The sequence below is a fragment of the Equus asinus genome, chromosome 4, assembly GCF_041296235.1.
Source record: "Equus asinus isolate D_3611 breed Donkey chromosome 4, EquAss-T2T_v2, whole genome shotgun sequence".
Taxonomy (NCBI): Eukaryota; Metazoa; Chordata; class Mammalia; order Perissodactyla; family Equidae; genus Equus; species Equus asinus.
In genome coordinates, this window is record NC_091793.1 from 31230271 (window position 1) to 31352166 (window position 121896).

Genomic DNA, 121896 nt, shown 5'->3' on the forward strand with positions numbered 1-121896 from the left:
CCCAACAAAGAGGCCATTTCTTTTTTTTTTTTTAAGATCGGCCCTGAGCTAACATCTGTTGCCAATCTTCCTCTTTGTGTTTTCTTCTTCTCCCCAAAGCCCCCAAGTACATAGTTGTATATTCTAGTTGTAGGTCCTTCTGGTTGTGCTATGTGGGATGCCGCCTCAGCATGGCTTGATGAGCGGTGTATAGGTCCACACCCAGGATCCAAACCCAGAACTCCAGGCTGCAGATGCAAAGTGCATGAAATTAACGACTCAGCCACGGGGCTGGCACCCAGGCTATTTCTGTTTCTAGTATAATAGCACTTTCACGGTAAGTGTGTGTCTGTTATGGTGAGGGTGTCAACTGTCTGTTAACATCAGGCCTTGTCCCAACAGTGTGGCCTGCTGGACTGTAGAGTTTACACCTAACTGATATAACAAAGCTTCTGCTTCTCTGTAAACCAAACCTGCATTAAAGTTAAGCAACCAAACTTTTAGTGTTGTTATTATTCACAGTCTGCATGATAACGTGACAGTGACTGCTGTCAAGCAAGCCATCATTTAGACCAAACATGAGTTTGAGGAATTCCACAGAGATGTTTATATATTTGACCCAAAGGGGTCTTCTCAACCTTTGAGGGAGAAAAAAAGACAGATTTTAGTTGTTTTAATAAAAGCATCCTTTGCTGTATTATTTTAGAAAACTTTTTAGTCAAATGAGTATACATGTTTATGGTGGAAAATTTTGACAATGAGGACTAGCTGAATAAATAAATATCATCTATTATCTCATTAATTAATGATAATGCTGTCATTGCTGTTTTCTTTATCTTTCAAAATTATGTTTACATTTATAACATAAAACTTTAATAAAAAATGTGATAAAGAAAAAAAGCATCCATAATTATTCCACCTTAAAGACTCAGAACTTGGGGGTGTTTTTTTCCAATCCTTCTTCCATCTCTATGAATAACATTCCTTCCTTAACATGGTTACAATCAAACTGTACGTACAGTTTAGTATCGTGACATTTTTACCTGACACTGCCACAAGTTTTTCGGAGTCACAGTTTCTCTTCAAACATCTTCATTTCTAAGGGCACCTTAATATCACAAAGTAGTTTTACTATTGCTTATATTTAACTATTCTCCTATAGTTGGGATTTAGTTTGTTTCTAGATTTTGTTATTAGAAATACCACTGTATCAAAGTAGTAGGACCATAATACATCATGTTTAAGATCCTAGAAATGGCATGATTTTGTTACCCCAAGTTGTTTCTATTTACATAACAGACATGTATTGAGTGCCCAGTATGTGCAGGATGCTGGGATTACCAAATGAATAAGATACAGGACCTGTACTCAGGAGACTGTAGTGGAGACAGATGCTTATACAATGTATTTTAATCCACCTTGAGAAGTACAATAATAGAAGTAGGTGCCAGGTTCTATGAGCTATTGTATAAAAATCATTTGCCCTGTATCTGGCACATAGGAAGTGCTCAATAACAAGATGACAATGATGATGATGCCGCCATCACAATTCTCATAGCATCATTTAACTGCTGGTTTCCACAATTCACATTTACAGAAAAATAAATAAACTCAACAAACCAACAAAAAGTGCTTCTTGAATTATAAAAATCAATGATAACCCATAGGTGCCCAGGCTATGCCGGAAAAGAGCAAAGATTATCAAGTCTCTTCTAATTGCTAAAATCAAGTTCCTCATGGAATAAAAACTCCTTCCACAGCGATGTTCTAATGGCGTGATGTCATCCTAGCTTAAATGCTGTCAGATGGAATGACTTTGCTCTTCTGAACATGACTTGGGTCAGATAGAGCTATTTTCAGAAAAGAGATGGGTCAATTCAGTTGTACTTCTATTTCTTTAAAAAAAATTTATATATGTATAATATAAAAATTGGTGGATCAAGGAACTCTAAAATTTTCCATAAGTAGGGTTTTTTTGCATGTAATTCCTGATTCCCATCATTGCCTTTAGCAGCCAGGTCTACAGACCTCAACAATGGTTAATGTTTAAAAAGGTACAGCATGTTCTGATTAACAACCCTGCTCATTTCCTCTCCTTGATGGTGCTGCTGTGATTGCAGAACTCAAGTAAGAGCTTTTCATTACATGAGGATGCACGAGAAATGATGCTCAAGTCCTAACAAATGTGAGATTAAAGTTGCTTGAAGAACTTGCAGCCTTAAGGAAAAACTTGAATTGGCTTGGACCTCTTTGGGGCTAGGTTTGCTGTAGTACGTGGAAATAACCCACAGCCGCTGCTGAAATATGCATAAGGACTTCAGACAGGAAATGGAGGAAATGCCGCATTAAACTGAAAGCACGGTGGGATTTAAATAAACCGAATGAAGATTCTCTGGAGAGAGTTTGATCAGGGTACTGCTGGCATTGGCTCTACAGTAGTAGAAAGAATTGCATTGTCTGCCCATCAGATCCAGAAGGCAAAGTACTTTCAAGTTCTCCAACCATCCTCTTTCTTCTTTATTAATCCCATTCTCATTAATCTCCTGTACAATGTTGCATGAGAGCAGCACAATGCAGCTACTGACATTTCCTGTAAACGATATACCCAATCTTCTTCCTACCAATCCAATTATCGCCACACCCTTCGTATTTGACTCAATACTCAGCTCCTCTGAGAAGCTTTCTCTGATTTCCCTGTAGTCTTTCCTGGTCATTGTAAACTCTCAGCAGTTCCAAACAAATCACAGTTTGTCGTGTGATTTGCTATCTATGGCTATGTATTTACTTGTGCTCTGCGTTGGGCTTGGTCATAGGGCTACCTGATGAGTAAATCCCAGGCACTGCCCTCATGGAGGTCACAGTTCACATGAGAAAAATAGTCTAATAAAATGTGATAAGGGCTATGGTTGAGATAGGCATGCGGAAGCCCAAAGACATGCATCTTCTGGGAGGTCAGAAGGCTTCCTGGAAAAGCTGATGCCAGAGTTGAGTCTTCTGGGATGAGTAGAAGTCGGGCAGGTAAAGGAAGGGGAGGGGAGGCTCAGGTGGTCTGTGTGGTGGGTGCTGGAGGCCAGGAACAGATATGGCAGGCCCTGTGTGCCCTGTGTGCCATGTTATGCTTGGGTATAATAGTAATCTTCCACTTGCTGATGAGAAGTTCTCTGAATTTGGCTTCTTTTCCTCTAATTGAATTATAAGCTCTTCTAGGGACCATATTTCCGGTTTATTTTGCCATCTTCCCCATGGGTCTGTTATAGTTCCTAGTGTTTTCCAAAGAGAGTGTTCTACCACCCTGGGAAACACTGCTGACTCAGTGGCCTCCTTCTGGGCACGCTGTCCACCAGCACTAAGAAGACTCTGTGCGACCATGGGAAGATGTGCCATGTTCTCAGCTGCAAGCTGAGACCCAGGAAGACGTGCATGTCTGACTCAAAGCAAGTATGTGCTGCCTAAATGGAAGAACCATCCAAACCATTTACCCAGACACTCCACAGTTGCCGTCAAATACCATCTTTATGCTACTTCATATTTTTAGCCTTTGAGATGATGATTTACGTTTTATATTGAAAAAGCTTAGCACCAACATTTCTATTATGATTTCATTGGATAAAAAATGGCACTGAGCGGGTATGAAATAGAAGTTCTAATCATCCTACTAAAACAGAAAGTAATTTTTAAAAATTAAGATTTTAAAAGCCCTCCCTTTTTGTTGATATGATTGCCACCTCAAAAGTTGCAAATGCTGGGTGAGTCACTATCATCTCTTGACCCATTGGACTTTATTTAAAGGTGGAAATATTTAGTGGGCAAATAGGCCAGTATCTTACCAACCTTTGAGACCTTTGTTGAGCCCCTCTGCTTCACAGGGAGAAGGATGGCTCCCCCAGACTGAGCTTGAGGCATGAGAAGTGTGCCTTGTTTCCGGCCTCCAGTTTGGCCCCTAGGTAAACAGACTCCCACATTCCAAAGCTGCCAAGTGGCCATCTTTCACGGGCGGTTAAACCCTAACTCCTCTCCCACCGCCTGGGGTCAGGGGTGGAGCAGGGAGGAGAGGTACAACATCAACAATGGGCAAACTCAAAAAAAAGGTAGAAAAAGTCACCAAGAGAGTTTTCCAGGCTCTGCTGCTCCAAAGCCCTCATTTGAAGGTTACGGCTTTAGAATGACACAGGTGGCAGTTTTCCACGGGAGCCCTCCTTAATGGAAACAGCCAGGATCTAGCTTGCCTTCGGAAAGAAGAAAGAAAACCCCTGGAGCGTGCAGCCAGGTGGGGAATTTTGCTCACTGAACCCAGAGCTTTCAGATCTACCAAATAATACATGGGAACCTTTGTTTCTGATGGCCCAGGAGCAGGATCTAACTCATAATAGTGTGAAAATGAGACTAACGGCCTGTTTTAAATGCCTCAACTAGAGTTTCCAAACCCTGGCAATATCCCAGTCAGCAAACACTCCAAGGATGAGATGCTTAAATAAAAGCCACTTCCAAAGCCAAGGCCTCATGGAGGGAAGAAAGGTGAGCAAATTACCTTATCGGGTTAAACGTCCCAGTACCCAGGTTAAGAAATCCATTTCAAACATAACAGAAGAACTTGAATGTGAACACTTTGGGAAAGGAAATAAAACTTCCAGCTTAACTTTTGCTCCAAGCCTCAGTGTCCTTATTAGTATATTAGAGATATTGATACTTAATTCAAAAAGATAGTCACAAAGATCCCATAAGAGAAGATTTTCAAGTTCTTGCACAAGGCACCTAGAGGTGATTTGCTTTCTCTTTTCTCCCACTATTCTGACTCCTATTGTTCTCACCATCTTGGTAGCTGGTTATATAACCCACTCGGGGTGCTTCTTGGCTCATACTTTTTCTCCTGGAAGAATATGAAAACTCATTGAAGACAAGGACCTTGTCTGATGCACTGTGCTCCCCACAGAGGATGGCACAGAGTAGATGGACAGTCGGTGCTCAGTGGATACAGGTTTCTATGCCTGCAATGAATTGTTTCACTTTTGTCTGACTTTTCCTCCCTCTCAATCACACGCAAAGGATGATGGGGAAGAAAAAAATGTTTTTCAATACTTCTATGGCCTCTCCCACCTTTAGAGATAACAGGAATGGAACTAGAAGGAGAAAAGTATTTCTTAACATATGCTGATCTAATTAGAGGACAAAGCCTGTATTTTCCAATGGGGCAGCATTACTGGAGAAATTACCTCCTGAATGGCTTGTTAAGTGCAGTCTCAGCAAAATGCAAGGTCAAAGCTGTTATCTGGCCAAGAGGGCATTTTTTAGATAAAGCCGTAGATTTACTGAATACAGCTCTCTAAACTGCTGCAAAACACCAGCAGCCTTGCAGCTACCTTATTGATACCAGCACCCACCAGGCACGGAATGCCTGGGGGAAACCTGGACTTCTAGAGACAGACGACTTCCATACACAGATATAGAAGGACGTTTGACATTGCCAAGCCTTTCATTTCACAGATGAGTAAACTGAAGCCAGAGAAGTCATGATTTGCCTCAGATCACAAGGCTAGTTAGAGGTTGAATCAGATGGAAAAACCCATGGCCAGTGGTTTCAAGTCCAATTCATTTATTCAAAAAATGTTTATTGTCTACTACATGCTTGATATGTTGGAGATACAGACGAGGATGGCATGGTCCTTATACTCAGGGAGCATATAGCCTAAGAGGGGTTACTTGGCAGTTACATGACAATGTGACAATGTAGAATAATGGGTGTAAAGGGCAGTAGGAGAGCCAGGCCAGGAGAGTGAGGCATCACTTCCGGCTCAAAATTCAAAGGGACACGAAAAACTTAGTAATCAAGATAAAGATCAGTACTATTGACTTTTCCTTTTGGCTCACGCTCCTAGATGGCTCAGCAAAGCACTATTGCTGATTTTGTCTTTATTTAACATTTTAATATTTTATTCATTGTGGGTTTTTTGCATTAATTTTGATTCTTTAAAATACTACATGAAGGGGCTGGCCCGGTGGCGCAGCGGTTAGGTGCGCACGTTCCACTTCAGTGGCCCGGGGTTCGCCAGTTTGGATCCCGGGGCCAACATGGCACCGCTTGGCATGCCATGCTGTGGCAGGCATCCCATGTATAAAGTAGAGGAAGATGGGCACAGATGTTAGCTCAGAGCCAGTCTTCCTCAGCAAAAAGAGGAGGATTGGCAGCAGATGTTAGCTCAGGGCTAATCTTCCTGAAAAAAATAAATAAAAAATAATTTAAAAAAATACTACATGAAAATGTACCTCTTTTTCTTGATTCCTGAGTTTTTTTGTGCTTCCCTCTAAAATTTTGCATCTTAGGCAAGGACCTCTCCCTAATCTCCAGGGGAATGTAACAGAGGCCCTGTGGGGATGGGAGGTAAAGGAGGAGCCTTCGTGTGAGTTCCAGGAGAGGCACAAGGTTTTCAGATTCTGCTTCTAAGAGGCCTACAGGTTCAAAAGAGCCCCATCAGGGGATGGGTGGGTAGGACCTCTTTTCAGCCAAAGCAGCTCTTCTTTCATCTGTCTTGTTTGCTAGCATTTTGTGTAAGGGTTTGTTGTAGTCCTGGTTTAGTAGAAAGGGATTTGCAGGTCTGAAAACTGTTTGAAAAGGTTATACAGCAATGAGAAAAAATTAGGTTCCAATACATAAGGCCCATCACACATCATGGGCTCTAGTGACAGGGTTGAGGGAGAGAGTAAGTGGATGAAGCAGGCAAGGCGTCAGGGCCCAAAGAGGGACTGGAATGCACGCAAGCAGCCCAGCTGCTGACTGACCCACCAAACGTGTAATGGGTGTCAGAGCTCAGCTGCTTGCTTTCCTCCCGAGCCCCCCTGGAGAGCCCCGTTAGCAAACTCATTCAGCACACGTCTAGTTTGGTCCTCTGGTCGTTTTCCTGGACTAAATGGCTTGCATCCCCTTCTTTATCCACCAGAAAGAGGGTCTAAAGGAGAATTTTTAAAAATTTGACTATCACAGTAGAAAGTCTGCTTTCCTTAGACAAATGCTCAATAGATGTTGAGGGGAAGGACGGAGCCAGAGAAAGAAAATACCTTAGAAACGATTCTTACAACTGAATTAAGTGTAATCCAGCCAGACCTATTTGGGGGCTGCCACACTGCACAACTCCAGGGGACGCCTTCTCATTGTATTCTACGGAAATGGCATCCCCTGCAGTCATGCAATGCCCAACCAGTTGACTATGCAGGGCAGCAATAGTTGATGATAGTCTAAATATCTACTAGGGAAGAATAGCTTATGTCTCATGTAGCTCACTCATGCATCTGGATTCAAACTATTAGGCTCTCTCAATTTTAACAAGCTAGCTTCTCAAATTCTGGAAGTTTTCTCTAGCAAGAGTGTACAATTTTCATTCTCTGGAATTCCTGCAATTATTAGGGAAGAAGAAGGTGTGCGTAGAGAGACAGGTGATTACAGGGATCTGGGAAGCCAGTGAAAGTAAAGTCAGCTAAGAAAGAGGTTAAGATCAGAGTCAAACTTGGTTGGATTATATACAAAACAACAACTCATAAGATCAAGTTTTTGGGGAGAAACTGCAAAAATGAACCATTACAAACTCCCATCAAGAAGTAATTTGGTATTCTAAAAGATTATGTGGGGTATGTGTTCAAAGTCTAAATTATATTCATATCAAAAATTTTAAAGCAGGTTTTAAAACTATGTCTAGAGTAACCCCACCAAAAGTACATATAAATACAGGAAAAAGAACATGAGTGTAAATGCATGTAAATGATGGTTCTTTTGATAGTGTGGTTATGGGTGATTTTTTTTCAGCTTTATTGAGATGTAATTGACATTTAAAATTGTATAAGTTTAAGGTGTACAACATGTTCATTTGATAGTTAGATACTGCAAAATGATTACCACCATAACTCTAGCTAACACCTCCATCACGTTACATAAATAATATTTCTTTTTTAGGGTGAGAACGTTTAAGATCTACTCTCTTAGCAGCTTTCAAGTATATACTACAGTATTATTAGCTATAATCACCATGCTGTACAGTAGATCCCCAGAACTTATCACTGGAAGTTTGTACCCTGTGACCAACACCTCCCCATTGCCCCCATCAGCCTTTGGTAACCACCACTCTACTCTCTTTTCTATCAGCTTCTTAGATTTCACTTATAAGTTAGATCACGCAGTATTTGTCTTCCTCTTTCTGACTTAGCTCACTTAGCAAAATGTCACGGCAGGATTGCTTCTTTCTCATGGCTGAATAAATATTCCATTTTTTATAGATGGGTGATTTTTTTGGGTAATCCTTTCTTTTTACTTTTCTCATTTCTTTGAATAATTTATTCACTTAATAGACATTTATTGAGCACCTGTCATATCCAGGGGGTTGTTCCAGGTGTAGGAGATACAGCAGCAAATCTCATGGCACTTGGATTCTAATGGAGGGATCCAGGCAACAATAAAATAAATAAAATATGTAGTGATTTGGAGAAAAATAAAGTAGAGAGCATATCAAGAGTACTGGGCAGGAGGAGTGATTTTTAAATAAGCGTCAAGAAGGCCCTCAGAGAAAGATGATATTTAAGCAGAGACTGAAAGGGAGAAAGCCTTTCGGGTGTCTGTGGAGAAGCCTTGCTATGCAGAATGACTAGCATGTACAAAGGCCCTGTGGCAGAGGACAGAGCAAGCAAGGGGGAATAACGGGATCTAAGGTTAGTAAGGCAGGGGGATGGATTTTGTGAGACTCCAAAATCTTTACAAGAACTTTGCTTTTACTCTGAGTGAGATGGAAAGCCACTGTCTGATTTTGAGTAGAAGAGTTATGTTTTCTGGCATGTGCTTCAGTGTTATCACTCTCACTATGTTGGGAATAGTTTCGAGGGGAACAAGGGCAGAAACAAGAAGACCAGTCATGAGGCCATTTCAATAATCCAGGCAAGATGTTCTGGTGGTTCAGACCAAAGTGATGGTGACAGTGGCATTGTACTAGATCTATTTTGAAAGTGTGGCCAACAGGATTTGCTGAAGGGGTAGTGTGAGAGACAGAGATCAAGGAAGAGTCCAAGGTTTGTGGCCTAGTTGGAGTTGCCATTGACTGAGATAGTGACATCTGTAGGATGAGCAGCTTGGGAAGGGGGGAAGACCAAGGCTTCAGTTTTGGACATGTTAGATTTGCAATGTCAAAGAGCAGTTGGATCTGGAGTTTGGTGGGAAGACGGGAAAAGGAGCCCGGGACTGGAGAGTTACATTTGGGAGCTTGTCAACATATTTATGTCAACATATCTATTAAGACCAAGGGAGTGGATGAGATTTCCAAAAGACTGAGTTTAAACAGCAAAGAGGGGTCCAAACCCTGCATCCTGGAGCACCCTAGAGTTAAGGCCACAGGGATGAGGAGGAGTCAGTAAGAGATGCTGAGAAGGAAGAAGTGACAGAAAGAGAAGGACAACCAGGAGCTCATGGTGCTCTGCAGCCAAGTGGAAAAAGATCTTTCAAGGAAGAGGGATTCATGATCTGCTTCTACTCCTGCTGATTGGTTAGGTGAGATGACACTAGAAGTTGTCCCTTGGCTATAGAAACTTGGAGGTCATTGGCGACCTTGACAGCAACAGTTTTGGTGGGTGTGCAGATGAAAGCCTGACTGGAGTGGGTTTAAGGAAGAATGGGAAGAATGGGAAACAGTGAATGAAGACAACACTTTTAGTTTTGCTGCAAAGGAGAGAATAGAAATAGATCTGTAGTTAGAAGTGGAAATGGGGCCAAGAGAAGGGTTCTGTTCATTTGTTTTTAAAGATGAGAAAAATAGGAGTTGTTTGTATGCTGACGAGAGTGATCCACAGGAAAGAGGGAAAATTGACGATGCAGGAAAGAGCAAAGAGACCCGCTTGAGCAGTGCCCATGGACAGGCAAGGGTGGCTGGGACCCAGCGCCCAAAGGGACACCAGTTCTTCTCCTGCAAGAGAGGGGAGGGCGGGGCGATGGCCACAGATATTGGAAGGTGGGTAGAAGTGACTGGGGGATAGTGGAAATGATCTTCTGTTTGCATCTACTTTCTTACCAAAATAGGAAATATTAAGTATTAAGGAGATGAACAGGTATTACCTAAGGATGAGGAAATAAAGAAAGAAAACTTAAATACACATGAACTTTCACTTGGCAACATCACTTCCAGGAATTTTTCTTAAGGAAACGGTTAAGGAACTTTGCCAGGCTGTTCTCTGGCAGGACTGCTTGTAAGAGCAAGAAGTTAGACACAATCTAAGGGCCTCACAAGAGCAGACTGGTTATGTTTAACCAACTTATTAATCAGTGCAGGCTTTCAAATGTATACATTGATTTCAAGAGCTATTGACCATGCATTTAGAAGAAAAAGAAAGCTCCTATGTTTGTAAAAAAAATATTTATTCGTATCTATCTGTCTATATGTATCTCCATGTTTAAAATTGGTGTTCCTTGCCAAATTGGATTATGGATTGCTGATTCTTTTTGTTGACTATATTTTCTGATTTTTCTATAATAAGCCGAATGAGAAACTTGTAATGAGAAAACAACACACAAGAGCCTGCTCAATGTTTCCATGCTGTGTGGCAACTTTAGTTTTTTTGTGACTCTCAACATGTCCTGCATCCTGACTTATGTCCCTCCCACGAGCTCCCTTAAAGTTAAAGCAAACCCAGGTAACGCCATCCTTACCTACAATCCCCATCAGCCACACCATTACCACTAAAACCACCCCAGCTAAAAAGAATGCAATATTTTTACCTGTGCGATCATTTATTTTAAAAACTTTAGTATAGGTAGTTTGTGTATATGGGCATTAACTCTAATCAACAATTTGAGAGGTGATTAATTAGCATGTGAAGCGTCTGAATCTAAATCAACATCTTGTGGTTGGTTACTTAGCACATGGAGAATACTTACATGAATCAACACTTGAGGGTAGTTCATTAGCATAAAAATGTTAGAAACAATGCTTATGGTGAAATTGTCAGTGAGCAGGACCCATTGACCTTGCGTGGGTCGGTCCAGCGGCCTATGCCCACTCAGGTCTGGGGTCTCTTAGCCGTGGCTCCCTCCACGCCATGGAGGATCCTCTTGCCTAATCTAACTCCAATGTTGGCTCTGCAGTTCTGCTGTGAGTATGTCAGCAAGTCTACTTCAGACTACGCCTTTCCTGTGAGATGCTGGTTGACATACGCAGCTGCAGAGAGGGAGCTGTCCACAGCCGAGTGCGCGTGCCTGCCTGCTTCCTAACGTGTGCATATGCTCGGCCTGTTTGTTCTGAGACTAGCTTGGATCGTGTCGCACCAACTGGTTTGGATCAAAAATGCCTACTGGCCTGTTAGAAGAAACTACCAAAATTTACTAAAAAGAACCTTATAATCCTCTATTGGCTAGATTAGTTTAGGCCATTTGTTACAAATAAAAATAATCATGTTATTTGATATTCATAATGGACACTGTCTCAGTTGTATATAAGGTGGATGTAAAAGCATGTTTAGAGAATTTTACTTTATTGATCTGTTGAATATAATTTGTTTAAAAAGTGCGCTGCCTATGACATAGCTTTAAGACAACCCTCCACCATCCCTCTTTTAACCAGATTGTTATCCCAAGCCCCTACTGTATAGGGATCCTGCCCCCTGCCCCCTGTCCCCCTAGGGGGATTCTGAGTATTCTTTAGGTCTGTTGCCCTGTTTCCACAATGTGCCACTTACCTTTGAAATGGCTGCTCCAGAATTTGAATTTCCAGCCCTAAGTTGGTATTTCTCTGATCCGTTTGCAGCTTAAGCAGTATTAATGTTTAGATGACACCGGATAACTTTGGAGGTTAAAATGGATCCCTGCAAATGGATGACTGAGTAAGCAAGGGAAACATGACCTAGAATAATCTTGTGGTTTGATATTGCATAAACATGTTTTATAATCTGTTTATCAGCAAACTTGATACTTCCTGAATGTGTCAACCATAACACGCTCTTTTCTGTCAGAAGGGAGAAAAGAAAAACCATGTTTTTCTTCTCATTCATAATCAAGGAAATTATTAAACTGAGAGAATCTGGTTGTCCTCAGTGATAGACTTTCTCGTGCTTTTCTTTTCATCCTGTAGTCTTTTTTCACCTTCTTGTGCAGGGCTGGAGAGAAGTCAACTCTCATACTTGGAATGGTGGCATTTAACCTCGAATTTATTATTTTAAGCACACCTACTTGACTCTGACCAGAGATCAAAATGAGCACCGCCAGTATGGGACAGATTGAAACTATTTTGTCCTTTGATATGACACACTGAGAGGAACACAGCATCACTCCCATGATATTCCTGGCAAAACGCACATACTAATCAGAAGAAACCATCACACAAACCCAAACTGAGGGAGATTCTACAAAATCACTGGTGTGAAATCTTTAAAAATACTGAGGTCATGAAAGAAAAGGAAAGATTGAAGAATCATTCCAGATTGAAGAAGACTACAGAGACATCAAAAGTAAATGTGACACGTTATCCTGGAATGGATCCAGAAACAGACGAAAAAAAATTTTTTTTGTATGTATTAGGACAATAGGTGAAATTTGAATGGGGTGGGTGGATTACATGGTGGCACTGTATAAACGTCAACTGCCCGCTTTTCATGGCTGAAGTGTAGGTACGTAGGAGAATGTCTTTGTCTTCTCATAAATTCACACTGGCATTTCTAGGGGGCTGGGGCATCATGTCTGCAGCTTTCAACTGTCTTAGGGAAATAGAGAGGGCTAGGTATAGATGATAGATAGACATAGAAAGATAGATATATAGATCATGATAAAGCAAAGTGACAAAATGTCAGCAGCTGGGGAACCTGGGTAAAAGGTATATGGCAATTCTTTGTATTATTATTTCAACTTTTCTGTGTTTGAAATTATTTTAAAATAAAAAGTAAAAAAAAAAGGAATATGAAAGAGTATCTTAAAGCAGGAGTCATTAGGTTACTTACCATTACCCTTAAAATGAGAATGTTCACTATCACCATAAAACAAATTGCAAATATCTGCATCTGTAGAGATATTATGATGTCTTATACATGTATATGTATATAATTTGCCTGGGATCCTGCAGACTTGCTGAATTAGAATATGGTGGTGGCGGGGGGGAGGGTCCCTAGAAGCTCCAGAGGTGATTATGGTACACAGCCAGCATGGACATCACCCTCTAAGCAAGTCCTCTCCATTCCAGACGCTCTTGGGAAGGTCTGGGAAGAAATTCTGTTTCCTGTCCTTGTTTCTGTCTCACATTCCAAGCCCCCTGTCTCCTCACTCTTGCCACTTCACTCACTAAGGGGTAAATAGTTGATAGTGACTCAGCATAGCTTCCTGAACAGTGTTGCTCAAAACACTAATGTGTTCTCAGAAAACGAATGAAAACAAAAACAAAAAGCCCATCTAGTTCTTGGGTTGCATAAGTCTATATAATGCTCCATATAGTAGCTCCTTCCTGGACATCTGTAATATGCATTAATTTATAAATGGCTTACAAATGGCTGCATTTTGTGTAATTCATATTTTGCAAACATCTTGGCCATGGAAGTCTCCCCCCACTGAACACCTATCATGTACCATCCAGAGACACTCATGTTTCTCCAGGTTTACTTACTCCCGAAGGCCATGTGAACCATTTAGGATACTGAAGGGAAGTGCTTAAAGGTAGCTGGGCCTCAGGCACGGCTCAGTTAGGGTCTGGCTCAGGTCATTTCTTCTTCTCACAGCTCTGCCTTCTTGCATGTGTCAGCTTTTATCCACAGGGTGACTTCCCTCGTGAGATTTCAACATGCCGCAAGCAGCAGCTGAGTCTAACACTTCTCCTGTCACAGCCAGGCAAGTAATGTATTGAAGCCATCCTGTCAGACTGCAGCCCTGCACCAACTGCCAGCTCCAGGGAAATGGGGCTGCCCTGTTAGCTTGGACCAGTTAGGGCTCATCCCTGTCGCTGGGAGGGTCCCATTCATACATGGCGCAATGGCTGTTGGGGGATATCAGAATGTCCTCTGCAAGGCAAAATTTAAGCCAGCAGAGGACCCGGGGCACAGCACCTGGCTCAGGTCAGCCTCACCCCACATAGGGCCTCCCAGACAGTCACCAGCTCCTAGGGGCAGTTCTACGACTTCAGTTAGCCTGTCCCCGGGGGAAGAGAGGGGCCCCCGGAGTGTGGTCCCCTCCTCTCCCAGGTGGAGTGTGGAGGGCAGGGGCAGAGGTACAGGTTCACCCAGTCTCTCCACTGAGAAAGGAGAAGCATCAGGGCACTGAGTTGCCTTCTCCATGTTTTTCTTCACTTTTTTATTCCCATGCTTTGTGGAATTGGCTTTCTCTTTTTCTTTAGCCCCACCCGGATTTCCTGCAAGCCTGGTCTTTAGGAGCAAACATGCATTGAGCACACTTCTGAAAAGAATCCTAACACAGACTGCTCCTCAGGTCCCCCACTGGACTTTGAATTCCAAAGGTTATTTTCTTTCAGCCTTAATCTCAAACTTTTGCCTCATATTTTTAAAGTAAAATCCTTCTTGAGACAGGTCCTCACAAAGTGCTAAGAACCAAACAATGTGTCATTACACTTGCAGTGATTTCCCGGTAGCACTGGCGAATTCAAGTATTTGTAAGTAACTTGCAGGGGTCAGCCAGGCTGCAGCTAAGACGACTTGGATGCTGGGTTAACATTGGAGCTTTAGTTTGATCCAATGAAAATGAGGAACAGAAATCAATACAGGGCAAGTTTTCTCTCTTTTCTTGTGAAATAGTTAATGTTAATGTCACAAGTACAGTGCTTTTTTTTTTTTTGAAAGATTGGCACCTGAGCTAACATCTGTTGCCAATCCTTTTTTTTCTTCTTCTTCTCCCCACACTCCCCTGTACATAATTGTATATTCTAGTTGTAGGTCCTTCTAGTTTTGCTATGTGTGATGCTGCCTCAGCACGGCTTGATGAACGGTGCCATGTCTGCGCCCAGGATCCGCACTGGTGAAACCCTGGGCTGCCGAAACCGAGCGCACGAACTTAACCACTGGGCCACGAGGCCGGCCCCACAAGTACAGTGCTTTCATATGCCTACAGCTGGCTTTGAACGTGGGCTGTCACTCATTCATCACCCAAAGCTGAAGAAGAGATGAATTCCAGGGCTCAGCCCTGCCCACTGTAGAAAGCCTGGGAAAGTGCCCAGCACCTGTCCCAGAGCACATATTCAGGTAGGGGCTACCTCTCTTCTTCCTTCCTCCCTCCTCTTCCTTCCCCCAAAACATTGCCCCAGAGGAAAACATCCAAGAAATTACTGAAAATTAATGTAACAAGGTACTCCCTACAGCTGCTTCCTCGTTGCCCTTCTTGAAATCATCAGCCCTTGTTATTAGGTTGCTGCCTAATTCATTTGATAAATTACTGTCTGATAAGTTGTTACACACACACACACACTTTTAATGTGAGTTATTCAAGGCCTCAATTCAAAATACTGACAAAGCTGAGAATCTCAGGCCTTCTCCTCACCATAAAGCGCTTGCTCCTCTCTTAAAGCAACCCTAGAGGTGAAATGGATTTGAAAGTTTTTAGGGTCATTTTGGGGTACAAATGACCCCTTCAAGCCTATTGCTTGTCAAATATCTGCCTCAGAGAAGAGTCAGAGCTTGACAATGCTGAGAGTTTCCTGAAGCTCAAAATTCCTCAAGGCCGTCTTAGCCTTGTATGTCTCCTCTGGTTCCAGAATTACTTCTACGTTTACCTGTTCAGCAGATACAAAGCAGAGGATCAGAGTCTCAGGGTCGGAGATAATCTTAAATGTTCTACCCTCTGTTCTAAGCTACAATTTCCCTACCAAGTGGTAATCCGGCCTCCTGTGAAACATCTCCAGGAACGAGCCACCCTCTACCTCTAAAGGACGCCCATTTTGCTTTAAGATAGTACTGATTGTTGGAAAGTCTTCATTAGATCTGGTTAAACTCTCCCTTTCTATAGTTTCTTTCTATTTCTGCCTTCTGCAATAACATAAAAAACGTCCAGAGTTTCTACGTGGCAGTCTTTCAAATACCCAGGGTAGCTTGGTATTTCCCACAGTGGAATCTTTTGGTTGAGCAGGTGAGCCTGCCGTGTCCACCATTCCCAGCTGAGAGAAACAATGTCTTTCCTTGTACCTAAGTGGCCACGTTCTATGTGACTCCACCATCCTGGTTAACCTGTGGGCTGATCCGTGGCCTGTGAGGGGGCCTAGCACACGGTTTGTGTTGCTGGGGATGATGATGATTAAATTCATCAATAAGGTTCTTTCTCTTAAGAATTTGGACTGAAAAAGTAGGGAGAGGTCAGTTAGATGGAAACATTAGCCAAGAAGACACAAAACAAAAATTGCCAAGACATGTTCATGATGAAGCTCCAGAATTATAGTCCTGCTGCTGGGGGCATGGTATAGCAACCAGGTGAAGTGTCATTTTGATGGACTCTATCAATAATTTTGAATGATTTCCTGCACGAGATCTAAGCTCTAGGCTCAGTTAGGCCCAGCTAGACCACGATTCCTCTCTTTTTCGAAAAACTTGACTGTAAGTTCTTCCGGGTTGTCATAATGCTTGGCACTGTAATTGAGATTCTTGCCTTCTTTATTTTCACAAACAGTCTTCTAAAAATTCCAGCAATACTTGAAATAAACCAAATGAATTTCTAATCCATGAACCCATAGAATGTAACTAAGAATTCTCACATTTTCCAAGTCTTCTCTTTTCCAGGCTAAAGATCTCCAAACATTTAAACCATCATTACGAAATGGTTTCCCAACCCTTCAGCTTCTCTGCCTCCCTCTCTCTCCCATTTCTCCTCTCTAAAGTTCTTAGTCCCACCTCCTCACCCGCAATAACCAGCATCACAAATGAAGCAGATCAAATACAACCCACCCTAAGCATGTGCTCTGCATCTCCAGCACAAGCAGAATACTTTTACAAAACCAAACGTGCACCTTCTTTCCATTTTTGGAAAGATCAGAGTGAAGATTTTCCGACCTGATCAGCCCCATGGAACCCAAGGATTGTTAGAACCAAGCTTACGAAAGTGAACTAAAATGGATGATTGCATGCCCTTGAAGGGAAAATGGTGTCGAGTCTTCTATTGATCTCCTGACTACCCCCTTCATTGGATGAGATTATCAAAAGTATTGGCTCTCATCTCAATTTACTTAGGTAGCATTGGGAAAAGAAGTAAAAAAAAAAAAAAAAAAAAAAATCTAAACCCCAGATAATGTGTTTAAATTGATTATCTAAAGAAATGTAAATGTTCTTATCTGTACCCACTTTTTGGCTGCAAGTAATAGAAAATCTAATAGTTGGGTAAACCATAGGATATTGCTTAATGAGGTATCTAAAACTGGGGGCAGAAAAAAGTCTATACTTTTGTTGTTCCACTCAAGGTTGAAATGTGAAATTCTGCCTCCATAATTCTGCTTGGTATTTTCACATAACTGTGTTTGAGACCGAAAGTCCTGAAAATCTTGAGCCACCAAGACTTCCCCTTCCATCTCATTAGTCAGGGTGGGGGCACACGGCCAACCTGACTCTCAAGGGAAGCGAGGAAGTGAGTTGTTGGCAAGGGGAAGTGGGATTGTCATGACCAGGCAAAGCGTCTGCTTCAGTGTGTTTATAATGTCTAAAAATAGAGTTTATTTTATTACGAAAGTTAATACATAATTATCAAAGTTTGGAAAATAGAAGAGAAAAAATTCCCTAGTGCCACTACCCAAAGTCTTTTTTCAATGCACTATTTTAACACTGTTCTAATCATATTGTAGACGGAGTGTGAATTTCCTTTTTTTTTTTTGCACTTAACATATGATTATTTTAAGGCTCTATGGTTTTTGAAATATAACCACCATTTTGAAAGAAAACGTAAACTAAAGGAGGCAGCACCAAACGGTGGAAAGAGGGCTGGCTTAGGAGTGAAGAGGCTGTTTGTGACCTGGGTTCTGGCACAAATCCACCACTGTATTTCCGTTTCCTCAAGACAAACGAAGTGTGTTTCCTTAGTTCTACCATTTCTGAGTCTACAAGATCATGAGAGCTATTGCCTTTGAGACACACAGGTCTCACTGTTCAGATACTGATTCAACACGGCAGGTCAGGGCCACAAAGACAAGCAGACAGGTGAACTGGAAGTGGTTGCCATGAGAAACTGGGTGCCCAATAAATAAGCATGCCATATATAAAATCTAATATATAATACATGACAACATAACATCAGGTCTTCCAATTTTTCAACAGAAGCCAGAAATCTGCATTTTCACGTGATATTGCTTGATTTTTAAATATTGGTACTTAATTTCGAAAACAAAACACTACAGAGGCCAAACAACACGTGTGCCAAGTGTCAGTCTGCACCTCCAACTAGACCGGCAGCCAGCTTAATCATGACTGGGTAAAGGATATACAGAAAAGGCGTTAAGGAGAGCTGCTTACAAGGCATTTTGGCTACACAGCAACTGGATTATTATGAGCCTAAAACATCAAATGCTTATATTAATGGCAAGGAAATCTAGTCTAGGAAGTTATCATCTCTGTTTTTTACATGGACAGTATAATTACTTCCCACTGTTGATTCCAAGCTGCCCTCAGGTATGAGCTAAGTTTTCATGTGCTCTCTTGACTAAGTGTGCACTGTATTGGAAACAACTACGTGGGGACCCTTCTAGGCCACAACTCCTTTTATATTTTATTTTTCACAATTGCATCTGGTTCAAAACCAAGTCCTGCGTCTTTTGCCTTAATCGCCCAGTTTAAGGAGAAAATGAAAACGAAAATGATGAAAGTGCTAGACAGGTGCTCCCTTGAGTCAGAACTGCCACCTCCAGCAGTTTATTCCCTTCTTGCCTTGAATGTTGCGCCTTTAATCTCGCCTTTTCAGAGAAAGAATGATCAACATCACTAGTCGCTGCAGGCCTCGCACTTGGCAATGCTGACTCTCGCTTGCTGAAAGCAGCACAGAAAGCGGATTTATCGGCTTTGAACTTTTTATGTGATTTTTGCCTTTGACACAGTTGTTATTAGAGTTCTAAAAAAGCAACAGCCCCCCATAAGAACATCAGGTTTCTAAATGATTCATCTTCTCACAGACCTTGACATTCAATCCAGGTGGAGGAATAAGCAGGATCACCCTCAGGTTCTATCCCCAGGGCTTGGAAAGGCTTCAGTGAAATTCTATAGCAAAAGACCCAGGCTCTTCCCCTTTCTCTTTGTTGTACTAACTTTTTATCTCTGAAAAGCGAAGGGATTTCCTTTGGGGATTAAGCAGAGGAAACAGCCTCAAGTAGCGATAGTGTTTCATTAGAATTACCAGACGCAAAAGCATCCTGAAGTCAACTCAACCAGAAGTCCTTTCCCCAGTCTTGGACTGTCCCCCTATCTCCCCAGCAGAGATCGTCACACATCCTTGTCCCACTGAGGTTCTCATTCTCCTTTCTCCTGTCCACAGGGACATCTTGGGCAAACAGTAGTGATGTCTTGAGTAAGGCAGAGAGAGATTTCATCTGAAAGCAAGACACACTGCCTTTTTTTCTTTTTCTTTTCAAAAGTTTTTACATGTTTTGGTTAACCCTAAACCATTTTGAAATAAATATTTAAAAATCAATATGTGCCATTCTCATCCTACCAGGTCATGGTTTTGAGTCACTGAAAGGAACAGAGGTAGAATGAGACAGATGATTAATTTTCTTAATGATAGGTCTTAGAAGCTACTGTACAAAGGATGAGACGAAAGTGAAGCATTTCCTGTTCACAGAAGGCCAATGTGCAACTTTGCAAATTTAACCTAGTCACACTTTTTATTCCCAACCAGGAGTCTGCAGAAGGATTAGGGCATGACAGTGAAGGAAAAGGATTTGTGTCAAAGCAGCTACACTAAAGCCAGTGTGACAGATCCATCGCCTGTCAACACAGGCTAGATAAAACATACGGACTTAGCGGCTATTCAAAAGCCACTCAAAAATCTTGAAATAATAACATAAATCACATTTCTATTACATTTGTTTCTCAAATCTTTACATTCTGAATTGTGGCTGACAATTACTTAAAAACATTCAGTGGTAACCTGAATGACCAAATTCTAAGTTAACAATGTTTTTACTAATTACTTTTGAAGTCATTTTTTTTCTTTTAATGATTACCTTTAAAATTTTCAAAGAGCCAACTATTTTTCACATTTCTTATCTTTCTTATATTTTCCCTTTACTTACTATGATAGCTCTCTACATTTTTAGGCAGATGCTTGTTCCAGACTTCCATTGTTTTGGCAGTATCCCATCTAATTGGACATCTTGCATTTTTATTTGTATTTGAAAATACTCTTCACTACGTTTTGGGGATTCCTCTCTGGCTCAAAGGTTACTTAGTGAAGTTTAAGTTTTCTTTTTCATGTTTTCTGTGTGATGGAACATTTTATGTTGGTATTTCTAATTTTATGACTTACTCTCTGGATATATGAAATATAGAGTTGTGATTCATTTATACCGTGTGGTCCAGAACATGGTCAATTTTTGTTTAAAATACACTCGAGCAAAAAAGCAGATTTGCTTCTATTTCCATGTGGTCCTTTGCACCTCTGTGAAATCTGCCTTATTAATTTTGTGTAATTTTATATCCTGTGGATTAACTAAATTCTACTTCTGAACTGTTGATATTCCCAATTATATTGTGTGTGGCCTTTCTGTCAATTTTTTCTATTCTTGTACTTTTTGCTTTATACATTTAGAAGTTTTAGATGGTCAAACTATTGTTCCTACTGCTTTTGTCGTGAAATCTACTTTATTCTGAGAAGAATCTCAAATCAGAGTCTTTATTTTTACTAGGAACATGTTTGAGATTTGACCCAAAAGAAAACACAGCTGATGAACTTTGCAAAGAAAAAAGTAGTTGCGCACACACTCTCCACCCCCTTTAACCTCTGCCTCTTGGCAAGCCATTGACCTATTTTCCTAGTAAGCCCAGGCTGCCATTGTGTTACCTGGCTGAGTCATAGTTGGGGCTTACGGAGGACAACTTGGCAATTAGATTGTGTTCCTAGAGTCAGTGCACATTCCGAAAGCCTCTGGTGCATGAAGACTAAAACCTTGTGACTTACTAAGGCAAAACATTGTACAAGCCATCAGGGAAAATGAAGCCTACAGTGTATGGATGGTATAATTCCACTTAAATATCTACTATAGATCCACCTGTTTTTATCATTAAATTTGCTCATGAGTTGAGCATGATTATTTGTCAATAGCCTCTAAATATTAGAATCCCTTTTTTTTTTTCTCAGCAGGCCAATATTTCTCTACCCAGGGACAGACAGTTTATCTTCCAATCCTCTTAGATGCCTAGAATTAATCTTGGGAATAAAAGACTCCAGGTTTGCTCTCTACACATGAAAGAAATGGTAAGTGAGGCTCTGGACTGCTCTGTCTTTAGAGAAAAGGCAGTAAACAAGTGATACCTATTCTCCAAATATCAAAGGGCAAGGACAGTATGAGTTCCAGGGAAGTCTTTCTCTTAATGACACTTACTTGGTTCACATTCCAGACCTTTCCCACACTTCCTGTTTTTGACCTGTCTTTATTTGGGATGATTATGGCATTTGTGCTCTCAGGCTGAATTCCTTAGGAGTTGCTCAATGGCTAGCTTTTCACCTGAACCTTGAGGTTTTCTCTGTATGGAAGCCTAATTTCTTTTACATATTTATTCTTTTTGTTAAACCTTTAAAAATAAAACATAAACTTTGGATTAAATATCATGCTTTCATTCATTACCACTTAATATTAATCCCTGTATCTTTTCTAAAGTTACAATTGAAATCATATTATTCGGAAATGCAGTCCAAGGAAACAAAATGATTAATAAATAGCAATAATAGCTATCATTTATTAAGCACTTAACCCTGTGACAGCTACTGTGCTAATCATTTCACAAACATAATTCACATTATTATTTTCACCTTTTATAGGTAAGGAGACTAAGCTTTGTGAGTACCTTTCCTAGAGGTCACACTGCCAGAGAAAAGTAAAGCCAGAATTTGTACCCAAGTCTTTCTGGCTTCAAATACTGTGCATGTAAGGACTGGGCTGTGTGACAAACAGCAGGTGAGAGCAATGCCCACTCAGCCCCAAATACTGACTGTCTAATTTTTTTTTTTTAAAAGATTGGCACCTGAGCTAACAACTATTGCCAATTTTTTTTTCTTCTTTTTCTCCCCAAATTCCCCCAGTACACAGTTGTTTATTTTAGTTGTGGGTCCTTCTAGTCGTGGCATGTGGGATGCCGCCTCAGCATGGCTTGATGAGTGGTGCCATGTCCGCGCCCAGGATCCAAACCAGTGAAACCCTGGGCCTCCAAAGCGGAGCACGTGAACTTAACCACTCGGCCATGGGGCTGGCCCCTAAATTTTTACTTAGGCTATTGCTTCCAGTCCACTCAGCCTAGTTTTAACTGCTTCTGACTACAAGCGAATTGGAGAATAATGTTATAAAAACACTTGAATAAATGAAAATTCTCATTTCTTCCACAATTTTCTGTTGAGCTCCTCTTTTGCACGAGGCAATGTGCTAGTTGAGAAATCTAAGACGCTGCTTGCTTTTTGAGAAGGTCAAGTCATGGTGGGAGAGGCAGCACTGTATTGCAATCTGTGTTGTACCAGAGATATGCAGGGAACAAGTGGAAGGTTACCGTTCCATTAGGGTGTTTAGGAAGGGCATCTCAGAAAAGGCAACATGTGAGCAGGCTGGAATGTTATGAGCGATACCTGGGAACAGGGAGTTCCAAGTAGAGAAAAAGGCAAGGAGAAGTGCCCTCAGGTGCGAGTTGATGTGCTTCTTCGAAAGGAAGCAAAGAGGCCACTATGGCCAGAAGCCAGTGGGTGAGGGTGATCCAAGAGGAGGGAGAGGGCAGGACGCCACTAGTGTCAAGTCTTGGGCTTTTACTTTGAGTAAGATGGGAATCCCTGAAGGTTCTGAGTGGAAGAGCCACATGTTTTAACTTGGACTTTTCAAGAACCACTCTGGCCAACTGTGCAAGGTGACGGCAGGGAGACCAATTAGGAGCAAATGTCGTCGTCCAGGTAAGAGGCGACGGTGGCTTGGGCCATGGTGGGTGATGGAGGTGGTGAGAAGGGAACAGATGTTTCTTACGTTGTGATAAGATTTGCTGAAGGGATGGAATGTGGGATGTGAGAGAAAGGAGTCAAGGATGACTCCAAGGTCTTCAGCCTGAGCATCTGGAAGGAGCTCTGCCATTTATTGAGAGGGGAAGACTATGGGAGGAGCTCGCTAACTGGGTGTGAGCAGCACATTTTGGTTTTGGACATATCTGAAGATGTCTGCTAGTCTTCCAAGAGATCTAGATCGGGCAGTTGAATATATAAGTTAGGGAAGAAGAAAGGCTGGAATCTGATGAAGACCAAGGAGAATCCATAAAAGCTTAAAAAAAAATGGGGGGTGATAAAATGACCCTCTTGAAAAAGTTTCAAAGCTTTTTAATTTATATCATCACTATTTTTTACATCACTTATAAAAGTCTATGACAACTATAAAAATACGTGGCAACACCATGTTTGTAAGAAGTGGCTATAGCTTCATCAATGGTTTCTAAAGTGTGGGCCTTAGGCCAACAAGCATCAACATCACCTGTGAGCTTGTTAGAGACGCAAATTATCGGGCCCCACCCGACCTAGTGAATCATAAACTCCAGGGCTAGGGCTCAGGAAGCTGTTTTGACAAGTTCTACAGGAGATAGTTATGCACAGCAAAGTTGAGTAATCCAGATGATAAGAAGTTTAGTATTTCCAGGTTCTAGTCATTTAAAAAGAAAAGGAACAACTTTTTTTTAAAGGTAAAATGTCTTTATTGTTTGAAGCATAAAAAAGAGTAAACAAAAATCAGTATGACATTTCATTTCCTAGCCTTCTCAGTGAGGTTATAAAAATACAGTGCCACTTAGTCTTTACAAACTCTTGAAAATGTCTACAAGTTCACACTTAGTATAATATAAAAAGGCACTTAAAACACACAATGAGATGATCTTTTAAAAAATCACCTCATACATACGATTGAAATTGCTTTGAGAAAAATTTCTAAATATAGATTCCTACAGAAATAGGACTTAACTTTTTCTTCTTTTCCAGAACATAGACAGCATTTTCCCCATGTCACCTATAGACATCATGAATGTGGACTGCCTTCTCCCACCTTCCTTGTTCTTGATAGAGGTTAACAGAAAAGCAAGCTACAATTCATCTGTTTTTCTTCAATTTAATCTCGTTTTGTTTAAGATAAAACAAAATTCTTAATTTGTAACCAAGATCTTGTAGAATGCCTGGCTCATTTTCATTCTGTTTCAAATAATAATTCATTAAAAAAATAGGAAGATGGTGATGCAAATGTTTAAGTACTTATCATTCGGCGGCCAAAATCACCCTAAGCAACAGCATTTCTGCAGCGTGTGAACATACATGTGGGCATATTTTTAAATGTTTCTCTTACATCATTCTGGCTTTTGAGCACACTGAAATCACACTAACGTAATCTTTGTAAGCTGGGATCACAGGTTCAGACACAACCCAAAGTGCTTAGTGCACTCATCTGTGAGAGAAAAGATATGTGCGCTTCACATATTTCTAACTCTTCATTTTCTTTCAGGTTGATCAAAGGATAAACAATGGACATCTTAAATCAAATAAAAACTCTGCTCTGTGTCACATATGTGCTGTTGCTAATTAAGATAAGTGTATCCTTGCTGTGGAAATTCTGTGGTCTGTGAATTTTTACAAGATCACTTTTCCAAGGCACTGGTGAGAAAGGACAGTTTGTTTTTGAACTGAAAGAAATATGAGGCGGATCACTAACTCATTCTCTGCCGTGTATAGGATGCTGTTTTAGAGGTAAGCGAATTATTTTACCCCAAGGGTGTTGTTCACTAAAGAAATACATTAATTGCTTTGAGGAACTGCCTGAACATGGTCAATTTGAAATGATTTAACTATGAAATCAAGAGATTTGGTTACTTTCCTGGTAGGGTTTGGACTATAAATGAAAACTGACATTTAAAATATTATGGGGGAAAATACAGAGCCACTTGAATGCTTATCACTTTATTCCTGCAGTCATAAATGGGAATGCTTTAAATCAGTCCTTGACATTGATTTGTGTGTTTAAATTAGTCCTTAATTATGCCTTTTCTGCCTTGTTCTGTGGCTTGCCCTTATGAGAAATGCCATGATAATGAGCGCCTGGATGTGCTGCACGAAGCAGCTTGTACTACCTTCCTGACCATCTGTACCTGTGTCACTTATCTCGCCTCTGCTCATACTTCTCTGTTCAGCTTTTCTGATGGATAGCACTGAAAAGCTTTTGCTGGTTTTCAAGGCAGTCTTTCAGCTTATCCTCTGTCAAAGTCAGTCGCTGCTCCAAGATTGAAACAGTCTGCAAAAATGAAGACAAAATAATCAGTGCCTGGTGACCTGGTGGTGAGGACGATGATGGGACTCTCTGCATAGGAGGGAGATCCTTTTTAGAACTGGAATGCCAGCCCTTTTGCTAGGAATTTGGCTCAAAATGAGCCCCAGAATTTGCTCTGCTTCCAGGTCCTACCACAGGGCAAAGCACTGTAAAGCAGCTTGAGGAAAAGAAAAACAACTGATACATTTGAGGAAAAAGGAGTAAAAGATCAGGCCTCTGCAGACAATTCTCATGTCAGATCTCCTAAAGCATCAGTGCCCTGGAAGAAGTGACAGGGAGCATTCTAAGGGGTGCCACCAGCTACATGGGCCTGGGGGGGGGCATAGGGGTGGGGATGGGAGGCCACATGCCTGGCTCAGGTGCTACCTAGATGTCATCACAGTCATTCCATCACAATCAATGCATGATGAACCATACCTACACCACCCCAAACTGGATACCTGGTTTACTTTGAAAATATCATAATGATTCCACCAGTTCTCACATCCAGAAGATGATAACAGCACCTCATAGGGTTGTTAGGAAGGCGGAATGAAATAATTCACGTAAAATGTTTAAGCTGGAGCCTGGCACACAGGACTTGATGAATATTAGTTCTTCTAACTCCTGAAGCTCAAAAATGAGTATATGACTACACACACACACACACACACACACACACACACACACACTCACACTCACAAATGACTACTTCTAAATTTGGGAAATCTAATTTTTTGTGATATTGTTAGACTTCACCTTCAGGCTTTATATCTTTTAAAGACGTTTTATTATAAAATAAAACAGACTCAGAAAGCTGCACCAAACACATCACTTAATGAATTCTTACAAGATAAACACCCTTATAACCAGCACCCAGACCAAGAACTAGAACTCTGCCAGCCGCCCCACAGTGCTTTCCATGTGCCTACCAGAATCCCCCGCCCTCCCACCATGGGACCTACTACCCTGACCATCGTAAATCACTTCCTTGTGTTTCTTTATGGTTTCATCTTTCAGGTGTACAGCCCTAGACACTATAATTTTCTTACCCATTTTCAAGATCTGACATGTCATTTAAAGTCTCCTAGTCTACAGATTCCCCCTCTCCTTTTCTTTTCTTTAGTTTGTCTGTGGACAGGCTTCGGCCATTTGACCTGCAGAGTTTCCATCAGTCTGGATTTCAGGGACGGCACCTCAGTGCAGTTCAGTCTGTTCTATCCTCTGTATCTTCTGTAAATTGGCAGCTGGATTCAAAGGCCTGATTAGACTCTGGTTAGAGGCTGTGGCAAGACAATAGGCGGTGGTCTGTTCTTTCACCAGAAGGCACATTACTAAGGTTTGCTCATTTCTCTTTTCATGATCTTAGTAACTACTCAATGCCTAGATCTATTAATTCTCGGGGATTGCAAATGATGGTATTCTACGTTCATCATTTAAAAAAATTTATTAGTTAGAATAATTTATATATAAGAGATACTTGCCTCATCTACTATCTGGCTCCCCAGTGGTGGAGTTCCCAGAGGAAAGACAGGATAAATGCTTGGTTATTTTGGTCAACAAGTTTCAAGATAACGAATTGATTCCCTACCACCCTCTGAAGGCAGTCAATTTTTTAAAATGTCATTATTTAATAGCTTTTGCTTTCATATTCCATACTATAGATTATGACTAATTAACAGTAATAACGATGCTGATAATATTTTCTACCATTTCTGGGCCAAGCATTTTGCCAGATACTTTACATACATTATCACAATTCCACACACTAAAGCTACTGATACCTATATCATCAACACCTTTAACACTGGTTAACTCTGTTTATCTACCATCTAAAACGTAATTTCATTTTAATTTATTTCTAATTATAGTTCAGTACAGATGGTTATAAACACTGCCACTGAACTGGGAGATGTTCAGTCATCTGTAATTAAAGTGAATTAGAACATGTTTATTTTACTTGCTACTTGCTCAGAGATTCACTGTTCCCATTTTGCAAGTGTGCTGTGCCTGCTTTTAACCTCTTTAATAAAAACAAAGCCAGCCCTTCAAAATTAAAAGTAAAAAATCATAGAGATATTCAATAAAGCTTAAAGTGATTCATTTAACATTGAATCGGGCATAGAGAAGGAGAAACGGGTCATGGGGCTGAAAGAGCAGAGACTGTACAGATTCCCTGGGAGAGGCCCTAATGAGGCCCCGACACTGGATGCGACAGTGCAGGTGAGGAAGTCATGGCGATAAGGAAACAAGGCAACCAAAACTAACTGTGGTATGGAAGCTGAGAGGAAAACTGCCTTTAAAGGAAATAAATGTCTGATAAATACAGAGAAAGTCACCTCCAGCACAATACTGAAAAGGAAAAATTGGTGATTTTAATATGATTTTCATTGAACAAATCTTACAATAATTTCAAACACATGGCTCTTTCCTATAATTTGTTAGGACTCCAAATACACAAACGTGCCCCTTAACCCCCATGGCCCTGAGATGTTATATAGAGGGAAAAATATTCATTTAATTAGTGGCTCTAAACCCTGGCTGTAGAACAGAATCATATGGGGTTCTTAAAAGACCAATGCCAGGGCCCTTCCCAGACCAATGGAAATGGATTCTCTGGAGATAAGAACTGGAGATCTGTACATTTAACTGCCTAGGTAACTATAATGCACAGCCAGGGCTGAGAGGAGAATTAGATGATTTCTATGCAAGAGCTATTTCAACTTGAAATATTTGTTCTGGAAAAGTAGTTGACATCTCTCTAGTTCACATTATAGCCTTTCATTCTGTATAATTTGTGACAATGTCCACTCTGACAAATATTGGTATCTTCATTCTACATATCAAAGAGGAACACCAGGACTGTGTCAAAGGAAACAACGAATCAGCAAAGCTGGAAGAAAACCCTCTGGTATGTCCACTTCAACAAAATGATATTTATATCTCCTAACCAAGAGTTGGAAAACCTTTGATATATTAAGATCCATGGTATTCCTTCTTTGCAGAGGCAAACTGGCATCGAAGAACTGGGTAATGCAAAAACCATCACCACCAGAAAATCACAGCATCAATATAAGAAGCTTTGAAATGAGGGAAGTTAAATATTGGACAGTGAGAATATCTTCAGAGTCAAGAACTATAAACATTGCCAATATTTCATTTTAACCAGAAATGGTCAATCCCAATACAATTTTTGTATGGTCCTAAATATTTCTTTGATAATGTCCTAATCTGAATATGATGCATTGAAAATTCTTAGGACAAAACATTACTGCCCAGGATCAAATATGTTTATAGCATGGACTACCACCACTGTTCTTCATAGTCTCCACTGCCCCCTTCCAGCCCCCAGATGCCATATATAGCACTCTATGTGTGTGTGCGCGCACACACATGCATACATGTGCATGGGCTCTGGCCTTACTTCTACTAGATCTTGCTAGAGCAGCTCAGATCATGCCTTACTACATTGATTGTCACCTTGAGCTTGCCTTGCTAAGAAAGAAAACTTTACCCCTGCCCTACTAGTTCTGCTGCCTGCTTTAACCAGGATTGTTTTGTATACATCACCCCCAAGTGCAAAGCATGCCAACCCACCTGTGTCAAAACATTGAGTTGTTCCATAATATGCCCTAAAGCGTCAGTCACAGCGAGCGGTATGCTTCTTTGGCTCTCAGAGGGCAGGTCGCTCATGTCTTCTGTTTTCTTTTTCAAGGTTGTTGGGAAACATTCTGATGTCGTTAATGAGGGGTTCAAGAAATATCCACAGATCCCTTCACCCTTGTCTGGTGGGGTTCTGACAGTGGTTTCCGTTGTCTTTGACATCATAGAAAAGATAGGAAAAGTTATATTTTCCAAACTTTAATTGATATATATAGAAATTTTCAGCATTCCTCTTCTAAAAGCCCAGCCTTCATTTAATTATTTATCTTCAACTATAGCAAATTATGGAAATTACAATTATAAGCAGGAAATAAAGCTAGCAATGAATAAAGAAAATTCACAGTTTTCCTTGATTCTTTTTCAATGAAATACACTTTGCGCGTATCTGTCTGAAGGATCAGGTGTTCTACCATTAAAAACACTGTTAGATGCAGTCTAATTCTGAATTTAAAAATGAATATCACATCCATTAAGATGACTATTAGTCAAAAAATGGAAAATAAGCGTTGGTGAGAATGTGGAGAAAATAGAACCCTCATGAATTGCTGGTAGGAATATAAAATGGTGCAGCTCCTGTGGAAATAGTTTGGCTATTCCTCAAAAAGTTAAACATAGAATTACCATATGATCTAGCAATTCGACTCCTAAGTATAGACCCAAAAGAATTGAAAGCAGGGACTTGAACCGATACTTGTACACCATTGTTCATAGCAGCATTATTCACAATAGCCAAAAGGTGGAAGCAACCCAAGTGTCCATCAACAGAAAAATGTATAAACAAAATGTGATCTATACATACAATGGAATATTATTTAGCCATAAAAATGAATGGAATTCTGATACATGCTACAACATGGATGAACCTTAAAAACATTATGCTAAGTAAATAAGCCAGACACAAAAGAAAATATTGTATGATTCTCCTAATAGGAGGTAACTGGAATAGGCAAATTCATAGGACAGAAATTAGAGGTTTATCCTATGGGCTGGGGGGAGGAGGAATGCAGAGTTATTGCCTAATGGGTAAGGAGTTTCTGTTTGGAATGATGAAAAAGTTCTCAAAATTGCTAGTGGTGATGGTTACACAACACTGAATACTTAATGCCAGTGAATTGTACACTTAAAAATGATTAAATTGTAAATTTTATATTATATATGTTTTACCAGAATAAAATAAAAAACAAAAAAGCCCTTCTAAAAATTATGATAATGAACAATATGAAAATAAAATTAAGAAAACAACCCCATTTGCAACAGCATCAAAAAGAATAAAATACTTAGGAATAAATTTAACAAAAGAAGTTCAAGACATACTGAAAACTACAAACCATTAATGAAAGAAACTAAAGAAGATCTAAATAAGTGGAAACACATCCTATATCCTATGTTCATGGAGCAGGAGACTTAATATTGTTAAGATGGCAATACTCCCCAAATTGATATATACAGATTCAATGCAACCTCTATAAAAATTCTAGCTGCCTTTTTTTCAGAAATTGACAAGTTGATCTCAAAATTCACATGGAAGGGCCAGCCCCATGGCCCAGTGGTTAAGTCCTGTGTGCTCCACTTTGGCAGCCCGGGTTCATGGGTTCAGATCTTGGGTGCAGACTTACACCACTTGTCAAGCCATGCTGTGGTGATGACCCACATACAAAATAAGGGAAGACTGGTACAGATGTTAACTCAGAGCTAATCTTCCTCAAGCAAAAAAAAAAAAAAAAAAAAAAAAAAATTCACACGGAAGTGCAAGGAACCCAGAATAGTCAAAATAATACTGAAGAATAAAGTTGATATTGAGGAAGAAAGTTGGAGGACTCACACTTCCCAATTTCAAAATTTACTACAAAACTACAGTAGTCAAAACAGTGTGGCACTGGTCTAAAGATAGACATATAGATCAATGGAATAGAATTGAGAGTCCAGAAATAAACCCTTCCACTTATTGATTTTTGACAAGGTTGCCAAAACAATTTAGTGGGGAAAGAATAGTTTTTTCCACAAATGGTACTGCGAAAACTGGATATCTCAATTCAAAAGAAGAGAATTGGGCCCCCACCTCACACTTTATACAAAATTAACTCAAAATGGATCATCTTAAATATAAGAGCTAAAACTATAAAACTCAGAAAAAGCCACAAGAGTAAATTTTCCTGACACTGGATTAGACAAAGATTTCTTAGATATGACATCAAAAGTACAAATGACAAAATAAATAAATAAATTGGACATTATGAAAATTAAAAGTTATTGTGCTTCAAAAGATACCATCAAGAAAGTGAAAAAAACCCCAGGGATTGGGAGAAAATATTTGCAAATCATTTATTTGACAAGAGACTTATATGAAGAACATATAAAGAACTTTTATAACTCAAAGCTAAAGACAGATAATCCAATTAAAAAATAGTCAAAGGATTTGAATAGACAATTCTGCAAAGATGATACACAAACAGCTAATAAGTAAATAAAAAGATGCTCAACACTGACCATCAGAAAAATGCAAATCAAAACCACAATGAGATACCATTTCACACCACCAGGATGATTAATATAAAAAAGACAGATGATAACAAGTGTGGTGAAGATGTAGAGAAATTGGAACTCTCATATATTGCTAGTGGAATTGTAAAATAGTGCAGCCACTTTGGAAAATGGTTTGGTTGGTACTCAAAATGTTAAACATAGAATTACCATATGACCCAGCAATTCCACTCCTCAGTATATATCCAAGCAAAATGAAAACATATGTCCACACAAAATCTGTGCATGAATGTCATATCAACATTATATATAATAGCCAAGAAAATGGAATCGACCCAGATGCATCCAAATGCTATGATAATGAATGGACAGACAAAATACGGTATGTCCTTACAGTGGAATATTATTTACCCACAAAAAGGAATGAAGTACTGATACACGCTACAACGTGGATGAACCCTGAAAATATTAGGATAAATTAAAGAAGCCACACATAAAGGCCACATGTTGTATGAGTCCCTGTATATACAATGGTCAGAATAGACAAATACATGAAGACAGACTGAGATTAGTAGTTGCCAGGCGAGAGAAGAATGGGGAGAGATTGGTAATGGGTATGAAGGTGATGAAAATGTTCTATGATTCTTTTTGGAGTGATGAGATATTCTAAAATTAGACAGTGGTGATAGTTGCACAACTTTGTGAATTATACTAAAAATCATTGAACTGTACATGTTAAAAGGGTGAATTTTATAGTATGTGAATTTCATCTCACGAAAGCTAATATGAAAACAAACAAAAATCCAAATACACACATCACAGAAGGTTTTTAACTTTACATTTCTGGTTACCACTTGTGACATGAGAGTTTCTGACGGAGGTTACCTCAGCCATGGAAAGTACACTTCTAATGATGATGATGATGGTGACGGTGACAACAATTAGCACATTTAGAACTTACTGTGTACTTGGCATTGTTTCAAGTGCTTTACACATATTAACTGGTTTAATCCTCACAATAATCCTATCAGGTAGGTTCTTCCTTTATTCCCATTTTACAAAGGAGGAAACAGATACCAAAAGATTAAATAACCTGCCCAAGGTCACACAGGTAGGAAAGATGTACGAGGCATAACCAGTCATAAATCTAAGAGATGCCAAAGAATTCCAGGTATTACAACTTTGGGATCAAAGCCACTGTTCTCCATGATGCTTCCAACCACTTTTTAGGAAGATGGAAACTTTCAAGTTTCCCTCTGTTAAAATCTTACTGATTCACTATTTGTTGAAACTAATAAAAATGAACTCAAAATCCACCATCCACAATTCAAGCTTATTTTTAAAATAGGTATAAAACACATCTTAGCACTCCTACCATCTCTGACCTACCCGCTCATGCTCTGAGCTAAGGGAACTGGGAAAACAACACACAGTACTTCTCTACCTGGGTTCCCAGCTACTGGCTGGTGGCAAAGACAAATGAAAGCAGTGTAAAGATGAGGATGGAATATACAAAGAATTCACCAAGAAGTCCTGTCTCACAGTCACAGTTTGCATTCCTGATCCTAGGCAGCCACCTCACTGACTGGGAACAATGTACGGATGACCATGCACAACCATCCTCACCCTAGAACAAATAATTCCTGCTTCAAGGACAGACTTGTCCTTTCTTTTTCTTTTTCTTTCTTTCTTTTATTTTTTTAACATTGCTTCTGCTCTGCCTGCAATGACCTTCTCTGCCTTCCTAGCATGGCTGAATCCTCTTTTTTTTCTTTTTTTTTTTTTGAGGAAGAACAGCCCTGAGCTAACATCTGTGCCAGTCTTCCTCCACTTTATATGTGGGTCAGCGCCACAGCATGGCTGATGAGTGGTATAGCTCTGCACCCAAGATCTGAACCTGTGAACCTGTGCTGCCGAAGCAGAGTGCACTGAACTCAACCACTACGCCACAGGGCTGGCCCTCTGAATCCCTTTTGATCTCTAAATTTCAGCTTAATTATCAAATCTTCAAAAAGTACTCCCTGACCACCCTATTGAAGCTAGACTTCCAGTTTGCCTCCATAACTGATCAGAGTGTGCTTTTCATATTTGTTCCTTGTCTATTATCAGTCTCCCTCACTAGACTGTGCTATGCCTATGCTTCTCACCACTGTACCCCCTGGACTTAGCAGGAACTTGAATATTCTTGAATATGTTACCCACTTATATGCAAATTTTATTACTTTTCTCACAGATGGAAAACAAACTCTCTGTAACCAAGACAGTCTTTTTCACACGGATCTCAACATACCTAAGTACGTACACACATGGCCACAAATATCACTAGTCACATTGTAGTAAGAGTTTCAGCCGGTCATGGGAAAAGGCCTCAACCTAATTAACAAATCAGTCTTTGAACTTGGGGGGTTTGCAGGCAGGGTGGTTAGTTAAAAAAGGGCAAAAGGAAATGGACAAAGATTTAAGACCAGAGGCAGTCTAAGCAGTAAAAGATCTCAATATGGCCTTAATAATGGTTTTCTTGTTTGGGACCAGCAACAAATACATTTCTATCAAATGACATATGGAGATGAAGAAAAACGAGAAAAGTGTATGGGTAGAGAGAGGAAAAAACACTAGATCTCCATCCTTGAACATTAGCCAAGTGACACATCTGTCCTTCTGTCTCAAAGGTATGGGACCTAGAAATTAGCAGATTCCTTCCCACCAACCAACCCTGCCTTTGCCTCTTGTTTGTACAGGAAAGAGTGAGCTGCACAGCTTGGGGTAATTTCAACATGCTCATTCATAAAATTAAAAACAAAACTGAGAAGGGAAAGAATATGTTTAAGGTTCTGGGCTATCAGAAATCTAGCAAATAAGGCTGTAGTACCTGTTGCTCCCCATACATTGAGGTCCTCTCTGATTTCAAAGTTGCTAATATTCCTTCTTTAGGTAAATGCTTACTGAGCACCGATATCATACTAAGCATTTACTAACGTTAAAAGTAAGCACGGGGGCTGGCCCCGTGGCTGAGTAGTTAAGTTCGTGTGCTCCGCTATGGGGGCCCAGAGTTTCTCTGGTTCGGATCCTGGGCGCGGACATGGCACCACTCATGAGGCCACGCTGAGGTGGTGTCCCACGTACTACAACTAGAAGGATCCACAACTAAAATATACAACTATATACTGGGTGGATTTGGGGAGAAAAAGCAGAAAGAAAAAAAAAGATTGGCAACAGTTGTTAGCTCAGGTGCCAATCTTTAAAAAAAAAAAAAAGTAAGCACAGTGTGATGCCTCTCTCAAGGACTCTGTTGTGGTGAGAGAATTAAGACAGAGCAGGACTGAGATCCTCCGCAGGGCCTGGCATATCACTGGCACTACAGAATGAACAAGAAACATAAGAAGATAAATGATAGTAAGACTGCAAAAAAGAACAAATGCTTTGGCAGTTCATAAAAGGAAGAAATCACACCACGTTTCCTTATCTCTCAGTTTTATTGCTGACACTTGAAGTAGAGTGAGATAACAATCATTCATTCACTGATTCATTCAGCAAACGAAGGCCTCCAAGGGCAGGCATTAAAGCTACAGCAAAGAACAAGTGAGATGCGGTACCCTCCTTCATGGGCTTATAGTTCTCTAAGGAACCATTTCATCCAAAAGGATGGCAGGGCAATCACCACCCTAAAGTTCTCCGTAGTTGTCACCTCAGAGATGCAAAATGCAGCCTCACCAAGGGCAAGAAGGAATCTGAGTAGCTGAGAAATCCTATGTCTACAGGTTAAAAAGCTCCACCTTCCATCTAAACATATAGAGTAATAGACAGAGAGTCAACTGATACAAATTACTTTGATAGTCCTGAGAGTGAGATATGAAACCTGTCACATTCGGGGGACAAATGAGTCTTAACATGTTGTTCAAATGCCATGGTTAATTTTAATGCATAATTTTTCATTTGCCATTTACATTAGAGAATGAATTATTTTAATGCATCAATAGGAAGTGAAAATTGTGGCATTTGCAAGCAAATTCTTATGGGGAAATTAACCATTCAACAGTGCAATCAAGGTTCACACATCTAAACTATCACTATTTATATAATTAATGGAACATTCAAGATACTGTGGTGCTCAATTATATGTGAAAGTTCATATATTATATTTATTCCATTTCTTCCTCTTCCCTTCTCTCCTGCTACTATCTCCCACCCACCATTGTCTGGCCGGCAAATCAGGACTAAGCACTGGTGCCACTTCACTCTCAGAAGCCTTTGCTTGTGCCATCGGTAGAACATGAATCACTTCTCGTTATCTGTGTTTACACATCAATGTTCCCTACTAGATTATGAGGGATACTCTCTTGAGGGTAGGAGCCATACTGTTATCATCTTTTTTTCTCAGGTACCGAGCACAGTGCGTAAGACACAGACAGAGCTCAACATTTGTTGAACTAAATTCAATTAACTGTCCTACATCAGCTGAACCATCCACAAAATATAAATATTAATAATTTAACAGTATTTGGAGAGAGGTGAAAACCCAAGGTTAAGCCAATATCATTCCCTACTAAAAATTATCACCTTCAATGCCTCCTCAGATACCCAAGGAAGGAGCAACGCAAGTATTTATCACTTAACTGCAAATCACATCTTGATTTTTATCCCCCAAAAGCATATTTGATGGTTTCTGGTGGCACAGCGTAAGGATTTTGTGACAAACAGGAATGTAAAAGTAGGCACCTCACATGTAAAGACAATCAGTGGCTCGAACTTCAGATATATCCTTAGTAAATGGGTTAAAATAAGTCAGTTTTAGCTTATAACTAACATTTCTAGTCTTGGTTTAATTCTATAAGTGGAGAACAAAACAGACAAAAGTCAGAAAAGTCTATCCAAAAGTGGTCTTGACCCCTCCAGCTAAAGTGAGTTTCCCATCATTGAAGGCTCTAAAATAGACTTGGGATGGTCACTTGTCAGGGAAATTGTGAGAAATGCACAAACATCAGATCAGGAAATTCAACTGAATGCCCTTTAGAGTCCTTTCTATTCTTGACATTCTGAGATTTTTAAATCACTACGGGCGTGCACACGCGTGAGCACAGACTAACTCACTCTCTCTCTCTCTCTCTTATAAAATGCCTGCCTGAAATAGACTGGGAAAACAAAAAAAAAATATCTTTTGCCTGGACAAAAATAAAAGCAAATACTATTTTTTAAAGAAATAATGGATCATTTACTTTCAATGCTAATATTTAGAATAGGGATTAGAAACTTCAATATCTCTCCATGGAATCTAAAATAATGACACTATTTATTCAAAAAAACTATTCTATTTAGCACCTACGTGCCAGGAAAATTCTAGGTGCTGGAGATACAGAAGTGCATTAGTTTTCTACCTCTGCTTTAACAAATTGCCACCAGTTAAGTGTTTAAAACAACATAAATTTATTATCTTAAAAGTTCTGGAGGTCAGAAGTCTAAAATAGGCTTTATGGGGCTAAAATCAAGGCGTCATCAGAGCTGCGCTCCTTCTGGAGGCTTTAGGGGAGAATGTGTTCCTTGCCTTTTCCAGCTTCTAGAGGCTGCGCAGACTCCTTGGCTCATGGCCACATCACTCCAACCTCTGCTTCCATTGTCATATCTCCTTCTCTAATTCCCCTGCCTCTCTCTTTCCCTTAAGGATCCCTGTGATTGCATTGGGCCCACTGGGATAATCCAGGATAATTTCCCCATCTTAAAATCCTCAATTTAATCACATTTGCAAAATCCCTTTTGCCATGTAAAGAAACATATTCACAGATTCTGGGCATGAGGACATGGACATCTTTAGAGGACCATTATTCTGCTACTACAAGGAATGAATAAACAAGAGACCCTGCTGACATGGGGTTAAACTCCAGGGAGTGAAGTAAGGAAAATAAATATATAGATATGTGATGTAATGTCAGGTAGCGACAAGAGTTATGAAGAAACAGAAAGCTGGGTAAGATGCTACATTATGATGTAGCTACATTGATGATGCATTTTATTAATGGAGGAGGGGTAGAGAATAAATTTGGGGCATGTTAAGTTTGAGATGCCTATTAGACTTCCAAGGGGAAAGTCATGAATGCAATTGGAAATATATGATTCTACGTTTCTATGGAGAGGTTGGGGCTAAAAGCATAAATTTTGGAGCTATCAGAATATATATATATATATATATATATATATATATATAATGTTTACTGATTTTTATAAAGAACACAAATGAACAGCCAGATAAAGACGTACATAGGACGAGGTCTGGAAGGGTTCCAAGTGCAGGAGCTTCGATTCTCCTGGAGTTGGGTGCTTAAAATATAAACATTTACAGCCATAGGTCTATGATCACTCAGGGAGGAGACAAACAAGAGAAAAATTGCAGAGACTTTAGAAGGGAGGAAGAGAAGGAGCAGGAAAGGTGACTAGTGGCCTGTGGGGTAGGAAGGGTAGTAGTCCACAGCCGAGTGAGGAAAGAGTTTCAAAGAGAAGGCAGTGGTCGCCAGGACTGAGTGCTGTAGAAAGGCTGATTCAGGTGAATCACTGGGACCTTGACATGAGTGGAATGGTGGGGACAAAAGCTTAATTGGAGTGCATTCAGAAGAGTGTAAAATGAAGAAATGAAGACTGAATATAGGCCAATCTTTTGAGGAGTTTTTCTATAAAGGGGAGCAGAGCAATGAGACAAAAGTTAAAAAGGGTTGAGTGGCCAAATGAAATTTTCATTTTTAAAGATGGGAAATACATTACAAATGTGTGCTGATGGATATGATAGAGTAGAAAGAGAGCACTGATGTCACAGGGCAGTGAGGGGTAAGTTCTCAGTAAATGGATTGGCCAGGCAATACTGAGCGCCCTGGAGCTTTGTATAAGTAGATTTAAGGTGAGATCAGACACATTAAGGCTGTCTAGTCACAGGCAGTTGCTTGAGTGTGGGTGTAGAGCAGGCAGAGAAATAGATTTAACCAGGCTGAAGATTTGAGGGTGCGTACAACAGAGGGAGGAGGAGTAGGAGTGCAGCTTTACCGACTGCAGAATCCCAGGCAGGCGAAGGAGAGAGACAGACACAGGGGGCGGACAGTGAAAAGAAAGGAGGCTCATGGATTGGAGGCCATCTGGGGTTGAGGAGTCATCAAAACTGGAGGACTAGAAGAAAGTGGTGGCCAAAGAGTGGGAGGCTGGACACTGACTTTACCATCAGCACAAAGGATTCAGACAGTCACTGAGTTCACTGGAGAATCCTGACAGACAGAGGACGGCTGTGTTTCAGAAGTGACTCAGAGTGTTGCGCCATCTTTGGTTGTTTCTTTGAGATCAGAAGCTAGTGTTAACCAAGGAGTGGACAGACTAACCAGGGAAACAGAAAAAGGAGTTACAGAGTCAGCCATGTGGGGTTGTCACAGGACCACAACACAGGGTTCATTCTCAATTTCTAAAATTCTTAGGAAGAAAAGGGTGGTGATTCTGAAGGCGAGAATCACATCTCTTCCATCTTATATATCTGTACAGCGTACAGTGTATCCTTGTAAAAACATACCCACCTGATCAAGTCTGATTGATTTAAAAGTATTTCTAGAATAAAATCAGAAAATGTCATGTGAAATGTTTCTTCCAAACTAAATTCACTGAGCTGAGAGAGCCTTCTGTTTGTCCCTTGGGAGAAATCATACACTTTTTTCTCAAACAGACAGCCTTCAGGCTTTGGAGAGGGTTTACAGAAGGCTTTGATTTTTCTTCTTCAAACCAAATTGGAAATTTTGTTTTTGTCAGAAGACTTGAAAGACATATCCCTATACAACTATCAACTAGAATATCTGAATGATTAATTCAGTCTCCTTGGAAAAGACAGCTGAGGCCACAAATCTACTGTCTGGCTTTGTCTTTAATCTTTATCGTCATCTCTAGAGAAGCTTATTAATTTTTAAGCCATGAATAGATAGGATACAACTAGGACAAATAAAGTCTGCAGAAAAACTTCCTTCTATGTTTCCCTTCTTACACGATTAAGCAAACACAAACTGAATTCCTTGAAGGACAATCTGTCTCCTAATGCCCTATGCTGAGTCTAGTTTAGTGCACTGCACCAGACAAATCTTAATTAATGATAAAGGACTGACTTGAATTATATGAGGGGTGGCAGAGCAGATAGTCAGTGAAACAGAATTAGTGCTCTCTCTTCTGAGTTAATATTAAACTAAAAAGGCTACAGGTATATGGTATTCTCAGTATTCTAGACAAATATAACATCAATAAAACTTTCTGTAAACTCAAAAGGGACAAGAAGTAGCCACTACTTCTTTTGTGAATCCTGCTGTTACACCTCAAAGGGCTTAACAGTAAGGGACTCACTCCTAATATCTTTCATATAGAACGCAGTAAGAATAATTTCTGCAACATGCTGAAGTGACTGGGGCAGAAATAAACCACTATTTATAGTTATTCTTCACTCTGTTTAAAAAAGGTGTATTGTGGTGGGATAGAATCTAAATTCTGAAGCAGGTAATAGCTTCTATTATACAATGATGTATTTTTTAAAAAGACATTTTATGTCCAAATAGGTATTACATCTTGGAAAAAATGGAAGTTTGACTGGAAAGGCCATATTTGGTTTAGTTTCACCCACATCATGTCTCAGAAAAGCCATCTGTTCCCCCACACTTCAGGAAGCTGCCCCTTCTTTGCACACACAACAGCAGTCAAGTGAGATTAATCTATGAGTGAATGAGAAATGCAGTCTCGCGGCGCACTAACATTTTTGAATGAATCAGGAATCGTTCTTTTCTTATCTAACTAATAACCACTGATTTTTTTCAAATTCCACTGTGTGTTAAAAAATTCAAAGAAAGGTATAACGAATAAGAAAGCAACCCTCTCCCCCAACGTAAAGAAATAAAGTGTACCCTTTCCTGATCTATCTCCCTTCCCTTCCCTCTGAAAGGATACCACCATCTCGAATACAGTGTCCATCATTCCAGTCTACGTCCCTTCACTTTTATCATATGTGTACACATCCCTAAACAACAGTATTGTTTTGGCTAGAATACTATTTCACTATAATAAAATATTACAACTATTTTACTACAATAAAATAGTGTTATATTAGACCCTTTTGGTATTTTCTGTTAATCATTGTTAGATTTGTCCATGGTGATGCAGGTAAGTCTAGTTCACTTATTTTCACTGCCAAGTAATATTCCATTGATTGACTGTTCCACAAGTTATGTATCCTTTCCACTGCCAGCTAGCATTGAATGCTGCAGTGAGCATTCTTGTGAATGTTTCCTGTATACAGGTATGAGGGTTCCTCTAGAGTGGAATAGTTAACTCAGAGTTTTACCAGATATTGTCCAAAATGGTGGAATCAACTTACTATTCCATGAGCAGAAGAAAGTCTCCCTTTTTTCTAGAAAGTCAACAATAGTTTATTGTTAGATATTTTAAATTTTGCCAAAATTATGAGCAGGAAACGGCATGTCATGGTTTTTATTTCACTGTGCATTTTCTTGATTACTGGTAACTTGAGCATATTTTATGTGTATATTAACCATTCTTCTGTAAATCACCTGGTTAAATCCTTAAGTCCTTTAAATCCACTTTTTAATTGGTCTACTTCTCTTTTTTCTAATTCATATTTAAGAGTTCTTTATATATTCTGGATACCAATACTTTGTTGGTATTATATGTGTAATATATTTCCTACTCTGTGGTTTGTCTTCACTTTTATGGGTTTTTTTTAATTTACACAAGTTTTTGTGTTAAATGCAGTTAAATTTATCAACCTTTTTTCCTTTATGAGTTGTGCATTTTACATTTTGTTTAAGCAATCCTTGCCTACCCAGAATGCATAAATATATTCTTCTGCTTTCTTTTAGAAGTTTTTAAGTATTGTTTTTTCACATTTAAGCCTTTAACCCATCTGGTATTGATTTTGTTTGTGGTTAAAAGTAAGAACATAATTTTATTTTTTTCCATATAGCTGGTTGCCCCAGCAGCACTTATTAAACAGCCCATTTAGTGACTAGGCCATCTTCAAGGGTCTGCAAAGCCAGGCCTTCCACGTACCAAGCCTCTACATCTTCTGCAGGCTGCTGATGTGCTCTCCATCGTGGGCTCTGTCTTTCCCTGTAACCATACTACACTTAGAGCTTAATTAGTCCCCAACCTTCAAATTTCTTCAAAATTGTCCTGGCTATTTTTGGCTGTTTGCTTTTCCATATAAGCTTTAAAATCAACTCCTTAAGTTTCATTAAAAATCTCCCTGGGATGTTTATTGGAATTGCCTTGAATTTGTAGATTTATTTAGGGAGAACTAACATCTTTAGGACATTGAGCCTCCCTATCTATAAACATGGGATTCCAAAAACCATGTGATGTTTTACAAATTTCATGTTTCCCTCACATGGAGGCCACTCTAGTATTCTCTGCATCATCTCAATTTTAGTATCTGTGCTGTAAAACACACACACGCCCACCACTTTAGTATCATAATAATGTATACAGAAAGCCAACCACATCGACATGTCAAATTATGTCTTAAATAACTATCCTTATTATTTTCATGAAACATACAATTATTACAGAATCAGAAGCATTATTTAGAATACATTTTTGAAAAATTATTTCCTGGGCTTGCTTCTGAGATAAATAATGCCATTCTTTGGCCTTTCTTACAGGCCTATTTTCTGTTTCTCAAAACTCTTCAAGTGACAGATTCAACAGAAGTGAGCTGTGTGTTAAAAGTCATGAGATAATTTTTTTAAATTGCACACACAAAGTAAATCATGCTTTGCTCACTTGAATAGTACTTTAGCTTTCTTACTGTATTTGTTTTAATACTATGAAGAGGCAATTTCAAGGCAGGAATTCATCCAGTCATTTAACAAAGCTACATTCAGAAAACTGGCAAGCTTTACAGAACATTGTTTAGAGGGAAAATATTATATTTATTTATTGTTCTGTTCACCATCTAGCATAATGTGAACATTCTAGTAGGGTTAATGATAACTGTGATTCTAACAGTAAAGTGTATTCACAGCTAGGTATTGAGAACCACCCTTCTGTCTGTTTATTATTCATTAAACCATTCAAAAAACAGAGTGAAAGCTTTCTATGTGAACTCAGTATACACAGTGTATTTGTTGACTTTAATTTGCATTTGCAAAATAATGAAGTCTTTTCTCATCCTCCCCAAATAGACGTAATTTACCCCTCCTCTAAATCTCTATAAAAATTCAATATTGCTTCTTAAGGCAATTATCAATTTTTCCTTGCATTTCTGCTATTAGTGATATCATATAATTATTTATGCTAGCATCTAATATGGTGGCTCTATGAATGGGACATCAAGCCACACAGACTTGGGTTTAATCCTGTCTCTTCTGTGTATTAACTGTGTGACCTTGGACAAATCACTTGACCTGTCTAAGTCTCTGTTTCCTCATCTGTAAAATAGAGAAAATAATACTGGGCTACATTATAAGGTTGTTGTGAGAATACAGGTAAAGAATTTAATCTATAGTTGGTATTTAATTACCTGTCATTGTCAATATCATACCACGTCCTCCCCTGACTCTACTAAAATCTAAATTGCACCTTTCTAGAAGGCAGAAGCCGTAGCCTACCTGCTTTCGGACAATCAACAACATGCTGAGTACCTCCATGTGTCAGGCACACATAAAGTAACTAATACAACTTGTTGAATTAAAGATATTTCTCTATCCCTTATATTCCAAGTTTTTAAAAATTCCAGTCTATATGACTAGTTTCTCAAATCAAATAAGAAGCTATTTAAGGGCAGGTGACAGTTCAATAAATAAATGAGTGAACCACATTAAATAAATGTTAACCGAGTAGTAAATGAACAAAGAATATGCTGAATAAACATTTAAAATGAAATCACTGTTTAACAAAACCAAAAAAAAAAATTATGACATTTCCAGACGTAATTTTAAAAAGAAAAAAAGGTTTCTGTTTTCAGGCAGCTGTCTGAAAAATGCTTATAACACTTTTTTTAAATAAAAATTCAACCACATAAATTTTACAGATTTAACTGGCTTTATTAAATGATTCACCAATAGAGGAGCATCCCATCTAGCAAGTAAAGAGGAGCTCCTATAACACTTAAAAAAATATTTAGTAGACAAAGATCCAACATCTATTTAAAAATTCTGGTCTCATCATTTTAATGGATTAAAAATGGTTTCCTAACAATAATACGGGAAGCCAATGTAACGTTAAACATTTAAATCTATGAATCTCATCTTAAATATTTAACCCCCTGATGAAGATTCTATAACTGGACATAGCTGAAAAATTATGGCATAAAATCTCCAGGGAGAATGGCCTATGAGTAGAGTATCAGTAACAAATACTTCATTATAAACAACAGTATACTGTTTAATAAGATACTCTATTTTTCTTTCCTACATTTTTGTGTGTAGAAAGGTGTGGGTGTTTTCTTCCTTTCTTATTTTGCTGGTGGAAGAAACTCAGAAACCAAAGACAATAAAAATAAGACTGCTTATAAAAGATTTTCTTTTTTTTTACTAATCACCATGGGGGAAAAATAGTCTAGGAGAAATAACATTCAAATACTACCATAAAATCCAAAAGTACTTTTCACTGAAGCCATGAGTAAAAGAGAATACGAACTAGATTCTATAGCTTTGTCAAAACAGTGGTTGAAATCATGAAAACTTATCTATACACACATGCACGTGGAGGAGTAAGCAGGAAGTTTTTGTTTTTGTTTTTGTTTTTTGAGGAAGATTAGCCCTGAGCTAACATCTGCCACCAATCCTCCTCTTTTTGCTGAGGAAGAGTGGCGCTGTGCTAACATCCATGCCCATCTTCCTCTATTTTATATGTGGGACGCCTGCCACAGCATGGCTCGACAAGCAGTGCGTAGGTCCACACCTGCACCAAACCAGTGATCCCCGGGCCACCAAAGCAGAACGCTCGAACTTAACCGCTATGCCACCAGGCGGCCCCAAGCAGGAAGTTCTTAAAGAGGAAGCGGCGACACCACTAAAGCATGTCGCTACCTACAGCCTTTAAACGTAACCAGTTTTATCTGTTTCACATTTCAGTCACAGCATTTACTAAATAACCAGTGTTATTCAAACAAAAGTCTTCAATGATCCCTCCTGATGAATGAGATGAGATGAATGCCAATCCGTTTATCATAATCATTACCATACTTATTATGCAGCTGCAGTTTAAGAATAGTCCCATGGAACCTCATGGCTCAATTGATCAATTAAAGATGCTCAAATGTATATTTCTGGACTAGACACTATATCCAAGCCCTGTCTCTTTCGTCTCTTGATAAGCAGTGCCATCATCCACCCAGCAGCCCCACATTTGGGAGATACTCTAGACTCCTCACTCTCCTCCCATGTCCCATCAGTGAACAGAACTTTTTAACTCTTTCTTCTCAGTAACTCATGGATCAGTCTCCTCTTCTTCATTCCTATGCTACTGCTCTAGAGGAGCTCTCCTCACCTCCTCTCTGCATTACCACTGCAACTGCCTCCTAATTTTCCATGCTGCCATTCTCAACTCCCTCCAACCCCTCCTTGATCACATTTCCAGACTAACTGTTCTGAAACTCGAATTTGCTCACTCTTCTGCTTAAAATCCTTCACTGGTCCTCCTACAATTCTTGGTGAATCCAAACACCTTCAAATGGCATTCAAGGTCATTTATGATCCAGCTTCATCTTCGCCCTCCTGCCTCATGTCCTGCAATCCCTCAACCCTATCCAAGTCTGTAGCCCACCAGAAATGTCTACCGTCCCCTGAATTCGCTCTTCCCTCTCAAGCCTTCCTGCCTCCGCACATGCTGAGCTGTGTCCTTGCTCCTCTTATTATCAGGCAAATTCTTAAAGAATCTGCTCAAGTATCAACCCCTTCTGGGAAGGTATCTCTGAATAACTTTTCTGTGTCCTGTCCTAATTTTCTTGTGTGTGCGTGCACTCACATACACTTCCTATTTAATCAGTTCACAGATGTACTCTCACAGCAATTTAGGCATATATCCCTTCTCACTGCTTGGTATACAGCAGACACTCAGCAAATGTAATGAATAAAAGAAAGCACAACCTATTCCAGCTATCTTTTTTGCTTACCCCTCTCCCTCCACTCACTGTTCAACTCACTTCATACTGGCTTGCACTGTATTACTCCAAAAACCTCTCCAAAAAGGAACTGAAAATCTTTCCTAAATTCATCAAACATTTTTCAATCCCCCTCTTGGCTTTCAGCAATGTTGACCCCTCCCATCCTCTTGAAAGACTCCTCTCTTGGCTTCATGACACCACATTCTCCTACCCCATCCCTGGGCTCCAGCCCTCCTTTCAGTCCCTAGAGCATAGCAAGCTCCCCATAAGACAGTCTTTACTCTGCCTAGAACACTTCAGAAGGCCTAATCCTGTCACTTCAGCTCCTCCTGAAGCTTTAGATCAGCACTTCTCAAACTTCAATGTACACACAAATCACCTGCGGATCTTATTAAACTGTAGAGTCTGATTCAGTAAGTCTGAGTGGGACTTGAGAATATGCATTTCTAATAAGCTCCCATGTGATGCTCGAGCAAACCACTCACAGGCCACATTTTGAAGAGCAGGGTTTTAGATCTCAGCTCAAACGTCTTTTTCAGGGAAACTTTTTCTGAGTCCACCTCACCCACACTCCTGATTCAGTCAAACGCCCCCAATTCATACTCGCAGTGTACCATGTAACTCTCCATGATGACTTTCGCTCATCATTTTAACCCACACCCATCCTTCCTCCAACTCGCAGCTCCTACCCAGTGCCTGGCACATTCATTTTTGAGGAATGAATGAATAACGTCTGTGGAGCCAGCCCCTGACTTAGGCCGAGTCACTTCCCTTCATGATGCTAACACCACAAGGTTCACCGGCCTGAGCTCAGCTCCTACAGAAATCCAGCTCACCTGTGGTTAGGACTCTGAGAGATTTTCCACTCCTGCCAAGATTCACTCATCTGGGGGCTGCAGAGTGGTGGCCGGAGAGTAAGTGATTCCATAGGTACTGCCTTTCTACTCGAGCAAGCCGACTAGCCACAGGCTCCATGCACAGTCTACCAGTACTCCAGACTCTCTTGTGCCAGGATATAAGAAGCAGAGGGAAAAAAAAAATCCTCTTTTCAAATCCTAGTTACTGTGGCCAACCCAGATCTCCCATGCTGGTGTGAGGAATGGTGGCAGGAGGGGTAGAGGCAGGAGGAAGAGACAAAAACTTTTAGTACACTCTGACTTTTTTCCATTCAAAATTCACTGCCTAGATGCTCATAAAATTAATGTTTTCTTACGTTTAGAAAAAAAATTTCAACTAAAAATACTGTAGGAAAAATTATACAAGTTAATGGCTGGATGCAAGAGCTAGAACATTTGCATGAAGTAAGTTATGATGGGGACTATAATGGAAGAGATTAATTGCATAAAACACACGGCAGGCAGAAGCAACGCTACTGTTGCCAAGAGAACTGCCTGGAAAGAGAGCCAGAACACAAACTAAAAATAAACAAATAAAACATCATTTGAGATGTCAACTCCATGAATGTCATTTCTCTTAACTAACAAGTACATAAAAATAGTCATACTACCTATAGCAGAAATAAAAAAATCTTAACCTTTGATTAAAATATTAATAATATAACACTTTAGAGAAAAGTGTTGCTCTCTACACAAAAAGTTTTAAATACACTTAAGGGCAGAGAATTTTTTTTATTTGAGTTCATAATAGTTTGCATCATTGTGAAATTTCAGTTGTACATTATTTCTTGTCTGTCACCACACAGGTGCTCCCCTTCATCCCCTGTGCCCACCCGCCACCGCCAAGGGAAGAGAATTTTTTGAAATTAAAAAAATTTTTTTCTCCATTCTGTTTGGAAACCCTATTATCATACTCAGTCTAAAAAATGGGTGACATTTTTTCAAACATAATCAGATTTGCTTATTTTCATGTCATTTAATTGTATATCAGAAAAAGACTTTATCCTGGAGGTGAGAGAAAAAGAGTGTGACCCTCTGATACATTAATGCCCAAAATGTAAAACAGTCATAGTTTTATGGCATTCCTAATTCACAGAACACTTATGTATCTAAATGATTTTTTGAAAAAGAACATAACTTTTTAAACAGCATTAACATCTTGCAATTTTTCAGTAATTTTACTGTGTGCTGAATTGTACAAAAAGTACACAGAATTTTCTGAAAGTACAAATTTGGGAGAGTACATTTCTTAGTCAAATATTTCAAATTTTCAACCAATTTCCCAAAGCACACAATTGTCTTCACTTTATCTTAATAATGCATTTCCAGTTCTGTTTAAAATAAGTAATTATTTTAATTATTTGTCATCTTGAAATTTCATTAAATTATTAGTTATTACTCCCAAACGCACATTTCTGAAGTTAGAATAACATTTACTCAGCACGGTAATTTGCCTGATGCTAGATATCATTTAAGATGAATTTATTTTATATAACATCAGCCTTAGAAAATGGACAAAGTATGGCACAGACCCGTTTTACTAAACCTGAAGCTTCAAGCAGAAGAACCGTCCAAGTGATCTATGCAATGTCTGAAAGTTCCACCTACAGGGTGAAACAGTCGTTCCCAAAGAAGAGACACTCACTGAGTCTGAGAAGCAGTGGACACAGAAGGACTGGGTCCCTTGGAACCGTGGGTACTCATGATCTGAGCAATAATAACAGCAAGAGAGAAAGAAAGGAGGGAGGAGACGGCCTGGAGTCTGCAAATAGGCACAATACCTGTAAAAGTGCCTCAAATCACCAGGAAAAAACCGAAAATGTTATGGGCTTGGGCATGCTTTTGAGCCTTGCCCACAGATTTCCAGCCCAATAAACTGAGGATGTCTACCAAGAAAACATAGCTCTGCTTAAAAATAAGTCAATGGAAAATAGAATTCACTTTATAAAAAGCACACTGTAACCAAATCTGATGAAACTGATGTTATCATCTATTCCACAAAGGAAATAATACCTGCACATACCAGAACTAGCAGCAATAACACCACCAAAGCTTATGCACACACGATTCTCACCACAAAGAATATCCATTCTTAAAAAACAAACAAAAACGAAAATTGGTGACAGGGTGAGGTTGGGGGCCTGAGGGGAGCAGTAAAACAAAAGTAACAACACAGCCCTGCCCAGGAGGTAAAGTCACTATATCGTGATGAAATAGACTTAAAGACACGACAGATCAAATAACTATTCATATCAGGAAGCTATATCCACACAACGAGGCTTGAATAACCTATGACGAGCACACCATATGGCACACCTTCTGGATAATCAGTAAGAGACAAGTGTATCTTAAACATAATTCTTTTTGATGAGGATTCTAATACTAAGTTAAGGATCTGTGCTCACGAAAGTCTGGTACATGCCAAGGATTTAAGTCCTCAGCAAGTGAGAACAGGCAATGTATAAAATCCCACAGTAGCCTCCACAACCAATTACTTACAAGCATGGATTCTAGGGCCTGTTTCCCCATAAGTTCTGAGACCGGAAGACCTCAATACCTGTCCTTATTTTTCAAACAGAGATACTGATCAGGCCTGCTTGGCTACTATATTATACTATGGTGAAGAAATATTTACTTAGGTTAAGTCATGTTGATAACAAGGAAGTTAAAACCAGGATTCAGAATGACAAGGCATGTGGTCTGGGCATCTCAACTATTTGGGGAGCACATGGTATAGGGTTTGTATTTTGGGCTCTGACCTTAGTCCAATCTTGGCCCCATCTTGCTTCCATCACTCCCTGGTTGGTGTGACTTTGGGCAAATTACCTTACCTCTTTAAGCTAATTTGTGGATCCTTAGTATTGAGGATCCTTAGTATGAGCATCCTTAATAAGAAGGTAAAATGCTTAGTAGTACAAGAAAAATGGTGACTATTTTTATGGAAACCACAGGCATGTAACGAGAATGCTCCTAAAGTGGATTCAGTGAAATTTTAAAATACTTGTCTGTAATACCACATTCCTAGATGAGCAAACACAAGACGGCAACGTTGGCAATTCTCATCGTTATTTTATAAATCTAATGCAATGCCTGTCAACATTCCAATGGGGTGTTTTTGGAAAACTGACAAAATAATTCTGAAGTTCATATGAACAAATAATAGGCAAGAACAGCCAAGAAACTTTTGAAGGAAAAAACTGTGCGGTATATTTTAAAGAAATATTTTAAAGCTGCAATAATTAAAAAGGTATGATAAAGGATCAAGAACAAGCACATCAATAAGACAGAAGATAAAGTCTCCAAACAAACATAAGTATATAAGAATTTAGTATTTTAAGGAGGTAATTCAAATTAATGAGGAAAGAAAGAATACAAATTGAGGACACTTTAACTATAAATCTGAACCTCATAACTAAAATTAATTCATCTAGAATTTAAGATGTAATTGTCAAAAATAAAACTTTAAGAAGAGTAGCTGGTGATATATTTGGGGAGTAGGGAGCGACTTTCCTTTGCACAGACACCAAAGAAATCATAAAATTAAAATAATAATACTTTTCAAGAAATTAATGCAACTAAACCTATCAACAATCAGAAATAAAATTCAAAGGGAAATGACAAAGATAACATATTTGTAGCATATGGTAAAGGGGGTCAATCTTGTTAATTAAAATGATGTAGATCAATTTTAAAATGAACAAAGCAATAGAAAAATGAGTAAAGAATACAAATAGGCAATTCTCAGAAATACAGATGAACAGAAATCATGAAAATAAGTCAAAACTCACAAGTCACTGTTCTTAGTACACAAAAAAGGTAACTATGAGAGGTGATGGATATGTTAATTACTTTTATTGTGGTACTCACTTCACAATGTAAACATATATCAAAACATCATGTTGTATACCTTAAACATATTCAATTTTTGTTAAAATAAATATTTAAAAAAATTTCCCAAGTTGCTAAAAAAATAGAAATTAACATTTCTTGCATATTACATTTTAAAGGCTTTAAAAAAATTAAATAACAAACAAATATAACACCTAATATATACATTTTAAAGTGTAGGAAATAGGCACTTCCATATATTACTAGTGGGAATCCAAGTTTATATACATGTTCTAAAGTGAATTTGCCTTATAAAGGTCTTTTTAAAAGTTTCTATCCTTGAGCCAGCCCTGATGGCCTAGTGGTTAAAGTTCAGCGCACTCCGCTTTGGCGGCCTGGGTTCAGTTCCTGGGTGTGGAACCACACCACTGGTCTGTCAGTAGCCATGCTGTGGCAGTGGCTCACATAGAAGAACTAGAAAGACTTAAAAGTAGACTATACAACTATGTACTGGGGCTTTGGGGAGAAAAAAACAAGGAAGATTGGCAACAGATGTTCACTCAGGGTAAATCTTTCCCAGCCAAAGCAAAAATAAAATTACATCATTTTCTACTTAAAAAAAAAAAGTTCCTATCCTTTAATTCAGTAATTTCTTCTATAGAAAATGTTTCTTGGTTCCAAATCCACCCTTCTAAACTCTGTTTTGTGGTGCTGAGACTGGGGCTCTGCAAACTACATTGTCTCTTGCTGCTTGGCTCCCTGTTAGGCTCTGTGAATAGGAGGCACAAGAGGAAGCCCAGAGGCTCTCAGTGACAGAAGAGACCTACTCTTCCCTGTTTGCTTGCTGTTCCTGTCAGTGTCTTCTCGGCAACAGCTCTGAAGCACTGCAGATATACCAGCACCAGCTGCCTGGTGCCCCTCAGAGGTCTGGGTCCAGCTTCATAGGGTCTGTCCTCTGCGCTCCTGAAGCTGGAGGGCAGAGCCTCTTCTCCAAACTCCTAGGTTCCAATAACCACAGCCTATTCCTGGGAGACTACACTTCAACGGTTAACAATGGTTGTTTCCAGGTAATATTTTGTTTCTTGTATTTTGTGTGAGGGTGTATGTGTGTTTTCTCATTTTTTTTTTGACTATTATTCATTCTTTGTATAATCAGGAAAGTTACTGCTTTAGAAACATATACATTCACACTCCAAAGTGGTTAAAAGCACACTCTAGACAGAGTTCAAAAGCCTGCTTTGTTCCTTACTGGCTGCATGACCTTGGGCAAATTCCAAGGCCCAGGTTAGTATATGATATACACAAGACACTCAGAAAGAATGTTGTTGAATGGATAAACACATTTCTTTCCCTTGACAAAATCAGAATGATATTGCTTGTTACATACTTTCTTCACTTGATGAAGAGCATTAATAAAAAGTTAAAAAACAAAAATCATATTTAAAAGTATTTTTAAAAAAACAAAAATCATACTTCCCTATATATATGATTTTTAACTTTTACTCTAAAATAACTTCAAACTTACAAAGAAGTTGCGAGAATAATAAAAAGGACTCTCATATACCTTTCACCCAGATTTGCCCAATTGTTGACATTTTGCCACATCTGCTATATCATTATCTATCTGGTAATTTTTTTTCCGAATCTTTTGGGAGAAGTTCTAGCCACTATGCCCTTTTACCTTAATTACCATAGTGGATATTTCCTAAAGATAAGACCACACTCATACATAACCACAGTTTGATTATGAAAATCAGGAAATCTGGCATTGATTCTATTATCTAATATTCAGCCCACATTCAACTTTTGCCCATTATCTTAATATTGTTCTATATAACAGTTTTTCCAGTGATCCAGGATCAAATCCAGAATCACACTGCATTTAGTTGTTGTTAAACATGGTATGGCTATATAATATTCCATCTATTGATACACTAAACTTTTATTTAACTAATACTTTCTTAAAGGACATTTGATTTGTGTCCTTTTTTTCTTTCTTTCTGTCTTTTTGGTGAGGAAGATTGGCCATGAGCTAACATCTGTTGCCAATATTCCTCTATTTTGTATATGGGATATCACCAGAACATGGCTTGATGAGTGGTGTGTAGGTCTGCACTTGGGATCTGAACCCATGAACACCAGACCACCAAAGCGGAACACATGAATCTAACCACTAAGCCACCAGACTGGCCCCCGTGTCCATTTTTTTGTCATTATAAATAATAATCAAGTAAAAATCCTTGAAGTCATTGAGAGTACAGGCATAGCTCATTTCATTGTGCTTTGCTTTACTGCACTTTGCAGATAGTCTGTTTTTTTACAAGACCCTCCACCAGCAAAAAGATTATGATTTGCTGATAGCTCAGATGATGGTTAGCATTTTTTAGCAATAAAGTGTTTTTAAATTAATTAACTTTAAGTTAACAATGTACGTACATTGTTTTTATTAGACAAAGTCATTGCACACTTAATAGACTACAGTATAGTGTAAACATAACTTTTATATGCACCAGAAAGCCAAAAAATTAGCGTGACTCACTTTATTGTGATATTTGCTTTATCGCAGTGGTTTGGAATCAAACCCACAATATCTCCAAAGTATGCCTGTATGTATTATTTCTTTAGGATGATTTAGGATCCTTAGGATGATCACTCAGGATCCAGCAGGAAAACAGAAACCACAACAGTTATTTTAACAGAGAGAATTCAACACAGGGAACTGGGTGAACAGGTTTGGAAGTCTGTAACGGCTAAAAGTGAGCACAGAGGTGAGAAGAAATAATACACACACGAAGCAACTACCTCTCCAGGGCTGCAGGTACAAAGGAAAGAGGGTGGATTATTAGAAACTAGACACAGCCTCTCCTGGGTTGAGACAGTTTGTCCACAGGAGGGAAGAGGAATGTTCATTAAAAAGACATTCTGAAAAGGAAGAGGAAATGCCTGGCATTCCTTCTCCATCCCCCTCTCAACTTAAAACAACAAGAAACTCTTATGTCCTTCGGAAAAGTAATCCAGACAAATACATGACAAGTAAAAGAATTCTGCCACAATAAACATTGAAACCTACCAAAATTCTGTAGTGATTTGGCAAGGAATTTTAAAAATACATATGACATAAAAGCTGGGCTTTGCATTGCCATCACTATCTCAGGCAAAGGAGAAAGACAACACTGTAGAAATTTAAAAAGAGAAAAAAATAGAAGGTCAAATTATACTAGAACATCATCCAGTTGTAAAAATCAATTCGAGTCAATTTGAAATTTCAGTGATAGGGGTTGGTTGGTTGGTTTAAGCAACAAAGTTTTATGCGTGTTTGAGGATGTATGACTGCACACAGCACAATCTCTTCTGCTGATGCCTATCTCAGAACGTAAAAGGAAGGAAACTGAAAGACCCCGAAAGAACTCAGCCAGGACCAGCCCTGGGCCTTCGCAGCCAGTCCACTTGGATTAGGAGGCTTTTAATCTCTCTGAAGCCCTCACATATTTTACATACTCTGACTTCATAAAGCACAAAGAACTGACTGAAAAAATCACATTAGCAGACTTGCTGACTGCTTCTACCAAATAATTAGCTGTCAAGTGGCTAAATAAAGAAAGGAGCAAAGCCAACTAGCTTCACTGTGTAAGCAGCACCAAATAACTCAAAACCAGATGGGTATAGATGTACAGAGCAGCTGAAAGCCAAGTTCACTATTTTCCGTGAAACTCCCACAGACCCACAAATGGCATTTCGCTCCTTAGTAAACCGTGCTGTAGGTCAGCAGGAAGCTTGTTAGGGGCTGACAGTCCAGGAGACAAGCACTTCTCAGAGTGCTACTGTAGTAATTTCCTGTGTGAAAAGCTCACTGCTGTTCTTGCATTCCTCAGGGTGCACTTCTTCTCATCTCAGAGGATGTTGCTCTTCCACAGGAAGAGGAAGGAACCAGTTGTTACTGGATGTGTGGGCTGAGAGCTGTCGGGCATTTTCAGCATGCCTCCGTCTCAGCTGTGGGAACTGAGGATGCGGCTTGGATTCCCAGGCCTGGGACTGTCCGTGTCACCGCACAGTGAGGAGTCACAGTTTAGAGAGACAGCATCTCAGCAAGTTGGAGGGCAGAAATAATACCTGGAACTCCAACACCTCCAATTCCCAGAAATGTGCACATTTTCTAAAGGAAATTCTAAAAAGTATTTACTTGGTTGGGCTCCCAAATAGTGGGTTTTATAAAATCCTTTTGTAGAGTCTCTTTTTTCTTTCTTTCTTTCGTTTTTTTACATTTCATATAGAAAAGTTCAAGTCCTAAATCACTTCTGCCAACAGGGATAAAGACCAGTTTCACTGCATAAAGTTTTATCTAACTAGGGCTATTTTAAAAAACTTAATTAGAATAAAATTTTTGTTAAAAGGAAACATTTGTTAACGTAAGCTTTCTTTCCCTGTGACCTTGAAACTTAAAGGGAATGAAGTTCAAACTAGTAAATTTTCAGTGCAGCTAAATCAAACCCTTGGGACTTAGTGATTATTATGATTTTTATTAAAAAACGTATTTTATTTGAAGGAAAAAAAAGAAAGTCTCTGACCTACACTATCAATCTCTTTTTATAGTGGTACCATCTTAGTAAATTTTACAGATTTCTAGACCTCTGTCTTCTAAAAAAAAAAAAAAAAAAAGCGATGTTCCTTTAACAGACCAAAAAGTTTTAGTTGGGCATTTCATTTTTTTTTTACAACCCCAAAACACATTTTTTTTAAAGGTCAGCTATCACGTTCACAACTGTTAGTAGTTTTTATAACACATGGGTCATGATGTACTTCAAAAGCAAACATACAACTAATTTGGAAATAGTCTCTTCTCAACTCTCATATTTTCTTTCCTATCTCTAAAATAACTTGTACCTGAAAAAAATAGAAATGTTGTGTTTCCTATTTCTAAGTGCTAAGAGATCTATGAAAATGGTGTATTTTTCCTCATTTACTTCTGTTGACTACCATGTGTGTCTTATTTTTGAAATGCCTTCAACAATTTAATTACTACATTTCTTACAATTTCAAAGGGCAACGCATTTAAATTATTTCTCAGCCCTGATAAGAATTCCCCCTTTTACTCCTACTAAGTATCTTAGAGTTACACTTAACTTTTTGAGTTGTTGGATTAAAACAATTACTGTATCCCACTTGACATATTCAAAATTAAAACTAAAAGTCTTTTAATAAAATGAGGACAAATTGCGGAGGGCACCAGCTAGTGAGTCCAGAGACAGATTCTACACATGCCGATGCTCATTTCCTCTCAACTCTGTGAGTAGGCGCAGGAGAAAGACACCGCAGGCCCCAGAACCAATGCCCTCAGGTACCATAAAAATGTCTGCTTCCTAAAGCTTAGTAAGCAGCAACAAAGTCACAAACATATCTAGTTTCAGGAATCACAAGCACTAAACTTACAAATCAAGCCCCACCTTATAAAGTGTTGCAAAGTTAAAAGCTTAAAATTAAGGACTTCAGCTATCTCCAAATTTAGAAGCTGTTTATATGTAAATCCAGGAATGTTAGCATATAGAAAAGTAGAGAAAGCAGGAGGTTTGTGCAACACGATTTTTACTGATTTTCCTGGAAAAGTAAAGGAGGAATCTGAGGACAATAAAGTGCATATTACCATTTTATACTCCAAAGTCATAAATTTTAGTTTTGAGACATTTAGGTTTGCATACACTGTGTTCTTTCAAGTAAGTCTTTCCAAATCTTTGCTTACATAAGCAGTTAGGAACTGGAATAACTCTGAAGCAGTTACGCAATGTTGTCTAGTAACCAGGATGAACTGTTGCCACAACATCCATGGAAATATTCTCTCTGTATCTGCAAGTTTACTCTTTGTATGTCCATATATTTTGTCAATACGTTAATATTTTTCAGACAGCATATCCATATGACAATCTTCATGAAAGTGTGTAATCTTTTTCTTCCTAAAAATAGGCTGATGAGAAAATCTTTCCAAAAAGAAAAACAATGCACTTTCCTGAAAAATGCAAATCTAAATGACATCTAGGAAGGAAGAGTGTGTTTTACCACTGAGCTTCCCAAAGTCACAGAAACAGGAGAGCATCTCTTGCATTGATTCAACTGATCCCTCTCCTGATCCTAGAAAAGAGGATCGGTTCTTTTTTCTCTTAGCAACCCCTCTGGCAAAATGATGCAGAGCCAGGAGATGATCTCAGCTACCCTGAGATGACTCAGGGGTACACCTTACTGTACCTGGGCAAAAGAGACAGCGAACCCCACAGCCGACATTCAATCTGTCAGGAAATCCTCTTGGCTCTGCCTTCAAAATATATCCAAAATCCGATCACTTATCACTACCTCCTCTGCTACCACCCTGGATCAAGCGACTATTGCCTCCTGTTGGATTAGCTTCCTAACCAGTCTTCTTGCTCCCCTCCACCAACACCGCTGGCTGATTCTCAACACAGTAGCCAGAGAACCTGTTAAAACTTAAGTCAGATCATGTCCCTCCTCTGAAGGAAACCCTCCTTCTCCTTCCTTCTGGCCTTCAGGCACTGCTCCTAGTGCCTGGAGTGCCCTTCCCAGATATTCGCATACCTGTTCCCTTCATTCCTTCAATTCTTTACTCAAAGTTACCTTTCCTGTGACTCATGTCCTCGACATACAACCTAAAATGCATCTCTCTTCCCATCTGCCTTCACTGCTTTTTTCACCTTTGCATTTTTTTCAGTCCACTATGCTCTACAGTCGATTTGTTTTATCTGTGAATTGCTTCTCTCCCCTACTAGAATGTAGAACGTAGGCTTCTCCATGGCAGGTATTGTTTTGCTCATTTTTTCTAAAGTCAAGAACAGTGAATGGCATAGGATACATACTGAGTGAGAGAGACAGATGTGTGTGAGTGGGTGTACTCCTGGCATTCGACCACATCTCTATCCATAGAGTTAGACAACTGAAAGACCCCCAACTAGACTGACACTTTTATTACCATGGTACATCTCTTCAATTACTTTTGAGGCATCTACTTATACCTATCTTTCCCCACCTGGAATGTCCTATCAAAATCCTACCCACCTCTGGTTAGGTCAAGAACTGGTCAAAAGTTTTCTTCTAGAGAAGTCTCTAGTTTCCACTACCCCATTAATGATCTGTTCCAAATACTAAACCCACTAACACCAATTTAAAAATCACGTATGCCTGGCATCTAGTATATTGAAACTGTCATTTCTTTCTTATATTGTTATTTGTATCTCGCTAGGTTGTAAGTTTCTCGAGGTCAGGCAGCCAGTCTGACATCCTCTTCAGCAGCTCATGTAATGCCTTCATGCAGCACAACTTTAAACATTTGATGGAGCAACAAAAGACTGCAGACCCTTGATTATTTTTCTATAATGTAATCGCAAATTCTCAGTTTATCGTAAAGAATTAATTTGACCTAAAATACTGTCCTTAGTTCTAAAGAAAGACATACACATTATATTCATGTTCTGCACAGTTGCCAGAATGAAGACAAGAACACTGTTTCAGTTGTTCTTGTCCAGTAAAGAGTCCAGTCTTTTGACCATCAACGAGAAGAACACTACAAGATTATTTCATTTTGTTCATTTATAGGACAAATTATAGCAAAATTAATATGTCAAAACTTAGGAATATAGTTTACCTAAAAATAACAAAATATTTTAATGATCCTAGACTATTTTAAATAAATTTTGTTTATTGTCACTATTTTAAAAAAACCCAACTTTATATTAGGAAACAGAAGAAATTCCTATCTTGCTTGCCTCTTTTTGGAGTGGGAGGAGAGGATGTGAGAGGGTCTAGAACATTCCACGTAGCCACATCACATGTCAATGCTAATGCTAAATGCCCTCATACAATTTTGATGACAAAGCCCTAGTCTAGTTGTAACTGAATAAACAAAAACATTAAAAGACTCAACGGAATCTTGAACTAAATAATCTCTAGAAAATCAGTATATAATAGGTGATAAAGTAATCAGAGTAAAGATTTAGGAATTTGAGACCAACAGTTCTAAACTATGTCTCTATGACAGCCAGTATGTGCCTTTACAGAAACATTTTTCACAACAAAGCTTTAAAAATGCAGATTTGTAACAGCTTATTTTGATCCCAAAATATTATATCAAATTTCTTGCCTGGCTTAGAGACATTAAGTGCAAGCCACAAAGATACTGACCACTACACTGTATGTCATAATTTCTTCTCCGTAGTAAGAAGGCATCAGAGCGTAGATATCAGTACACTTAGATCTATAAATCATCCTGAATATAATAAATCAAGTCAAAGCAGGAAAAGAAGCCAACTATTTCTTATACCATAACAAATCTGCTTTGATCCTACTAAGAACTTTGACAAATTAAGGTTGAAAGAGTAATCTTACATCTCATTTTGATAAAATGAATTTCTAAGGAAACTTTCTTCCAGTCTACAAAAACCAAGCAAACAAATCTCCAAAACAAACAGTAACCACAATAACAAAAACCAAAACTACCTTTAAACACTGCTTTTATTGGCTTCCAATATTTCTCTGGGTTTTTAAAATTATAATCATATGCAAAGTTCACACCATAAATATTTATTTGCGCTTCATGCCAGAGTGGAAACAAATCTCCTTTACAATTGTGTCTGATTTGTTGGCAGAAGCAATGTACAGAGGGGACTACAGATTAAGAATTACTTACCAGTAGATTAATGGGAAGGTAGACAAGTTAAAGTGATTTCACTTTCATTTTCTAACCAATTATCTACCAATGAGCTAAGAGAGATATACACATTGAAAGCTTAAAGGAAAGCATTTTAGAGATATTCTTTACAAAAATCTGCATGCTTTAAGAGCATCTATGCTTCAGAGAATGCCTTGGGAAATAAATAAGATTAGGAGTCTTTATACCTTGCCTCAAGGCAAGCAGTTATCTTCCAGATTGTAAAAGAACCTACCTAGATGGGACTTCATTAGCCTAATCCCAAACCAATTCAGAGCAAACAAGTTTTTGTTTTCCTCTTTGTTTTATTTTTATGTAGTATCAAGCACACAACTCAAAGCAACAGTAGATTCCTCTTAATGCTTTAATATGTGGGGTTGAACCATGGGAAATAACTGATATTAGATCATTTTTGCCTACAAAATGGCACTTTCATAAAATTCAACCTAATATTATCTCTTATGTCGATAGTTGTACTCTTTAGTTTTCTTATTCTGTTTCATAGCACAACTGCAAACATGTCATGTGTTTATTATACAGAAGCGTCTTCTCGATGTCCTGTATACACTATACTCCTGAGTTAGGGTCCTATAACTAAACTAGTTGACTTTGGCACTTCTGGATGACCATCAGGGACAGACATGCTGCTCTCACTCGCTAAGCTGCAGTTAGGCCCAGCTCCATAGCACACTGTCCAAACATCTGGATTCCTTAGGTCAGGAGGCTTTGCAAAGCTTGAAGGGTTCTGGCAGGGAGAGTGAATCTCAAAGTGTGGACTAAAGATTTTTGATGATCTGTGATATCTTCCAGGCCAAGAATACCCAATTTTAGTCTACTGACTACCTCACAAAAAGGCAGCATATCCCAAAGACCACCTAACTTTGGCTCCTTTCACTACAGGGGCAAAAACCCAACTCACCAGAATTTGTAAATTTCAACAGCACGCCTTTTGAGTAACTCACTGAACACAAACATATTGAGCACCCACCATATCCAAGCACTGAGAGAAGAATTAGATGTCTAGTTAATTTTTAATTGCATAAGTAAGCTATTAATGCAGAAATGCTAGTAGGATTGTTTTATAAACGTGAACACTGTAAAAGGTAAGACCACAGACTGCTTGAGGTCCTGGCTGTCACCAGAGATTCCGGGCCTTCCCTTCAACAGTCAGCTCCTTAGTTCGCCCACAGTGATTTCTGGTCACTGGAACCTCTCATGAGTGATCTGGGTGTCTTCTCTGCCATGGGATTAACACTGAAAGGACTCTTTAATAATTAGAGTTCTTTCAGGTGCAGGATAGACTCCAGAAGGACCAGTTCCTCTGCAGAACTCTTCTATAATAAATATAATCCTTGAGATCCATTGGAGAGTTTGTAACGTCATAAGGTCGAGGTTCTTGTTTGTTTTCTTTTTTGGTCGTGCATTAATAATTTACCCCAAATTTTTAACTATACCGACACCATCACAGTTGTGCTGCCAAAGACCATCTCATTCCTCCTGTTCGTTCTTGCGGCTAGTAGAACTGACGGCAGCAATGATCTGCCTTGAAAAGACTCAAATTGAAAGGCTGAAACTCTCAATCTTTGAAGACTTTGGATACTCTGAGTAAATAAATTATATGTATGTAATTTTTATAAACAAAACTGCAAGTATTAGAAATATTTCTTAATTTCTGCATAATCCATCAGGAGGGATGAACAAAGGGACATGACTGCTTTTCTCACAGCCTCTAAAGAGAAGACTGGAAGTAAGCTTAGCGCCTCTGAAAGGCAGTTAACACAGAAGAAAATCTCTTCTGTGACAGCAAGTGGAACGTCACCTGGGTGGCACCTTGACAGGAGATGAGACAGTCAGCATGGCTTAGACTGAGCTCCGCGTTCTCCAATTAAAGGCTTTTCTGGAGATTGGTGCTGCTCCCCCTTGTGGCTATTTAGACACAGTGTAAATACGACTTTTTGTACAAAGTTTTTTCTATGCTAAAATGTTATGATACTTAGCCCACTTTTTATGTCCTCTCTCACAAACTTTTTGAGGAAAATGGATTGTGCCAAATAATTAAATACATCTTAAATGTCAAAGAAAACTTACTGTGGTAGAATCAAAAGAAAGGATGTCTACAACAGGGGGAGTAGAGGTCTGCAAGTCGATCACTTCAAGTTTTGGATTAATCTGTGTATATACATAAAAAATGTTAACATTAGATTTTTATACCGTAAGAAACTAGATGTCATTTGTAACAACCTAGAGGGTATTTCCTAACATATTCTAAAATTAAAATATATTGATATTTTCATTAACATGTATGCAAAAATTTTAAACAAAATATTAGCCTATCAAACCTACCAATGTATAAGAAAAGATCATGACCAAGTTAAATTTATCCCAGGAACAAAAAGCTGATTTTACATAGAAAATTAGTGTAATTCACCTATAAAGGGATTTTAAAAATAAAATAAAATGACCCACCTCAAAAGACGCAGAAAAAAATCCTAGCCAGTTCATTATGACAAGAAAGGGAAATAAAAGGTGTTAAGATGTAAGAATTGGAACAGAAGAAATAATTGTCACTCATATATAATATAATCACCTTGGAGAAACCCCAAGAGAATCTACTGCTAACTAATTAGAACTACTAAGAGAATTTACTAGATCCAATATCGATATACAAAATCAACTGCATTTCTGAACTTCAGCACAGTTAGAAAACGTAAATTAAAAAAATCATTTACAATACCATAAAAATTATCAAATGCATCAGAATAAAAATACAAATATGTGTAAGACCTTTATGGGGAAAAAATAATAAAACTCATGTAAAGACACTAAAGAAGGCTTAAATAAATAGAAAGTTCTAACATAAAGAGCCCAGAAGCAGAGCACTGTATATATAGAAAATAAATATAAAAGAAAACTGGTGCCCCAAATCAGTAAAGGAAGGATGATACAGTTGAGGAAACTGGCTCACTGTATGGATCCCTGGGTAATACTACATAACAAAGGTGGACAGCAGATACATTAGAAACCTAAATGTTATGTTAAAACTAGAAAGTAAGTTAAGGGGCCAGTGCTGTGGCCTAGTGGTTAAGTTGGGTGTGCTCTGGATCTTGGATGCAGACCTATACCACTTGTCAGCCATGCTACGGCAGTGACCCACATATAAAAAATAGAGGAAGATTGGCACAGATGTTAGCTTAGGGCTAATTTTCCTCAGCAAAAAAACAACCCTATAAAGCTAATATTAGTAAATGTATAAGAATGTCTTTGTAACCCATGGTCAGGAATGACATCTTAAACAAAAGCTACAAAAGCGAAATCATAAGGAAAAAAAATTGATCCATTTGATTATACCAAAATTAAGGATTTTTGTTTAATAATGGATACCACAAAGTTAACAATCAGATAATTGAACAGGAAGAGACAGGATGTCTAAAACTGAAAAAGGAAAAATACGTAAAATATACATGAAAAACCTATAAATAAATACGAAAAGGACAGCAATCCCAAGAAAAAATTATAGAAGAGAAAACCTAACAGTTAACTAAAATATGAAGAGATTTTCAGAAACATTAGTAATTAGAAAAGATATGATTAAGGCAAAATACCACTTAACACCCATTAGGATTGTAAATCTAGCAAACAATGATGCCGACATTCTTTATAGCAGCATTGTTTGTGGTGGCAAAACAAAACAAAACTCACAACCAGAAATCCCCACATGTTTGTCAACAGTGGATTAGATACATAAATTGGAATCACACTGTGGTAAATTCACTGGAATCCTATAAGGCAGTGAAAATGAATGGACAACGTCTCAACGTATGAACTCAGAATCCCCACATATGAATCTCAGGATTTTAACATTAAAAAAGCGAGTTACAGAAAAATATATTCAGTATGATCAATTTATATCAAGTTTAAAACCACCCAAAATGAAATATCTAATTATAGATTCGAACACATGTAGTAAAGTTAAAAAGAGAAGCAAGGGAATAACTGAGTGGCGACTACTTCTGAGGGCAGCTATTTCAGAGTTCGAGAAGACCAAAAAACAAAAAGAAACTACATGACGAAATACTTATTACACGTTATGAATACAAAGAAGTAAGCAAAGGGCGGCAAAGAGAGCAGAGCTTGGTAAAATGGATGGTCCCAACAATAAGCGCGCTGAAGAACCTCCGAGGAACTGCGGCCGGCCCGAGCGCTTGGCGAGCGCGGCTTCCTCGGGGGACACAGCGCTCCAGATGGCTCCTCACAGACAGCTTCAGAACAACACAGACAGAGATGAGTAAAGAGCATTCCTGAACAGAGAGAGAGTGCTGACGCGATACTCTCGCACAGGGTAGTAATAAGAGAGGTTGGCAAAGGTGAAACTGTGGAGGGTGAAGGAATTTGGGAAGGCAGAGAAAAACTGGAGGCCAAAATGTGCTTTAGAAAGATTAATCTGACAGAGATGTGTAAAGTGTTAAGAACACAGTCGGGCTAACAGTGAGGACACTATTGCGGACTGTGATAGGAGGGGTGGAATGATTTTAAAAGCGCTTATCCTGTTTGCTCGGTATACATGTACTTTGGAAATATTAAGAAGCTTTTATAATTACAGAACATTGCGCTAGAGGCGAAGGTGTACATGCCCGGTAATCCCCCACTCGGTAAAGAAGCAATTACAACTGCTCAGGGTGAGAATGAGGGGCGATTCCTCAGCCTGCCAGCACCTTTCTCCCTTTCCGGCTGTTCCACAGAGCAGAAAACAAAGCCCCCTCCTACCAGCTCTGAGTCCAGAGTTGAGGCAAAGAGAAGAACCCTGAGGATGACTCTCTTTCTTTTAATCTTAGGCTCGCTGTCCAGAGACAGCTTGCAGACATTTTATTCTCTTTTATCTACTGCCACCTAGCGTATTATAAAATTGTTTACCTATGAAAAACACAACCTGATTTTACCGTCTGAAATAGGAGCTGCTCAAAAAATCTAAATCACATGGAAATAGGATCTCTCATAGAGAAATTCTTGAGCTTCTGCAAGTTAGGAAACTCCTGATGGAACTAACAGTATTTTACTGCCATGTGGCACAAGTTGCCGCCACATACACTAAATGGAGCAGGAAATTCTAAGTAAAAGTTCATAGTCTTCTCCATAAAGAAAATGTGCTGAAGGTGACATAGTTAAGTTCCTTGCTAGCCAACCTCCAGGAATCTGACCAGCACCTTCCAGCACCCGATCTTCATCAAAGGGAAGGACCCCTCACACATGCTTTGAAGTGGAATGAGCTGCCTTATGAGAGGCCGAGTTCTCCATCACTGAACAAGGGCTTATAATTGAGGGACTGATGCATGAGGGAGAGGTTGGTCTACATGACGTCAAGGGTACCATCCCACTCTGAGGTTCTGTGTGTCCACCACACTGAGGACGCCATGAGCACAAACACTGCTACTAACAAATCTGAAGAGCAAGGAACATGCCCACCTTGTTTGCTGTTGAACACTGTACAGCTAGTACAATGTCCAGCACACAGATACTTATTATCTGTTAACAGGATGAAATTTAATTTTGATTATATTGAAACATTACATCAAAATGGTTAAAAGCACAGAACGGAACCAGGGTGCCTGGGCTGAAATTACAGGGCTACTAATTACTAGCTTTAAGTTCTGTGTGCCTCAGTTTCTCAGGGGATAAAAATGGTACTTACTTCATAGGGTTTTAAGGAAGATTTAATGACAATTTATGTAAGGCAATTAAAATAATGTTGGATGCATTAAATATTATTATGATTACTCCTATTATCATCATATAATAATAGTATTAATAATCATCTCTCAAGAACATTTATTGAGGTCCAAAACAACATAGACATATACCACAGCTAGAACTAAGATACAAAATTGGTAGAGAAGTGTTCATTTTTTAATCATAAATTGTAAAATTTTCAACCTTAATAGAAGATTGAGATAAAAACCCAATTTCAGACTCAAACACTTAAATTCATCACTTGCAGTTTTTAACAATAAATCGTGGCCAGCCTATCACAAAATATTATTATAGAAATATTTGGTTAAACTAAAGGAAGTTTTCCTTCCTGCTAAATATCATACAGAATTTCCTATGCAATTTATAGATTAAGGTAATTTCAAATGGCCATTATAAAATTAAAAGCCATTGGAACAAATATTAATAAATTATTTTTTAACTAACTAACTAACCATAATCCCTTCCTACAATATTCTGTGGTTCTCCTAGAATAATTATTTTGATGCTTTCTCTCACCAAGATCTGTCACCATCCCTTCTATTGTCTTCCTGTTAAAACATGCAAAAGAGTAGGGGACCGCTCTGGAGAAAAGTGTCACGCACATACATTCAGCTCCCCCTTCAAGTAGGAATGCTTGGTTTTGTCTGGGGGCAGGACTGTGCAATTTGCTTCACGACAATCTGAAGAAGATAAAGTCAGCGTGACCTAGTGGTGTGCCAGAGCACAGTGTGGGCAGGGTTAAGATATCTTGTTTAAAAGTTGGGCTCCTTTCTCACCAATAAAAGAAAGAAGTTGTTCTCGTGTTTGTAATTAAGACGGAGTGCCTAGGCCAGGAGTGCCACAAAGGATCTGCAGCTAGATCAATAGGAAGACACACTAGGGTAAGAATTTTATGATTCATGCCTTCCCTCATGTGACTTCCCTCTCATTTACTCTAAAAGCAACCTGGCTATCACTCTCTCTATCCACGTAGGAATTAGTAATTTATATATTTAGTCAGCTTGGACCCAAGGTCTAAGACGCCACAGGACTCCCCACCTTCAAACAAGTAGAGCACTTAAGGCTGGCAAATGGGCGCCTTTTGCAAAAGATCAATTTCACCCAGGAGAGTGAGACTGAGATTATGCAATTCAAATGAGACACAAAGAAAACACAATAAAATACAAATCACAGGAATGCTGTGTTGCTTCTAACTCAGAAATGAAACACTCATGGTTATTGCAAAAAGAGAAAGTTAGAGAAATTAATTAGATCACTCAGATGCCATTTATTTCACATCTTTTAATAAAATTTTTTTCCCTTTTAATCATGAATTCTGACCTCAATAAACTTTTTCTAGTTATAAAATGCTTCCAAAGTAACATACGGAAGCTGACCTTTCCTAAAGCTTTGAAAAAAGTTTAATCCACCAAATTTAGTTTCAAAGTAAAATTTACTACTAATAAATGAACACAGCACAACTTGCATTCTGATTCATATAAAATGCAACATCTAGGTGATATTCTTTTGGCTTTAAAAGTGATCCATAGACATTAATTTGAAGTCTTTAGAAAACAATTAAATATCAATTATAATTGTTAAATATCGATTATTTACTTGTAATAGTAAAGGTGTCCTCTGTCCAGAAAACTTTACACCCTTGCTTTATTATAAGAAATTTTTAGGGAAAAAAAGGAACAGTTGGTTATTCATATGCAGTATCTTGTCACTTCTCCAGCATTTTATATCACAGCATCTGAAGGTGTATTACAAATATAAGTGATACTGTGTACTTAATTTAAGCAACCATGAGTGCTTACAGATAATTTAAACTGGGTACACAGAGGCTGACTTTCTTAAGGCCACAAACACAATTCAGTCACAGAGCTCAACATTCTGTACGGTATAACTGAACTCTAATTCCAAGATGAAAAGTCAGTGTTTAATAGACTTTTTACGTGTATACGCGAAAAATACGGCTGAGAATGGGTTTGCATGGCCTGGGTCATCCTGACCTAGCATTCAAAGCAACCTTACTGCTTTCACTGCTTTTCGGCTGCACTGTCAGAACAGAGCTACTTAGACAACTTGTTGACATTTCAAAGAAAGTCTAGCACTCTTAAATGGGCATGAACTGACAGTAAGTCACAGGGAAAACGGCTCGAGTCTCCAACGCTGAGGTAGTGTGGTATCATGGAAATATCACTGAATTAGGAGCAAGGAGACCTGGGCTAAGCCTGCAGCTCTGCCACCCGCCACTCTGGAGAGGTGGCTGAGTGGACGACAGGGCAGCAGCAACAGTGCTGCTGATCAAGTCCAGCCAAGGCCACAGAAATGCTAGAATAAAAAATACCAGGAGTCAATAAAACCAGGTTGGGGCAAACAACAAAAGGAAACACAAATTAATTAAAATATATTTCACATATATTTTATGAGAATATATGTGATCATGGGGATCAACAAATACATCTTTAATTATAGAAATGAAACAAGAATGTGATAAGCCACAAATTATATTACATTCTTTCTTTCAGAGAAATAAAAGAAAAAAATGATGATACAAAAAGTAGCATAAAAAAGTAGTAAAGCACAATAGTAAATACACTATTTAGAAAGAACCAGAAAGATGGTCAGAAGTTGGAAAGGACAAAAGTTATAGCAAAGAAGTGAAAATAAAGACTACCAAGGAAATATTAGGACAGAAATGCCAAAATATGCCAGATTAAATAAAACCTAGAAAGCCCCCAAAACTTGAAAGTTTAAAAAAACTTAAACTCACACACATACACATACACATGACCTGAGACTAAAAGAAATACCTGAGATAACAGAAAAGACCATGACTAAGAAACCAGAACTAAGGAACTGCTTGGGGTAGGAGACACAGAGACCACAAAGGGCGGCAGGGACCCACAGCACGAAGACTGCGTGAGGCAACTGAATCGCCACTCAGGAATGAGTCTTAAGAATGCAAAATATCTACTCTAATAGCAAAGAAAGGTTCTGTCAATGAGAAAAAAAAAAATTCACACAGACCGGTAATAGTTGATTTCTGATATCAACTCTTAGACTAGAAAAGTGCTTAAGGAGAATCATGAAAAATGGAAAGAAATACAGTAACACCAGCTAAGCATCCAGCAAAGATGACTTTTTTCCTTTGAAGAGAGTGGAACATTTAAATCTATAGGACCTAAGGAATTGGGTCAACAAAAATCTACAGCTAACTAGATATATTTGAAAATATATGTAAGCAAACAGTACAATAGTCTCAGTTGTTAGCTTTAATGATTAAATCTCTTCTTTTTATTCTTCATAAGACTTTTTTTTTGCTATAAAACGGTTTCAAGATACCTATTTCAATAACTGTTAAGAAACTTCTTGCTCTTCAGCTCTGTTCTCATGACAGTCATCACATGAGCATCCTAAACACGTCTAGAAGATGAAGCTGGTTCAGACTTCAGTCACCAGAGGCCTTAGATTTGAGTCCTCATTTCCTATTACTAACAGTTTTATAGTTGTATTTCTAAGTCTTCAAGAAGCAAATATGAGAGGCTTTAGCACTATTATACACTATTATATTTATAGGTTTATTTTATCAGTGAAAATAATTGTTTCTAAAAGTGCTGCTGTTTTAAGGCAGGACTAGGTTTTACATAGTTAAGTATAATTTCAAGCATCTAGTTGATCAATAGCCCTAAAATGTACACTTAGAAATAGTAGGACAAATGAAAAAAAAGAAGCACTCACTTCAACAGTCTCGATTTTCCCCTCGTGAAGATGCGGTGTTCTTGGGTAGATATCAAGAAGATGCGGTGGTGAATCAAAATGTAATCTTTTGAGATTTCTTTTAATAATGTCTTTACAATTCATTTCATCAAAGTTAGTCCTCCATAATAAGACCTATAAAAATTAATCATCTTGGCAGTTATTGGCTTGTATGTACAAGCAATAGAACCATTTTTTTAAAAAAACACAAATAGACAGAATTGTCCCTCCAAATAGTCAGGAAGACTAGACAGTATATATTTCAACAACATTACTACTTCTCAATATTTTTTTTAAAGATTTGAGGGAGAGATTTAGCATTTTGAATTACTTTCATATTCAGTTTAAAATTTGTACTAAGAAAATAACTTATTACCTTAAAATCCTCTTTCTTTTTTTCAAAGCCCAACACCATGTTTTTGGCTTGATAGTCCACCTTATTCAATAAATCTACCTATGAATGACTTTTGGTCATTTCAAATAAATGCAGATTTGCTACATAAAATAATTTATATTTACCATACTCAAGAAACTTTACATTTGAAAAACAAGATATCCAGATAAAAGATTGGGCAATAATTCAAGTGAAAGCACCAGACTGATACTGGGCATTCAGTAAGTGTCAGTTATATGCATAATTAAGTGTAGAGATAAGCCAAAGAAAATAACCACTCTTTGAGTTTCAAAAACTATTAGGACTGGCACTATTTCACATACAAGATAGCAGACTTCCTGGTATTAAATTAAAATAGAAACTCACTGATAATCATCTTAACATATACAAACTAGCTGGTTGTGAAACTCTTGGCTGAGGTCTTGGAGTCCCTTACCCCGACCAAATCAAAGAGGGAGCTGGAGACCGACAAACCTGTGCGTCTGCACCTCCTGATGCAAACAGCTCTCCACCTTTTGAAAATGAAACAGTAAAGACAGGTCCCTAAGAAATAAAGGGAGATAAAAGAAAAGAGCACTTGGTGATGTTTTCTCATGGCCAAGAAGACTGTGAGTATTAACTTTTCACCTTAATTTACATAGACTATTTATGAAATAAGTCTGATAGAACATATCCAGTTGCTGTTCAACTAATGCAGGCATAGTAAAGATAATCAAAGAACCAATCCAACTATATTAAAACACATATAAACAATACTAAATGATATAAATTTAAAAATATATATTTTTATCAATGATATAACGATATAAATCATTAATGCTGCTAAAGATATAATGATAAATGATATATATTAATGATAATGATATTAAATAAGTATATAAATGATATATTTGATACTAAATAAAAAGCAATACTAATAAGAATAAGGAAATACACTTTTTTTCCTTCAAAGAAAAGCTTGTATCTGTCTAAGTTGATAAGATTTCTATTAAGACTTACTGGCTTTGAACTCTCTATTCAACAACTCACTAGCAGAAGCTGAGAGATAACTCTATAGGTGATGGGAATGCGGCTATATGAACAAAGGCCATTTCCTGACACAGCAGGCGTCTCTGAGTGCTCCCTTCATGTGGGCAACAGTGAGCCACTAAAAGTTTTCAGAGCAGGACAGAGATAGAAGGAGAGCTGTGATTGATAAAAAGTGAGACCACAACTGCAAGAATGATGAATTGGAGCGAGAATGATGAATTGGAGTAAGAATGAATGGTTGGAAGCCAGTTACAAAGTCACTGCAATTATCTGGGTGAAAGGTAAGGAGAACGTGAAATTGAGCAATGACTGTGGAGTTGGACAAGATTCCACTTGGCACAGTTACAAGATGCATAGCTTCTAGGTCAATTTTTCAGTCAAGATAAGAGTAATTATTTCTCATCTCAGAAATATTAGTATATTCTGGGATTTTTTCATATGTCCTTAATCTGTACAAGAAAATTTGGGGGGAAAACATCTTAAATTTTTCAAGTAGACCATACCACAGACCTAGGTTATTATAGCCTAATCTCCAGACTATGAAAAATTCCATATTCATGTATAGTGTTTTTCTCCTAAAATACTGTGTTCATCTTTCTCTCTATTATTCTGTACTTTTTCCATGGATATTTTAATCCTTGGCCACTTTTATTGGTTCAGCCTAAATCCATGGATACGCATATATCTGAGCTGGTTAGCGTCTATTTCTGCTTCACTCTAACACAGCTGCAGAACAAATCATAAAGCAAAGCAGGAAGCGAGGCAGGATGGACCACAAAGCCCATTCTATTTCTGGACATAAACAGCTTATACTTGGTTAAAAGGAAGTACCTAGTACATCTTAAAAAAAAAAAAAAAGAGGTTACAGTCTAAAAAATCTAGAGAAGTTTGAATATTTACCCAGAAAGAAAGAATAGTTTATACACACACAAGTTTTTCTTTAGTGCATTATATGCCTGTGTGTGTGTGCACACACACATGAGTGTGAGACTGCACAGGCTCAATAAATAGTATGCCTCTTCCCCACTGGGATCTAAGCCAATTGAGAAATAAGGCTAAGGAATAAGGCATGAGAGAGTCAAAATATCATCTTTCTTACTGATAAAGGTTTGAAAAGAGAGAATGTGGCTTGATCTGTGGGCAAATGGGCTTTCTAGAACTGAATCCCAGATGAGTCAGATTGAAGTACCTGGCCACAAGCAAGACTGAACAAGGGCAGGCCTCTCCACAACAGACGTCAGAGGAAAACAGCGAGGACAGGCTCGCTCCCAAAAGTAGCAGGCGCTGAGCTCTACTCGTCAAATTTCTCCTTCTAAACTCACCAATCAGATTGGTGAAAGGAGTGAGTGAGGGGGTGTGAGAGGCCAGGAGACTCAGAGCTAGTGGGACAGCCTCCACACGAGGGGAAAGATCAGAAGGAGGGAAAAAATTTATCTACCACCCTTTAACCAGTTCAACCTGTATTACAAACTGCTGAAGACAGCAGTGAAGAACCAGTTTAATGGCCACTCCAAGATACACATTGATTTCGACAAGAACTACAATAAATAATATTTCTAAAATATTTGCTTCCAGAGGATTCAAACATAGCCTTGGAAGCAAAAATTTTTTGTGATAGCAGCAATGAATGCTACACTTGGAAAAATAATGAAGACATATATTAAAGTGGATCAAAACTTTAAAATATATATTATTTAAGAAGCAAAAATCTTAGTGTTAATACCGTATGTCCTTGAAGTGTATATATGAGCCTTCCTTCCAAGAGATCCAGAATCTTAAGTGTACCGTCTGAAGAAGCAGTGATGAGATAGTTACCCGAGGGGTGGAATGAGACACAATTAACTCCACTGCTGTGAACTGATTTGTAAAAAATAAAAGCAAAACGTTCAGAGAACAATTCTTAATTCTAAAGATGTCCCTTTGCCCTATTAGCAATATTAGTTGAAAACAAGGATAGCATTAAACTGAATTCATAGTAACCAATTAGTGGCTTGGGACTAAGGGGTGAAGAGTGGGGAGATATATTTGAAGAAAGGCATGTCTTGACAGCTCATTTGAGAAGTCATTTCTGGACACCAGCCTCCAACAGGAGGCAGTATAAGACAGTGATCAAAAGTTTGTTCTTTGATGTACTTTGTAAACAGAAAGATCCAAGTCAGTGCTATCGACTATTTTAGAAAGTTACTTATGCTCCTTAAGCCTTGATTTCCTTATCTTTAAAATGGGGGTGATAATAATACCTCTTAGGGCTTTTGTGAGGATTTAGCACAGGATCTGCCACATGTTATTACACTTATTAAGAAAGGAAAATGTGGATTTAATATAAATCCAATATATATCAAGAAATTAATTCCTTTCTCTTTTACAGTCAATACACAGACACAGCAGAATGTTGTTTTCTATCAGTTATAACACCTATTTGTGCTCACATAACTCCTGAGGCCATTTCTATCCCTGACTTCTCATATAATGCAGACAACCAGAGTCTAAAAATCTCACAGTAACTTCTCTTTTTACAGCCCTGGCATCACTTTTAAGGTCCCTCTGCCTCCCTCTCCACTCTGGCATCTACCCCAGCTTCTCAGTCCATGCTGTTGACAGGGGCTAACTGTTCTCTAGTCAGTTCAAAGGCAGTCCATGATGCTCATTGAGAGGGCTAAACACTGAGAAGAATAGTCTCAGTTTAAGACTTTCTCAGAGAAGTCCACTCAACAACTGAATGTTTTTGTTATGGAAATTGTTACCTCGATAATGTTGGAGTAATTTGTTCACTCTTATATCCCAGATTTTCACAGTATGATCAGAACCTGCTGAAGCTATGCACGTACCATTAGGGTTAAAATCCACAAAATTTGCAAACCTAAGAGGAAAGAACAAGAGGTCCAACAGTTTGACTTCTTTACTCTCATTTCTTTATTTAAATTGTAAGAATTAAATGTCTCCTTAGCAAACTAGCCCCATGTAAATGTACAAAGAGAATGAACTTACCCCAGAGAATCTGAGAAGTTATTAACACACTGCTTATTTGTGGTATCCCAAATTTTAATAGTTTTATCCTCACTACATGATACAATTAGTCTTCCATCAGGTGAAAATCTGAAAGCACAAGAAAGAAGATTGTTTTTGTGAAAGGCTCCTGAAAACCACGATTACCACCACCACATACCAGAGACCACTGTTACCCCACCAGGCAGCCAAGTCATCTGCAACCAACATCTTTCCAACTAAAAATAAGCATGACAAATGACACTGACAGACCATTAAAAGATCAAAATAGGGGCTGGCCCAGTGGCATAGTGGTTAAGTTTGTGCGCTCTGCTTCAGCAGTCTGGGATTCACAGGTTCTGATCCTGTGTGCGGACCTAGGACCACTTGTCAAGCCATGCTGTGGCGGCATCCCACATTAAATAGAGGAAGACTGGCACAGATGTTAGCTCAGGGACATCTTCCTCACATACACACAAAAAGATCAAAATAAACTATGTAAACTAATCAAGTTTCTTTTTTCCTTTTATTCTTTTATTTAAATAATTTAATTTTATGGCATCTGCTCCAGGTCTTTGATTCAAATGCACTCCTTCCAAGCCAAGGACCTTGTTTTTTTTTTTTTTTTTTTTGAGGAAGATTAGCCTTGAGCTAATTGCTGCCAATCCTCCTCTTTTTGCTGAGGAAGACCGGCCCTGAGCTAACATCCGTGCCCATCTTCCTCTACGTTATATGTGGGATGCCTACCACAGCATAACTTTTGCCAAATGGTGCCATGTCTGCACCCAGGACCCGAACCAGCAAACCCTGGGTCACCGAAGCGGAAAGTGCGCACTCAACTGCTGTGCCACCGGGTTGGCTCAGGACCTTGCTTTTTAAAGTTCTCTCTACTTCTCTCTTTTATTTCTCTAATTTTCTGGTGTTATCCGTATGACCCAAGAGAGCCTTTATTACTCATCCTACCAACCTTCTGGCAAAGCTTTTTGTAAGAAAAGGACTGGTGTGTCGAGAATTAAAATTAAATGACCATCACCAACAAAAGAACCAACTCCCAAGCCCGTAACTCCCTGGACGTGGAGAGGCCAGAGAGCTCTGGCGGACTGAAAACAGGATGACTCATTGACACAGAACTGAAGTCCTTCATGGACAAACCTATCACCCACAGGCCCCATTAAAAAACAAATGAGAAAATTCTCAGACATCTTGTCTACTGCTTTTATACTCTCTCTTCCAGATCCTTTCCAAGGTTCATTTTTCACCCCCAAGTGCCTTTTTAGAATACACAGAAGGGCAGAAGACCAAAAAGAAAATGAAAATCTAAGACTATTAGAAACCACGAATAGTATTTTTGTTATTATTATCTCAGCAATATCAAAACCCAAAAAAGACAGATTTAGGACACAGACTGACTTCGTTTCGATTTTATTTGTAGTTTCCTTCTATACCCAGATTACTATAAAAGTCAACAGTTAAGGGGGCTGGCCCCGTGGCCGAGTGGTTAAGTTCGCGCGCTCCGCTGCAGGCGGCCCAGTGTTTCGTTGGTTCGAATCCTGGGCGCGGACATGGTACTGCTCATCAGACCACGCTGAGGCAGCGTCCCACATGCCACAACTAGAAGGACCCACAACAAAGAATATACAACTATGTACCGGGGGGCTTTGGGGAGAAAAATGGAAAAAATAAAGTCTTTAAAAAAAAAAAAAAAAAAAAAGTCAACAGTTAAGGGCGTGAATTATAATTGAAGGTCTCTCTTTTTGCTTTCTCACTCCCCCCTCTCCTCCCTCCCTGTTCTTAAAGCTGACCTAAAAATAATTCGTCCTGACAGAAACTTTGAATCTGGCATTTACAGATTCACCATATTAAAAAAGGGACAGAGAAGCATAATTAAGTTCTATGTGAAATAATCTTTAATAATTCAAGAAAATAACCTTCCAAGGAAATATCTTCCATGCTGGGTAGTTCAGCTTAATTTTATAATAACATAATATTTTATTAATCTTTCCCACCAGAAAATACATGACGAAGATTCAAATATGAAGGACTGTATTACAGAAATGTTCCAAATAGATGAAACTTATTTTACAGAGACCCTGGGAAGAAACACCTACTCACTATCCCCATGAAAATAAACTTTGCATAATAATTTGCATAAACAACCAATGCCAGGAATCAAATTGTGTTTCTTAATAAGCCATCTTTTAAAAAATTACTTTAAATGATAAGAATATTTCTAAGAGATGACTTGATTCTCACATTTTAAGAAAGCAATGACAAAAAAACTTAATAAAATGGAATGATCAGATTAAAAACAAAGTACAATAACACTCACCCTATGACGTTATTGTCCAAATCCTACCACCACCACTACCATCATTATTATCCTGCCTACATTTACTGAGCACATAATGTCCTAGAATGGTTCTTAACACATTAGCTATAGCAACTCATTTAATCCCCAAATAACCCAACAAAACAGGTGCCCCTGCAGCCTTAGTTCACAGACGAATAAACCAGGGCACACAAAGGATCAGGAACTGCCCAAGTCACACAGCTACGAAGGTTTGAACAGGCAGTCTGGCTCCACAGCCAAGCCTCTCAGCCACTCTGCTTAAGTCTGAAGAAAAGGAAAGTTTCCTCTCTTGGCCAAATTGTTTAGAGCACAGGAAGTTCTGTGTGGCTTCTGTGCAACCACAGAAAGTTCTGACTGGAGAGGAACCACGAGGTGGTGCACTTAGGAGGCTCTGTGACAAGGCTCTGACCGACAGGCTGACCGGCAGACTATCCTTTAATAAAAATCTGTGTGTACTGCCGCCCTTCGTCAGTGTTCTCGGGGCAGTTTATGGGGAGGGAATCCATTCACTGATTCACTGAAACATTTCCTGAGCCCCTGCCAGAACCAGGCATGGGGCACCGTCCCGGGGGACAGGAATCAAGTGGTGAATGAGACTAAGATCCCTGTCCTCGCGAGGTTTTCACTCCATTGAGGAGGGGGAGGGGGGCACACGAATCATATGATTTTAGATAGTGATAAGAAAAGAGTTTGTAACAAAAAGGTGCCAATTTGTCACCAGAGGCTCCATAGAAGAACAGGATTTTAAAGAAACTTGTGAACAAGGAGAAGGTGGTATCTTAGCCAGCTAGAGATTCATCCTGAGCAGGAGGGGCTACAGCCTGGGAGGAATTTCCTGGCACTAAAGAAATGCAGGGGGTACAAATGTCAGAGAAGCAGAGAGTAGAGGAGGTGGCTGGGCAGAAGCTGGTTTCTACTCCAACTCCACAGGATCAAAGTGGGACTCAGGGTCCCTCTCCTCTGGCCAATACATTATAACCCCCACAGATGCTCTCTGTATATGTTGTCTTGCCTTTGGGGGGGTTGAAAGTGAGGATGGTGGTTTGTATCTTCTCCCCCCTTTTATTTTTAATTAGATACATCAAAAATATGTTAGCACCAATAAAACAGGCTTCTCTTTGGCCTGAATTTGATCAGCATAGTCCTTCCTTTGTCAGCGCTCAAACAACATCTAACTGGATTATTAATTTTAAGAATGTTAAGAAGATATAATTTCTATTGAGACATTAATAGATTTCTAACTCTCTAATTCAACACTACCCAACTGCCTTTTAAAACTTCTGGAGAGTGTGTCACCAAGATGGACGTTACATTAGTCAAGAGTGACTAACGGATCAGCAGATATGGACTGTCCGTAGGCATTTGAGAAGTTAACTGAACTACTATTTAATTCTTTAGAAGGTATTGGTAGTCATTTGAGAGAATGAGGAAATTCTTGAACTTCTTTCTAGAAAAACTGGTTCACATGTCCTTGAGGATAGCCCAAGTTATACAACAGGTGTTCTTTGACTTGAAATGTATGGAGTTCCTGAAACCATATGTAAAATTGTACATCTGTATGCACAGTCACAGAGTGATTTGTTCAGACAAACAGGTCCATGAACAATGTGAAGTTTTAAAGTGCTTTCATAAGAAATCAAACTTTCCATTGGGATATTTCTTGTCATTAGCATCTACATTCAATAAAAATGCATTTCTGGCCCTCAGCATTCTGAGACCATTGCAGGCACTGTTCCATGTCCCGTTAGAAACAAATATTAGTAAGAGGTACTCTGAAGCCAGCAGCTATTCAACAGAAGGGGGAAGCAGTAAAAACAGTGGAAACAAGAATGCCCGGTCAGTCCAGAGTCCTGAATTCTATGGCCCATTCTGCCACTGCTCAGCCATGTAATCTTGTGAAACTCACAACCACCCTGGCCATCATTTCTATTTGGGTAATGATAGATTTTGGACTGCATTCAGACCTAAAACTTTCATAGACTCATAAAAAAAAAATTGGCAGCCTCAGAGTTTGCTTGGTGGGATTTTGTGTTTACATACTGAAGTTGAAGTTCAAGGCAATAAGCAAAACATTTATGTTTTTTAAGTGTTGGTCAGCATTAGAAGAGAAACCATCTGTTGACTACAGTAACAGGATTCATTCCTGCAACTGCTGAGACACAAAAGGCAGATGAGAGAAGTATTAAAAGATTTAAGTATCCCATGAAACACGCTAATATTTGCTGGGTCATTTACCATTTATATGCCCAGATTTCTCTCCTGGGATCTCCACCCATAAGTAAAACTTCCTATGGGCGCCTCCTCTTGGATATCCTGTAGGCACCTCCGACTCTGAACTTGTCCAAATCTGAACTCATCATCTTCCTCCCCAAACTGCAGCTTCTCCAGTGTTCCTCTCCTCAGTAAACGGTTTCTCAAGCCAGAGACCTGGGAGTCACGCTCGGATCCCTCTTTCTCCTCCACTCCCCCACCTTCCAATCCAATATGAGGTCCTGTCTCTTCAAACCACAATGAGCCCTCCTGTCTTCCATTCTCCACAGGCAACAAAAGTGATTTTTAGGGGCCAGCCCAGTGGCCCAATGGTTAAGTTTGGCACATTCTGCTTTGGCAGCCTGGGTTTGGTGCCCAGGTGTGAACCTACACCACTCATCGGCGGCCATGCTGTGGCAGCGACCCACATACAAAACAGAGGAAGATTGGCACAGATGTTAGCTCAGGGCAAATCTTCCTCAAGCAAAAAGAGGAAGATTGGCAATGGATATTAGCTCAGGGTGAATCTTCCTCAGCCAAAAAAAAGTGATCTTTAAATCTTAAATTTTTCTGATTAAAACCCTTAGGTGGTTTCACATTTCCCTTGGGGAAACGTCTGACATCCTTACCTCTGCCTACCAGGTCCTCCAGGGTCTGCCCTCCTGCCTCTTCATCTTCATCAACCTATTCTGTGGCACCACACCCCTCTTTTCTCAGGTCCCTGCTCTTGCCTCACGCGTTTCCTCACATGCTGTTCCCTGTGCCTCAAACACTACCCCTTACTTTTTATCTAGTTTAAAATACCTAGAAGGATTTTACTCCTCTGCTCCATGTCACTTCCTCAGGAAAAGGCTTCCTGAACTCCCCCAGGAGGCGTTAGCTCCCAGCAGGTGTTCTTAGGGTAGCTCATATTCACACTAACATCACACTTAGAACCACGTGTTGTCTGCTTCCCTAACAGAATCTAAGCTCCAAGAAGAGAGAAACTCCATCTGTCTTCTTTACCCCTGTATACACAGACACAGTGCAGGGCACCTAGGACCTGGTCCTCAGCAAACATTTAGGATGGTAAAAAAAACTTTATGGGAATTGCAACTGGCTAAATATGATAGCCCATGAGAGCTCATGTCTAAAATCTTTGCAATTTGTTGCACAACATTAATGTACTTAATGCCACTGAACTGTATACTTTAAAAGGGTTAAAATGGTAAATTTTACATTATATATATTTTACCACAATAAAGAAAAATCTTTGCAATTCAGATGGCTAAAGATCACTTGTAATGCTACCAACAACTGAAAATTAAAGGCTGATTTTTCATCTAAAAATTAGTGCTGAAAAAGCAGTAATGTTGGAAGAGTGGTCTCGTTAGCCTCTACTTATTGTTGACTGAGGACATCATAAAGAAATACAATTTATCCCACAATACACATCATTTTAAAAAAAACACAGGGATACAATAATTTTAACTTTTAGAAAAATTCTTTTGCCACTAAAAAGAGATAATAATTCTCACCTACATATATATCTTTTTAAATGATACATTTTTTCTTCGTTATTCATTAAAGGAAAATTACTTGTTAAAAAAAAAACTGGAAAATATAGTAAGTAGAAAAAGTCCATAGTCCCATCACCCAAACAAAATCAGACTTAATATTTTGTGTAGGACAGGTACTTTATCTTTTGTTCACGTAGAGGTCTTTTACATCATCATATCGCAAGTTCTGAATTTTGCCCCCCACCTTCACACATAAACACATCTTTGTGTCACTACTTACATATACCCCCCTTTTGAAGGCTATATAATAATCTAAATTTATTTAATCAGTTTTTTTATTTGGAAAAATTGGTTATTTACAATTTCTCACCATTATAAATTATACTGAAAGCAGTATCTTTGAATACAAACTTTTTCCTTTGAATACAAAAAGAGCATTTATTTAGGATAAATTTCCAGTTGTGGAATCGCTGTAACAAAGTCTCCTAATATATTTTGCAAATTGATTTCTAAAAAGACTATACTAGGGGTTGGCCTAGTGGTTTAGTTCACGCGCTCATCAGGCCATGCTGAGGCGGTGTCCCACATAGCACAGCCAGAGGCACTCACAACTAGAATATACAACTATGTACCGGGGGGGCTTTGGGGAGAAGAAGAAAAAAAAAAGAAGATTGGCAACAGTTATTAGCTCAGGTGCCAATCTTTTAAAAAAAAAGACTATAAAATATAAAATTTTATAAAATATAAAATTTTATAAAATATAAAATTTATATTTTAAAAGCATGAATGTATTTCCCAATAGAAGGCATATCTTAAAAATATTCCTCTGAATTAAGATGCATGGTCATAAACAATGGTTAGTCTAGAGAACATAGCTATTCATCTCTTCTTACACTAATGGGGATCATCTCTGTGCCACATAGAGTAAGTCTGGGTTCCAAGAACAAGCTCATAGTAAGTACTGGGCACAGAGACAGAGACAGAATTTTAATTACTTAAGTCCATGGTATACATTTAAAATTCAAATACTACAGGGAGAAACAATTGCTCTGCTGACCCTCTATATTCATTTAAATATACTGTCTATACATTGGGAGGAGGAGCAGTATCACTTGGACTATTTTTAATGTTTAGTTATTTAATTCATCTACAGTTTTTATAAATGTATGGTGTGCAATAAGGATCCAACTTTACAGTTTTCCAAAGAAGACCCAATTATCTTAACTACACAATAAAGAGTCCATCCACTTCCCCACTGGGGAAATGTCATTTTTATCATAAAACACATGGGTCTGCTTTTGGGCTTTCTATCACCTAGTTTCCCAATTCTGCACCATTATCACCATATTTTAATTTCTACAGTTTTATAGTAAGTACTGAGAGCTCGTTGGACAAGTTCCTTCTAATTTTTTTTCTCATCATTTTTTTCTTGACCATCCTGGCACATTTAAGTCACCCATATGAATTCTGAAACTGGTTCCACTAAATTCCTCTGGCAGAATTTCCAGTTTCAGACGGGGTAATGGTTATCAGACTTACTCCTCAGCCATAAACAATCATACAACTGGGCAAAATATATGAAGCAACATTTTTAGACACTGGACAAGAAAGAGCACAGGGTTGTGAATCTTGTGAGATGGAAACAAATGAGAGGAGCATCAAATCCAAAAGAGACTTCCACCTGGGAGCATTTTCCAGATCATGGCACACGGACGTAGAGCCCAAGAAGACAGCAGCAGTCTTGTTAGGCAGGGAAAACAGAAATCAGAATTCAGAACTGCTTAAGGGATGGAATTTTGAGGGCAGGGTATGAGAGAGGTGCTATGAATAGCAGAAACCCCCCAAATATCTGCCTATGGGTCCCCTTGAGTCTTTGATCAAATGCAAAGCTGCTTATGCACAGGGCAACAAAGCTTGGCTAACAACAATTACTGGGAGACTGTGAGCTGGACAAAGACTACAGAGGTTACATAGTACTGAAGGATATTTAAGTTCTGAGCAGACTTTTCCGAACACTCTAGGCATTTGGTTGAGGCCCTAGAAAGGCCACTAGTCCTACAGCCTAAGAGTAAAGGCTATTCTAGACCCACCCTAAAAAATTTAAATCCAAGCCACAACAGAATCTAGCTAGGCCAGCAGAAAATTAATTGTTTACAAGAATAAAACTCAACACATTTTAGAAGATGATAATCTATAACCTCACTTAGCAGTGATTTGGTGTACAATGCAAAAATCACAAGACAGACAAAGAAACAGAAAAATTTGACCCAGATATGATATAGATGTTGGAATTAGCAGAAAGGACTTTAAAAGAGTTATTATAAATATGTTCAATGATTTAAAGGAAAATATGGGCATAATGAGCAAACAAATGGGGAATCTCATCAGAGAAATGGACAAACTTACAGTAGACTGGACACTGCAGGAAAAAACCCATTGAACTTGAAGATAGGCCAATAGAAACTATGCAAACTGAAGCACAAAGAGAAAAAAAGTTTGAGACAATGAACAAAGCCTCAATAAACTATGGGACAATATCAAGTGGTCAAACATATGTGAATCTGGAGTCCCAGAAAGAGAGGAGAAAGGAATTAGGGCAGAAAAATATATGAAAAAAAGACAAAATATTTCCAAATATGATGAATGTCAATCCATAGATCTACTTAGTTCAGTGAACTACGAGAAAAATATACAAAAGCATACCTAGGTTCATCATGGTCAAATTGCTAAAAACAAAAGATTAAGAAAAAAACCTTACAGCAGCAGAGAAAAAAAAAAAGACACACTACATAAAGAGAAATAACAGTAAAAATGACCACTACCTTCACATAAAAAAATACAAACCAGAAGACAACGGAATGACATCTTTAAAGTGCTAAAAGAAAAATTATCCACTAAGCTAGAATTCTACATTTCAGCAAAAATATCTTTTAAGATAAACAGAATAGGATAAACAGAAAGCTGAGAGAATTCATCACCAGCAGACCTGCACTACAAGAAATAGTAAATTAAGGTTTTTAGGCTGAAGGGAAATGATACTGGATGGAAATTTGAATTTACACAAGGAACAAAGAATGCTAGAAAAAGTAAATATAAAAGGTTTTTTTTTTTCTTTACAAGAAAATGTTGCTTAATGTACTGTGGACTTCTACCATATGTATAAGTAAAACTGTCAAGAGGTGAGTAAACGGAAATATACTTTTGTAGGTTCTAACATTATATATAAAATAGCATAAAATTAATTCAAGAGTAGACTGTGATACGTTAAGGATGTATATTGTAACCTCTAAAGGTCACCACTAAACAACAATATAAGACAAAGAACAAAGCTAAAAAGCCAATAGAGAAGATAAAATGGGATACTAAGAAATAATCAATCCAAAAGAAAAAAAAATAAATGGGACAAATAGAAAACAAAGAGCAAGATGGTAGACTTAAATCTGATCATAAGACTAGTTAACATAAATTTAAATGGACTAAGCACTCCAACTAAAAGGCAGAGATTTTCAGACCCAAGTACTTGGAATAAAGTTACCTTCTTAGGCTAGCCCACTGGTATAGTGGTTAAGTTCCCCACACTCTGCTTCAGTGGCCCAGGGTTTGCAGGTTCAGATCCCGGGAGTGGACCTACACACCACTCATCAAGCCATGCCATGGTGGCATCCCATACATAAAAATAGAGGAAGATTCACAGGATATTAGCTCAGGGCCAATCTTCCTCAGCAAAAAAAAAAAAAAAAAAAAGTTACCCTCTGATAGTTAAATACATAAAATGCATTCAATGGATGATAGTAGCTACATGTAGAAGCAACTCCACACACTATGTGCAAATGTGTGAAATGACTTTTGAACACAACCTAAAGGTGGCTCCAGAACAATCCCTAGGAGAAAAAACTGGAATGTGAGGGCAGTTAATAACTGACATTATTTACATTCATTAACTTGTTTAATTCGCACGAGGACTCTATGAGGAAGGTATCCCTTTGTATGATTTTATATGGGAGCAGACTTAGGCCCAGAGAGGTTATGTCATGTTCCCAGGAGCCCATGCTGTCTCCCTGCTGAAACTAATCAACTACACTGCACCACCGAAAAGATGCCATGTCATCAGAGAGGAGGTGCCTGGCAACTACAGGGGCGTGAGCAAGAGTGGCTGGCAGGTCTCCAGCCTGGACGAGGGGAGAGAGGACCTGACCAGCAGAACGGGTCATGCACTTTCCTTAACAGGTATGTACATGTGGAGGAGATGGGCCCGTCTCATCATCCTAACCTGAGGAAGCCATCCATCAAGATTTTTCTCAACAAACCCCCCTGCTTCAGTTGGAGGGCCCACTTAGCTCTTATTCTGACTTTGCTGGCAAAGGAGGAAGGCCCTGACGGAGGCAGGCAAATGTTCCAGTTTCTTCAAAAGTTAGCGTTGTCATTGTAAATAAGTAACCCAGCATCTGGTTTATGTTTCAGACTCTCCTACATTTATTAAGCATGACTCAGTTCCCCCTGAGCATTCTCACCTTTGGGTAAAGAGTGAAAACAGGGCTTCCGGTCCTTCAGACCCCTGGAAGAAAGTCTTGGACTGGGATGACCCCATCAAGGCTAATTTCTCCCAGGAAGTTGCACAAACACTCTGAGAGGCTAGGCCTGAGTGGTTCACCTGGGCCCTCTCAACTCTTCTGGTCTCTAAGTATAGTAAGATGAGCCAAGAAAAAAGATTATAATAAATGCATGAATCTCTAAGCATGCTGTAGAGCACATATATGGAAAGTTGCCACAAATATGAAATCTTTTCTCACTAAACTTAACCAAATTATTTATCAAAGAACCTTCCTCCAGAGAGACCTCTGCAGAATTTCACATGAATCACTCACTCCAAACAGTAAGAAAACAACTGGTTAAAAAAACCCACAAAACTCTTAGAACCACAAGGTACCATTAAGATAAAGGCATTCTATTAAGACCAGCTGTGTTGAGTATAAAAATTATCAATCTGAACAAAGGTAGACCAAAACAGAAAAATAAAGTAGTGAAGCCACATAATACTGTCCATGCACAACATGCACGTACAGCACTCCTGGATTTATATAAAAAATCCACAAAAATGAGTCTTCCTTGAAAGAGGCCAGGAAAACTCCCACCAAAGCTACCTGCACAGCAGAGGTCCACCTTTCATTGTTCATTCAACCCACAGTTCTGCACAACTCCTCTGAGCCTTCCCCACCCTATGCCTAACATTCTACTGTGCTGCTCACACGTCTCTGACACCATCTCGACCGCTCTCCCCTGATCCCGCCTTCGAGCTCCCTCACTTCAGTCGAAGCCTCCTTAGGGGAGAGGCCTTCCCTGACCACCACATGCAAACGAGCAGCTCCCAACCCCATCACTCGATCTTGTTACCCCACAGTATTTTTCTGCAGAGCAAATACCACTCATATATTTGTTTCTTGTCTGTCTCCCTTCGGTAGAAGGAGCTCCATGAGAGTAGGAATTTTGTCTCTTTTGCTTTCTATGGTATCCACAGAACTTAGAACAATGCCTGGCATAAGAATACAAAATGAATAAAATACTTGTAATTCAAAGCTAATAGAGAAGAGAGCCCTAAGCTGACATACAGACCTCATAAACAGAGCAATGTGGTGGCATAAAGAAATCATAATTGGCTCAGCCCAGGAGAGTCAGAAACTTTTCTTGGAGGAAGAGATGCAGAGCAGGATCATGAAGGGTGGGTGGAATCAAGAGCGTGCCAGGCAGGGCGGGCAACATGTGGAAAGGCACAGAACACAACAGAGTACCGCATATTTTGGGAACCTTGTGTAGCTGCACCAAGGTGAATGGTGAAAGGGACAAAATTTGAGGTTGTAACAGGAAGGCAGAGCGGACATGCCAGGGCAAGGAGACACTGAGTAGTTTTAACCTAAGGAAGAGCACGGCCAGATTTGCATTTCACAAAGCTCTCTTTGGAGGCAGAAGGGCAGTGGAGGGAAAAGGAGAATGGAAGCAAATCTGCAGTCATGGAAAACATTTAGGAGATTATTGCAAAAGTCTCTACAAGGGCCAATGATGCTAAAAACTAAGGCAGTGGCACTGGGGATGAAGATAAAACAGGTGTCTTGAGTACACAGGACTGGATGCGAGGATAACTCCCACTTTTCTAAAACTGCTCCACTATCACTTCCTGCAGAAAGTGCCTTTAAAAAAAACCAAAAGGAAATTTTCTAAGACTCATTTCACACACACATATACACACTAATAATTCCAGGTATAACTGTATCCAGAAACCACATCATGTAATTAGACAGCAATTTGTCCTGTCTTCATCTCATAGCTCTGCTCTCCTCTGAATCAGGTCAGTTCTTTGCCCACCGTGTGCCTCAGAAGCTAGAGGCTTAAAAAGCCTAAAGGTAGCAATCCCAGATGAAAGGCCTGCAGTTCCAACAAGACCCACTAACTCGTGCAGGAAGGGGAATGCTCTGTTCTGGACAGCAGGCTTGAGCTGAATGCCCACGGCTGCAACTGGAGATAGGGCCACTGCGCACACACATAACATACAGAAGGATTGTGGGGGAGGGCTAGTTCCTCAGGGAGAACTCGGGCACCGTTACCAGAAAAGGGGGCATGGATGCTAGGCAGAGAGAAGTGCAGAGTTCCACCATCGCTTTCTTCTCTTGAATGGATAAAGGAGAACAACACTGCCAGTGGCTCCTCCCCAATTCTCAAGTTTCTCCCTGACTGAGGGTGCCCAGCTGGAGGAACGGCAGTCTTGCGGCATCTCTCAGTCCCACTGTAAACTAGTAATTCCTATCCTCACAATAGCCCACTTTGAGAAGCCTCACTACCCTCACTATCCACAGAGACTGAGCTGTGAACTAATTTGCCCAAGGATAATGAGATGGTGCAGGTAGGCACATGAATCGCCAACTATCTCATAACAATTCTCGAGCCTCAAAGTCATGCTGGTAGAATAGATCAGTTACAAAGAAGAGTTCAGAAATGATCATACTTCTTCCTGATTCCAGGTCCTCTAGTGTCTCCGTATTACCTGGAGGACGAAGTCTAAAGTCTTTTTCTATCACCAGTACCCTGAGCCTTTCCTGCCTCCTCCCCACCTCATCCCACTTACTTCTTGTGCCTGGTCACGGCTGAATGGTTAACGCTCCCAGAGCACACAGTGTCTGGCCACAGTATTTACTCTTGCTGATTCCCTCTGTGGATGGTTTGCTGCCCCCTTCCCGTCTGACGTACACTGCTGCCTCCTCTTCTCCTTCCCTTCCCTCAGTTCTGGGCCTGGACTAACTTCTTTGACTTTTCCTCACACAAGTCTGTTCAATGCCCCACCTGCACACTCCGTTATCATCTTTGCATCATTTTCCCATAGGACATACCACTTTATAATTATTTGGTTTCTATTTTTTTCCATTGAACTATAATAGCTCCTTGAGGTTAAGACTATCTTTCATTTCTACATATTTAGCCCCCAGCACCAATATGTGGTACACAGAAGGGGTTATATTTTGAAGACCAAAATTTCTTATTATTGGTGACCCTTCAACCTTTCGTAAATTCTTCAGTCTTATATTAGTATTACTGTTTTTTTTTTTAACATTTGTATTATACATAGATGATTCAGTATAAGGGCAACAAATAATGTACTTACTAGAATTTACCACAGGAAAAATTTCCTCTTATCTGAACAACTTGATAGGATTCCTTCTTGTTGTTAGAAAATGAAAATATGTGAGCCATCATCATTCCATTCATATCTTGGCTGCAGGAAACGCAGGCTAAACATGATGCCGAATTTACACTAACCAAGGTTACATGGTTCTAGATAGAACTGTCTGCCCATTCCCTCTGATGATTGATGTATACACAGGTATGACAGTTACTATAAACCAACTTAAATTCTTTTAGGTAAGAAATAGAGGCACAGAGGACACACTGGATAAACAATAGCTATTATTATTAGTCAGAATGTCCACAAAACATTTTGTCTTGATTATTAAGCCAACATTCAATGTTTTTGCTTAGGATGAGCTCCCTGATGGAGGTAACAAAGATCAGTCTCTTTGCCAAACATATCCAGAGGTGGCATACAGTGGGCGCTAAATAACTGTTTCCATTACCCTGCCCAGCCACTTGGACGTCTTTCTGTTCTCCAGGCCTGATGTACTAGATGATAGATCTCTGCTTCTTCTTCTTATTTAAAACATTATTTTATAAATAAACACAAATGACTTGACCAGCCCTGTGGGACCATCACACGTCACCTCCTCAGGTGGGAAAAAATAATCACTCAAGTTACTTAATATCTTTAAAAATTAAACAACAGTGAGATGTCCAATGACAGTGATGAGGATAATGGCTAAGATTTATCTAATGATTATTCTGTGGGAGGCATGATTCTAAGCACAGCATGTAAATTTACTCACTTAAATACCATGACAACCTACACAGCAGGTTACTATTATCATCATTCTAATTTTACAGGTAAGAAAACTGAGGCACTGAGAAGTTAGGTAACCTCCCCAAAGGTCACACAGCTGGTAAGTGGCGGGGCTGGGATTTTAATCTATATACTTAGGTCCCGGGTCCATGTTCTTAACCACACAGCTATGTGGCATATATAGAAATAACACTGAGATGGCCAGAGACAAAAGTAGCTGAGACCTTTAGAAGGAAAAACCTATTGACTAAAAGTATAGCCGTCAGGCTATCTTTTTCTATTCTTCATAGACTCATTACCATAGGTTATAATCAATACCTCCTGAGCAATAATGTCCCACTGGAGCATAACAGTGGTTAAGAGTGTGGGCTGGAAGGGAAGATAGACAGAGCTGGGCTCTTACTCCCACTCCATCACATCCTGGCTGGGGACACCTGGATGTTGTGTCATACACTAGGCACACAGCCAGGTGGCTGCAGGATTCAGTTTTTCTCCCAGTGACCACGTCTGTACGGGCCTCTTCTTGTGAGAACTGTCCTCTCTCTCTACCACCAGAACACATGGTTGGGATGACCCCTCCTCCCCGGCCAAAGCAGCTGGTCTTGGTCAGGTGCCTGGCTGAACTGAGAGGACCACAGTATCTCACCGCCTGCTGAAGGGATGGGCACAAGGCCCAAGCTGAGAGGCACCCCTGGTACTTTCTACCGGGAACTGAGAGAAGCTTTTCCTGTCTGGTCACAAAGCTGTGAGGACTTCAACCTAGAGTTGGCAGTGACCTCAGCACCAGGGTGTCTGAGAGAATGAAGCTGGTGTGCAGAGAGGCCTAGAGAGAGACTGAGAGCAGCGGGGTCCCTGGTGCTAGTCCCTCCCACTCCACTCCAAGGTTATCAAATACATCAGCCCATAAATCACCTTGAGCAGAGAAAACAAGTTTCTTTGGGTTTCTGTCACTTTCAACTAGACGAGTTCTAACTTTAATTCTGAAACTCAGTCTCCTCATCTGCAAAATGGGGAAAATACAACAGCCCCTCCCTCCCAGGGCAGTTCTGATGGGGAAATGAGATATGCACTTTACTTCACCAGTGTGTCTTAGGAACAGAGAGAGCTCCATGGCTGTTAGATGACAGATAATAACACCTACAACAGCACTCTTCCCAACAGAATGTTGCCAAAGATTATGGAGTCATTCCTTGTTCCTCTTTCTCTGTCACATCCAATGTGACAGCAAGTACTGTTGGTTGTAACTTCAAACTAGCATCCAACCACTTCTGAAATCTCCACTGCCCCCACCCTGGTCCAAGCTGAGACATAAACTACTGTAACAGCCTCCTAACAATGCCCCCTAGCTGCTTGCCCTGACTTTTGACAGTCTCTCCTCCACACAGCAATCAGAGCAATCCCATTAATGTGTAAGTCAGGGAGACCGACTTGCGCCAGGGGCGTCTCATTTCACTCAGGGTCTACGTGACAGCTGTTCCTGACCTGGCCCCGGCCACCCGCAGGGCCTCCCTCACTCCTTCCCTGCACTCTGCTCCCCACCAGCCTCCTTGGTTGTCCTCAGACAGCCATCAGGCTCCCATTTCAGGGCTTGCGCACTTGTTTCCTCTATCCAGGACATTCCTTTTCCAAATATCTTCAAGCCTCACTCCCTCCCCTCCTTAGGTATCTGCTCCAAGGCCACCCATTTTGTGAGGCAGTCACTGCACACGCTGTTCAAAATTGCAGCCCCTCTTCCAATCCAGCTGGTTTTCTCTGTAACACTTACTACCATCTAACCCGCAATATCTGTTTTCCTATTTGTGTACTGTCTCTCTCCCCTCTCTAGAACATAAGCTTCATGAGAGCAAAGGTTTTTGACTATTTTGCTTACTGTTGTTCCCAGCACATAGCAGGCACACAATGAATATCTGCTGAATGAACGAATGAATGAATAAGTGAATTTGCCCTCAATCCCCTTTTCTGGGGATACAGGGGCAAAGATGGACTATAGCAGGACAAAAAATGTGGAAATCTTATTACAAAACCTTTGCACTTACTTGGCACAGCGCACCCAGTGTGTATGTCGGTACAAGGAATACAAGAAGCGCTGGCGGTACATGTTCCATACTTTGATGGATTTGTCTTCGGAAGCTGTAGCTAGAAACTGGCCATCAGCTGAAAAGTCCACACTGCGAACTGGGGCTGTATGAGCTTTAAATTCAGAGGATTTCCCTCTCCTGGAAAAAATAGTTTAATATTTATAACATTTGATTTCCTTATAATCAATATCTAGTCAGTATACAGACTTTGAAACATATAAAACAGTTTAACTCTTGTAAAAACTAAAAAAAGTGTGAAGAGGCTGCGTTGTACTGTACTCTTCAGCTGGTTTTGTTAATTAAAGTCACAACTGATACTGAACAAGACAGACCCTGGTGGTCCCCACCCTGAAATGCATTTGATGTTTTTTGTTTTAATTCGAAATGAGGGAAATAATATTTTGAACAAATCTCTACCACACATTTGAAGTTCCTGTTGTTCCTCTAGAAATAGAAACATATAATTTAAAGGACCCACAACCTAGAAAAGCTAAGACTGATTAAATGAATGATCCTACAGCAGTGTTTTCAAGTTGGGGTCCTATGGAAGTTGTGTGGCCTGGCAGTCTGGGTTGGGAAGGAGGAGATGTCATTTGCCTTTATACAGAATGTCCCTAGGTGATGTGACTTTCCTGTTCCCACCTGTGTTTCCAGCCACCAGTAATGAGAACTGAGACCCCCAGGGTGTATCTAAGACCTCGTCACCCCTAGGCCCAATCTTACACTCACAAGCAAAACAAAGGATACGTGGTAATAACACACGAGTTCTTAACACCTTGAAATTTCAGATGCATTTTTTTTTTCTTGGCTAAGGTGGGAAAAAGAGAATAGGAAAAAAGGTGGAGAAAATAATGTGTGGTATTTAAGGAGAAGCAGCAGAAAAAAATATTAAAATAGTTAGGGGTGGGGCCGGCCCAGTGGCGCAATGGTTAAGTTCACATGTTCTGCTTCTCAGCAGCCCAGGGTTCGGCGGTTCAGATCCTGGGTACAGACATGGCACTGCTTGGCAAAAGACATGCTGTGGTAGGCGTCCCACATATAAAGTAGAAGAAGATGGGCATGGATGTTAGCTCAGGGCCAGTCTTCCTCAGCAAAAAGAGGAGGACTGGCAGCAGTTAGCTCAGGGCTAATGATCTTCTTCTTAAAAAAAAAGTTAGGGGCAGGCTAGTAGATGACGCTGGAGCTGAAAGGTGATATTTGGGAAGTACTACTTTGTCAGCATTCCCAAGTTCCCAAAGCACTTTCACTTTATGCTACATCCAGGCTTAGCAGTTTTCCCATTCAGAAAGTCATATTTATACAGGTGATATCTTATGGTGAAAATCGCCATAACTGTTTGAAAAAGATCAAGTAACAGAATTTGCGGAAGCCTGGAAGCCACACTCAACTCCTCCCTTTTCCTCTCCTCCCTCATCCAAAAGGTCAACAAACCTATTGAGTGATAGCGTTGCCACTATTGCTCCCTGAATATCTTTTGAATCCCTCCCCTTCTTTCTAGCCCAGCTATGCCTGCAGTGAGGCAGATACACCCTCAATATCCTTCACCTAGATTATTGCAAAAGCCTCTTAACTGTTCTCCCTCCTCTAATCTTTTAGCCCCTCCAGTCACCTACATACTGTGCTTATTACCTTGCTAAAAGTCTGACTCCAAGGAAGTCAGTCCCAGTGTAAATGTGTCACTGGCTGCCCTCCAAGAAAAGGTACAACGCCCAAGCTCTTTGGCGAGGTCTCGCCACTGCACTGGACTTTGTACTCTCAGAGCAGTCACAGTGCTTCAAATACACCTCCGGCTTTGTACTCAGTGCTTCTTCAGCCTGGACTACTTGCCCAGCCCCAGACCCTACTGACCAACCCCGACAGGCTTAATTCCTCCCTATCTGCTACATCTATTTTGCTTATTACATAGAGAGTACTTTCTTTTTTAACAGACCTATTTCTCTCCTATTAAGCAGCAAGTTTTTCGAGGCCAGGAATGATGATTTATTCATCCCTGTAAGACCAGCATCTAGCACAATGTCAGGCATATAAAAAGAACTCAATACCTTTTGCTGAATTCCACTGGCAAGAGTCAACACTTAAAGGTTCTTAGATACATCCTGGCTTACCATTCCAGGGGTCTACAGAAGGCAAAGGTGACTTTGTCATAAATCGCCATCACCTGATATATGATATTACACCAGGAATAACTAAAATCAATATTTAAAAAGTAGGAGTGAGCATTCAGGGACCGGTTCAGTGAGGTTTCAGGGGAAAGTTCTATGAGCAGAATTCAGGAGTACAGTTTGGCCTGAATTCAAGTATAAGGCGTAGAAAAAACAAAGACTTGGCATCTGCTACAAACACGAAGCCAGGAGACAGTCAGTATCATCAAAACCTGCCCTGACTTGAGTTCCGCACTCCACACTCCAGCAGGCTACCCTGCTGGCCTTCTTTCTAAAAGGCCCTCCTCTCAGCTACAGGTTGGCCTAACCACTGGATCTGGTCTCAAGAGGAGTGCACAAGGAACCCAGACAGGAGTGCTTTGTGTTTGCTGTGCTTAACTGGTTTCCAGCTTTTAATCTTGCCTTCACGTAGGCTCTCTGCCTCTCCAGTACTTGCCTGCCCTTTCTGCCTAAATTCTCTTGACTGCCCACCGTGACGAACTCCAGGCCAGAGCTGCTTCCACACTTGTTCCTACTATTCTTTCTCAGCCTTCCATCACCAGCTGTGGTGTCTGTCTGCAAATATGGCTGCCTACAATTCCTCTCATCCCTGTACACTCATGCCACTCCTCCCCAGAGGAGGTAGAATCTATCAATTTCTCCTCCCTTTGAATCTGGGCTAGTGTTGTGACTTATTTTAACCAAAAGAATGTGGCAGAAGTGACACTGTGCAAGTTTCAGGCCTAGCCCCTAAAATGTTTAGCGGCTTCTGCTTTTACTGTCCTAGAACCCAGCTTCCATGCGGTAAGGATGCCCTTATCCTGCTGGAGAGAGGGCACGTGGAGGAGCAAGCCAATAGCCAGCATCAAGCCCCAGGCATATGAGTGAGCCCAGCTGCCAGCTTCATGAAGCTGCATGAGTAACAGCCAAGACCAAATGGGGCAGGAAGAATCATCCAGACAACCCACAAAATTGTGAGAAATGATAGTTGTTATACTAAGTTGCTAAGTTTTGAGGATTGTTATGCAGCAACATATAATGATACATGATTGCCACAATCCACTATTGCCCTGGTCCCACTACAATATGATGTAGAAAGAGGAACTAGAGGCATCTGCACAAGCCTGTTGTACTTAGGTTAGCCAGTCCACATTAACGGCTCAGCATGCTTGTAGCTCATCTGCCCTTGTAGAGTGTGCTCCCTGGGACTTCCTGCAGGTAGTAATGAGAGACTGAGGCTGTGCCGTGCTGAAGACAGTAAAGCCACTGATCCTAAATTCCCGAAGTTAAAGATCTTAGGAAACGCTGTCCCTTTTGGACCCCAAACTAGTCTCTCTCTCACACAATTCCCCTTTACATCGTCCCCCAGGGTGTATAACACATCACTTCTCTTCAATAGTTTTTTGCTACATCAGGATAATACTCAGACTTCTCAGCACGGAGCTTCCTTTGGGTGGTGGCAGAAAAAAAAGTGCCCACTGGTGAGGAAATGCCCCTGAGCTTTCTCTCATTTGGAAGTGCCTGAGGCTTCAGTTGCATGCCACAAATCAAATCCCGCCAGAATAGTCGAGGAAAATGCTCAAATTCTTACTCTCTGAAGTGTTTATGGGGGGAAATGATATGATGTGTGGGATTTAACACTCCACCAAAAAAAGGAGTGGGGAGGAGTAGATGAAACAAGATTGACAGAATATGGTAACTGCTCAATCTGGTTGATGGGCATTGCGGGGAGGGAGTTGTTATGCTATTCATTCCATTTTCATGTATGTTTGAAAGCTTCTAACAGTTAAGAGTTTTAAAACTTTTTAAAAAAATCATGGCTCAATAATTGCTTAAAATAGATGGCTATCGGCTAGGGTTTGAAAAGCCTCTTATAGACAGATCTATTGTAACAGGATAGGACCTTACACAAATGTAATGATTTATATCGTTTCCTTTAACAAGAAAATTCTGGAGCCCAACAATGAATGATATGCATCAAAGAATAGTTCTGGCACAGGGGTTTTTAATAGAAATCTAAAGGCCCCATGAATGGATGTTAGGTGGTTAATAAACTGTAAAATGTTGGTTATACATGCTGAAGTGCATCTTTCTGGGAAGATAATGTAAAGCTTACATCAGATTTATAAAAGGATTGATAACCATCACCCTCCCTTGCTCCAAAAAGGCATATTAAGCATATATCCGTGGTTAGAAATAGTTTTCAAATAGAAGACATAAATTAAGAATGAAAGATGGGGAGAAAATGGTGTGAATAGTTTGACCCTATGACAAGGGCAGTACTCCTTGTGTCTGACTCACGAAGGACCACGTAGGTAAGCGGGGGGTTTAGGCACCCCGAGAAGTGCCTCAGGAACAGCCAGGCTCCAGTTTTCTCTTACATTTCTACATCCAGGGCATATCAGGCGTTTCTCTTACTTATCAGGAATCCAGAGTCTAACAGTTCTGTCTCGTGAAGCAGAGGCCAGTAAGTTTCCAAGTGGAGAAAACTGCACGCTGGTTACAACATCCTTGTGACCCACGTATCTGAAAGCTCTAGCTTGTGGCTTGAAATTCCATAGCATGAGAAACGTATCCCAAGAGGCAGTAGCTGACAGAAAGAGAAGAACAAAACCACTGTTTGTTAAAATGCAAACACAGGCGTGTCTCATGACAATGGGCAGCATACCTAATAAGAAGACGTGTCCAGGTAACAGAGGGGCTGGGCTGGAGGTTGTAAGGTTGACCAGGTAATGGCAAAAACATTTTCAAAAGAAACCCAGAGCCACATCACTAAAATACAGGTTTGGCTGTGTTCTATGTAACCACACAGCAGGACCCACTGGCCCTGTATTTGGTTAGAGCTCAGTGACTATTTCCTGAGAGAATGCAGCACACTATAACCGAGAGCACACAGGACCAGGAGTCAGCACTGTCTCTAACTCTCAGGGTGACTGGGAAAACTACGAACCTTTGTGTCATGAGGACAAAATGCTTTTCCTGAGAGGGCAGGATGAGATGATTTTTTAAAACTCTTTATGTGGAGATCACTTCACACTTACAGAAAAATTATAAGAATAGTATAAAAAACATTAATACACCCTTTACCAGATCCACCTGTGTTAATATTTTGCCCCATTTGGTTTATACTCTGCATTTGTGCACATTTGCACTCATTCTTTCTTTCCATACACGGACATGTACACATGCACACACACACATTTCTTTTTCCCCTAAATCATTTGTGAGTAAGTAAACACATCATCCTGGCACCTTTATTCCAAAACACTTCAGTTTGTTTTCCTAAGAATAAGGATATTCTCTTATATACTCATAGCATAATTATTAACTTCAGGAAATTTATCACGGACAATACTTTAATCTACCAACTGTTTTCCAACTTTGTTAACTGACCTAGTAATGTCTTTTATAGCTGGATAAGAGTGATCTTAAAAGTCTCTTTCTACTCTGTTATGACATTCTACAACTAACAAAAGAATCATGTGTGTGAGACATTAGCTTAAAGCTTTACACAAGGAAAACAAATATAATCAATGGTAGAAATGAATGCCTTGCACAAAGAATGAACAAATAGACAAAAGATAGATCTAACTCTTGCCCCCAAACCAAATTTTATATATGCACGTAGCCCCAAAATAGCCCCAATAATAGGAACCAGGTAAATGAGAATCACTAAGTCTAGAATGTAGAATGCTTAGAAAAAATGAAACTTTATAAACTTGAAATACAATTAGCATCACTGTTAGACGAGAAATATAAAATCACTGGAAACCTTCTAAGTTCTTTAGCTATAGATAAAATTCATTTGGACTTAGCTGATGCATTCTTTCCATGTAAAATATTTAAAGTGAGGCTGGTGGGAATGCAAACTGGTGCAGCCACTATGGAAAACAGTATGGAGGCTTCTCAAAAAACTAAAAATAGAATAACATAGGATCCAGCTATTTCACTACTGGGCATTTATTCAAAGAATATGAAATCAATAATTCAAAGAGATTTATGCACCCCTATGTTCACTGCAGCATTATCCACAATAGCCAAGACATGGAAGGAACCCAAGTGCTCATCAACTGATGAAGGCATAAAGAAGATGTGGTACATATATATACATCAGAATACTATACAGGTATAAAAAAGGACAATTTTGTCCCATTTGCAACAACGTGGACGGACCTTTAGGGTATTATGTCAAGTGACATAAGCCAGATAGGGAAAGACAAACACTATGTGATTTCACTCATATGTGGAAGATAAACAAACACATGGATAAGGAGAAGAGACTAGTGGTTACCAGAGGGGGAGGGGATGGGGAGGTGAGTGAAAGGGTAAAGGGGCACATATGTATGGTGACGGATAAAAATCAGACTATTAGTGGTGAGCACGATGCAGTCTATACAGAAACTGATATATAATAATGTACACCTGAAATTACACAATGTTGGAAACCAATATGATCTCAATAAAATAATTTAAAAAAATAGTTAAAGTGAGTTTATAACTTTCAAGCTATAATGCTTTATGACATCCCTTTTTTTAAAAAGTACAAAAAGTTGATGTTCCACCACAGCTTATCAAATTATTAAATATTTCTATCAGGGTCTGAATTATCTGGGGCTAATGCAGACAAAACAGCGAAAACAATGTATTATCTTATGCATTATACTTAGGACCCTATTTCATTTCTAAGGTATTATGCTGCAAATAAGATCTACAAAAGGAGGTAAGATACAATCCCTAACCTCAAGGAATCTTAATATTGCAGGGGAGACAGTCCCTTAACAATATCATACGTGATCAAAGGACTTTCATATGGTATTCATTTTACATGTTATATGGGGTGGTTGGTAGTCCTTTCTGAGGAAAGTACATTTGAGCAGAGACTTGAGGAGTGAGGTCCAGGCTGAGATGTGACAAAGAGCACTCTGGAAGAAGGAATCCCACAGACGATGGCCTGAGACAAGAAGGCTCTTAGAAGACTGAGGAACAGCCAGGAGACCAGCACGTCCACAGTGGAGGGGAGAAAAGGGAACACTGGGATGGAAGCCAAGAAGAAAGCAGGTGACAGGCAAGGAGCTGTGGCAAGAGGTGTCTATCGCATTATAAGTGCAAGGGGAAACCATTGAAGGATTCTGACAGGGGGTTCTTATGATCTGATTTAAGAAAAGTGCCACTCTGAACCTAAGCAAAGGATGGTTTTCACAAAAAAATGATGTTGGGTCAACTGAATATTCATAAGGAAAAAATTGTATCATCACTGCTACATTTTATACTATACACAATAATTTTATATGGATTGTAGATCTAAATGTGATAGGTAAAACAATAAGCTTTTAGAAGAGAACATAGGAGAATATCTTCATGGCCATTGGAGTAGGCAAAGATTGCTTAAACACAACAAGAAAATTACTAAATTACTTAAATCACTAAAGGAAAAGAATGATAATTTGTACTATACTAAAATTAAGAAATTTTGTTTAATGAAAGATACCATTAAGCAAGTGAAAAGGCAAGCCACAGAGTGGAAGAAGATACTTACAATACCTTATCTAATATTTAACAAAGAATTTATAAAGAAGCCTACAAATCAATAAGAAAAGGCAGGAAAATAAGCAAAGGGCTTAAACAGTCACTTTAAAAATGAGAATATGCAAATAGGCAATAAACATATGAAAAGGTGCTCAATTCCATTAGTCACCAGGAAAATGCAAATTAAAACCAAAATAACATATCATTACATACTTACAAGAATGGCTACAATGAAAAAAATAATACCAAATCTTGGTGAGGATGTGGAACAACTGGACCTCTCATATAATGCAAGTGGTTATAACCACTTTGGAAAATTGTTTTAAAATATCTACTGAAGCTGTATATACACTTACCATTTGACTCAGCGATTCCACTCCTAGGTATATACCCGACAGAAATCTTATGTAAGTTTAGCAAAACATGTACAATAATGTTTGTGGCAGTACTATTAAAAATAGACCAAAACTAGAAACCAAGCTATGAATCAAAGTAAAATAGATACATAAATTGTGGTATATTCATACTATGTACCTACTGTGTAATTACATTTCATTTATACAAAGTTTAAGAAGTAGTAAAACTAATCTATGGGGTTAGAAGTCAGCATAGAGATAATTAGGGTGGCAGAGAGGGAGGACAGCGGCTAGAAGGGAAAACACAGGGGGCTTCTGGGGGTACTTAAAATGCTATGTTTCTTTCTCTTGGTGCTGGTTAAATGGACATGTCACATTGTGAAAATTCATCAAGTTGTCCAATTTGGGTACATATCTTATACTTCAATAAAACGTTTAGAAAAAAAAATATCACTCTGGCTGTTGTGTGGAGAAGGCATGGGGGTAAGGGGACAGAACTAAAGAAGGAAATCAATTAGGAGGCTACTGCAATAATCCAGTCAGGAGAAGGTGGTGGTCTGGACGAGGCTGGAAGCTGTGGAAGTGGGAGAAATAGTCAAAATCAAGAGACATCATAAAGGTAGAGCCTGCGAGGTTTGCTAACGGATTAGATGTGAAAGAGAGAAAAAAAGCAGCAGCAAAGGCACAGGGCTGTTGACCTGGGTACCCAGGTGCATCTTAGAGCCGTTTAACGAGATTGGAAAGACCAGAAGAGAAGGAGGGTGGGAGAGAGGCAGGATGGGGTGGGAATCAAGAGTTCTGTTCAGGGCACAGTAAGTGTAAGATGCTCATTAGACATGCAAGTGGAAATGGTAAGTAGGGAGAGGGATGTATTCACCTGGAGCTCAGGGAGAGGTTTTTGACTGTATAGTTTGGTAGATAAAAGAGAAAACTATAGGATTAGACTCCCTGAGTCAAATCTTGGCTGTCATTTACCAGCTGTATGCCCTTGAGCTAGTTACTCAACCTTTCTACACCTGGGACACTTCATCTGCAAAATGAAGTATTTAAAGTATTAAGTGAAATGATACTTGTATTTCATGTTTGGCACATGGAGAACACTCAAGTGTAGCTATTAGTACTATAGTTTTTGTCTTTGTTACTGTCAGCAGCTTCAGTCTAGATAATATATCAGAGAGTAGAAACTGGATGGGATGGCTCAGGAAGTGAGTATAGATAAAGAAGAGGGTGAAAGTACTTAATCTTGAGAGAATGAAGGAGCCACGAATGAAGTAGGAGGGTCAAGGAGATTGTGGTGTCCAGGAATTCAGTAAGTATTCAAGGGGGTGATGAGCTGTGTCAAATGCTTTGAAGAGATTTAGTAAGATCAGGCCTGGACAGGATCAGCTACATAATTTGTGGGGCCCAGTACAAAATGTAAATGTGGGGGCCCTTGTAGAAAATTATTAAGAATTTCAAGACAGTGAGAGCAGGGCATTAAACTAAGTAGGGGGCTTGTGTGACTACATAGGTTGTCTCCCCATGAAGTCAGCCTTAGGTCTGAGGATCAACTGCTGGTTTGGCGATAAGAATGGTTTCAGTGAAGTGGTGGGATCAAAGCTGGAATGGCGTGGGTTGAGGAGAAAATGGAGGGAGGCAGTGGAGGGTTAAGAGCTAAGACTTATACAATTGATTCATTAACTCATTGAAGGTTTACAGGGTCCCTAGTACTCAATAAGAGAAGGAACAGAAAAAATGGTATTATAGGATCACAGTGAAGCAACTGTGGGCTTGGGGTTGGGGGCGGGGTTGGAGGGATAAGAATATGAAGCTTAAATGAGAAGATGACAGAGGCACTGAGCCTTCCCATATGTTGTCAGAAGAGGAAAAGGGCATCTTAACCAGAGTAGATGCTCAAAAATTATAAATTTCAAGTTGATGGCTGTGTAGCCACATTAAAGCAACACTTGCTATTATCAGCATGAGGACTGCTAAAGAGAAGTGGCTGCGATAGCAGGAGGAACAAATGGTTTAAAGGACAGGGACAGCCTAACCTGAGAGTGAGGTAGCACTTCGGAGTCCTACTAATTATGAAACATCAGAAGCAGAGATGTCTCAGTTTCAACTGTGTGGCTCAGGGTACACTCTATATTTTCTTCCAAATTTCAGGAAAATGGAAAAAAAGACCAACAATCTATAAAATTCCCATTAATGCATTCTTATTAAAAACTACAAAACCCAACACTGAATTTTCCTGCTTACTTCCTTAACCTTGTCCCACCAAACCCTCATACCATGATAATAAAAGGTATTCAATTATTGATGTCAGTGCTGTATGGCGGTATTAACTTGGAATGTGCTTTCATACATTTCCACTGAACCACACCCTATATAAACATTACCACATAATTTAAAATGTCAAAGCTCGTCATCTGACCGCTCTATTTCAAGATAAAATGTCAAAGGGAGGAAGTTAAGAGAAAAGGTTAACTAGTAAATCTACCCATTTAAAAAAACATTAATATTCTATAACAATAATCCATTGTTTCAAGAAATCCTCCTTAGGACAAAAGAAAGAACAGAGTCTATGCTCGCCTAGGCCAGTGCTATGTCTCTGGAGGTGACGACAAGGAACATCCTAATAGTTTGCTCCCCATAATGTCCAAAAAGCCAACAGCTATTGTGTCACCTTAAGTGACACGAGCTCTCTCACTCACTGATTTAACCAACATCAACTGCAGTTAATTAGAGGTTTGCTATATCAGGAATACCTCTTTCTGGAAAGAAATGGTACTGCCTCCAGTTTTTGCCTTTGTTGTTAAATTATCTAATCTTTTCAACTGGTAATAAACGTACATGATACAGAATTCCAATATTACAAAAGAGTATTTACAAAATCTCCTTCCAGTCCTTGGCTTCCTGGTTCCCCTTCCTAGAGGCAACCAGCATTAACCATTTTCTTGTGCGTATCCTCCTACAGCTTAAACAAATATGTGTGTCTATTCACTTGTTATTTTTTATACAAATGGTAGCACGCTATTCCTGCTATTCTGCATTTTGCCTCTCCATCCTCCCCTCCCCAGTCCACCAGGAGATCTGCTTGCTTTTTTTTTTTTCCTGAGGAAGATTTGCCCTGAGCTAACATCTGTGCCAATCTTCCTCTACTTTTTTGTATGTGGGACACCTCCACAGCATGGCTGGGGAGTGGAGTAGGTCCGTGACCAGGATCTGAACCCACAAACCCAGGCTGCAGAAGCAGAGCATGCAGAACTTTAACCATTTGGCCACATGGCCAGGCCCAAGATCTGCTTTCTTAGTACATAGAGCTGCCTTCTTCTTTTCTGCCTATTTTTGATAAAATTTTATTTTGATAACTTCAAGCTTCCAGTACTGTTACAAGATACTACAAGAAAAGCCCGTATATTCTCTACCCTAGATTTTGCCATTGTTGACATTTTGTCCCTTTGCTCTATCATTCTCTCTCTACATGAACACTTTCATATATACATATTTTTCTTAACCATTTGAAACAAAATTAGAAATATAATATCTCTTTACTGCCAAATATTTCAGTATGTATTTTCTAAGAAGGAGGATATTTACTTACATAAACTACAGTACAGTCAACAGTCAGGAAATTAAATACTACTTAATATATTATCTTATTCACAGTACAAACCTGGATTTTGTCAATTACAACTACTTTCCCCAGTCCATGATGTAATCCAGGATATGCATTGTGTTAATCGCCATGTGTCTTTAGTCTCCTGTGAACTAGGAAGATTTCCTAGGTCATTCTTTGTCTTATTGACCTCAATATTCTTGAAGACTGTAGGCCTATTAGTTTTGTAGTATGTTCATCAATTTTTTTCCTGACGTTCCCTTGTGATTAGATTCAAGATCTACATTTTTGACAAGAACACCACAAAAGTTATGCTGTGCCCTCGTCAGTGCACCATTTTAGAGTGCACGTGATGTCTATTTGTCCCAATATTGGTGATATTAACTTTGATGACTTGGTTTAGGTGGTTTTTGCCATGTAAAGTTAGTCTTTTTCTGCTTTGTAATTAATACGTATTTAGTGGGGAGACACTTTTAAGACTATATCAATATCCTCTTCCTCAACAAACTGTCACATGCTAATTTTAGCATTCCAACCTGTCATTTTTTTAATTTATTAGTTAATGTTCAATTAGTCAGTTAACTAATTTTAATTTATTATTTTAAGGAAGAACCTTCCCCTTTCCTCCACTTATCTATTTATTCATTTACTTATTTATATCAATGTGGACTCATTATTTTACTCAATGGGTTATAATTCAAAACTATCGTTTCTTATTTTGACTCTCACATTGTTACAGATTTGGCTAGTGAAAGCCCCTTAAACATGGTTTCTGTGAGCTTCTGATATGTGTCCATCATTCTTTGAGTACTTCCTTACTTCTAGAATTACAACATGTTCTAAGATGTACTTTCTTTGCCCCAGCCCTGGAATTGGCCTTTTTTTCTACAAGAAGCTCTCACTCCTATTGGTGGAGAATGGTATTTAGAAACCAAGATCCAGGAACTATGTTTGCACATTGCTACTGGTGTATCAGCAAACAGAACTAAGAAATAAGATATAAATATAAAATAAATAGAAATCTCAGTGGGCAGAACTAAGAAATTAGATGTAAATAGAAAGCTGTATCTATCTATATGTAGATATAAAGATAAAGATATTAAAAAGCATGAGTTTATACCGATAACTCCAATTTCAATCTAAGACCACAGAATACATTCTAGCCCTCCCTCTTTTCATATTTATAACTTTCTTCTCCCACAGTAAAAAACCTGGCTCCCATTGTGCTCCATATATTTTTGTTCAAGCCTAGAACACACAAACAGTAGTTTCAGAATCACTAAGCCACACCACCGCACAAAGCAAGCCTGCTAACCAGAGTTCAAAATTCAGTTTTGCTCCTTTTTGGTCTCGTCAGACTTGGTTTTCTTCTTTGTTAGGGTGGATCTACTTCAGTTTCGAACTTAGTTTTAGGGCATGCTCTTTATTTCAGGTGTGGTCCTGACTCCTAAGGCCTGGCCTCCCTGGTGTTTCCGCCACATGCCTGAGGCGCTCAGTGAGATTTCCCCTTTGTCCGAGCTAAGAGCTAGGGACATCCAGCTCTGCATGGCCCCTGGGATCCCCACACCACTTTCGGCCCAGCAGTAAGTGAGCTCTGTTGGACCTCCAATTCTGAACTTGCAAGCGTGTTGCTCAGTCCCTAGCCAAAGAACTATGACTGACCCCCCACCCCCACCCCGAGACTTCTGTGACCGCCTATCCTGCTCAGCAACAACTTCCCAGGAATCCTGCCACACAAATCTCAGCTCCACCTCAGCCAGAACTATGACCTCTGCTGTCTCAGCTCAGCCAGGCTGTCACTCTGCTTCAGCTCCACCCCTCTGCCGCAGCAGGAAGACTGTCCTCAGAAGAAAGTGAAGGCGATCGTGGCGTTGGGGGGGAGGCTCACCTTATGTGCTTCTCTTCTGGGAAGGATCACAGTTTTGCACTCTGTTGCTCAATGCCTGAAAACAGTTGCCTCATATATTTTGTCTCGTTTTACAGCTGTTTTTAGCAGCAGGGTAAATTTGGTTACCAACTACTCCGTCATGACTGGAGACAGAAGTCTACCTTATTCTTTTTAATAGCTGCATAGTATTCTATTGTGTAGCTACATCTTAATTTATTTAACCAGTCTGCCCTATTTAGGTTGTTTACACTCTGGTCCTTTTACAAATGATGCTGTAATGTACAGGTGCCCTTTCTGATATGTGCAAATACATCACTGCAATAAATTTCCCCAGAATTATTGATGGGTCAAAGAGTACATATTTTAGAATTTACAAAAAGGTCCCTGTTCACAATATAGTATCTTTCATGACTTTGCACATTTAGATTATATCTCTCTCAGGCCTTTTCATTCCATATTCAAGACAGTCCCAATAATTCAGATCACCTTCATACAGAAATTTTGAATTTTTCAATCATTTCAGAAGTCCCTCTATAGATTTTCTACCATGATTACATCCTACTTATAATCCACTACCAGCAGTAAACTCAGCCTTCTAATTTGAGGGCACCATGATTTTGTACTTTCCGTTCCATTTCCAGGTTCATGCTGGTCTTTGGGGTCACAAAAGAAACCCTAGACTGCCTACTTCAGGGAAAAATAAACAAGGACATCTTCTAACGAAATCTATGAGGAGTTCTCTATAAATATTTTTGAGAAAAGAAAAACAAAACGTAATCCCCAAGCATACACATCCATAAACCCAGACGGAAATAAGGGGACTGCACAATGAAAAGATAATACTGTAATCTTAACCAGATAGACTTTAATACTCCATCTAATACTTTCAGAATTAGTTTGTACTATCCCAACACTGAATAATAATATAATTAAGTGATGGCACTAACTTAAAATTCCTCTGTCCTGAATGAGGGAATAATTAAGCATGTTTTCCTTCTCGCTGACACTAAGTAATTAGTTTGCTAGTGTAAGCATGGTCTAAAAGGAGCTGTGGGTGCTTTAAAAATAATCTTTAGTAATGAAAATCTGCAGAAATTTAATTTAGCTTATTCAAATTCCACATCTCTTTGAGGACTGATAATCGCAACAACACAAACATTTAGTGAGTTGTTCCTATGGGCAAGTACCTTGAAGGACTTCAGAAGCATTCTTTTCTTTAATCCTCACAACAGGGTAGGTAAATATCATGATCCCTCTTCTGCAGATGAGGAAATAGGCTTAATGAGGTGAAGTAACTCCCCCAAGGTCATGCAGATGGAGAGCAGTAGACCTCCGGCTTTAACCCAGTTCTATCGGACTCCAAAGCCTGGGCTTTTAACCAATAACGCAGTGCTTCCAGAAGCACTGGAGATTTATAGATTATCTCCATTAGAATAACTGAGTACTTTGTTAGAAGTGTGTATTTTAGTAAGTTACATTCCTTGGAGCGAGACCCAGGAATCTGAATTTTTTACCACTTTCTTAGTTAATTCTGATGTACACTGAAATTTGAGAAATTATTGCACTCTGCTACTGACTCTCAGTGCACACACCAGATTACTTTAGCACTTGGGAGTAATTTTTAAAACTCTAATAGTAGGAGAAGCTTCAACAAAGCTACTACACAGAGTGCCGTCAAAAATCATAATAGTAAAAGAATTTCTGACAGACTTGTATTATGGTTTCACTGTGAGGAAAATAACTTTAAAATTCCAGATTTCATTCTGCTTCTGTTCAGTCAGAAAAAGGAGAAATTAACTTGTTCTTTGCCATCATTTATTCTACAAACATCCCAGAGATCAAATAGGGATTGAGTCAAGGATGGGGTAACCTTGAAGGACAAAAGTGGTAACGTTTTAAATGATAACTTAAATGTTAAAATTATATAACTTTAGATTGAAACCTCTAAGTGCAGCTCAGATTCTGCAAACCGTGAAAATACTTTCAAACTCTTCTAATGTTTGTATAAACTTGAGCGTGGCCCTCTGGGAAAGAGATTGACTGGACTAATGGAAAAGAGCATAGCTTAGTCAGGCTCCAAACCAGCCGCAGCCAGGCTCTGCTCTTACCAGCTATACAGCTTTGGAAAAGTTACTGAACTTTCACTTTCTGTATCCCTAAAAAAGAATGACAATACTTCATGCTACTGAGAATAAACCCATCATGCTTCATGTTCTCTTTCCTCCAGTCATGACCAGAAGTTTAAGCTGGAAGCCCCTCTGGTTATCAATCACTGTGCATGCTCACCCCCATAACGCTCTGCATATCCCCTTGGCTGACCCTGATACCCACACCTTCTCTCTTTCCCAAAAGCTACCACTGGGCCAGAGGAACCCCCACTAGATGATCTCCCTTCCATCCACATCCTCCTCTCTGAAAGTCCCTTCTCCTCTTTAACTACTTACACCTTGACTCTTCGTGGGGACACCAAATTCCCTGAAATCCTTTCAAGAGACAATTTTCTCTTTTACACTTCACTTACCTCAGGTCACAGCCTTCCTCTCCGCTCCAATTCCTGGGATTGTTAGTTCATTCAACAGATAGCTCACCCTTACAACATGTAAGGCATCATGAGTGGGGCAGAAGGAGTCATGAGAAACAAAATAGGCAAAATCTCTACATGGGAAGCTTAAATTCAAGTGGAAAAGAGGGAAACAAGTCAACAAGCAGGCAAACATCATCTTAAATTGTGCTAAGAGACATGAACGATAAAGCAGGAAGTCATAATGAGAATTCTGTGTGAGGGTAGAATACTTAATTCAGATAGAGAGATCAGTGCCATTTTAAGTGGAGCAGCCAGCAAAGAGTGAGGCGGTGAAGAACATTTCAGTCCAACGGGACAACCAGGCCTCTCCAAAGCCCTTGTCTTCCACATTTCCTCAGCAATCCATTCTATGGTCATACCTTGGATCTCGTCACCAGCAGAATCTGAACACTTCCCAGACCAGTAATTGAAACCCACCGTCCTCTGACAATTGCTTTCCTACATCTTGCTTGTTCAGTAGATTCCATCTCCTCCAGAAGTACATTCTCCGTTGACGCTTTCTTTTCACTAACTTCATTCCACTCTCTAATTTGTAACCTTCATTTCTCTTCTTACCCAATTTATAAGCCTGCTCTTTACACATATATTCAATCCCTCGATTCTCCCTCCTCCCTTCAAATTCCCCTGGCAGAATCCCAATCATTCTGCCTATCAAGGGACTATATCTGTGCCAGCAAGAATGGCTAGACACACCCCAAGACAGGCTGGAAATACAATAAATTCATGATCACTAATTTCACATGGATCTTCCACACTGCCCAGCAGTGCTCAAGTCTACAATCGTTCCCTCCCCCACTCTCTAATGACTGTTTAATATCTCTTCCTCTCTCTTCAACATTTCTACCTGACTCTAGACCTTGGCTTTCATGATACCATACTGGAATGGCTTTTCCTCCTATCTTTCTGATGATTGCTTCTTAGATTCTTTTATTACTTGTTCTGATCTAAAGATTGGAGATCTACTTTAGGATCAGACATGGGCCATTTGCCCTCATTGTTCTATGTTCTTCCCAGGTGATCTCATCTATTCCCACCTCCATGCCAATCACTCCCAAATTTCTGTTTCCTAGACCAACCCCCTAGTTTGAAGACCACCATCCTAGTTTGAACCACCACCACTCCTGCTGATATTACTGTAATAGCTTCTGATTGATTTCTCTACTAATAGTTCAATGCCCACATAGTAGCCAGAGTGGTCTTTTTGAGGTATAAATCAGATCATGTCATTCCCTTACTTAAAATCTTCAACAACATCCCACGACTCTCAGAACAAAATCTTAAAACATGGCCTCTGTCTTAGTTTCCTGTCATTTCCATAACAAACTACCAAAAACTTGGAAGCTTAAAACAACAGAAATTTATTCTCTCATAGTGCTAGAGGCCAGGAATCCAAAATCACAGTGTTGACAGGACCACACTCCCTCTAAAGGCTCTAGAGGAGAGTTCATTCCTTTCCTCTTACAGCTTCTAATGCCTTCAGGAGCTCACTGGCTTGTGGCTCCATCACTCCAATCTCTGCCTCTGGCTTCATATGTCCTTCTCCTCTTATCTCCTCTTTGTGTCTCTTTCAAGAATGCTTGCCATTGGATTTAGGGTCCACCTAGATAATTCGGGATGATCTCTTCTCTAGATCCTTAATTACGTCTGAAAAGACCTTTTATTTCCAAATAAGGTCACATTGACAGGTTCTGGGACTAGGACATGGACATATCTTTTGGAGGGCCACCATTTAACCCACTATAGCCTCCAAGGCCTTGCCCAAGCTGCCTCTGCCTTCCCCTGCAACTTCATCTCCCAAAGCTCTCTCTCTTGCTTTGTTTACAGGCTCTGCCCATTCTGGCCTTCTTTTATTTCCTTGATCCAGGACAAGCTCTTTCACACCCTTGGTGTTTGCATATGGTAGTGTCTCTCTCTCTCTCTCTCTCTCTCTCTCTCTCTCTCTCTCTCTCGCACATCTTTGCCTAGCTAACTCCTCTTTCAGGTCTTGAGTTAAATCTAACTACCACAGAGAAGTGTTCTTTGACCCCGCCACAGTTATCTTCCTCCAAGCACCCTGTTCCTTTTCTTTACCGCATTCAACTATTGTCCTGTTTCAAGTTATACCTGCACATGATTTGCTGGTTTACTTGTTAATATTTGTCTCTATCACTGGACTGTGAATTCTCCATACCATCGCAAGAAGCACAACTCTGTATGTACACCCAAGCACAGAACAGCATCTGGCATATAGTAGCATTAACTAAATACAGGAGTACTAAACAAATAGAGTACCTCCCGTTCCCCTTTGAACAGGATAAGATAAGTGCAAATAAATGGCTTAGAATGGTGTCCACAGAGCTGAGGACACCGCTGGCCTGCAGCAGACATCTCTCCCAGGCCAGCCTGGGAAAGTGATCAACCTGGGCACCAAAGGAAAAGTAGTGCCCGATTACTATCAAGTTGGAAGGACTTCTCTAGTCTTCAGTTCTGCCATGGACAACTATGTACCTCAGGAACTCTTTCCACCTTTTATAATAATCTCTACCTCTTGTTCAAAAGGACTGATTGAGGTTTTCCTGCAATTTTAGGAAAAACTCCATATACAAACTGATTTTCATCCACAGCCTAAAACTAAGCTGGGAGATTCACATATCTATATACATATCCAACTTTCTAATTCTGCTTAATTACAAAATTACTCAAGTATTAATAATAAATACTGCTGGCCTGTTTTAAAGTCTAGTATACATAGAGGCACACAGAAAGAGGAATCTTTTCTGGGACACATGAAATTCTCCAGCCTTTTTTGTCCCCCTGAAGTTTTTTGTTTAACTGAGATATAATTCACATACCATAAACTCAGCCTTTTAAAGATTTTGTTTTTTTCCTTTTTCTCCCCAAAGCCCCCCAGTACATAGTTGTATATTCTTCGTTGTGGACCTCTAGTTGTGGCATGTGGGATGCTGCCTCAGCGTGGTTTGATGAGCAGTGCCATGTCCGCACCCAGGATTCGAACCAACAAAACACTGGGCCGCCTCCAGCGGAGCGCGCGAACTTAACCACTCGGCCACGGGGCCAGCCCCTAAACTCAGCCTTTTAAAGTGTATAATTCAGTGTTTCGGGCACTGTTGCCCAAAGTTGTACAACCATTGCCACTAATTCCAGAACATTCTCATCACCACCCTCACCCCCACAAAAAACCCATCCTCCTTAGCCATCATTCTCTACTTCTCGCTTCCTTAGTCCCTGGCAACGACTAATGTATTGTCTTTATGGGTTCCCCAGTGCTTTTTTACACTCATGAAACTGAAACCACTGAGAGATGAAATGATTTGCAAAAGGTTGCAGTCACTTAGTAAGAGAGAAGATTATGACACATATTTATAGTAACTGTTTAAACTGTATAAAAAAAACAAGAGATCAGTGAATATGTTTAGCTCAACTATCCACATCCTAAAAGTGGCCATAAGACATTTGAGGGATAAAGCAGAGGCCTTAGACTGATGATTCTCAGGCAGTGTGTCAGGACGGAGGGAGGCAGGGATGCAGGAATCAGTAAAGAGGAAGAGGAATTGCACTTAGGGACAGGCTGATGCAGAGAGAAGGCTGAGGGAAGTGTGAGGCTAGGCGGTTTATGGCACAGACATATTTCTTTTCAGCCTAGAGTTTTGAAATTGGTGCTAATGTGCACAGGTGCCCACTTGCTTCCTTTTACAGTATCCCTTGATCATTTCCAGTTTATGAGTAGTTAATGCATTAATAGTGCTAACACCACTTCAGAATACTTGCTGGTTAATGACACCTTGCAAAATAACTTTTTTTTTTTTTTTTTGGTGAGGAAGATTGGCCCTGAGCGAACATCTATTGCCAATCTTCCTCTTTTTTGCTTGAGGAAGCTTGTCCCTGAGCTAACATCCATGCCATGCCTTACTCTATCTTATATGTAGGATCCCACCACAGCATGGCTTGATGAGTGGTGTGTGGGTCTGCGCCTAGGATCCAAACCACGAACTCCAGGCTGCTGAAGCAGAGTGCATAAACTTAACCACTACTCCACTGGGCCAGCCCCAGAAATGTGATTGTTTTATATTCTACTGTCTCCATTTTCAAATAAGTAAGAGAATTACAAGCTTAACTTACTTCTGTTACCATCAATAAATCTGTACACAGGAATGGTGATCCCATAGACTAAAATCATCAGAATCCATTTGTAAAAATAATTAGGCACACATTTTATTTTACATGTCTTAATCAATATTACAAATACCATTAACAAAAGGAAAAAAGGATGGAAACCATTCATCACACAGAAAAAAATTCATCGTTCAAAAGAAATTAATCTGAACCTCAACATTCTTTGTGCTCATTTAAAAGTATTATTAAAACAGCAATTCAAAAGAACAAACAAGTCAAAACTAAGTATTTTATTAACTAAAATTGAAACCCTAACCCAACTAAGACTACACAACTTAAAAATAACCTCTTGTCTTCAACCTAGAAAATTTTGATTTGCCAACATATAATAAATACTCAGGAGCCTACTACTGGGTGAGGAGACAAATTTTCTTTTACAAACAAGTTATTTCTGAGTTAGAGAGATTCTGCAGATGCCTAGATTATCTTTTTTTAATGCTAAAAATGCCTATTTAGATAGTCAATCTATTCATAGAATTGGGCACTAAATGACACAGTGACTATTTAAAGTTGAAATTTGTCTACCAAATATTTTACTAAAACTGTTATTAAGCATGTAAATTAACTTAAAAGGTCAAATCTTAATTGTCAACAGCAAAAGACAGCTTTGGTACCAATAAATTAGAAGGAGGGAATCAAAATATATTTTGTTTGCAGTTTCACACTGTGTTTTTGGAATTAAATTGGAAATGCCTATTTGTGAAGATGTGAAAGCCTCATGCTTCTGTCACCTACACTATTGTGAGGAATGAAAGCCGACCCATTCCAAACTACTGATATAAATACAGCACTGCCTAAAATTTCTTCCAAAAAGATTAATGGGTGACACCCTGCAATTTAGGCAAAAGGTAAATAAAGAATTAAGTACTTTACTTTTCAATGTTCCCTTTCTCTTTTGATGGAGCAGTAAGATACTAGAATAAGAATAGTTCCAATAAGTACTTACAGAATATGTCCATTTTAGTTCTCCCATATGATAGGGGGCTAAGAAGAACAACAAAAATAAATAAAAAGAGAAAGGGTGATTTAAAAAAAAAAGGCAGACTGAGCAAGGGGACAGGGTGGGTTTAGGAGAATATCTGCTGCCAATCAACCCTTTTGCAAAATTCAGAGCATTAGTATAAATCCTTCTTAAATTACACCCAGGGCCATGCACATTGCCCATGGAAGCTGGACAATTCTTTTATGATAGACTTTAAGGGTGCTGGATAACTTACAGAAAGTTAACAACACATTTTCATTTTAAGAAGCAAAAGAGAAACAAAGCATTCAAGATACACAGCAATTTTACTTTTTGAAACGGTTACCCTAAAAATATTTCTTAAATTCAGATTTTGCAAAGGTGCTACTCTCCAAGTCACCAAGTAGACACTGAAAAGAACTTCACTTATGAATACTGTGGACTAATTCTTTATGGAGCATGCATTTTTCATAAATCTAGACCAAAGTGGACTAAATGAGATTTAATTCTAAAGTCAGCCTGTGATTTCTGCATCTTACATTAGAATAAAATGAATAAAAATACTTTTTTTAAAGTCTGTTTACCTCTCAAATAATTTAGTTTGGGAAATAGTTATATTCTTAGCCCAAAAGATTACTTTTAGAGTTTGAAACATTAAAGATAGAAACAAAAATTGGTTCAACAATTGTCAAAATGAAATGAATACAACACTGACCACAAGGATTTTCCACTCAATCCAAAATAAACCATGTCAGTTGAGCTCAGCTCACTTAATTTTTAAAAGCATTTCCCTTTTCCAGCTTCAGAACTGGACTGAACGCTGCTCAACAACACGACCTATGTTAAAGGTAGAGAGAGAAAAAGTGTTGTAAAGATCGCACAGTGACTGAATCTGAGAAAGGTGTAACGTACACTTACAACATTTCAGAGCTTGAAGGGAGCTTCAAGATCTAGTTCAGCACTCACGTTTTACAAATAAGAAAACTGAGTCATTTGGTCAAATGATTTGACCAAAGTCACATTCTGCAGCTGAGCCACTCATTCACTCAGTAATCCACTCACCCACTTACTGAAGGCTGTGTGAGTGCCAGGCTTAGGGCTGAAAACTCGCTGGAAGGTGGCACTCGCCATTGCCAAGGCAGTCTTTATTCCTCGTCTTCTTAAGATAAACCCTTAAATGTCCTATTCAGCAAGAACTCCTAGAAGAGTTCCACAGCCTTTGTAGAACTGGGCCCACTTTCAGTTTCACACATTTCAGTAAACACGGTGGGGCTGAACTTCAGAGAGGCCTCAATTGTGTTTACGTTAAGTGATTAAGCATTAACAAAGGGAAGCACAGTATTGTGAATGAGTCCCTCTCCAGTACATTCATAACTTAAGTGCAATCAGAAAATGCCCTACACACACAAACGAGTTCACAGAGAGGACAGCTTACAAAATCAGAGTGATTTGAGGTATCAGTATAGATCAGTTAATCCAATCGCTCAAGTTTACAAAATGTGGAATGTAAATATCTCCCCATTTCATTCAGAGTCCGGTATATTTTTCTGAGATGTTAAAAAGACCTCTAAACTCACATCCAAACTAATGCCCTCTTCCAAAGACACATATATCTAAACCAGGCCTTTCTCTTTAACATGAACTTTCTTCGATTTCTATTTGATTAAAGGAAAACTAGAATAAAAATAAACAAAACCTAAAATTTAATGAGCTGGCTAAAAGAAATTCAACTTCTATGTACAACCAAAATAGCAAATAGAAGCCAAACAGCTCAAACTGCACATTTAGGAGTTTTATTGAAAAATGGGATGTGCAAAAAAAAAAAAATGAGATGTGCAGTGAATTTACCCATCAACATAAATCATCCCTCATTTTGCTTAGACTTTTACATTCTTTAATATTTTAAGTCTGGTACGTAAATGTTTTGTGTATCTCAACTCACAGTCAACTTCTTTAAGGAGAAGTAAGAAACCATATGGACAAAGCTCTTAAATAAAACATCCCACCAGTAAGGCACTTTGAAATATTAAACAGGAGCTCTCTCTGTGCATCCAGTTTCCCTATTCTATACCCAAACGAACCACAGCTTTTACAGAGCCCTCGCAGATGACCTTTGGGTGATTTCTGATAAAACGCGATCTTCCCTGAGGCTCCCTGAAGGCTCTTTGACTTTCCCGAAGCTATTGTCAGCTCAGGCTGAAAGTGCTGTTGTACTCTTCTATTTCTCAAACTTCCAGATTTGATTTTTAGCTAGAGCACGACAAGTTCTCATTTCAACATTCGGTCGGCCCTCAGGTGTCCAATAAGCGCTAAGGCACTGTCCTGAGTGTGGATGAAAAATGGTTCCATCTTCTTTAAAATGCCAAATAATGTTTGCTGGAATAGAGAACCCATCTTTTGGACAATTTTGCATTCCCACATGGTTTTTTTGCTCAGGAACCTCTGCACATAACTCCGTCACAGAATTAAACCTTATTTCTTTCTTTGAAGTATATTCAAAGAATTGATTGCCGCCTTGACCATGGCATCCAAACAGTGAAAGGTTAGCACCTGTAGGGTTGTTGTCAGGAGCATTATAATCTAAACATTCAGAAGGGATCCCCATACTGCGAATAGCTCCGTGCCAGCCTGGCCTATCCTCCGGAACGTGCAAATTAGAAAACACATTTTTCAAATACCAGTCAAAGCTCTTGCACTTCAGTCGTTTTCGTAGTAATTTTCTTTCAGAAATATCACCATAAGCTTCTTTCCGTGCTGGAGGGTTCCGATTGTAAAAATGCTCTTTGTACTCGTCCATCCACACTTCTGCTGCCCGGGCAGTATTCTGGAGGAAATTGGGCCGAGCATATGGTGCCCGTTTCGGGAATACATGGCCCACGTGGGAACAGGGGTGGATCTCCAATTTACCTCCACACTGCCACACCCTAAAAGACAGCTCGAGGTTTTCACCTCCCCACACTTCCATTCCAGTGTCATATGTTCCAAGGTACTCAAAATACTTCTTGCTGACAGCAAACAGTCCTCCAGCCATGGTGGGTGAACTGATTGGGTCAATTCTCGATTTCCGCCTGTCCCTTTCATGTTTGGGGACAGAATGCCACTGGAATGTTAAACGCCAGTCAAAACCACCAATCATGGGCTCCCCAGTCTGCATATAGAATTCAAAAGTATTCCAATCAATGGTGTCTATGACAGGACACACAACTGCCGTTTCATCTTTACTGATCCTTTCCAAAAGTGGTTCCAACCAACCAGAATTACACTCACAGTGACAATCCAAGAAAGTGAGGACATCCCCAGTGGCAAAAGTGGCCCCAATCAGACGGGCCCTGACCAGCCCCTCTCGCTTATTTGTTCTAATCAAGCGGACTCTATCAAGATTGCTGATATAAGTTTCAAGTTGTGTCTTCAAATAAACTCTGTCACTCAAGTCATCGACTAAGATGATCTCCTTCAAAAGGACTGCAGGAGAAGTTTCTAGAACACTGTGGATGGTGCGGAGCAGAGTCGACCAGGCTTCATTATAAAAAGCAATAACAACAGAGGTGGTGGGAAGTTTCCTATAGTTGAACTTCTGGGATTTACACTCATACATTCTTTTATCCTCTATGTGGCGGTGGAGGGAGATCCTGTCACTGAGGTAAATATTAATGGCATATCTCTCAATGAGTTCTTCTTGCTGCTTCAGTTCCCCCTCGTTGAGCTGGAGTTTGCTGGCTTTCCCCCACTCCCCAAGTGCATGGGAATCCGCAGGGGGCTTCTCATAAAGCGGTCGAGACAAATCCTCTGCCTTGTCCCCAGGGTCGGAGATCTGTCTTGATCCCCAATCCCTGGCCTGGCCGGTTCCCGGGGAGGCATGGAAAGTGGAGACCGAGACTTCCACCAGGATATAGGCCACCGTTAAAAGCGCCAGCAGCAGGCAGCTTTTGCCAGCCCAGGTCCACCTCACGGCCATCCGGATCCTCATGGCTGGGAGCAGACGCGGTCACCGGAGTCACAGGCAGAGAAGGGCTGCGGGATCCGCAGCTGGAGTCGGCGGCTCAGGTAGGAGCGACCTTCGGAGCAGGTTCCTCCTTTCCAGCCACAGAGGCTGCCCAGGGGTCACCTGAGACCGCTCGGCCCCGGCCCCGGCACAGCCCCCACTCCTCTCTCCCCACTTCCTCCTGCTGCTCTCACAACTTTTCACAAACTCTCCAGCCAACACCCCACCCTCCCGGGGCGGAGGACCAACCCCTCCCCTGCCCGCTCGCTCCTCCTGCTGGTTGGTTCGCGAAAGTCGCCGGCTGGGTTCGGGGCGGCCGGCGACCCTGCGAGGCGGCATGGGGAGGGGGCCGGGTAGGGGTCGGGGTCGGGGGGGGGGGGCGCGGGCGCGGGCTGGAGGCCCCCCGGCTCCGACTGCCCCCGCCGCCGCGCCGGACTCCGAGTCTCGGGCCCCGCGGGTCCTCCCTTGCTCTCCCGGGACCCGCGAGGACAGAGAAGGCAAGGTTCCCGCCCAAGTGAGCGGCGGCCCTGTCACAGAAAGCAGCCGTCTGTCACTTACCCAGCTGTTGGCCGTGCGGGCTGAAGTCCGCGGAGGTGATCGCAGCTTTGTGGCCCTTGAAGTAACGTTCCAGAACCGGGTCCTCCTGGGAAGGAAAGTTGTCGCGCTGTGAGCGCAGGTGCGGCGCTCGCGTCGGGGGGGCGGGGATCGGCGCGGTCCCCTCCGCCCGGCCCGGCCCGGGAGCGGCCGCCCTCGCCCGCGGAGCCGGCGGCAGCCTCCATGCTGACCCCGGCGGCTGGCGGGAATGCTCGCTCCCGGGCCGCCGGCCGCGCGGGCCCAGGGCCGGGTCCGGCTGGCGCCTTTTCAAAACCCTCCGCGCTGATTCTGACGCAGGCGTCCCACGGGAAGCCGCAGAGAACTTGGGGGCCGCGGGGCTGTCTGGCTCTGCCGGAGCTCCGGGACTCGGGGAGGAGCGCCCGGCGGCCCGGGAGCAGAGCGGGGGACACGGGCGCCCCGGGCGAGGGGCGAGGACCTAGCGGCTCGGGACCTGGCGCCGACACCTGCCTCCACCGCCCGCCAGGCCCCGGCGCGCCCCCAATCTGGCCCCGCAGCCCGCAGGACCGGCTCTGGGGAGGCGCCCCCAGCCCGTCCTTACCGGGGCGGAGGCCATGGGGGAGCGGGCGGCGCCGGGCTCCTGCTGGTGGGGGGGAACCTGGGGAAGGGGGACGGGGAGGAGGGGGGAGGGACCGTGCGGCGCCCGGAACCGTCTGGCCGCAGCTGCGGCGCCTCCCGGTCACTACAACAACGGCGGCCCAGTCAAACCCCGCGCTCCAGGCATGGCCAGCCGAGCCCCGAGGTTCCCCCGGCGCCGGAGAGAGCCGGGCCTCCGCCAGCTGACAGGAGGGATGCCTGGGGGTCAGGGCGACCGCACAGCAAAGCCGACGTTTACTAACACTCGCGCTGCCCCTAGCTGGACGCCCGGAAAGAAGGGAATAACCGGCATAGGAATGAGAGCGATGGGAGCGAGCGGAGAATGAATTTGTGATCGATGCAATCAGAGTTCTATTGCACGTTAAAGGGACAGCGCCCGCGAATTTCAAACAGGTGCGGGCCAGCTTGTTGTGATGGGAAAGGAGCTTTGATGTGAAGTGGGGCAGCTCTCTCGTTATTAAGCTACGCAATCCTCTGGAGGACAGATTTGAATTTATTTAATCACTGTTTTTCACACACTGTCCTGCGCGATTTGTAAATATGCTGGATAAACGTGATGAATGAGTGAACGTTGTGCATCCACTTAATGTTTTTCTGCTATGTGTTTCTACTCTAATCTGCTGATTTGTGTATGTGTTGGAGGAGCAGACTTATACAGCACCATATTTAAAGTCTTTAGGAAGATTTAGAAACACTTTTGTTTTGTATAAATTGTTAGGCCACATAGTATCTCTATCCGTTTCTACAGCAGGTTTTCTTAGACATAATATCATTTGAGCTTCAGCAACACTATGAAGTTGATAGAGTTACAAAATGTCACCAACGTTTACAAATTATAAGCTCGATTCTTAGATATTTTACATATAATTGTCAAAGATTATGCAGAGACAGCTCTTCCAATTCCTAGTTCATATCCTTTTCTACTCTGTCTCAAAGCGTGAAGGACTCAGCCAAAAATTACATATAGAATAAAGATTCTTGGCTGTATAAGATGCTACAGCAGACCACAGCTGGTAAGCTACAAGTTCTATGCAAATGAAAAGTATACTACACACTTTAATTACAGGTTTGCTAACTAGTTGTCTAGTGACGGAATTTAGTTTTAATGAATACTGTATATAGCAATTAAGCAGATAGGAAATAGCTTTAGATGGCAGTATAAGTTTAATTCAAGTATACGTTTGTTGAATATCTGCGGTCTGTTTGGCTCTGAGGGAAATGAAAGTGACTGAGATATTTTCCCTGCCCTCAAGAACTCAACAGTCTGGGTTTCTGAGTCTCATATTTTAGTGCATAATGATGATTTAGGGGACCTCATTCCCAGAGATGCTGATTCAAAATATATGGGGTGGGACCCAGGGACCTACAGATATAAGAAGCCCCTTAGATGAGTGCTGTGGGTCTCTCAGCGGTGTGCCGTGAGAAACGTTGCTCTAGTCTAGGAGGTAATGCATCGAGACTGTTCATATCGGCAACTTGTCAGCAAACTATGGCAGGACTCTAAATTTTGTGTTTATTCCCCATCTAAGTTTGACTTTTTAAAAGGCTGACATAGTTTAAAGTAATGCTAGATGCTGGTGGGAGTGTAAAATGGTGTAGCACTGTGGAAAACAGTTTGGAAGTTCCTCAAAAAGTTAACTCCTAGGTAGGTACCCAAAGTTATTGAAAGCAGGAACTTGAACAGCTGCTTGGGCACCAGTATTCATAGCAGCATTTTTCACAATAGCCAAAATGTGGAAACAACCCACGTATCCACCAGATGAACCAATAAATAAAATGTGGTACATACATACAGTGGACCGTTAGTCATAAAAAAAATGAAATTTTGATACAAGCTACAACATGGATGAACCTTGAAAATATTATGCTTGAAAATATTAAGTGAATAAGCCAGACACAAAAGAACTTATATTGTATGATCCCATTTATATGAGATACCTTGAATGGGTGGTGGATTCATAAAGACATAAGTGGAATAGAGGTTACCAGGGACTGGGGGTAAGTGAGAAGAGGTGAGTTATTGTTTAGTGAGTGCTGGGCTTCTCTTTGAGATGATGAAGTTCTGGAAATAGATAGCGGTAATAGTTGCCAAACATTGTGAATGCACTTATTGTCAGTGAATTGTACCCTTAAAAATGGTTAAAATGGTGGGGCTGGCCCCGTGGCCGAGTGGTTAAGTTCGCGCGCTCCGCTGCAGGCGGCCCAGTGTTTCGTTGGTTCGAATCCTGGGCGCGGACATGGCACTGCTCATCAAACCACGCTGAGACAGCGTCCCACATGCCACAACTAGAAGGACCCACAACGAAGAATACACAACTATGTACTGGGGGGCTTTGGGGAGAAAAAGGAAAAAGAAAATTAAAAAATTAAAAAAAAAGGTTAAAATGGTAAATTTTGTGTTATGTATATTTGACCACAATAAAAAATAATAATAATTCTGGAAACTCAGAATAACCAAGACCTCAGGATTTCTCACAGCCATATGTCTAATATTGGGTACAGCAGATTAACATAAAAAGAAAGAGTTGGAGATGTAGAAACTAGCTTAAAAGAAAAGAGAGAAATTTTTAAGTACAGATCTTTCTCTGTCTTTTAGTAAAAAAATTTTTTAACTTTTTTCCAGTTGTTGAAAAGTACGTGTTTTTAATTGAATAGAAGAAAAAAATCACCTAATGTCCCATTACCTAAAAGTTGACTTTCACAATTTTATCATCTGCCTATGATATGCTCACTACCTGCCAGGTACTCTTCTAAGTACCTTACCAGCTTGGACATTTAATCCTCATAAAGATGTTATGAGAGAGATACTATTGTTATCATCATTTCCTTTTTACAGATGAGGAGGTGGACGTGCAGAGGCATTAAGTTACTTGACCCAGGTACACAGCCAGGAAGAAGTAGAGCTTTGGACTTCTGTGAGTACATCCAGACTCCACTCTCTTAATCGCTAAATCGCGATGCCTTTTGCATGATTGCAGGCCTATTAATAGTAAATACGTGAAATTCTGTATCCTAGCCAAGGTTTAACAGTAAGTTTTAAAAAAGAAAAAAACATAATTATCTCCTTTTTTTTCCATTCGTCTGTCCACATTTTTACTCCAAGCTTCTCCTCCTGTGGTTCTTTTCCATATTTGATTTTATTCCTTTTTGCTATTCTTTACCTTTGCAAATATCAGAGGCGGACATTTGGAAATGTGGCCAAAGTTGGAGATGTTTTTTCTAACCTTAAGTCTGCTTGAGTTCATGTAATTCTACTTGCTACAGTAATTATTTGGGACCTCCCCAAATTGTGTATTTATTAATCTGGGTGGGAACCACAGTATTTCACAATATTTGAAAATCTGCAAGGTATCTGTGGAGGCCAGGTACTAGGTAGGGCAAACTGATCCTTGAATTAGCCCTTCTTTTCCAGATCATCCCCCCACAATCAGAAATTGAATGTATCCACTTGCACACTATAATGCTTTGTTTTTATTTTAGCACGAGTCATTCCTAGGTTAGTTCCCTTCAAAAGTTGAAAATTCAGGCATAGCATGAAAGTGCCATCTGCTGTTCATATTCCTGTGTGGCGCTTGGAGTGAAAATACCTTGTCGCCTGTTTCCAGGCAGTGTAACTCTCTTCTGAACACAATTGCTCCAAAGTATAGGAGAGTACTGTACTTACATAGAAAGTACCAGACCTGTGAATCATTAACCCCAGCTTTTTTTAAGACTGTGAATGATTTATTTCAATCAACATTCAGTCTCCAAATTGTGTCAACCCTATCTTCACAACAGATTTTATCTTCCCATCTTTCTGTCCTTCTGTCCTTTCAGTCCTGCCCCTTTATAGACCCTCTGCCTCTGCCTGCTAGAGTACTTCCATCATCCCTAACTTACCTTCTGACTTCAAGACTTACCTCTGTCTGTCTTTCTTGCATACTGCCAGCAAGTACGTAAGAATCGCCAGGGTAGCTTGCTAAAAGTACCGAATCTTGGGCCCCACCCCAGAAATTTCAATTTAGCAAATCTGGTGTGAATACTAGAAATCTATATGTTCTCAAACAACTTTTCCAGGTGATTTTAGTGTGCATCAGTATTTGAGAGCCTTTGGGCAAATCATGCCACAGGACTTCTTTAACATGCACTTTGCCACTGTGTGGTCAAGCCTCAAACCAAGTCTGATTTCATATCCAACCACACACCTCTCTCAGACCGGTACTTAAGCCATCATGCACATCCACACTTTGGAGATTTTGCTGGAACTATTCCTATAGCTGTGAATGCCTGTGCTGCTCCCCTCCTCCAACTTCCAACTTCCACAGAAAGAAACTGATGTCAGGACCTAGAAAGATACTATAATTCTGTAGATACTAATTTCTCTGAACCTATCTCCTATCCCCCTTATAAGATATAATTTATGATTTCTTCCTTTGGTCCCCCATAGTTTGCTACTTAGAGTTCAACTTAGCACTATTTTACATTGCTGCATTACATCTATATTATGTTTGTGTCTAACAGTTCTCATTGTAGTGAAAGGTCTATAAAGACAAGGACTGTGTTGTATTCATCTTGGTATCACTCTGCAGCTACCACAGTTCCTAATACACATTAGAGGCTCAATAAATGTTTTCTATGTTGATTGAGGACCCATTGTGTGGCTGGCCAGCTCTGTGTTCACTTAAAAGGCTTACAAAAGAAAAAATATGATTGTTAACCTTAAACAGTTCAAAATCTAATTGGAGAGAGAAGACTCTGATCCACATGAAACAATCAGTGAAGCCAGTCTACACAAAAACTAAGTTATGTGAAGCAGTAAGTCCATAATGACCATAGGAATGTTACAAAATGTCTGTATTATAACCATATTATTATGTTTTGATGGTGTCATATATTCTTAAGACACGTGACTGGTTTTTGGAGATGATGTTCTTGTCTCAAGAAAGGTTTTATAGGAGACGATGGGTATTTCTAAAAACTTCAACTTTTAAAAATGCATTAGACTAGATCAATTGTTCTGAAACTTTAGTGGGCATTAAAATCACCTGAAGGACTTGTTAAAATGCAGATGGCTGGGGGGTCGGCCTGGTGGCACAGGGGTTAAGTTCACATGTTTGGCTTTGGCGGCCTGGGGGTTTGCTGGTTCTGATCCGTGGACCTACGCACCGCTTGTCAAGCCATGCTGTGGCAGGCATCCTACATATAAAATAGAGGAAGACAGGCATAGATGTTAGCTCAGGGCCAATCTTCCTCAGCAAAATGGGGAGGATTGGAAGCGGGTGTTAGCTCAGGACCAACCCTCCTCCTCCTCAAAAAAATAATGCAGATGGTTGGGTCACATCCCAGAGTTTCTTTTTCAGTAGGTCTAGGGCCCAAGAATTTGCGTTTATAACAAGATGTAATGCTATCAATGAACCATTGTGTGGCAATCAGTAGACTAAATAAAAAGTAGGGGAGACAAAGACAGAAAGTAGAATGGTGTTTGCCATGGCCTGGGGTGGGGAGAACGAGATGGGAAGTTAGTGTTCAGTGGGTACAGAGTTTCAGTTTGTAAAGGTAAAGTTCTGGAGATGGATGATAGTAATAGTTGCACAACAATCTTTATGTACTTAGTGTCACTGAACTATACACTTATAAATGGTTAAATGGTAAATTTTATGTTGTGTTTGTTCTACCACAACTGAAAAAAAAAGTAAGAGAGAAGTTGAAGGAGAAGAAAGCACACAAATGAAAGCATCCCATTCATGGGATGAATGTCACTAGAATGAAGGGCACTACAGGATTGGGGGGTCCTGGCATTATGGGAGTACTGGCGGTAGGCATGTAAAGAAATTGATAGATATGTGCAAATGTGACACAATTAACATGAAGGGAGGGGGCAGAAAAACTTG

At 39.9% G+C, this 121896-nt stretch overlaps 2 protein-coding genes across 6 annotated transcripts; both read right to left on the reverse strand.

Annotated features, from left to right (window-relative positions):
- Positions 1–23790: 23790 nt before the first annotated feature.
- On the reverse strand, positions 23791–115836 carry POC1B (POC1 centriolar protein B). 5 transcript variants are annotated; one of them, XM_044743951.2, is made up of 11 exons: positions 115376–115836; positions 94165–94336; positions 89564–89743; positions 72995–73102; positions 72751–72866; positions 71730–71863; positions 69452–69520; positions 68566–68718; positions 61183–61263; positions 29004–29222; positions 23791–25391 (listed from the first exon to the last, which is right to left on the reverse strand). In XM_044743951.2, the coding sequence occupies exons 2-11, from the start codon at positions 94308–94310 to the stop codon at positions 25287–25289; spliced, it is 1311 nt and encodes a 436-aa protein (XP_044599886.2). In that variant the 5' UTR covers positions 94311–94336; positions 115376–115836; the 3' UTR covers positions 23791–25286. The 5 variants fall into 5 exon arrangements, with proteins under 5 accessions (XP_044599886.2, XP_014719483.1, XP_044599893.2 ...); XM_014863997.3 differs by having other exon boundaries at positions 94128–94336; positions 115376–115515; XM_044743958.2 differs by having other exon boundaries at positions 71730–71794; positions 115376–115507.
- Positions 112052–115031, reverse strand: GALNT4 (polypeptide N-acetylgalactosaminyltransferase 4). The gene has a single exon (XM_014863994.3). It carries the CDS (start codon positions 114800–114802, stop codon positions 113054–113056), a length of 1749 nt encoding a protein of 582 aa, XP_014719480.1. The 5' UTR covers positions 114803–115031; the 3' UTR covers positions 112052–113053.
- Positions 115837–121896: the final 6060 nt, after the last annotated feature.

Bases quoted from the DNA above. Each gene is read 5' to 3' on its own strand.
- POC1B (XM_044743951.2), bottom strand. From the start codon at position 94,310: ATGCTATGGAATTTCAAGCCACAAGCTAGAGCTTTCAGATACGTGGGT. The intron at 89,744-94,164 runs GTAAGAGAAACG...TATTTTTTCCAG, and splicing joins AGACTCTGGATTCCTGATAA to GAGAGGGAAATCCTCTGAAT. The intron at 71,864-72,750 runs GTAACAATTTCC...TTTACAAATCAG, and splicing joins ATTACTCCAACATTATCGAG to TTCACAGCAGTGGAGTTAAT.
- GALNT4 (XM_014863994.3), bottom strand. From the start codon at position 114,802: ATGAGGATCCGGATGGCCGTGAGGTGGACCTGGGCTGGCAAAAGCTGC.